Source organism: Spea bombifrons, chromosome 9 (assembly GCF_027358695.1).
Source record: "Spea bombifrons isolate aSpeBom1 chromosome 9, aSpeBom1.2.pri, whole genome shotgun sequence".
In the NCBI taxonomy this organism is placed as follows: Eukaryota; Metazoa; Chordata; class Amphibia; order Anura; family Pelobatidae; genus Spea; species Spea bombifrons.
In genome coordinates, this window is record NC_071095.1 from 27,079,335 (window position 1) to 27,223,513 (window position 144,179).

Sequence of the window (144,179 nt, forward strand, 5' to 3'; positions counted from 1 at the left end):
ATTTTGGGCCTTTGGTGTCTGTCCAGGGATATCCTGGGAGGCGAAGGGTTAAGAAAACTTAGCACGCCATCAGCTCCGTAAAAAGCAAACAGCGACAAAAGACCCATTGAAAGTTTTCCGGAGCGAAACCCTCCAGTTCAATTAGTTAGGCACACACTCGCACAAAAAAGCCTTCCATTCAGGCCACCGGCTGGCCGCAGAGGACAAGGCGAAAGAAAAGACTGCTCTCCACGGCTTTCGCAGGGTGTCATAACAAGAGGAGAAGCCTCTTATTGTGGGATTATTGGAGCTAAGAGCTCACCAGTGGGGATGGAACGAGAATGGGTTTCCTTCTGCGCAAACCGGGCGAAGGTCTGTGTTGTAGAGGGCCCGACGTTCACCAACGGGGACGAGGAACTCTTTTTGGCCAAGGTTCTTCTCAAGCCTTGGATGCTGGTCTTGAAGTGTTCTAGAACATGGCCGTGACGTTGATTTCTAAACGGAAATCAATAACATCTTTAGCAAACAATAAGCAGCAGCATTAATCATAGGCTTAATCATGTTGACTTGCAGCTGTTATCCGTCGACTTTCATAAGTTATGGATATTTCCTGGGGAGGAAATCATGGCGTATTGATTTAACTTGATAAAGATAACTGTTTTCCGACCAATACCTTTTAGCGGCCCTCTGAATTTACCTTATAGGATTGCTGGCTGGTAAACTGACCTTTTTTTTTCACCACGTTTCTCCTGCCGGTTCTTTTACAAACTAAAAGCTCATTTTGTGCCTATTAGATTAAAACAAAATTGGCCAAATATCCTAGCAGGTGAGCCGTAGTTTGCCTTGAGGACATCCCTAAGTCGTTGTGATTTCTTGAACTATACATTATGCAGGGCCAGCACAGTAATTCTTTACCAGGGATGATCCTTTATAACGTACACTGAATGCTGGGAGTTTGAACCACAACTCTCCTGCCCATACATGTATGGTGAACAACCCCCTTGGTGTCTTCATTGGTGCAAAAAAGCTTAAAATGATAAATCAGAAATAGAAATGTATTGCTAGTGTCTTTAATATAGTATTTTAGTAGTATCCATAGTAACGGGTGATTATTGTTCATACCTGGAGGTGTTTTGTTGAAGGGGATTGGTAATATAATATGGGAGGGTTGTCTTTGATTTCTTGTCATCCATCTTTTTTTTTTGCATTACAATGTAACGGAGCCCAGACATGCCTTATCAAAGAGAGATTCCTGCGTGTCTGTCTCTCGCGAGCGGCCATTGTCTCTCGCGAGCGGTCAGCCCTTGGCCAGGATCGGGCCCAGTGAAACAATGTATCGAGAATCCAGCAGCGTCTAGCGTCTGAGAACTGCCGTCACACACAGGATGATTGATTGTCTCTCGTGGGAGAAGGGCCCCTTTTTGGGCTTCCAAATGTTTTAAAAATATTACACAGATTAGGGACATCTCCCTATGTGTTCGTGGGCAGGGTCACTCAATGTAGATCCCCCCCCAATGATGGCAATATGAAAAGAAAACTTTGAAATTACGCAGCCGCGTTTGAAGAACAGCCCATTAGTTGTACTTGCCTGTAATGTAGACGATGGCGTCCTCTTTGCATTTTTTTGGTTTGCGCAGGTAAATATCGCACTCGATTAAACAAGCGCCTCCTTGATGAAATGTTTTAATATTTATATAGTTATTTGTGCTTTTGTTTATATCTGTGAGTGTGAAAGAATGTTCTCTTCAGCCCTTAGTTACATGAAACGGAGGACCAGGGCTTTCTGCACCTGCCACTAAAAGCGAGGCACGGGCAAAATACTTGGTTTTCGGATCTCAGCGATGGTTGCTGTCTGTAAATCTAGTTTGGTGCTTGCTTTCATCGCCCCCCATCTTTTTTATTTAGTACATCCCATACTCTATATTCCAGCTTTAAAAGACACAGTTACCCTTTTATGTGATGGAAAAACAAAGAGATGTCTTCTGCTCTAGAGGTCTTCACCCTATGGATCAAACTATTTCCTATCCAGCCCCAGCTTATGTCACCAGTAAAGCCTTTGTGAGCCAAGCAATGCTGTGATGCAGAGAATCCAACATCCCATTTTCTATACTAAAATGTCACGGGTTCCATGGATCGTTTTTAGTTGTAGTCGCAGGTTTTGTAGAACATTTAAAATCTTAAATGAAACCCATTTTATGACATGCGTGCCCAGGCTTAGCCCATGTACACGTCATGCTTTAAACTGGGTCATTTCATTACACTTGTAAGGTAGATGGATATATTTCTGTAATCCACCATTTTCGGATGAAAGATTAGGATTATAAAAATGTGGACGCTGGGCCGTTGATCTTGCGCGCGGACGAGCTGTCGTCTTTCAATACAAAGTCAGCGAGCAGATGCTGCGTATAACGCAATTATTTCGCTCGCAATAATTACAATGCAGAATGCGCGCATGGATCGGCCACTCACACGGGATTCTCATACATAACCCGGATGAAATTATACATCTACTTCATTTCAATAAAACACAATCAAAGTGCATCGATTTAACACATTGACTCTGCACCGTCCATCATGCTTTTTTGTGTGCATGTTTATTTTATATATATATATATGTATGGTTTAGTTTTTTATGGAAATCTCAATCTATAATATATATATAATATACTACACTACGTCTGCAATCAGTAATAATCCTTTAACTGTCCATATAGTTAATTTGCAGCGTTTTCGTAAAATTCTGCAACATATGGCATATTTTTATGAAATATATTTGTTTCCTGGCATCTAACGGTGGCATGCCATTCCTATTTAAATGGCAGGATAACTTGGAAAATTCCCTAAGGTTCCTGAAGTACATGCAATATATTAACGTACGCAACAGCGCCCACGAACCCCATTGTGATACTGTTAAGATATTCCTAATTCCTCCTAACTGGTGAAATAAGCAACGACCGTTCAAAGAATTCTCTCTTTCTCTTATTTTTTGTGATTATTATATATTGTTTGTTTCATTCTATCGGTATCCTACATTACCAACTCACATGCAAAGGAGGAGGCTTGACAAAGCTTATGTAAGACTGAGAGTTTTATGATTGTAAGTAATAAACCTGTGATTAAATAAGCTAATTGGGCGAATTGATCATTTGCATCGTTACAAGCGAACGCACAGCTTTCCCGAACGTTCTAGAACGTGGCCACCGGCTATCGAGCACCCACTCTGTTAGGTATTAGAATATATAAAATATAGAAACATAAAATCTGCAGGCAGATCGGCCCCATTCGGCCCCTGTTTAGTCTGCTTGCTTATCCTGCTGTAAAGAATCAAACCTTAATCAGTTGTTGGCCTCGTCCAGGATTCAGGATACCCAAAAAAATCGTTAGATACCAGAGCCCCCGTAAATGTATAATCGCAACTCAAATCCCTTGAAATAAAAACTACTGTCAATCTTTCTTCAACTAAATAAAATCATTTTATTGAGGTTTGCACATTGTAACAACGAGAAATTATTCAGTCGGCTTCATTACACAAAAGATTCAAAATAATCAAAACAAACTTTTCGTAGACAAAAATGTAAACGATTCTTGACATGGACTCGTGAGCTTTACACGGACAAACCTAGATCCCACACACCAAAACACAATGAAATAAAAAAAAATTAAAAAAAATTGAAGATTGGTCAGACTTAAATAGTGCTTGGAAACTGGAGATTTAATAATAATAATAATAATTATAATAATAGCGCATTGGTATAGTGGTGTTCTGCGTTCTAAAGAGTTGTCTGGATCACAGCAGAACTTCCCATATGTTTTCTAATCTCTTTATGAAGAAGACCTACCTGACTCCTTACATGCTGTCCGTGTGGCTGTGTCTGCCATGGTATAGGGGTAAGAATTTGAACTCGATACCCCACTCAACAGTGCGCCTACCATTAGGGCAAACATAGATGCCTGCCGCTCACACACAAGGATTACTGTTGGGGAGGGGAAACGTTCTTCTCAAGGGCTAAATGAGTTCTAGGTGTGATGGTAAGAGGAGGCAGGTCTCTGGCACACAATGACGCTTTAAACTCTTTCAATTCTAAATCCAGCCCACATCCCTCGACGTGGAGGACAGCCCCAGAAAAATAAATCTCCTCCTCATGGAATATGATAGAAATAATTAACTATAAACAGACTACATATTCTTGAATTGAAACAATTTTGTCCCTTTTATTGTGAATTTTAAAAATAGATTGATAAAAGTTGCTTGTGATAGTCGGAACAAACGGTTGGGGAGGAAACCACAAATCTTTGACCAGTGCCTCTAATTATACAACAGCATATTAAGCCGACATACATTTCTAAATCATCTCATTGCCTTAAAGACTTATTATAAGGGGCCAAATTGACAAGAATCGCCTGCAACAAGGGCCCTGCACAATGTATCATAAAATCAGTGGGGAAAATCTCTCAGATTAAACTCTGAGCATTAAACCTCTCTGCACTGACCCTTCCCAATTCAAAGGTTTGATCGCACAAACTCTTTACCAGTTAGTGCATAAAACCAACATCATTATACAGTTTGACCAATAAGGTTCACCGTCCTTAAATATATGCCTCAAATCGCTCGAGATCTTAAACAGAAGTGAAGTAGTTAAAGTGTTTAACTCGGAAACGACATTATATTATAAACATTGTAGAGACCTAAATCTTGCAATGTACTCACACGAACCAAAGGTTTGGTGAAACTGCCCATAGATAACATACATTTCTTTTCCTTAAGAAAAAAAAAGTACTAGTTATTAAAAATCACTTTTTGAGATTTACTGAAAGCTGCAAAACATTTATTTTTAATTTAATTTTTTTTATCTCTGTGACTTTTGTGAATTTTACATAAATAAAAAGCCTCTATTTCCATCTAAAAGGGTCATATAGGTCATGCTGGTTCATTTGAAAGGGTCCCTGAACAAGGATGTTACAAAAAAAACTACTATGATCTTAACCAGTTTTTTATCCAAGATACATTAGCAAATATTTGCAATTTTAATATGTTTACCTAGAAATATTAATGAATAAAGATCACTTTGAGTGGGTACCAGTTTTTTTTCCCAGCTCCTTGCACAAAATTTTAAATTTTATCACATACTAAATAAATGATGAATTAGTGGTATATTTAAAACCGCTTTCACTAATACTGTATGCATTTTGGAACAGTCAGAAATAAAGTCATTTCATTGGCTCAAAAATTAATAACAGGTTTTTTTAACTCGTCAGTCTAGAGGATGTTCCATTTGCTCACATTTTCCGAGGGGAGATTTTAAATGCAATCTGAATTTACTATTCCAGCTAGGCCAGGTTTTTTTTTTTTACTAAGTTTTTAAAATTTGGAATTGTAGTTTTTAAAGTTTAAGATATTTTAGATATTTATGTGCCTGTAGGTCTCATATTTGAAGGTTCTCCTGGACACGGACGTGCCGTGTCACAAGGCTCTTATAAGTCTTAAGTTGGCTTTGAAAACAGCATTGAATTATCTCCTTGAAGCGAGGTACCACTAGGTTACAAATTGAGAATTGTGACGTTATTAAATTATATACAGCCTAATTTACCCCTAAGCAGAGGGAGAGGGCATTTCTAGATCAGCTCCAATGTTCAACAAGCTTACAGGGATTTAGGGACAATTACGTCTTTATCTTTCAACTGTTAAGCTGTTTGGCGGCAAAGTCTTTCATCATATTAGTTACCAAACACTTACAAACCGGCCCCCACATACGTCATCATCTCCTAGAGATAAGGCCCCCATTTCGTAACAAGAGCCTGAGCTTCCACGGACAAAATTCCCACCCAAACAATAGAACCGGCTGAGTATAGCCCAAGAATAAATATTCAATTTTAAATTCTGAAAATTCCCCACTATAATCATTTTTTATTCTTTTTTTTTTTTTTTTTTTTTTTTTTTTACTAGGAATTTAACCCTATTTCTTGTACATACAATTTATGGGGTTAAATATCTCTATTCCTTGATGGGGTTTTTTTGTTCTCCATCTTTTATTGAATTTACTAAAAGCATAATCCCTTTACTTAGGGGTAGGATTAGAATGCAATGCTTCTCAGCAGGCAGCGACCTCTGGTCAAATGTCGCTTCCATGGACCGAAATAAGAAGTTTTCCTTTAAAACCCATCCTAGTGGAAAACAAGTTAATTATACGGGTTTAATCACGCAGAAGAAAGGCAAGGTTTTCCCTGAAATATTCCAGAGGCTCTCCCTAATGTGTGCTTGATGTAATATATATATATATCTATATATCTATATATCTATTTATATATATATATATATATAAATATAAAATACATATATTTCTGCATATTAAATAGAATATTGTAGCCTGCCCATAAATACGCTAAATAGTTTTTTTTCTTCCTTTTAGTATTGTAAAAACTGTAATCGCCTCCATAAAGCAAGTTTTTTTTCTACAATTATATATTTGATAATATTGTTATTTCCTTCCTTTTTTATATATCATATATATATTATATTCATTTACACATTTCTTATCAGTTTGTGCATAAAGCATGGATTCAAGTATTTAGTATTGATATTTAATGAATTTTAAGGGAAAATAATATGTCTCCTAAGACTTTATCCTATACATTTTCTTGACAAATAATGATAACTCTACAAGCTTGACCAAAATTCTGAAATGTTGATACATTTTTAGTTCTGCATAAAGGTGAGTCCGCCACATATTTAATCAGCCTGTCGGAGAAATGTTTTTCTTTCTTAAAACAGAGGAGAAAGATATGAAATATTTACATTTTGCAGTAGAGATGATTAACGGATTTTTCATTGTAAGGTACCTTTGCGAAAGATGATAAAATTCCTACCTCCAGATTACATTCCAGCATCAAAGTTACACTTTTTGTTTTTAAATTGATCTTCTCTTCCTTGTCAGCGTGGAATTCTGTTGCCTCGTTAACATCCACGCTGGTTTTCTGCTATGTGGATGCAAGAATTATCACCCCCACCGCTAGGCGCGTAATGGGGTTATTTTTACTTTCGGTTATCTAGCTTTATGAAGAATGGACAACACTCATACAGCTAGATAACCAAAGATAACAATCAACCCCTGTTCATCCAGCCTCCAGCACCGCCATTCTCCACTCCAGGAAGTCTTCTGCAGAGCTCAGTCTATAATAACAAAAAGATATCAATATTATCCACTCATATATATATATTACCTACTCATGTTATCATTAAAATGAACATTTTTTCAGTAATAAAAAATAAAAATTTAATATTTATTAAATATGAAAACATTCATATGCTTAAATCAATTTATGTATAGAAATATAACGGATATATAGAACAGAATACAGGGGAACAAATATCTCTTCTACATCTAACATTCTAGAAAGAAAATACAAAGAGACCTTATTATATATATATATATATACATTAAGTTTTCTGAGAAATTTATTAATTAAAATCTACAACCTCCCCCCCCATCACAATCACATCGACGCTAGAGGTAACTAAACAAAATATAATCGTGGAAAAAAGATAACTATTACAGCAGAACGTGGTCTGTAATTGCACTAAAGAGATACGTATCCAAATGTAAGTATAGGTGCGTTATTCACCTTATTTACACGAGGGTATTCCCAAACATTCCGTAAGAAGACAATTCAAATCTGAGAGCTTATAATACTAAAACCGAACATATTTCTTCTTTCTTTCTTGGGAACTGAAAATCCGTGCCCCGGCGATTCCTAGAAATCTGCGTGTATGAAGACGTATCCGAAGGATCTGGCTGCCCTCTGCTTGGTTTTTTTCCCCCCTTGTCCCTTCACAGCTCGGAGGTTGCATCTTGAAATGCTGCTATGCTGAAACCTCTCCTGCTCTAGGGGGTGTTAGACCTCCGACACATCCATTCATTCTTTCACACACCCCTCCTTTCTCTGCGTGTGATTGGTCAGAACACCGTGTGACGTCGGCCTCCCCGACTAGCTGCTGGCTGCCAGATATTCCATTTCATCAATGGGCCGGATTTAGTGAACAAGGAGAAGAAGAAGGGGGGGGGGGTGGTAAAAAAAGCTGTCCCTTGGACAGAAGACATTTTTATTATGCATATCCCTGCTAGATAAGTGGAACAGCCTCCCAGCAGAAGTGGTAGAGGGTAATACAGTGAGGGTATTAAACATGCATGGGATAGACATACGGCTCCTGAATCTAAGACGAGACCAACGACTGATTAAGGGCGACTAGACGGGCTGATCGGCCAGCAAGTTCTTGGTGTCTGTGTGAATGAATTTGGCCCCGAGAATGGCACGGAGGAGACGTTGTGTTTGGGTGGCAGGATCGATGTTTAGTGTTTCAGTGGGTTGATGGACTTTCATGTAAGATCTGTGTTTCAGATTCCATGTTCATAAAACCTAAATCCAGTGGCATGTACCTCCCGATAGGATTGTTACATTGTATCATATACACAGATGTACGCGTGGATTCATACGGATCCACGTGTGCGCACACATTTTCATTTCGTGTGTTTTGATGCTCTTCTCATCCGACTTCCATTATACATTCTCTCTAACCATCTAATTGATACTTGGTATGACAGCAGTACATAAGAGCGGTTTCCACCCATCCACACAAACAATAATATCTGTGAAATCAAAGAAATCTGATTCCCTCTGGGGAAATAAAATAATTATTAACAATCTGTACTCAGCGAGGCTCGGATTATTATTTTATTTTTGCAATTTACTGCTCGCTTATCAGAGAAAGCTGGTAATTCCTTTTTTGTTCTCATTTATATCTAATACGGCTGTTTGCGTCCTGGTCTAGCAAGCTATGGCGTTCCAATGTTGAACTACAATTCCCATCATCCTGAGATGGAGCCTTAGCCTGGTAACATGCAGATGGTAGTGCATGAACTTATCTACCCCCAGGCAAAGGGTATGTTACGTAATAGTGCTTTGAGTAATACGCCCTGCTCTAGAACATATTAAAAGTCTGTGGGTCTTACTATAGATAATCTACAAAGGACAGTATACTTGTGTACTTTTCCCACTACATATTTGATGAAGTCACACTGCTGACCAGCTTTGGTCAGAATGACGGTGGAAAGTAACCTCCGTTCCATGCGACCAGTGTCTCGGGAAATGGACATCTTTTTGGTAGAAAGAGAAGTCATCGATAAAGAAATATTTATTTACATGGAATCCTTTAACCAAACTGCGCTGTTTAAGGCACACGTGGGCTGAGGAGATATCCTTTGTGGCCACTTGATCAAAAACGCGTATTATCATCTGCTAGCCTAGTCTTAAAAACAGGTAAAAATGTGTGTATTCTCTGTTAATAACACTAGACACATGTATGACATGTTAGAAGCCGACACATGTAAGTTCTGTGCCCCCGTGTCTATTTCCAGAGCTACACTCCCCGCTTTTATATAACGCTGTATGACTCTTATTGTCATGGATCTATGAAGGTATAATTACGTGCTTCTAGTCACCCTTTTCCAATGATACACGTATGTTACATAGGATGAGTACTTTGCTGCTCCACAAAGCATTTTCACTTGGACCTCCTATCGCTCTGAATACCCGGACCTCCTGCGTATGAATGGACTTAAAGAAATCAATCTTAATATTCACCTTAAATATATCTACACAATGACCTCCAACAGCAGATCAAAAGAACTTTATTTTCTCATTTTTAAGCCATGAATTCCAACCAACAAAATGGCAAAGAAATTCGTGTTCCTTTTTTTCCCCACCCAGGGTAATCTTTGTGAATATATTTGTTGAACGTACACAACAGATCTGCAACCCAAGAATCCCTTTGGGACATGTTTATGTTTCTCCCATTCAACGCAGAAATAGTGTAATTTTACATCATTATTGTCATTATATTGTCCATATTCTACACTGGCCAATAAAGCAGCTTGGAAATGAGTGTAACGTGCTGATAACCGCCATCAAACATTCATAGCCAAGTCTGACCGATTTGTAGATAAAGATGGTGACCTCCTGAGTCTCCCATGTGTTTCCAAATTACGCTAAATGCCAACATGGCTCCTTCAGGTACAACACGGGAAAGACCTAACTACTAACGAAGCTATGAAATGGTGGAAATTCGTCAACGCTAATGGTTAACTCCACCCACACGCTGTCATTTTAGGTTCTCGGATCGCCATTTTAGGCTCAAATTCCCATAATTCTAGAGGTGCAATACTGCTTTCCAACACATGACCCCTTTTTTCGCTCTCTCTTCGAAAGCTGTAACCCTCTCTCCCGTTCCATTGATTTAAAAACCAGTACGCTATAGATCCCTTTTTATGGGGTCTTAACAAAAATCCTGTAAAGAAACAAGGTGCAATATACAAGGTTTTCAATGCCCAAATAAAATGCATTCATTAGATATCTTCCCAAAATCACATACATATCAAGACCCATGGACCAGCTGACCATGCTAGGGATCCACTATGACTAATTACCAGAGACGCGGCAACTAAAATACACCAATTTACTTAACTGTCTAGGAAAACCTATATGAATGCTCATACTGTGACTATAATAACATATAATAATATCATTGTGTAGTTACTAGAAAATCATGCAAGATTCTTAAAAAAAAGTCACAACTCGATATATAGATGATGTACATCTGTATAGCGTATAACCGTGATAAGAGGGGAAATTGTGTCTATCATACATTATCCAATGACATTGTAAGCAGATATATATTTTTTAACTGATAAAATAGAATTCCAATACCAGTATAATTATTCCCTGTTAAATTTTGTCCACAACCAACGCAAATAACCAAATAAAAGGTAACTGGGTGCGGATAGGAGACCGGCCCGCTGCCTTTACGTTATATATCTGTAGTGGCGTCAGTGCTACATTGTCTGCAATCATTTCCATGAAGGCAATGGGTTCGTGAGATAATGAAGCACGTGACCTGGTTGCTCATTATAGACCGTGTAACATGGCCGAACACTTTATGGCAAATGCTGAGCGCCCCACGTGGCCCTTTTAACATATTGCACATGAATGGTCATACGTGACGGCCACATGCATTCCTGCGATGTACGCTCTGGATATTTGATTGAATCCAAATCATACACTTTTATATTCATACGTGCAAAAGAGTCGAAGCTGTCAAATTCATCGTTTTAATAGTAATGAATAAGTATTTGGTATAGAACGTATATACATGTATGCCGAAACACATGTATGCACAGTGTATACCCACATATTAAAACCTATACTGTATATTTGTACTGATACTCGCACCTTGTATACCTTCAGGTAAAATAAATCCATAAAAAAGGAGAAATTGATTAAATAAAGAAAAATAACTATACCTTTTTTTCTGAATATTCATAGTCAACGCTCTGGAAAGAAAAAAAAAAAATATATATATATATATATATAAAAAAGGATTTAATTTTTATACAAAATTAAATTTTGTGGACCTGCAAGCTTTCTTTCTTAGCTTTGATATATTACGATATGCGGAACGGCTTAGCAAAGCCTCCCTTATCGCATCCTACGTAGCAAAGCACTGGCCGCCGCACATACGGGATCGTACATGTATTGCCTGGCTTAGACAGGTAATCGCCCACTTGCCGTATTTTGAACCGGTTTATAAATCTGCTATTAAGATGACATCCCTTATCCGATATACGCCATCTGTAAAGAGATCTTAACATTCTATTCTGTTACAATTCTTGATTCCATAGTTAATAAAATCATATAAAAATGGCTGCTTAGGCTTAATTCATGTCTTAAGGTTCAATGAAAAAATACATATACATCTTTAATACAACAAACTGTTCTTAACTAATGTTTTAAATGCAAAAAAAAAAGATGTAGAAGACTGTTCTTTTAGAAGATCTCGTAGAATATTGTAGAAAAATGAATTCATAGTTTCAAATGTATTTCTTATTGAAATATGTCATTTCTGCAAGGGAAATCATGCCCATGGCTATACATTTGCAAACCTGCATGTAAGATATCAGCGCAAGCGATGTAAATGTATAGTATTCTAGCTTAAAAAGAAAAAAAATATTGTGCATTACTCCAAAAGCATCATTTCAACCCAGGCCCTGCATTAATTCATAATTCTTCTGCTCAACCCGATAGAATCCCTACAATGTAAATAAAGCAGCTTCTGATGAGATACAAATCATAATGTGGATTTAGTAGAAATAATAATTTGCAAAAATAATATTAATTGAAACATAAAAAATAGGGCCATATTTATAAGCGCCCAGTTAAATACACCCACATATTCTAGTGTGATATATATATATTATATATATATGATTCATAGAGGCTGTATATTTTTTTAATAGTTTACTAGATTTACCATTTGTTTGAGAATGTATTAAAGTAAGTCTTTTTTTTAAATAAATATTCAATAAAAACCATGAGCGTATAATTATTTTCACTAATTGTATCCATTCAGAATTAATTTAAAAAGACAACCATTTAACGGTGAAGTCTATTGCATTCAAAAATAGCAAAAAATGTCTACTACGAAGCGTTAGACATGGATTTAGTCACTGGAACATTCCCGGTCCCGGGAAATTTTGTGACTTGTGATTAAATAGGGCTCGCTCTTCAATGTGATATGAGGAATAAGGGTGAACGCAATTTCATTCCCCTCACAGGCATTTTCTAAAGACATTATTAGGCCCATCTCATTCCGCTGCTTCTTTTTTTTTTTTTGTCATTCTCACCTTCGACAAGATGCCCAAACGTTGGCAGAGGTAGACATGGGACGTATTTAATGAGACACCCCGGTAATCTGAATTCACTATTTGGCTTATCTCATTCCAGGTAAATGAAGCATATGAAGGTTAACAAAATTTAGATTCTTATCCACAATGAAGAATGAACAACATTCTAAAGAGCTGATGGATAACCTTAGTACGTAATTCATCCGCAGTCGGATGTCCTGTCCATCGTATCGTGCCTTGCATGTAGAAAATTACAATAAATTCTAACAAATGATCACAACTCACCGAAAAGTGTCGGGTGCCTTGTCGGACGAATGCAGCATTCTGGAAGAAGCTAACAAAATGAGTGGCTTCTCCTACATCCTACCCTCTTGTGGCTGTTGGCTGCATCACCAAGTGACGTAGGCTCCTTCTGTCCATTCAGGATTTTTTTCACTGGCTCCTTGCGATTCCTGTTTCCCTCCTTTCCCCTTTTTTTTCCGAAGGTGAACTCGTTCTGCTTTTCACATCCCTTTTTTTCGCACCATAAGTCAAATGTTTCGCTGAAATAAAACGTTGGTCCCTCTTAAGTCTAGCAGCTGCAACAAAAAAAAAAACATGACAATATCTTACATTTCGTGGAGCCTTTCCGCTCTAGACTCGCATCGGGAAAAAACCCCACGAATGATTCCAAATCCCCAGCAGGTCTTTTCTCATAAATACTGCTTTATCTGCTGGCTCCTCCTCACAGACATGTAAGTTGGGACCAAGGAGAATTATGATTGGGGAAGGATTTAACAAGGGGGCGTGGTCGTGTTGGAAAAAGAAGTGGGGGGTGTCTTCAGGTCACATAATACGATGCTGTCCCACCTCCTCCTGGCTTCACTTGAATATACTTTTCATGGTTTTTCCAATCAAGCCATTCCTTCTGGACTCGTACGTCTTGTATGAGAATATAAATATAAATATATATATATTTTAAAAAACCAGCTTGAAATACTGGATGTCATACTCTACTTAGCTGCATTTTAGATGCTCACTAGTGGTGGGGGAATTATCCCATTGAGTTAATTGCTAATGCAAAGTGCGAGCCACAAGTCAAGATGTGGACAGGAAGGACCGCATTACCATGAGAAAAACACCCTGGGACTGTAAGGCTTGAATAGGGATAAATCGTTTTAAATGTTGGTTTTATATCAATGAAGCTCGGATATGCTATTTGTTCAACAAAGTTATCCCGTTCCCACCGAAATCTGCATTTTTTATTATTATTATTATTTTTTTTTTCTAAATGTCTGGTTTCCAGGGATAATTTTGAGACTCTCTTTGGAAGCCAGGCTAATGGTCCGTAGAAAATGCACAATGAATTCACTTTTCTGTCTCCTTGCATGGGAACTCAGTATGTCCTGAACTTGACAGGCAGTCTCCTGAATGTTAATGAGATGTCTCAAGTTCATTGTCAAAGGGCTCTTGCAGACACCCTGTTCTCTCCCATAGACCAACCTTCATTTCCAATACTTGTCTTGTTTCGCCGATTAAACCCCTTGTGTGTGTGTTTTTTTTTTTTTTTTTTAATGCATTTCAAGTACCCAGACTTCCATTCTGGAATAATTAGCCAGACAATTTGCATGGCTTGGTCCTTCTTAAATAAACAATTCCCATACTTACGCTTACAGAATAACATCTTCTCCCAAATATCTCCTCGGAGCTGATCACGAATGGATCGGTGAGAAAAAAAAACAAACAAAACAAAAAAAACATTTATTAACTTGCTTATTTTTTTTTTTAATAAAACAATTGAATCATTTTATTTTTGTTTGTTTGGATGATCTAGTCTGGCATATTACACGTAGGTGAGTCTGATACCAGCCTATTATCATTTAAATGTTATTTCATTTCTACGTGTTTACCAGAATTCCGCCTCTCTGTATTATAACACCGCCATCACAAACATCACGGAAACTGACATGTATATTTTTTCTTTTCTTTATATTTTATCTGCCTCACTGCCTTTGAATTAAAAGACCCTTCCAGGCAGTTTGCTGATGCTTAATTTTCCCCTTTCTTTTCTCCCCGACTTCCTTTAGTATTCTTGAACCCCCTCAATTTTTTTCTATTTTTTTTTTTTTTTATATGTCAATATTTTCTCACCGGTTTGGATAAATTGAGCCTCTTGTTTCTCGGGGCTTTTGTTCAGACAAATCTTTTCATATTGTTAGTACTCCCTGGGAGCCCATTTAACCACACCTTCCCCAATGCCACGTGATCCCCCCCCCTTCTAGCTTTAAAAAAAAAAATGCTCATTAGCAGAAAGGAAGAGGGGGATAATTATAATTAAAAACAGACACCTCTTGATTGCTTCCTTTTTTCCCCCAAAAAAGAGAGATCGTTCTAAGCTACAGTTGATGGAATTTACATTTTTAACTCCAGTGAATTTAGACCTCAAAATCTCCAACCTCTGCTAAAAATTAATTTGTAATTTTTAAAGATGCATCTCTTTTGCTGTCAATACTGCGGCGAAGGAAACATCTTCGCGACCCCTAATGGGTTTTTTTTTTGTGTGCGTCTCTAATTTTTTTGTCTTGGCTTCTCACCATAGCCGAACATCGCCGCTCGTCTTTGGTAAAATAGCTAATAAAGACAATTTCCGCCTTACCTGTTAATTACGGACGCACCACGCAGGGATCCCTCTACGTTGTCAAAAAACGTAATTTGGCTTCATGTTTTTTTTTTCAAGGTTTTTTTTTTTTTAAACCCTTGGTTTTTCCTTCTTTTTCTACCCCCGTCTCCTTTCGATTCTCCGAGGGATCTGACCTTCAAGGAAAATAGAATCGCTCTGAAGAGGGGAATGAAATGATTTGCAAGAAAAGGGGACACTGGCATGGCGTAAGGATACATGAATTACATAGGGATGTTTCACGCAGTCCATACGTAAAGTATACGTATTATATTAAAAAAAAAATGATATGCGGATGTAATCGTGGCCTGACCTGCTATACCGAAAGGTTTAACTGGGAGAAATATAGAGCTTTTTACTCATTTGTGCATTTATTAAAATAAAGCTTCCGCACTTGCGAATATCTCACTGGTAATTACGGGCTCATTAGCATATATGCAAATTGAAATTCTATATGCAGAGCGTGGTAATTTCTGCTGTTTTTTTCGTTGGCAGGGCAGCTGTCGATTTTTCTCCTTCAGCAAACTCCCATCTGAATGAAATTTTTTACATTTTTTTTTTAAATTGATAAGTTTTGATCGTGAATGATATATATTAAAATATTGAGGCGTTTTGTGCATATTTGCTTTATTATTGCTTGCTGATTAGGGGTATAAAGCTTTAAAGAATTATCTCCCAAATTAAATCTTAAAAAAAAGACTTATTGTGGGACGTTGATGATATTCTCGACGTAGAATTCTAAGGAGGAACAAATCAAGTGTATTGAATGAAAACATCTCGTCTCTGTGTCGTTAGCATGTGGGTCTGCTTGCCATTAACGAGCAGTTAAAAGCCTTCGTTATGGCATCACCTCTGTTTTCTGGAGTCAAAATTACAAATGATCCCATCCTGGGAAGGCAGTCTTTACAAAGGCTCCAGAAAAAGAGGAGAAGGAAAAAATAATTGCTTTTAATCTCTCTCCTTTTTTCATTAAACAGGTGTATATATGTGTTTGCGGACGTGCGTGTGAGTGTATGTATTTGTGCATACTTTATATGTATATATATATATATATATATAATTATAGCTTAGTTAAAAGATTTCTTTTAACTTAAAGAAATATTAAAACTCATTTTTAACTCATTGAATCCTTGATGTTTTGAGACTGCCTTCACATTGTATCAAACGTCAGGCTGAGAAACAGGGAATATTCCAATACATTCAACATGGGTAGAAAAATACATGGTGGACGCGGAAAAGAAAACTGCTAAATTTAATTCCCAAATCAAAAATGGCAACAGTATACCAACTATAATACAAAAAATAGAACAAATATGAAGTACGCGTGTTGTGTTTGTACTCAAGTAACAATGGAAAGGTTCTATTGTGCGTTTTATATTCACGTGTGATTTGATTTCTACAAACATTCTAAATGAGTTTAAATGTCCTCTGGAGATCATGGTTATTGTGGTTTGTTGAAAGTGTTCCAATATGTACTTTGACATTTAACCCCTTCTATCCTTAAAAAAGATCAAGATCAGCAAATGAAATATATTTTACTTTATTCACTGAATTGGTGTCTCAGCGTTCTAAAATGTTTTTTTAATAAATATTGAATAATTGAAATAATTTGGCGTTTTCCCATTTTTGTCAACCATTTTTTTAAATATTTAAGAATTTGTTTAACCCTTCGAATATTTCAAATGCTAGATGCACATTTCACATACGTTTAGGCTCATATAATTGGGTGGATCTTGGTATTTCTATGATTTGTTTTTTTTTAATGGGGTAAAAGCTGAACTTTTAGAGGGGCAATTGGGGCATAATACGAATGGGATTTCTAATACAAGAAAGTTTGTTAGCATATATTATCATATGGGGGAAACAGTATTGGTGATTATGTCTAGTGTTGTCTATTTTAATCTGCCTAAAAAAAATGAAAAGATAAACAATAAATAAAAATTGACTGTAGTGAATTGGAATATAGTTTTATTAAGGTTTAAACAAATGTTTGGAGTTTAAAATGGAGTTTGAAATATTAATAGATTTAAAAAATACATTAACTGATTTTCTTCTGATCACGTTGTGTGGTGGGAAAAATATGAGAATAATGCAATAAACCAAGTGTTTGGGGTTTTTGTTTTTTTTGCTATGTGGAGATTGGAATGGTCTTCGGAAGCTGATGACATTAGATTGAAGTTAGTACACAATGTATTTTTAATCACAGTTTTCTTATTGCCAATAGAGTTTAATAATTGAACAAGGAGAATTGAACAAAATAGTAAAAAAAAAAAAAGCCAGCCTGTCTCTGGGAAAAAATCTATCAAGGGGGTGTAACAAGAAGAAAATGCATTTATGATGCAATAAATAGTTAATAACAATAAAAAAGAATAAATGAACCCAGGCATTTACCACATCTAATAATGTTCTTTTCTTAATTCAATAAAAAAATTAAATTAAAATAATCATAATAAATATATATGTAAATATGTATGTGTATATATACATACATATATGTATATATGTATGTATGTATGTATATATATGTGTATATATAAGTATTTTACAGATAGCTATAGATATGTGTATTAACGATCAATGTATGTAACAAAAGCAGAATGCTTTCTGAATGGTATGTGTTCTTATGTGTTAATAGTAACTGTGCATATATCACGGCAATTAATTCCTTTTTTTTTGTCACGCTTGAACAAAAAAAACAGGAATAATGTTTTATTTGTTGTATATTTTCCTGTAAATAAAAGGATCTATTTCTTTATTTTTTACGTTTCCAGACTCTAATTACAGAATATGTAATGTATGTGATTGGTGGTGTAATGGGAACAGTATATTCATAGCCTCAACCCCTGTGGCATCCAAACCATTTATACACATATATAGATTTATGAGTAAACCTAAACCTAAATCCGATTTGTGAGTAATAGAAAAACATCTTAAACATGGTAACCCAGTCATAAGAAGAAGGACTTTACTACTTTTTATTTATGAATTAACAAATGAGTAGCAAAACTATTAAATAGTACATTTCTAGATTTAAATTCACTAACTATATTTCAAGGAAATGTAATTCCAAATGAATGTACTAGAATACGATTGTGTGTATGTGTGTGTGTCTATGTATGTATGTATGTCTATGTATATATATATATATGTGTGTGTGTGTATGTATATGTATATATACATATGTGTGTGTGTATATATATATATATATATATAATTTTCTATTTTACATTAGAGGGAATTGTACGAATGTTTTCTTAAACTATAGAAATTCAATGTATATCCCTTTTTGTGTTTAAACAATGATCCTCTTAAAGTACATCTAAGATACATGATGTGTATTTTATCGTTGCACTTCTGATATTAAAGGTTCCCTAATAGGAGTCTCTAGGAACATCTCCGCAGTAGGAGTTTCCAAGCCGACTCCATCAGGTTCATCGCTGAGAGGCACAATAGCTCTAAAGATGACTTAAAAATATATAGGTGTGAGAAGCGTTGTCCAGCCCGCATGGTGGGACGCGCTACATCGCCCTGAGAAGTGATGCTTTGTGGAACGCCAGCCGCCTGGATTCCAACATCGCCTCTAAACATGGAATCTAACTTTTAGTATATACTTTTTATGCCTTTTATGACATATTATTTTAAAGAAAAACACAAAAGATGCCAATTTACTGAAATTCAGCATGTTGTCTCTGTAATGTATTGAATGGTCTCCTCTAGTGAAATACCTTTAACAGATGATTCTGTATAAGAATGCTTTGTGTATCCTAGCATTGTATGCATTGTATGTGTAAAGCATCCTCATATCACTAAATGCGTGTAGCTGACTTTATTTCATTCATTACAACGAAAAGCCATTAAATAGAATGTAAAGTAATGATGACTGTGTGTCTGTCTGTTTATTATATTATCATTATATTTGATGTGTTGCAGAAAAAAAATCATACTTTTTTATTATTATTATTATTTCTTTTTTTCTGTACACTTGCACTAAACATCAATTCTCTTTGATTTCCATAAATGCCTGTACAGTACGAAGCGGGCCATAAGAATCCCTGAAAAAATGTCTAAAAACAAATTGCAATAAAAACTGTTTTTGTTTGCACTGATTGTTATCGCACAAATGATTACACCTGCTGAAAAAAGGGACAAAATAAACACCTTCTAGCAAAAAATAAAACATTTGAGCACATGCCAACAGCTAAATAATTAAAGTTTAACTAAAGGAGACACGAGAACCAATATCTTAATTTGTCTGGAAATTAACTCAAATTTAATTAGAGGATTCTTGGCCTTTAAGTAGTTTTTTTTTTTTCTTTCGTTCTTAAATACGCGTTTAAAAGAAGAGCGACCCTTGGATTTGGTGCGGTAGAAATTCAATCTGTACAAATTTAGTTTTTATTTTATTTTCTAGCACAAAACTTTTAATTAAAGTACTTTAAAATCACGCTACATGGATGAATAATACATCTCCATGAAAATTAACGATTAAATACATCGAACAAATTGTATATATTTTTTTTACACATCTTTATGTTTTTAGTTTCATTGTTTTGCGTTCCAAATGTTCTTGTGACGCTGGTGTTTTTAAGGGGATGCTGAGTGTTTCCATGGGAACGTTGGTGATAAATTGTATATTATAGTCGGGGAAAAAAAAAAATGTAGGTTTACTTAAGGAACAGTATGTTAACAAAACGTAAGATCGAATCGCCCCGTGTATTATAATTCTAAATTTAGCTTGTAAAATAGTTAACAAGCAAGACCCAATTTAATGTTTCAAACTCCATATTCTAGAACACTGTAAGGTTAAGATACAAACTTAGCTGCGGTGTGATGACGCAAGCTTTATAGTATTATCTCCATTCATTTGGTGGCTTTTAATAATAATCTTGCATTGAAATTCTTTTACACAAGTGACGTTTCATTTTTGTATTCCATTTAAAACCACCGGTGACCCATGATCGTAGTAAATAAAATGTTATTTTGAATTGTGTTTTTATATATATATATATATATTTAATATCATTTTTACATGCAACATCTTTATTTTTACATACATGATGCTAGCTGGAGCAGGTGATGTATGTGTGCATAACTATGGTTTATCGAATGATCTAAATCAATACAGACAGTGCTAATATAAATACCACCTTTTACTTTTAAGCGCTAAATTGACATGAAATAGGAAATCATAAGAAAATAGAAAACTAAAATGATCTAGGTAGATAGAATTGTCCAATTAATGTTCCATAAATTGAATGGGTTCTTCCGAGACGCATTGACAACACCCCTTTTAGGATCAGGAAACTTAAAGAATAGTAACTTTGGGCAGATATTAAGTTTGTTATCTTTATTGTCGTATTAACTTTTTTTTTTAAAAAAAAATCTTCAAAATAATTTAAAAAAAAAATCAAAAATAAAATGGTTATAAATAAAAAATGGTATTTAATGAGTCATAGGAATTACTAGCATCGTTTTAGCATGATCTTTTAAGTAATGTCATGTAATGTATTTTGCTTGACAACAGTAACAATAGAAATAATAGAATTTGGCCCAATTGTTTTGGGAGTTTTTTCGGGATATCTTTTTAACGTATATGAACATGTTTTTTTTTACACTTATTAAATTATAAATTCAGATGGCGTCTAAAAAGAATCACTTTTGGGCCATCGTAGAAGCAGAGGGAGCTGTTTAGAAAGAGCAGTTGTGCTGCAAAGTTTTATCACCATAGTAACCAAACATGCATGGAACATTCCATTGCTATGGCGATAAGTCCACTTTTAAATGTTTAAATTACATACCCGCCCAATTGATTTTTAACCTGAGATCAGAACCCGGTTTTGCATATAGTCTACTTATCTCCAGTCTAAGAAGTACCGCTCTTACTCTATTTCCCTTTCTATCTTTACTTCCACCACCTCTGCCGGAAATCTGTTCTATTAATCCACATCACCTCCTGTTAAATAATAATTCCGGTATTGCCCACTGCCGTGTCTGAAGTCGCTCGATGTTGGCAAGCGTGCATTGTTCCAGTCCAACTGAAAACCCTCGACGAACTAGCCAATATAATCAAGGTGCCACCAACATGCGCATTTCAGGGCATCTCAGATATGGCAAAGGGTGAGATTCCCAATTCTCAAAGGCCAAAGAGCCCTGTGTTCCCTGTCATTGTGCATCTCGGGGCAACTGGACTGTGACTACTATCCGAAGCTGGATCTGGCATGGAGGTAGACGTCTACTTGACTAAAACCAAATAGCATAAACGAGGATATCTCACCAAAATTATGAGGTTGGTGCGCGTGAGAAGTAACTAGTGTGTGAATACAGAGGTACATTGCTTTTTATTGCTTGTCAAACCAGCATTTTAATTGACTTTCTCCTAGAAACACCACTTGTTTGTTTAGCCGTCATTGACCGGCCGTGTATGTGGGTTTTAAAGGCTAGTTAATCTCCGTCTTTAGGGAGAAAAAAAAAAAAGTCTCTTCTTACTGTCCCGGTGGGACTATAGGGAAACAGGGGAACCATGTTATTTTATCCTGTTGAAAGGAGACATCCCCTAAGGAAGCAGGACAATGACAGAATGTCCTTTCAAAAGAGGTGACCTTGTTCCTAGTCGGCTGACCTTTGAGCTTGTACGGCCACCCTTTAAAACCCACAGGGGCCCGAATAAAAGACCTTCAATGAAAGAGGACACGGACCTTACACAAAAAAACGTGAAAAGCTTTTCTGTCCACCAACCCACAAAGTTTGTTTTTATTCTTTTTTTCTTGGCCCCTAACAGGCCTCAGCATGACGGCTACGGCGAGCGAGCCCTTCTCTTGTTGCGTCCTCCTTGTGCACACAGGGGAGACTACCCCAGAGGAAGGGTGCTGTTTATTTTTACTTAGACTTAACAATGCAAGCAGATGTCCTTTGATAGGATTACTTTTTTAATCCTCACGTCGTGTTGGAAGGAAAATGATCTATTATTTGCTAATAAAGGGGGAACTATTTTTTAAATGGACCTTACGTGTCCCTAAGATCGAAAGAACTTCAGTTAAACCATCTATTTTTCTAAAAAGGACAGGGGGAGGGGGCTTTTTAACGGACTTTACATGTCGCTAATATTTAAGCGTCTCGCTAATTTGCCGTTTAATCCAAATCTTAATTATTAGGAGGCCCTCAATTATTTAATATACTCAGCAGTGGAAGGGTGCGTGGTAGAGGTCAAACGCATTTCCAACCTAGGTTGAATTGAAATGTTGGCACTTGGGAATTCAATCCATATTCATATCATATAGAATTGATCGAAATTTAGCAAATCGTAAAAAAAGAAAAACTTGCCCCAGTTTTACACGATTTATTGGTATTTAAAACTTTCTTTATTAAACTATATATGTCTTCAATGAAACACACTTTCTCATTTTGGGGCTTAAAGACACGTTGTGAGAACCCGGTAAAAGGGCCAGAGGAGGTTTTTTGGGGAGCCTATTGTGTATTCCTCAAAGAACACAGTGACGTTTCCACCTGTTGAGGTAAATAGATACCTAGATAAATAGATATGATAAAGAAAACGCCGTTCCTAGGGCCATCGACCTCTAATATTTATGTAATGTACAAATTGAAATATTTGATTATTATTTTTAATGCTTTTGGTTTTCCTGGAAAGTTAGAAAAGGGCTTGTATGTGCGGATACTGCAATTTATTATAATGTGTATTCCAAGGATTTATTCAAATATATAGAACCTTGAACGCGCGTTCCATGTCTAGAATACCTTTATGTAAATATTCCGGGCACGGCCTGTTGTCTTAGAATTTTCGGGTGTTATGAGTTCCATTTTCTGAGCTGCTAAGAAATTCAGTCCAGCTGTAAAACTTATTTTGCAGCGATCTAGTTGTTAAATCTTACGGAAATAAGTTATTCTAAAGGCTTTCCATCACAGATAATCATCGTACAGCCTGCAGATAACCTATTAAAAAGTCTAATCACTTATCATTGTCACGCAAAGAACCTTAATGCACTTATATTAATTGCAGCTGTCTTTGTATCGCCTATTATCTCTGTAGAGTGTAAGCTCCTAGGGGCAGGAATAGTCCCAAATCCTCATTTTTCTACTTAATTCTCTTATCTCTTGCTGTCAGCTGAGGGGTTGGGAGACAACCAGTTGAAATGACCGTGCGGTTCTCTGATGTGTTTTAACAATCATCCTTTTCCCCAAAACATCAAAAGAAATGAACCGCACGCACGAGCGGGAATGAAAATCTTCAGTAAAATCCTTTTTTTTTTTTTTTCACTTTCTGTGAAGGTGTCAAGACTTAATTAGGCGGCAGAAACGTAGCATCAATTAAAAAAGATTGGCATAAAATATACAACCTGCCGGAATCAACCGCTCAATGCGGAAATAGCGTTAATCATAAAAAAGGCTTATTCTTGTTCCAAACTCAATGGAAATGGTAAAAGAAAAGAAGAAGATGCCTTTGTTTTTTTAAAGTTTTATCTTCGCTATCTCGTCTCCTGTGAACTTTCATTCTGTAGCCGGCTTTTAATAAAAACGGATATAATAGACTTACACGTGATTATTAAAACGAAATGTTCTTTGGTACCAGCAAGAATCCTTCCGACGGGGGACCAAGCTCTGCGTTGGGGCAGCCGCCTTCACACTTCATGCAGACGTACCCCTCAAAGCCACAATAAGAAACATCTAAGGGTTCTAAGCCATTTACATTTTACTCATTGTTTTTTTTTGTTATTATTATTAAGGAGTGATCCCTAAATCTTGGAAGCACATTTTGGGTACAAGAATACAACAGATCATCGTCTGCGACGCATGGCTGTTTACATTTTATATCGGACACTGGCATAAAATCACTTTTAGCCAAGTTGACTTTTGGCCAAGTTGATGTTCAATCGTCTGTCTCTTAGAAACTTTCAGAATAATTTGTGGATTATGAGATTCTGATCCTAGTTAAAATTGAACAATTGCTGACCGCCTTCTGGTTTCGGTAATATTTGCAGTGGTGGTGCGATCCCTGTGTTAGGGGGCCACTTAGTGGCGAGGATATGAATTACAGTCACAGTCCTTCCGAGGCATTTTGAGAACCAAATTTCAGTTGGCCAGGCATCACAGCCCAATATAAGATTTACTCTAATATTCTAATCAGCAGTCCAGGGGAAACGGTGAGCCCCAAATAAGATTGTGCCCGGAAGATATTCTTAATGTATGGGCTTGCCTTGGTTCTGCCACCTAAGAAGCCCTGATGTCAAATATGGTTACTGGTTTCAGAGCAATAACTAGTAAACCTGCGTCCCCACTTATTCTTTTTGTATTATTATTTACTTTTTTGAAGTTATGTTGCCTCTTCCTTACCTCTGGAGACAAGAAGGCAAATGGGGGGGCAGACCCCCCTCCCAAGAGGATAGCCAAGGAAGACCAGCCTACCTCTCCCACCAAAAAACACTTTAGGGGCCAAGCTCCTCTGTGGCTTTTTTGACTTACCGCTTTTCATATTTTTCTTTGATTTTAGCCCTTCTTTTTCCACTTAGTTTTTCAACCAGTGAAGTTTTTTTTGTTTTTTTTTTAACTTTAACAATATGATCATTTTTCTGATTGCGGCATAAAATAAGTTTGCGAAAGACGGCATCAATCCCACTTTCTGTTCTCACAATAATCACAAAAATACATTTTTTTGGCATGTTCGGCCTGCCTGGCCAGCTCTCTTTTTAACGAGAATGAAAAGCAGGTTCTGCAGAGATTGTTGACGGTGATGGGTGTGTTTCTGTTTTGTCACCTTTTAATAATATGTTGAATTTCCATAACTGGAACGCACAACACAAACAGCCAGCTCGGTGAATGTTTTTATTTCCGTGTATACTAAATATACAAAATATTTTTCTGAAAAAAAACCTCAAAAATGAAATAAAAAAAATAATGCGAAACTCACAGCATTGCTATAAAAAAAGGAAAGGTTTTATTTTGAATTCTTAAAGATAAAAGTTGGTTCTACAGCTGGGTATTCTGGGTAATGGGACATGTGACGTGTGATTACCCAGAAGGCTTAGCTGTAAACAAGGTGTTGGGAATTAATACAAAAGGGATTTTTTTTAAACCCATCACACCTGGTGTCAGTGTTATTATTCTAATATTCATACATGCCGGATTTTAAATTCATAAGTCTCTGGCCAGATACCACAGTGACATATGCCATTGGTAGATAAAGCAACTTTCATTTTTAAATGTATTTTTATTATAAAACCATTAGCTACATGCACCCGCAAGACCCTGGTTGACTAAACCCATTATATATTTAATATATCAATGAATGTCATAACAGAAGTCCAGGTATAGTGCATCTGAACCCCCTTTAATAAATGGAGATCGTGGCCCATATGTTTTTATTTATTATTTATAATAATATTTATTATAAATAATGGCTCAGTAAATATGTATAGTCTTGGAGTAAGTATAGCTCTGTGGGTAGATAATCTGGTTGTCATAAATAATTGGATTACGTGTGAAGTCGTATGTAAGGGGATTTATATAAAATTGTGTTGTACCATATGATATTATTAGGGTCCTGCCAAATATATGGGGTTTGCTAGTACAGAAATGCTACAGAGCTATAGGAATGCCAATTTCTGTTACAAAAAAATAAAATTGGCAATGTTTTCTGTTGATTCCACGCTACAAAGCATTAAGAATCCCGGTGGCACGTAATTTCAGAACATTTATCTGTTGGCAATACATCAAAGATAATTATTCCATTATTTCAATTTAGTGTTTTAGGCCTTGGACAAAAAAAAAAAAAAATTTGGATATTCTTCAAAACATAAACAATATTTTATTGAAAAAAAAGGGAAAATAGAAGTGCTTTACAGAAAAAAAAAGAAATGTATAACGTGAGTTTCAAACTTAAAATGTGTGTTAGTAGAACATGCAAGAAAATCTTCTTCGTCGTCGATTGTCCTGGCCAAAAAAAACGAGGGGTTAATAAAATGTGAAGACCCTACAGAGTCAGCTGTGTGTCCTACAATGGGCGGTCGTCCATCCTTGTTAATAGGTAAGGGTTCACATTTAAAGTTCTGGTTTGGCTCCAGAAGATAAGGGTTCTGCTAGATGCAGAGGCAGCAACAATCGGTCAACCGTGGACACCCTTGTGGGACAAGTCTATAAGGTGGTAGGGAGCATAGTCTGTGGATCATGCACGGGTCTGTTCTTCGTGATCCTCTGTATTGACGGCGATCATGTGGTTGTGTTCCTCCTCTCCAGGAACCTGTAAAAACAATAGCAAATGGTCTCCAAACAGGTGGGAATCGGGGCAGCTACAGATCACAAAGACCACGAGGGCGATCTTGTCCATTTTCTGTGCTTTGCTACCCCCTTGTGGTGAGGACCCTGAAGTTCGCTATGAAACTATCCAACAGAATTAGCACGTTTGAGACATTGTGGGGTTCACTTTTTAGGATTGAAAAATATCAATGATCCAATCTGGTCTAAAAAGTGGTGCTTTCTTTTCTACTAAAGCTGGCTATGTGCTGCAGGGCAGAAAAATATACATTGATTGGGAAAACAGCTTCATCCCAAGGACAAAGTGGAATTGAAAGATAATTGAGAGAATGGTTATGTGTGAAGATCTAAGGGTTAATGACCCGAGGTGCTATTTCCTCTTTTTTTGTATCTGGTATATTATATACATAGGGAGGTTACCAAAATAGACCCACAAATGTATGCGTCGCTGATGCCATAATGAAAGGGTCCATTCTTGGGGATGGGTTAAATAATGGTAGTTTTTTATCAGTCTGCTTGACTTTTACAAAGCACATGTATTCAGCGGAATATGTACAGTGCCGTGTACATTGTATGCAAGAATTTTGCCTGTCTAAATCTGGCCAGCTCTGGTCATCAATTTTTACTCTGAACTTTATCTGCAAATTTTTTTTAATCAAACATGTTAACGTAACCCCTCTTCCCCGATCTCCCAAAAAAGCCCCTTAATAACCCAGAATATATTTACATGATGAACATACCTCCCAGTATATTGAGTCCTCAAAACATTCGGCATCAGAGGGAGCACCAAAAATGGGGATCTTCATAATGAAGCCTGGGGGAGAATGTACACAATTATAGCGCTTCCCAGAGCCCGATAACACGCAGTCTGTATTCTGGATACTGTATCCAGAGAAAAATATTACTTTCTACTGTAAAGGGAAACAAAAGCTCAGATATATCATCATGGCTCCATAATCAGCCTGGCTCCTTCATCAACCTCGGCTCTTGGTTTAAAACAAGGGTGAAGTTTAAATATTTGTTGAACCGGCAGCTTCAATGTGTTACTACTGAAGCGTGGCTCGTATACTTTACCAGTCAAACAAAATGTAAAGGCTTAAGACAACAAGGAGACGCTCACACCCAACTCAAATTCCTTACTTTCCAGGCCAGCAAAATGCAAAGCGAAAGACTTCATATTTGGAACTTTGAAACTCCGGTAACTTTATTACATTTTTTTTTTTTTTTTGAAAAATTACTGCATTCCAGGAACCCTTCTGCTGGGGATCGACTGAGTTAACAGGGTGACTGTGGGTAGATAAACGTAATCACACCCATCATATCAATATGCTGCCCCCTGCTGTCAGGAAAAGGATTTGCACCCACAGCTTAAAGAGAAACACCCACCATACTTTTCTTGTCAGTTACTGTCCTCGGGTTGTTAGGAACAGATATATATATATATATATAAATATATATACGTAATATTTGTTGATAACCTACCTATGATCCCCTGCTAGTTGTGAAGCTAGTTCTCATGACCTGGGAGTCTCATGGAGATCGGAACATGGCACCTATTGCATCACATGTGATGCAGCGTTCAGTATAATTGCATAAATATTTAGTACAAAAATCTGCACGCCAGCCATGTATTGTGGCAAAATAAGCTACATCTGCCCTTATTTGTGACAATACTTTGGATTCATGTATATTGGCGGGGTAAATTAGGGAAGGGGGTAGCTACGACCAAATGGCCCCCAAGCCTGCGAGATACTGTCTTTATATAGGAAGTAGTTGAAAATGTTGTTTTCAGATAAAAATCAGTAACTGGAGCTGTGTTACTAAAGAGAACTTACCTACAATAACGCCTCCGACCAGGGCAAATGACAGAGCCACTAAAAGGGCTAATAATTGCTGAAGACCTTGCTGCTTAGCTGTACGGGACCCAACAGCAATAGCTGGGAAGACATCAGCCATCCTGAAAAGAACACAATGTGAGGTTATACGTTGGAACCCAACGCAACCATAGAACAAAGCCGTGGAATGTTCAGACTTACCCATCACCGTAAATATCGGCCGTAGCAGCGAACGCCACAATTGCACCAATAATGGCTCCCAATATCCCTGGCATCCCATGGAGGTTATGTACCCCACAAGTGTCCTGGATCTTCAACTTGGAATCCAGCACCGGCTGTGTGAAACCACAAAACACAACGTAACTCCATCTGGAGAAATTTCAACCCAAAATATTGGCCAGTAAAAAGAGATGCTATTGATACAATTATCCACTCTGATTTTAAAGGCCTGACATTAACTCATCCTAATGCCTCCTGTCCTTAAGTAATCAAAACCGAAAATGTTCATATCTGCTTGGGAAGGAAGTCCAATGAGTGTCCATGGTTGGACCCTTAGGTAGAACTTGCCCCAAGTGGATAACATTCAAGCTCTTACAAATGTAGGCTCTTTCACAAAATGTAGGTTAGAGGAAAAGTTCCAATGTACCGTCAACAGTTTGTATCCAAAAGTGGAGATCATGCCAGCCAGGATTCCGGCAATCATGGCACCGAAGGGAGTCAGCATCATCTCAGCAGAGGTTCCCACCGCAACACCACCCGCCAGAGCTGCATTCTGGATATGGACCTGCCATCAACAGAATGAATTATTTAAATGTTAGCATTTTTTTTTGTTTTCCGATATTCTGCAGAGATTAAAACCACCTTGGCATAGAAGAACACACCGGTACATACAGAGCTTTATTTTAGCAATCCCTTAACAGGAACCTGGCCGTCATGAGGACGTCAGTTGCTCATCATAGGTAACAGAATTTGGACAATGCAGAGCTGTGTTTCAGTGTTTTATGGTCTTTGACTTCTTGCTGCCTTTTATTTTATCAAGGCCAACACAGGAGGTAGACTTTGTCTTTTTAGGATTGAGAAACCCTCCCGTAAATGTGCACTATAACTAGGAATATCATCATAGGATTATTAATCCTACACGAGGTTTCCACAGGGATCTGGCGGCTTGGTGTACTGTAGATATGGAGTCTTCCTTCCCTGGGATCATTCCCATAATTGAGTTCTGTAACAAGCATCCATTTTCCTTTCTGCTATTCTAAACGCTTACCATGTCCAGTTTTCCTTCTCCGTTGACCATAGCTGAAATAGCAAAGGTTCCCAAAGTACAAGCAGCTAACGAGTAGTACGTGTTCAATACTGTGCGATGTTGGTCATCACCATGAGCTGTGATGGCAGAGTTAAAACTTGGCCAGAACATCCAAAGGTAGATCGTTCCTGCGTTAGGAGAATAAAAAGGCCACATTATTAAATGTTTCCATGTTTAACCATGATTGAGACTAGGACACATTGACTAGGACACAGCAGAGTCGTACCTACATTCCAAACCAATGTTATACCCTCTGGTAGGGAGAGGACCAAGGGGTCTTCAGCTTGATGTAGGTCAACAACATGTTTTTATAAGTTTTCTAACAGTTACTACCACATATGTTATGAATATGTTGTTTTGTTGATTGCACCACAAGCCTTGGCCACGCCTTTGCAAACAACAACAATAATAATAATATAAAGATTTAATGGAGAAGTCAGACACACGGCGAAGCCCTTTTTGTTGCGTTTTTCCATACCTATCATTGCAAAGAGATCGGAGTGGTACACAGAGCCTTCCCTCTCCCGGCTCTTGTCCAGGTGAGGTCTGTAAAGAACCCGAGAAACGGTCAACCCAAAATATGCTCCAAATGTGTGGATAGTCATGGACCCACCAGCGTCTTTAGCCTATAAAAGAGACAAATGGCGATAACACCAAAGAGATGCTGGGACATAATACCCTTATGTTACTATAATGTCTTTTCCTTCCATCATTGCATGCCAAACGATTGTGGATAAATGTGTCTTATGCTTACACCTTTTCTGGTGTGTTTTTGTTGTCTTGCAACTGCATGAATCTTCCTTTTTCTTTTGTAAGATACAACGCTAAATAAAACCCTGTGACTCTCCCTGACACTTGTGGGGTTACGTCCCTGCAACAAGGCTTACCCCGACAATATTTAAGATGATGTACTCATTGATACCAAACAGCGTGACTTCGAACAGGGTCATCACAATCAGCTGGACTGGGCTGGTCTTCCCCAGGATGGCTCCAAAGGAGATTAGAATAGCACCGGTGCAGAAGTCTGCGTTGATCATGCTGTAATATAGAGTTGTGGAGGGTTATAAAGGGTTATAAAGAGATGGCTACTAAATCCAGCAGCGAATCGGTTTTATCCGATATGACTTTTTTTGATCTTCCCTTTTTGTGTATTATGAAATGCGGATCAAAGGCAGATGTGTACACACGTACTGTTCTAGAGAGAGCATTGTGTAAGAGGACAGAGCTGGGGACTGAACATCGTTTGACCTGGGTCTTGCGATGGAAAATTGCCAAGGGCTGGCTGAGCTGTGTAGTTTTAGTTGTTATATGGGAAGTTACGGGGGTATTAAAGGTTAGGAATGTTGGCTACGGGTGGAATGATGGCTACAGCTTTCTGTGCCGGACTAGTTTGGGTGAGAAAAGCTAGATCTTCCAAACTGAATTTTCTCAGTAACTTCTATCAGAGCTAAAAGATTAACCAGCTCATGTTTCTTAATGTTGACAGCTGATTGACTTTTGCGCTCACCTTTCTATACCAACATGAATTTTGCCATCATGGAAGCCGTGGAAGAACCCTTGGATCAGCGTAGACCACTGAAGTCCAAAGGCAGCAATCAAGAAGTTGAAGGCCACGCTACTGAAACCGTAACGCTTCAGGAAGGTCATCAAAAAGCCGAAACCGATGAAGATCATGGTGTGGACATCTTGGAAACCTTAAATAAACGAGAAAAGATACATTAATTCTTGAGCGGGTTGTCGTACCCATGCGCGAGAAGGCAGTTTCAGCCCCGGAAAAGAAAAACAAGCCACTGGAAAAGTCTTTGGAGCGTGAAACAAGCAGGATAGAACCAACTGCAAAAGCTGTCAACTGTTACAGAGGACCTTGTTCTCAACCTTTATCTGGAGCTCAGATCACAAGGTCAAAATGTTGTTGGCAGACTAATGTACCGATTTATTCTGTGCTGGGGAGATTCTGCTTACCCATTAGTTTATCGTCCATATATCTTATACTCCCCTGGCCAGGCAGCTTATGGATACAAGTATTATTTGCAAACAGACCAAGAAGTGAAAAATACAAGTCAGAGCGGCTCGCCGAAGGGAATAGATATTATCAGATATATGAAGCGAGGATGTTTACGGAGTGTGTATACATTATATCCTCTTTATGGATCTTTTGGCATGGCTGTAGACAATCGGGCACATGGGTATAGTTAAGATATGTGAAAATAGCGTGAGAAAGGGAACAATCAATTAAGGTAATGGAATACTTTACATTTTAGGACGTACTAGACTTGCCCAGTCTTATTCAAGTGTGATTACCGTATACAAATTAGTGATTCATTAAAAAAGGCTTCATTAGATATGTTTCTAATGTTTTTGGGGTCCATGGTTGATGTATGTAGTGTGTGGCAAAATGACACCCTCTTCCAATAAGTGTCTAGGCCAGTGCCGCGGTCCAGAATGATGCTGTTTGTTGTACAGCGGATTGTTTGCGTTCTTTGGGCTGGAAAGTGGTGCAGTTACCATAGCAGCCAGTTGTAGTTCCCTGCTGCCCCCCATTTTTTTTTATACATAAAACAGAGACACCTCTCGCTCCCATCTATGCTTTGCTCATCTGCATTTTTCCTTTTTATTATCCTGTCCCCCCCCCCTTCACGGCCCTTTGTTTTGTTTTGTTATTTATTATTATTATGATGTACATGATTTGAGGCAAGCATTAGGCTCTCTGCCTACAACCGCCTGCGGTGTAATTGTGGCCCATTTGTGTATAGTCCGCTTTCCATTCATTGGGATTGGGAAATTGTCTGTAGCTAAACGCGATGTTGGCCGACACCCTGGGAACCGGCTTCAGAAACGCAGCCCGGATATTTCCCCGGCCGCCCTCTCGCTTGCCCCATGAGTGTGAACAAAGTGCTCAGACAGCGTTAAAGGGGAAGTAAGCGATGCGGTTCAAGCAGTATAAAACTTGCTTAAAATGAGATTAATGAGATACTATGTATAAACCTATGACTGCTACCTCCTTTATATCTACGCATTACGTAGTGAGCTCCTCGTGTTGGTAACCCAACCGTCTGGGTGTTTTTCACAGGTATAAGAAGATAATATGGTGGCCCTGGCTTCACCGCACTGCATGGGACGTTCGAATGGGAAATAAACAAAACATTCTAACCGTAACATTCCGTATTAGTTGTCTGCTTTAAGTATTAGCTTGCGTTATTATATTTCGGCTGCATTAATCTTACTAGAAATGAAAATATAATGCAGCAGTAATTGCTTTGAGTCACCGTCGGGTCACTTTTTTTTAACAATCTGGTTTTTCTGGTTCAGTCCTCGGGATATCCCTGTTAAATGCCTGAGTCTGTGATATCGCCCAGGTCTTATCTGATGATGAAACGTAGCTGTCATCGTCTATGCCGATTTGTTGAGTAAGTGGAAATAGTCCTGGATTGTATCGGAGGCCATTATGAAATCGTGCTATAAAGTATTTTTGATGGCCTACAGTGGGTTTTAGTGCATGCAGATAGACTGTAGTTGTTGTAGTAAGAAAGTGAGGCATCCGTCTCGTTTAATCCCTCCCCCAGCTGCCTCTCCTGAAAGCAGGGAGCATTCGTCAGTACACTTCTTGCACATGCTCAGTAGAACTCCCATTCTAGTCAATAGGGAGTGAGCTGCCATTGAAATCAATGCTATCTGAACGCATGCAGTTGGCTCATACTACCCAATTTTGGGGACTAGACTGTTCCTTTTAAGTTGACTTTAGTAGGGGTGGCCTGGACTTCTGTGTATCCTTTAATATGGCAAATAGCCATGTAGTTTGTTTGTGACAGTAGACATACACGGCACTGATCACATGCACCGTCCGGGTTAATGATTACATTATAAGGCTATATACATACCAATGTTCCACTACGTAACAGACTAAATCCCTTGTTAATGTGCTGTAACTCCCATTAGCCTCAGCCACCTTCAGGTGGACTACACGAATATATAAAGGTTCAACCCCCTGGCAGTGACTGGACTACAGCTCCCATCGGTCTCAGCCATTAATAGGGTTTTACGAAGGGATTTTGTGTCACCGTTAGGCGGTATGAGGCTTTGATTGGACGCAGCATTAGACGGCGGCTCTGTACGTGAGATTATTTAGTGTAATAAGTGATATTGACGTGTTTTTCATTTATACAGACTGGAATGTCTGGCACACCCCGGCCGCTGCTCTGTCACCTGTCAGAAAGTCACAGTAATCTCCCCTGTAGCCTGAGGAGATGTTCACACAGAGAGAAGTGCTGAAGAAGACATTTTCCAGTTCTTAGAAAGCGTTTGGGGTATAAGAAGTCGCACCCCGTGGGAGCGTCTCAATGGTTGGGGAAAACATGTGTGCGACCTCCTGAACTTTATTCTGTATCGGCTCCTGCGATGGCATCTTTGGATTTTTGGGGAATGCGTCGGGACGCTCCCCCCATTGGGTAGAACATGGCTCAAGAGTTATTGGGTGAGGACAGATTTATTACATTACTGAATACGCTGGGTCTAATCATAACATGACTTGCCAACATTACCCAACCACCAAACGTTCTGATCACGCTGCGCCAACATTTACTGGCACAATGCTTCTTTCACCTGGCACCAGTCCTGACCCCATCAGACAGTTGTCACATACGCTCAGGGCATCAGAGCTTTCCAGTGGCCCCAGATAAAAGCACAGGTGAAGCCGTTGGACGGATTTGCCTGCCAATGGGGGTTATGAAATTCCAACAGTGATTCTAACACAGTCATACGGAATATAATTTACAAAAGCGCCCCCAGTTCTAAGAGGTTTACCCCATACAATGGTACTAGAAGCCCCCACGGTTCACAAATGCTTAAGGTACGGACAGAGAGACGGAACTCTTTAAGCCTTTCGCAACCGGTTAAAGAGGTCAAAACTCTTTATATGTGGGTTTCACCTAGCTTCCCAAACTGTGCCGGCTCCCATTGACGGCCCCACGCAGACTACCCGGGGTATCAGCACACAGCGGAGAGGGGTAGAGCTTCCGCTTCATTTACATGTACAGTATTCACTTTCTACCACTCCTAATAAATGCCACAAACCGCTGTATGGTTCTGCTCTGGCCAATATAGTAGCGTGAGCCCCCGTCGGCTGAAAGGTTAAGTCGTATCTACCGAGTACCCCCCAGTGTCTGGTCACCCATAGACTTGCCGTCCTTAGGTGAATGTGCCCTCACGTCCCTTTTAACCAATGATTTGAATTAAGATCTGCAGATCTTTCCAAAGGAAGCCACATTTATGTCTGCACCCTCTAACCGGATAGCGCAGCATACATTAAAAGGGCATTGATACAGTTTTAATGTTCATTGATAACATTCTATTTTGATCAATGATTCTAGCTGTCAGTGAATAACTCATACATGCGGGTGGTAAGTAAATAAACTTGTCTGCTTGATCCTGGAACAAGTGAGTGAAAGTGGAAGTGACGAGCTAGTGTCTTAACGACCATCTGTCTGTATGCACTTAACCTGTAAGAAGCCACAGCACATGCCATTATCCCAGCTGGACACGCAATGTCATCGCTGCAATAGCAGACAAACACCGGCGGCGTATGAGAAAGCAGAGCCTTGCCCCAGGAGCTTGCAATTAGATGCTGTTAATTGGAGCTGGCAGAGAATGCCCTCGTTCCCATCGTGCAATGCCAACACACAGGCGGAATGGGACCGCTGCTTACACAGGTGACCAGCGTACTGTTTACACTGTGAGAAATGCTGTTTTCTGCCAAAAGGACTTTTAAAAGTCCGATTTTAACCATTTCAGTGCTAAGTTGCATGCATCAGGAGCAGGCAGACGGGGGTACTTACTCGCGTAGCGATAGTAAAAATTATTTTCGGCGTTGGTAACGTTGTGCTCCTTCATTGCATCGTGCCAGGCGCTGGCATCCGTCTCGGTGTCATATCTCACAAAAACAGCAAAAAGAAGAATTGTAACAGCCTCTAAAAGCAAGCAGAAAACAGGGAGTTTGACCCTCATGTTGGTGGAGTAGCTAGCCATGGTGGGTCCCCGTAGGAGCTACAACCATAGGAGAGAGAGCGAGACGGGGCCAGCTGAACAGAGACAGGTGAGACAAGGAAGTGAGGAAGCCGAATGCACGTTTATTCCCTGTTTCTGTCTTTTTGCTGAGAATCCGCCCTCCTTTAAGTGACTTCCCTCTTCTACAAGTTCACTCCCACACCTAACAAGCGTGTCCTGGCACATCGCAGGCTCCAAAGGTCTCCGGGACAGATGTGGCAATCCCATTCTTCACATGCTGTCGATACAAAGTATCTGCAACACAACGCGACAACTTTCACTGCCCTCCCAAGAGAGTTCGGAGCACGATGGACCCCCAACTGCTTCATCCACTGAGTGTCCATCTCAAGTAGGAGAGGGAATACGGCTATTAGACTTAACAGGGCGGAAACATAGAATCTGCCGGCAGATCGGCCCCGTCTAGTCGTTCGTTTCTCCTGCTGTAAGGACTCAAACCTTAATCGTCTTTCGTCTTAGATTCAGGAGCCGTATGTCTATCCCATGCATGTTTATATCCCCTCACTGTATTACCCTCTACCGCTTCTGCTGGGAGGCTGTTTCATTTATCTAACACCCTCTGAAAATCAGAGGGCAGCTCCGGGGGAAAAATTAAAATCAGGGAGATGCATTTAAATGGGGGACGGTGTCCTTAGAATGGAGACATCTAGCCGACCTATCCTGGAACGTCACCCTCTCCGGACACAGCGAGTAGGGGCCACGTTAAGCATTTTTGTATGTGTGCACATATAAGACTTGATAAAATAAAGATAATTCCAAGATCTCCAGCCTTAAGTACAATTATAGATGATAAAAAAATATCAAGAAAACATTCTTTTAAAATGTTTAATTAAAAGTTTTATTTTTTGTTTCTTTAATTTGTTTCTGGGTCTTCATTCCTTCATTGTTTGTTAATTACAGACTAGCTTAGCATGATGGGAGTTGTGTTTTCTGCACATATACATTACCCTGTTTTTGTTTTTGTTTTGGAGGGGTATACAATTCCAAAAAATTCTACAAGCAGGTCTGGGAATCTGAAGACAGGTTCAGGTGCTAGGTGGCTACACTTCTCATCACCCTCAGCCACACCAAAAACAGGTTTTCGATATATCACAACATAAAGAATTGCGGTTTCATAGGGAGACATGGTAAATGAGTAAATCACAAATTTACAAGATTATTTTGGGCTACTGGGAACGAACATGCAAAAATCTAGAAATTTAGCCCCGCAAATGTTTTTGTTTATATAGTTTTTTTAGCGTTATTTGTATATTTTTCGTCTGGCGTAGCAGAAAGCTCCGCGTGGCAGGGGACTTTCGTGGGTTAGGTCTGACGGCAGAAGGAATGAACTCGACGTCGGGTTTAACGTTATTTATTGTGTGTTTATAACGTACACACAGGGCTTGCTTAGAATATGATTACAGACAGCCAGGGTTAAAATTATTGGTGATGATGAAATCAAAATATATATTTCTGGATAAATTAGAACAGGGCAGTTAGTGAGGTAATCGTTGACAAAGCATCGCTTCTCGGCCCAGTTTATCAGCATCTAACCTACTGGGGTGTATATGCTTATGTGATATGGGTGTGATGTCACAGTGCCAACCGTATGATATAATACTTCCAAAGTTTACCTCCTAAGAAGGGGCAGTCCCTCTTTTCCACCCTTTGCCCTCTTAAGGGAGCCCTGACCCAGCCATCCATTTTAAATGTTAGGAGGTTTGTAGTCTAGGTGGACATTTGTATGATGTCATAATCATACTTGGGAGCTCTTCAGGTTTAACGCAGAGTCTCCAGGTGAAGCCCTGCTTCCCTAATCCTCTCTGGGCCGGGGAGCAGCTTCTGGCTGTGCTCACTTCAGGCTGTCTGGGCTATCCCCAACAACATACATACAGCTAGCCCTGCCCTATTCATAGCCAGCCCTGCCCCATGCATGGCCTACTGCACCTCAACATATGGCTGGCCCAACCCACATATACAGCTAGCCCTGCCCTATGCATGCCCTACTGCACCTCAACAAATGGCGGGCCCAACCCACATATACAGCTAGCCCTGCCCCATGCATGGCCTACTGCACCTCAAAAAATAGCTGGCCCAACCCACATATACAGCTAGCCCTGCCCCATTCATAGCCAGCCCTGTCCCATGCATGCCCTACCGCACCTCAACAAATGGCTGTCCCCAACCCTTGCAAAGCCACCCCCCAGAAGAGGGAGAGCTCTGTGTAGACTACCCTGCAAAAGTCCTGGGTATGGCCGTGAGCTGCTGGTGTTCTATAATTATACAGGTGCATTGGTGCTTTGCTCTGTGCTATATCCCAGCTGAAATACCTGCTTGAATATAGGTGACTTCATTCAGAATATCTTGAGAAGTCATAGTGTCCATAAGGGCCGTTAGTAGAACCATTTGGCTGGCACCATTATGGAGTCACTGCAATAGAATCTTTCCCATGGGCCTCTCAGGGGCCAGTCGTTTTCGAGCTTTGCCTTTCATGAAGTGAATCGTAAGAAGAGCCGCAGCACAATCCTCTTACACGACTACGTTAAGATCCTGCGGGAATCCAATGAATTGCGCTGTTGGAATTCTTGGCCTCGTCAGGCTTCTTGAAGACGCCTCGATGTAGTTCAGTAGAAAGAAACACACTTCATGTTACAACGTAAAACACGCCAAGCCTTGACCCCTTCCAATAACTATTGCTGCAATATTATTATGCCAAACATTGTGCGCAGTTTATTTCTCGCTGGATCGGACTGGAAATCATTGAAAAACAATCATAAACAATTAGATACGGATCTCGCCGGGGTTACAGAATCCTGCCAGAACAGGATGACTTTAATCAAGCCCAGGAAAACCTCTAAGACACGCGACCCTTATGACCTCTGGGTCATGAGTTACCGTGAAATACACTTACAATTCATATCTGTACGTTAGTACAACCCCCCCTCAAAAATAATCTTAGTCACCCCCCCTGTATTTATTTGCCCTTTCCTCTGCCCCCCCCAGGTGTTTTCCTTACAGGGGGTCTCCAGCTCTGGCTTGGCAAGTGTCACGGGGGGGCCTGATAAGACCCACCATGGAAGTCACTCCCATTAGTGTTCCTGCTGTTAATTGGCTGCGTCAAGCATCCAATCAGCAGTGAGAATTGTCAGGCCACGGAGGAAGAGGGCAACTGCAGCCCTGTAGCTGTAACATCTCCGCCGGTTACTTTTTGGATTCAGAAGTTAACCGAACAATCTGCAGAACGTAGCCATCCCTTATCCGCAAAACCACCAAAAAGTATAAATCAAAGCTTCGGTGACGTGTGGTATTCGCTCCCCTGGGGTACTTTGTATGGACAAATTTCACTTGGGGCATTCTCTTGGAAAAAGTGTGAGAACGACAAAGCAAAATTCCTTGGAAATACATTTGCATAATTTCTTCATTATTTAGAAATATCGAGGTTGCATTTTTAAATTTTCTTCGTCTTTTTTTTCTGGCGTTTATTCTCTCATTACTTTAAAATGTTATCTTAATCGCTAGCAGATGATGGTTTGACTGATCGGCGGCTGATGCCGGTATGCAGCGGCTCTCAGAGAAGGGCGGCTGAAATTATGGAAAACATCGAGTTCAGAGGGTCGTTACCTTCTCAGAAGGAATTTTTGGGAGAATAGATGTTCCCAAGATGAAATAAAGTTCAGACTTGGGGCTCGAAGCTGGAGAAAAGATGTAGAATTCTAAAAAGGATCAGAAGCGCTGACCTTGACTTGTGTACACCTGCAAAGTGTCTCTTTTCCTCAGGACTGTTTTATTAGCTCGGAAGCCGCGTGTGTTGAATTTCACTGCGTTACTTTTGTAAACACGTCTGGGATTGTGTTCTCCGTCGATAATAAGAGTTGAATGGAATGTAACTGTGTTTACATGGATCGTTAACAAGGTGTCTTTAAATGTTTTATCATTCGAAAACGCACACTGTCAAGATAACGCAGTCTAGAAGAGACTTTACTACAGGGATGTATTTACTTAGGTCAGGCCTGGGACAGCGCCCCCCTCATTGTGGAGCGTCGGGATGTGGCCAGGACTTCATATCAAATCGCACCCCATAACCTTAAGGGCCGATCAGAGATCTCCCTTCTAGACACCCCGTTGCGCTGCGGCACGGCAGAGGGGCAGCTAATAACCCTAGGTCCAAATACACGGCTGGACTAAGGTTGGCCTCAAAGCTTACACTCTAATTCTCCTCAGCCAGTCAAGTTATCACCATGGTTAAGGCAATGCTGACCTGAGCCACACCGGCACCAAGTCCTTTCTTATTAATTTGACATTAAACTCGGCAATCTCCACATCACGTTAGAACCCAGTTTACTTTACGGAATTCTCAAGAGAATCATTGATGTTTCTAAAAATGACTAAACTGGAAACAAAACGCTATATATTTAGCAAAACGTCTCTCGTTGTACTTTATTATTTTTACTATACGACTCAATGAATAAGAATTAAAACGGCTTCATTTATTTAGAGCAAAATAAAAACAGATATTGGTAACATTTAAACTAAGAACGAATGTTTGGATAACAAAAAATAGGTAACAAAGTAAGTTGAAATGTAAAAAAAAAAAAAAGTTATTTTTAATGTTGAGAAAAAGGGAGCTGGAATATCCAGAAAATATTTTAATTAAACAAATTCACGCGCAGTCCTACCCTGCCTTACTTCATGTCACATTCTGCTTCGACAACTGACAAACGACAGAACTTGCATTTTTTTGCTGGTATTTCTTTGAAAAACATCTTTTCAATAAATGGCTGAAGGTGGATGAAAGCATATCAAATGTGTTGTAATATTTATTATTCCACGACATATCTTGGCTTTGGATCCCGCTGGCGATGATATTTTATTTAGTTAATGGATAAATATGAGCTATATATTAAACTATATATTAAATGGCATGTATGAACGAGTCTTCATACTGGAACGCCAACATTCTATGGGTCCTCTGATATGTCAGAATGATTTATTTAACATTTCTCTATAGTAAATGCGGGAGAATGGATGTCATGAGATTGGAAGAAAGAAATCTTTTACAGAGCTTCGGAACATTGGTTTATGCTTAGAGTTTAAATATAGCTATTCTAAACCATGGAAACCTGGAATCTGCTGGCAGGAAAGGCCCATTTCACCCATTTAGTTGTCTGTTGTTCCTGCTGTAAAAACTTAGACCTCAATTGTCTTAGATTCAGGAGCCGTATGTCTATCCCATGCATGTTTAAATTCCCTCACTGTATTACCCGCCACCACTTCTGCTGGGAGCCTCTTCCATTTATCCACCACTCTCTCAATAAAGAAAAATCTGGTCCGTGTGTCTATATGTACAAAGAATTTAATCACTGGCCGAAAAAAAGCATGACTCCCATCACATGCCCTTTTACCTCCCAGCCTCCCTCTATTAACGTAATATTTTGGCCACAGTACGTTCCTACACTTGCCATATTTTATGCGACTTTGAAAGTATTTTTTAATTTAATGTAGTAAATGGGATAGCACAAAAAATTCGTAATTTGCAGATAAATCTGCCAGCGTGATCACGTCGCCGTGTGATGTAGTAAATTTATTATCTCCTCCCATCAGATAAGGAATTCCTGTAACTTGAATTTGCCACATATACAACATATTAAGCTGATTTAATAGCATCTGGCAGGATAGGTAGCAGCTCAACGGAATAACCTAGAAAAAAAAAAACATGCATAAAAAACATGTGAACCAAGAAACTTAAACCATATTACTTTGTGGAATGTCAACAATGTCTCCTGTTAAATACTTTTCAGATAAAAAAACATTTGCAAACCACCATCTATACTGAACCAACACCCATTGTCAATTCAATAGCTGCAGCCAATAGGAGAGCGGCGTCGGAAACCTCCTGATGAAAGCCCTCAGCTGGGAGTCACGCACAAGTATCTTCAGTGATTTATGATCAACACGGACAGTCAAAAGTTCAGCACCATCACGTATCCCACTTCTACCACCATCTGCAGGCGCAGCGCGGAGTCTTATGAAGACAAACACAGGCATTCCGCAGATGTTCCGAGGATGGGGGCACATTTCTTTGTACAGTATGAAGAGTTTTGCCCCCAGACATTGATAAAAAAAGAATCGTTTATGCTTGCTTAAGAACGAGGGGCTGGTAAAGATGAGGACGGTAGGATAGGGATGTCCAGCTTGAAGGTTTTAGAGCGAAGCCTGTACATCGGGTTGATGAAGAACCGAGTTCCGTATCCGTAGAGTGTGAAAAAGTCTGATCGGCCCAGGCGGATCAGAGGCCGAGGCGCCCCATTTTAGATCCAGTTTGGGTTCGCCCTCCACCACTCCACACCTATCCTCATAGAGGAGGAGGGATCTGGTGTTCTAGAGGAGGAACGTGTACGGTTCTATCACCCTACTTCTTTCTGTGTCAGAGGATGCTTCTATAAATTGGTAACAGAAACGTCCATGCTTCATCTTACTAGACTGAAAGGCTGGTGGATAAGTAGAACGGCCTTTTAGCAGATGTGGTAGGGGGTAATACAGTGAGGGAATGTAAACGTGCATGGGATGGACATACGGCTCCGAAGCTAGGTTGAGACTAACGACTGATTGAGGTTTGAGTCCTTACAGCAGGAGAAATAAATGGCCCAAATGGGGCTGATCTGCCATTCATTTTCCAGACTGCTAGGAATTAGCATGTGGTTCGAAGGAGCTGGATCTGCATAGTTTAAGGGTCTCCTGCTCAGTATTTGCACTCGGCCCATCTCGGCCCAGTAGGGGGTGGCTATTGTAGTCTGTGGGGAAGATGGTAAAAACGGGCTATTCCATGACTTCTGTCTGAAACCATCTGGATATCAGATCCTGGTGCAAATACTGGCCATAGAGGTCTCTGTCCTGTAAGTGACACCCGATGGAGAGCGGCACACCACACGTAAAACCTCTCCCAAAATCCAGATCCCCACAGTCTTTCGTGGCACTCTGTACCAGGGGGGAAAAGTAGTCTCAACGTACCCCCTATATCCACCTCCCCAAAAACAGAGCCCCTTCCAAATGCCAGGGCCCATAGTTTGTAGAGAGGAGCCCAGGGCATGGAAGCTTCAGTTTCACTACTGATTAACTGTTTGGTATGGGGCTACCATCACGAAAGCTGAAGAATAAACATTCTTAGATCGTGTTGATCGCTTTCATTAGGACCCATAGCCCTGGACTTCAATCATACTTAGAGCCGGTGTAATTATGCTTTCAAGTTATGTAAGGAATCCAGGAAAAAGCTAATTAAATAGAAATAAAGATCTGTCATTCCAAGGCCCCAGCGGAATGGGATTTGTCTGTTGGGGCGGTGAAAGAAAAATACTGTAAAGCCATCGCTGTAGCAATATCATAGACGCCATGTAGCAAGGACCTCTTTCTGTAGTGGTTTTTGAAATCTTATACATGGCTCGAGAAAAAATGGCGAAAAAATAGCGACTTTGCGATGGATAAGAACAGTAAAGCGCTTTAATGTGCTGTAAGGTGCCAAAGATAACATCAGGAGAGACGCAACGCGTTTCGCACATTGAATGGCACTTAATCAAATGGATGGTCGCTACAGCTGTGTTCAAGCAAAAATGATGTATTTATTTCTTTAACAAAAAAGCTCATTCTGCAAGAAAAAAAATGTACAATCAATCAATTTCAACCTCAACACAACTCAACACGTGAACAGAATAACCTTGTTGGTCGTAGGTTGGTGGAGCATCACTCTGGCCTTAGCGTATAATTCAGAAGAACAGTTTGAGAATGTCTGGAGCTCGCAGTGTTCTAGAGTCTGACACGGGAAGCAGGAACGTGCAACGAACGAAAACACGGTCTGATGCCTGATACTGAACTCGAAAAACCAAAACATCAGCTTTAATATCGTGTCAATGATGCCAGACAAGGTGTTTCACAAAGGCATCTATGTGCTTCAGCTTCTAGATTAGCATCTGACGTGCACTACAGACATGAGGGAGAATCAAGTCTGGGCAAACCTACAATCTGAATAAAATAAAATGTGTCTATCGGTTAAAGGGTTAACCGGCAAGAGATGCATACAGGATACAGGTCTATCAGCCCAGCACTGTGATGGAACCGCTCAACTTTCAATGAACTGTTACCAGTGTTACCAGTGCTGTCTTTAGAATGCCAGAAACGCTACAAACCGGGAGGAATGTGCGATAAAATCGCGTCGACGGGAAGACGAGAAAACCAGACAAAGGGGCAGAGCTCGGGCGCCAGATATCTGTGTCCTGATACTGAACGTAGAGATGAGTTCTGGGATTCGAACGTGAATAAGTGCCCTCGTGTTGGGTACGAAGCGCGTTTCACTTTTCTATGACTTTGTTACAGCCAAGGAGCGGTTTTTTATGACTTTTTTAAAAACAAATTTGATCATATATCCCGCCTTGCTGTATGTACATGTAGTAATTTAATCGAGACAGATTCCTACATATTGTACAGTGCTGCAAATCCTAAGATTTAAAGGGACCTGAAAACCACGTTATGTCTGGTCGGCCATTGTGTGCTTTCACCTTTCACGGTTAGGCCGGGGTACGACACGTCTGTCCCTTTGGTTGTTGGGATTGGCGGCCGGTGAAGATGTAGCTTTATCCTGGCAATCCCCCGAGATGATAAAAGCTGGATATTACAGGAATAATGATGGGTACGTGGAATGGGCCAAAATCATCAATCAGTATGGAATTTTCAGGGTGCCAGTGAGTTAAAATGTTCTTTGTAATTGGAGAAGACATTTGAGCTACAATAAGCTAGACTTTAGCTCACGTGACGGGTGCTACCTTCAAATATTTGCAATTTACAAAGCACGAGAATTCTGAGACCTCATCTGTCAAATTCAAAATACCAAGCAGTCAAAGATCATAAATGTGAATTAGACGATCGCACTGCCGGGCGCGTGGCACAAAGATGGAAATTCTCTGCCCCTAAAATCTTACCACCTACCCGCATGGACCCGGTCTCCATCCCTTTAAGGATTTATAGACCGGGGAGGAGGTAGTGCCACTGTTCCGTTAATACGCCAAGGCGTGACGTTTTTAGGGACTAATGTCCCTCTAGGGCAAATACAACTGCTTGCCCTCAGCAAGAAAACAAAAAGCAATTTAAAATATTTTGATTATTGTCAGGCTGTGATTAATGTCGCAAGTACAGTCCGCAATGTTGCAATAAGCTCTGCCGTGTGGACGGAACCTTTCATTTTTACGTAAAAAATAAAACAAAAATAGATTGCCATCTAGTGGCTGACAAGGAAACTGCAAGGAATTCATACAAACGTGTTCCTTGTTCTGCTGCGTTCCATTAACCCCTGAATGCTGAGTACAAAGTACAAAGTCACAAAATATATATATATCTATTGGCTTAAATTCTCTGCTTGCAAGTCTTGTACATGGAGTATCTGTGTTGGTGGAGATGGTAACTCTGATGCCCTAAGATTTATGCTTCTAATTCTCTGTCCTCCTGCCCTGGGGAAATAATTCAGAAGCCCATGTAGATTTACTATATTTATTGCTGAGACACACACAGAATCGGGACCTGTGCTAGACGTGGAGAAGTTGTACAGCGCTCTGTTAATGGAGTGCCGGCGTATTCCGTAGTATTGTTACAAAAAAGCAAAGTGTTACACGAGCAAAATTCCAGTTTGAGAATGGGCATTCAAACAGGAATCTAACCTCTAAAGTGTAAAGCTTCTCCTAGGGACAAAGCCGTATTCTACCCATATTGGAAGCAATGCGGGTGCTTTATGCAGATGTGCTATTTCTAAAGTAAGATTACATTTTGGGGGGTTATACAAAGGTTACACAGAACACAAAGTCTTTTTTATTACATGGGAGGGAAAGTTGGATTAAGCAGATAAAGGGCATCCAGAATCGACATCCACATGTTGACATTTTCCCCAAATTCGGAGACTCTGCATCATCGAGAGAGACAGGCCTGGCATTGACAAGCAGTCCTGAGGGAAGACAATAGCAGATTGTGAATCCTGCCATTTCCGTGAGTTCACAAGGGAAGTGAACAAACAGGCACGCAAACTGTTTACTGACTCCTCAACACAAGGCCAGCCGGAACAGATCCCCTCTCTGTCCTGGGCACTGCGAGTGGTGGTGTCACCTTCGGAGTCCGGCCAGACCGATGCTTCGCTGTGCCGGTCAATTCTAAGACTTTTATATGATGGGAAATCCAGCGCGAAGACTCCATGAAGACCCAAATGGCTCGTAAGACATCATGACTGAGAAGACACGGGCGGGCAGTGGACAATTCTTCTAAGGTGAGACCTATCCTTCAAGCCAAGCACAGATGGTGCTTCTTATACGAAGCTTGGGCTCCATCGTTAACCTATAGAACTCTCCAGAAGAAGGAGGAGGAGATAAGGACAATATCATTTTGCTGTAACAATAAAAATGTTTGAATAAAGTAGAACTAATTATTGCAAACCTTCTCAGAGCATCATTACCGTCTAATAATTCTAGTGGAGAGGGTCCCATAAGAAAGAAGTTGTTTGGGACCAGCTGTGAGTACATGAACTGCATAACAATCTTTGTGATGGGTGACACGAGAGCAGGTGTACACGTCATTTTCTTTGGTAGGGAATGTGATTTCTTTACTCATTTAATTTGCCGATGATGCATCTCCCTTTGGTGTTTTTCAGAGTGTTCTTCGAGGATGGGAAGCCTCCGTTTTCTGCTCCTTCTCTGTATTTCGTTGGGCCATGTGGAGTCCACTGTCTACCGCGACAGCAACCGGAATCAAGGTCTGGGATTTGATCATTTAATAAATACTGGCATTGCTATCTACTGAGCTGCAATTCTGTTTAGGATTTACAAAGATTAAATCTCCTCTAACCTCATGATCTAACACTCCATGTCTCTTCAGATCACTCCCCGGGGGCAAATTATCTGCTAGATCCCATTCACAGTGTGATAATAAGCAAAAGAGGCGCCAATGTGACGCTACCATGTATCCTAAGAAGTCGACCCCGGAGCTACAAAGTTAAATGGAGCAAAATGAGCCCAGCAGACCCCCTGGAAAAGCTTATCATCATCTCCAACGGACAGCAGCACAAGAATTACGCTGAGCTTAGAGGACGGGCTCGCCTGAGACGCGGTCACAGACTGGATGCCTCTCTGGTCATCACCAATGTAACATTAGAGGATGAGGGAAGGTACAGATGTGAGCTGGTGAACGGTCTGGAGGACCAACAGCTGACTTTAGAGTTACAGCTCGAAGGTACGTTCCTCAGCAACATGGAAATTTGGACTTCTGTAACAGTTCCTCCCAATAGATTGTAAGCCCACGCAACCAGGGCTCTCTTCTCGTTGTCTTAACATGTGTTATAGTCAAGTCTGTGTATTGTCAATTGTGAATTTCACTCTCGCCTATACAAACAGCTGTACGGAATGTGCAGGAGCTCTATTAATTCAATGGAATGTTCATGGATAGAATGCTACAGATAACCGGTATTAAAGGTGCTCCCCTCTATCAACCGCTTTCTAGGTAGATAAGACTGGCAGATGGTAGGTGTTGGTACCGTGAGGTCCTCCGTCCAAAACTAATGCAAATGCCTTGTGTGCGTCATAATACGAGATACATGTGGCTAATATATTAATATGCTGTCGGGATGGTTCACATACTATTGCTGCTCCGTAAGCTTTCTCTGCCTTTCTTCTCCATCTCTTATAGGAGTGGTTTTTCCATATCAGTCCAGCGGAGGTCGTTATAAATTTAACTACGTAGAAGCCCGTCGAGCCTGCGATGAACAAGATGGCAGGCTGGCCACGTCTTCTCAGCTCTACCAAGGTGAGCGTGCATTCACTTTATTGTGTCCTTTCTAAAGGGTGGGGAGGAGGAGAAGATGGCTTTAAACAAAAGTTTATTGTATAATGCTTGTTAGGCTAAATTTGCTACAGATTTCAGCTTCCTGGAGGTAAAATTAGTTTCTTTTAAACAAAAATATCCATTTCCACGGAGCTGTGTATATTTTTGTGAATAAATTCTGCTCAAACAGGTTTGTGAAACTGTATCTGCTCAATGTTTCAGCGTGGACGGACGGCCTGGACTGGTGTAATGCCGGGTGGCTCCTGGACGGGACTGTTCAGTACCCCATTATTGTGCCACGGGAGCCCTGCGGGGGTATCCTTCCTCCTGGAATCCGCAGCTATGGACCCAAAGACAAGATGAAAGACAGATTTGATGCTTTCTGCTTCACTTCTGCTATTAAAGGTACGAAGCTTGGGTCGGTCTATTATTTATAGTCCGTTTATTCTAATGAAGTTAGACGGTAGATAAGAATCATTTACCTACCACCCTCTTTTATTACTCTCAGGGCGTGTATTATTCATACATGGTCCCTTGACCTACAAAGAAGCGGCCGAAGCCTGCCTGGCCCACAAAGCAGAAATGGCAAAGGTTGGACATCTCTATGCTGCATGGAGGTTCTCTGGTCTGGATCACTGCGATGGAGGCTGGCTCCTGGACGGGAGCGTTCGTTTTCCTATTACCGAGCCCCGCTCGCGCTGCGGTGGCCTGCCGGACCCTGGGGTGAGGAGTTTTGGCTTTCCTAATCGGGATCAGCGTTTGTATGGAGTGTATTGCCACACACCGATGTAAGAGGTTATCGAGAACTGTCTGTCTACATTACCGGGGAGCGATCAGCCCTCACCCACCTCCAACACCACAGTATATCTCAGTAATTTACGCAACACTCAGGGACGGATACAGAGCGGTTTCTGGGTACTTTTAATATACATGGTTCTCGGGGACTATGGGAGAATGCAAGGTTAACGTTATACGAAGTTATGAATACATTCCCACGGTGTATATGCCTTTACCACTGAAAGGCTGTTCCGCTTATCTACCAGCATGTCAGTAAAGTAACATTTGCTCCTTTTTTTTCAAACCAAATCGCTTGATAGTAAGAATGAAATCTCTGCCCGCGCTCCAGACACATAATAGGTAATAACCGCTGGACTATGTCAAGCGTGGATTACTGCTCAATACGGAATGTGTTGTGTGATGGATTGAACTATTACTTGTCTGAACGCTTCATTACGATATTATTAATCGCTTGCTGCTGATAGAACGTAGAATATGAAGCCCGGTAAGAAGCATTTGACTCATTCAGTAGCTGTTTAAGGATTCAAAAAAACTAACAATAATACTATTATTTTCATCTCTAATCATAACACTTTCTGTGAAATATTTTTTTATCCTAATAATGGATTCTGATCTATTTAATGTTTCAGATGATTCCTTGTATTTAAACCCGTGTGTTTGAGGCCTGCTTTGTGTTAAGGTTGACAGCTCTGCGTCCAAGTTGGGAGAGAGGAAAGGGTTAAACACTGTTTTTCCACCGCTTGTCTCCATAAATTTCCTACTACAGTGGCAGATGAAGCATTTCCATACGGGGCCGGAGTGCCGAGGCCACACAAGGAGTAGCCCAAGTTATAATGGGATGCCTGGAATATTGTTTTTAGGTTTGTTATAGGTGTAATTATTGATAGGGTGGGCTTCACTTTCCCACTTTGGCTGTCCCCACCGAATAGAGGTCTCTGTTTGAACGGTTATTCAATTAACCTGATTCTTGAAACAAAAAAATGTTCATGGTGAACTCCGTGCTGCGCATGCCCCACTTGCTGTCCGCTGCAGTACGTTAGGGGAGGATTGAGGCAGATTTGCCCTTGTGCTCTGCTGATGTCATGGGAGAAGGTGGCAGCTTCTGGGGACATTGGTGGGGCCACCTGGCCAGCTGGGGTTGTGTCCAAACAAAGGGACAAGTAAAGAAATAGGACATGTGTGGACCTAGACTTGCATCTGTGATTGGTCAGGCTTGACCACCAATACACATGCAATAGATCTGGTGGAGCCAGTAAACGCTCCATATTATGCCAATGGAAATCATTGTTAGTCTGAAGCCTGAGAAAAAGGTGGAAGTGACGGACGTAATCCTGAAACAGATGGGAACAAACTTATCGGCACTTGGAGAGGTCAATACTTGGAGCGAACTACACTTGGATTGCCTGCACTACCCGCATGTGGCCACAGTGTGTCACTGTTGTCATAAAAGAATGAAAATAATAATTAACGCATATATTTTCGACACACTATATGTTAACCCTTCTTGTGCCAGAGCGATGCACTGAAAAGCGACCAAATAAAAAATCCTTATATAAATGGCCAAAAATGGAGGCTTTTATTTTATGGGCAGGGCAATACAAAAACAATGTATCCTATTTCTGTAGCTGAGTGAGGCATTTACTTTATAAATCATTTGCTGCTGATTCTATACACATATACCTATTTGGAACCCAGAGAGGGACTGCCAAATAAAATGTTTTTGCAATTCAAATGAATGTGTGTAAATGTTTGGAAGTCCAGTTGCTTGGACATGTTTGAGAGAATTGAGAGAGATAACCAAAAAATATTTTGGTTATCGAGGAAATTACGACTTTTGGCAGTATTTTGAACTGGAACTGGATCCCTCTCATGTAGTTTTCATGCTTTAATTTTAGTGAACATGTTCTCTTCACCCCCAATCAGACCTCCGAATAGTTCTATCCCCTCTGAATAGTAAAATATAACGTTTCTATGTTTATTATTATATCTTATATTTGTTGAGACAAGGAAATAACAAATCAATAAATCAATAACAAATGTTTATTAATTATCTCATTACACAAATTACTGTAGAAAGAAACCATAAAAAAATACAGTTGCTGTATCAATACAAAGATGTAGGGGGCGCTGTTTGATTTCGTATTCTCCAACCATGAACGGTGTGCCACTCCACCACTAAAATAGTTAAAGCAGAGATTAATATGAAGAAAGAGAGAGTAATGCTACTTCTACCCCAAGAGCTTCGGTTGCCGTGTATCATAAATCGAGGAATTGGGTTGTTTTGGGCTGTGTCAGGCTTGTCAAAGCTTATCCTAGTATGTTAGAAAGTTTTGAGTAGCCCTACTTGAAGTCAGGTGGTTAGCCAAGTCATTTGGATTGGCACACCACTTAACTTGATTTCTCAGTCTTTGTGTGTATCCATGTTTAATATTTTGACACTAGGGCGGCCTGAGAAGTCCACTATTGACGAATTTTCTGGGCTTATCCGAGACACAAGTCATGTAATGAGAAGTAAAAGGCTCCACCTTATGCCATTACATGAGACGCATTGTCACACTTAATAATTCAGGTTCCTGCTGAAGCCAAAAAGTTTGAGGATCTCTTTGAGTTTGGTTGGCAGTCCCTTTCGTGGGGAAAACATCTCGGATAACCACTTCACTGAAGTGCTGCATAAAAAACAAAGCAGAGAGGGTGAAGCGGACAACACAGACACAGCGAGGGTTTAGAATCATTTTATGTCAACAGCCACAACTGGGAACATCTGGGATCTGACTCCAGGTGAGGGCTGGCACCTTCTGGCCTGGGGGGCAAGTAAAGCCCATCAGCTCTGTGCCCCCCCCCGACACACTGACACACACACACACATATATATATATATATATATATATATATATACACTCATGCTAACACACACTTACACTAACATACACATACTCATACTCAACACACATTTAACGCATACATGCTAACACACAAACACATACATGCTTGCACACAAAACACATACATGCTCGCACGCAAACACTTATACATACACTCTCATTCTAACACACATACATACATTCATTCATTCATTTCTAAATACTGGTAAGTTAGTTGCCACTGGCTTTTACTTACCAGGAACACAGTCAACTTGAGGTTCTTCCCATAAACCGTCTGCTAGACACTTGATGACGGGTGAGTTACGCTGATGGAAGCCATCGTTACAGCGATATCCCACCACGGACCCAATCTGGTATAGCGCTTTCGGCCTGCCGTACGTGGATGCGTTGACCACTTCGGGAGGAGGACCACATGACACTAAGGAGAAAAATTACCCAGACGTGTTTAATCCACGATCCCAACGACTTTGTTTAGAATAAAACATTTCCCGCCATTCTTGAGGAGGAAGAAAAATTTTGATTGGTGGAAAATTTTATTTCTCAGTAACATTTGTATCTTGTCTGGTTACATTGTATTAACGGCCAATAACAATAGGACAATGAAAATCACATCCTGTTCTCCGGTTCCCTGATTGGAACAAAATCAATGGAGCCATAAACTGGATCAGCGCGTCCACATCAGCTTTAGCCTCTGCTCAAACAGAGCGCTAATGACCCTATGCTGAAAAGTGTAGTTTGCAACTAAGATTCCAGCTACAGTACCTGGCACAGACATTTTTATTTTGCTTACCCAGCCCAATTTTGCACGTGTATGTTAGGTGGTAGTTACAAGGAACATCGCTCCAGAGACCACGGTCGTGCCAAACCATCACAACGCAGTTTTCACCGGAGAGGAAATAGCTGTCTGGCTGTTGGTGGTTCCAGTTTTCATAGAGCTAAAGTGAGATCATCAGAATGGGATACATTATATATACCATCATAAAGCAGGAACATACCATGAATATAATATTCCAGGGGCGTTATGATAGATACGGATCCTCTATTCTTCCCATTGTTAATTTTCTTTTCTTATTAATCCTCTAAAATAGCTATTTATACACATTCCAAGCTTCCTTGAATCCCTTTACTTTGCTTGTCTACAAAGGCTGATCCAGGTATCTACTTACCTTTCTATAAAGTAGACTTTTCCCCCCATCTTCCACCAGCCAACTTTAAACCCCGCCGTCTTTGTCTTTTTTAATCCTTCTATCCATTTAAATGTTTCAATTATATTTAGGTTTCCCTGGTACGTTTTGCAAAACGTTTATTTGTACGGGAAGCACGTGACAGATACTTTCCCTAACACCCTACTTATTTATTACCAATATTCTGGTCCTGGTTCATTTGGATATTAGCTGCTCCACTTTATATGCGGGAATTATACACCACTTAATTCGCAGATCTACTTCTGGTGCAACAGTCACCAAGGATTTGTTTCAGGCATTTTAGTCCTTTTTTTGCACCTGTGTCCCCTTTATAGATCACTCTTCCCCAGCTCTGGATTCTCCTTTGAATATATCCCCCCGGCCAGTAGGCGCATGTGTCTGGGGGTTTGCTGCTGGTAACTGTAGATCATCATGCTGGGTCTTACCAGAGGGTTCCCATCAGACCACTGGAAGTCACCTTCGATTGTCCTGTCGTTCAGGCCCGTCCACTGGTATTCCCTGTACTTATCTGCAGGAACATTGTAACGAGAGAATCGGTATTAAAAGTAAACCATACTTTAGGGTCCTCGGGGTCCATTCTGAGGGTCCATGGAAAGTACAAGCCTTTAAGGATCTCATCTTGTGAGCAAAGGTGAATCGGTGTTTTAGACTTTCCAGCAGGTCAATCTGCTAATTATACAGCCACCTTTTTTTAATACAGTTTCCATTATTAAATGTTCATTCAGCAACATTATTCCACAGCCTCATTTCCTAGTGCGATTCTAGCCCACCTGTGATTGGCTAAGAAGAAAAGTTCTTGAGACGGGATGAAAATTGACCCTGGATCTCTGGTGCCATCTAGTGGTACACATTGAAATAACAACAGATTTCACATAGAGCTATAGAATCGGCCAGCAGATCGGACCCATTCAGCCCATCTAATCTGCCCTGTTTCTCCTGCTGTAAAGACTTAATCAGTCGTTGGTCCCGTCTTGGATTCAGGGGCCATACGCCTATCCCATGCATGTTTAATACCCTCACTGTATTACCCTCTACCACTTCTGCTGGGAGATATTTATCTAAAACCCTAGTTTTAGATAACTAATTTATCTAAAACCAGAGATTTTTATGTCGGCTGTTCCTACCGACAAGGTCATTGTCTGTCTTCGTTAATATATATATTGAGGATCTGTATCCTTCTATGATAATTGAATGCATTCTGATCAGTACATATAATTTAGCAAGAAGCATTAGACGCATCAAACACGTAACAGAATAGTTAAGCTTCCTGGCAGACGCAGCACTCTCGGCACTGCAGACATATTGAACGCGGAAAAACCAAGCTGCATTGGGGACGTTGGGAGGGAACTGCTAAATCCGTCATGTTCATCAGACAGGATCTGGATGACGCTCAGGCCATGAAATTTGGAATTGGAATTGGAATGACAAGTCGCTGGGAGGTTATTCGACTGATGTGAGTTCTAGAAAACTTTGTAAGGAGGTTTAAACTTATTCGTGGTTTATTTAGACAGAAGATATCTTTGATGGGTAAAACTCTTGGAAACATAAATGCTCATAATGCTGTTTTTACAGAACTGACCCTTTAATCTGATTTTATATATATATTTTAAAAAACTTATTGTGATTGTTAATGTATTAATGCGCCTCAATCCAATAAAGTCTTAGACAAAGCCTAGGTGGTTAGCGGGTGTTAGAGGTTATGAAATCCATTTAGCCTATTTACTTTTTCAAGACAGAAATATGTTAGTACCATGCAGCAGCCACCACAGTCCTTGGTAAAACTGGGATTCACCGGCTCCAAATAACATACCATTTACAAAATCTTGTTCTTCTGGGGTCATGATACTGACCAGATGACCCCCCGATTCTCTGCAGTGCGTCTCTGCTTCCTCCCAGCTCCTCCGTGTATGGAAGTGTTTATAGCAAAAACCCTGGAATGCATCCCAGCCGTCCAAACACTTTTCCATATCTAATTGGAAACAGCGACATCGTGAGAGTAACTGGTTTACGGTGGCAGAATTCTATCGCTACCTCTGATGATATAAAGAAAAATCAGTTTTATATGAGGTTGCCTATATTTTGCCTTCATATTTTTAAATTTTATTATGCTATTGTTTCCCAGACAGTTGGGGGAAGCAGTTTCCTAGTGCACACGCTCCTACGAGCACTTCCTATCACGAGGAAGCACTGGGATAACTTTTTTTAAAATACATTATAAATATTTTTTATTACACATTATAAAAATGTGCATCTGAAGTAATGGTGTTGGTAAAGCATTCTCATAGCTGTCTTTTTATCACCATTTTTATATGTCCGTGAGGTCCAGAAGTTCCAGAAGAAAGCTTACAACTATGGAGTAATATTTGGCTTTAGTAGGACAGTTTTGTTTGGGGGAGTGGGGGCGAATTTCAATATTTCTTGTGCGATCAGCCCTGAAATAGTTCAGAGACTGGATGTACGTTATACAACTGGGCTCTGCAAATTTATTTGGATAATGGTTGTCCTCCTGGAATAAAATATGACCGCGCAATTAACTTCTCATGGGGTCCCAGTGGCCAGGTGCTCTTCTGCATGGTCTTTGTTTGCCCATAGTAACTTAACACATTCTTTTCTTGGCCCTCACACGGAAGGGTCATCAAAAAGCCCATTATTCCTACCTGGTCCAAAGACCAGGTAGGACCCCATCCCTTTGGCCACAAGGTTGTCTATCTTGTTTTGTTCCTTCTAGCTTGTACACCTACTTTCCAAGCGTTCCTGGGTGTGTGTTGTAGCTTGTGTCCCACGTAATGCTTGTTTCAACTCACCCGGGGTGGCCTGTCTCACCTGTGTTCTTGATACCAAATAATGGAAAGTAACCTATTAGTTCCCTGTACACTCACTTATATCACAGGCTTTCCCCATATAGCCTGGCAAACACAAGCAGTGGAAGTCACCGTCTTCTTCCTCAATGCAGGTCCCACCGTTTTCGCAAGGGTTTGGAAAGCAGTCATCTACAACACAAGGTACAATGCTATTCTGCGCATTTGTCTAAAGCAACACAATTCACTAGACCTAAAATAAGCCTCGGAACTCCATCTCCTAGCTGAGGATTACATATGTATGGTTTGTTATTATTATTTTTATTATTATTATTTTACTATGGTGTCTACAAGTCAATTGCTGTTCCCAAAAAGCTGCTACAGTATGTACCCTGCTTGTATTCCTGTTGAAGGCCTCTGCCTTTGGACCTTTTTAGAAAACTGTATGGCGCTAACTTTAGTGATAAAGTATTGGTTGATTTGTCAGTGGGTCCACAATTGAATGAATGAAGAAGATGTTAGTGAGTCAGGTAGAGACACGCAGACGAAAGAACACAAAGAAGAACGAGATGAGGAAAGATTTTAGACAGATCTTAGACAATCTCTTTAATTCTAAAAATGAATTTAGTTTATTGTTCATGGAAACATCCATAAAAATACTTCATAGAAGTAAGAATGATGAAGACTCGTGTATGATCAGAATGGTTGGCTAGACAGGTTCCGGATATATTCTCCGTTGTAATGAAATAGATTGAAAAGATGGAAAGAAGGAATACTTAGTGGAAGATGTAGATGGCCAACAGGACAAGAACAGTGAGGCAGGCATGTAGGTTACCTGAAAAGTTTGCCGAGGTTCCACGGATTGCCCTCTCTGTTGGCACAATGGGCAGAGGATTGGTCGTGGTCGTAGATTTGTTCGATTGTGAAGGTTTTTGAAGAGGATGATTTATAGAAGCATCAGGGTTATCAGCAGGTAATGGATTGTACGTATATGGTGGATTGTACATACGAGAAGCAGAAATGTCTTCGCTAGAGTTCGGATCTACGTGACTTTCTGATGTTGGAGAAACTTCCATATTTCCATAAGACTCTTCTACCTGAGCGTCTTTCGGAGTTGATGCGACAGGAGAGACACTGGAACTCATGAGGTTGGGAATGTGTGCTGTTGAAGTTTCCTCATTGATTTGCCAATTCACGTTCTGAAATATAGTAGTATCTGTGAAACTGCTTGGAGAGTTTGCTGTTGTATTTACTGCATGTTGGTTTGTGGTCGTTTGGTGATTTATAGACGTTTCTTTTGCTAATTTAAACCACATTGGCCCAGAGATGTCCCCACTGCCTTCTTCCAAGTCGGATCCCTTGCTGTTATAGTTACTGGGAAGGGATTGGTAAATGGGTGTTGTTGAAGATGCAACGTCAGCTTCTAGTACCTGTGCTTGATGTGATGTAACCGCCTCGGGTTGAGAATGAGTGCTTGTTAATCTTGCTATGTCACCATGAACCATGTCATTCATTGAACTTGGTTGTCCACGTCCGGATGCCTCAAAATCATTTGGTTCTGCCGTGTGATTACTGATGGAGATCCAACGTGTAGGATTTATTGTCTTATCTTCCTCTCTGTTATCTGCTTGGCTTTTTAAAATAGCGTTAACCGTTGTTGGGTCAACGTAGATCTTTGTAGGATCACTTGGAAACGGACCTTCATCACTCTCTCTGCTGATTATTTCCTTGTCCTCGGAGTGAACTTGTGTAGGATCTAGTTCTTGAGGGATTGGGACATTTGGGGATGGACTAGACAGCTCTGACGGAGCAAAACCCATTTCTTCAATCAAGGCGGTAATGTTATCATCAGGGTAATCGTTTTCAGACTCTGAATTGGTGTGAATAACAACTGAAGTAGACTCTCCTGCCGTTGACTCCGTTGGGAAGTCGGCGCGCACCCCCGACGTACTTAGAGTGTCCTCATTAGATGAAGAATCAGGTCTGTCCATCGATGCCGTAATCAGTCCATGATCATACGCTGCCAAAATATTACATATAACTCGATATCAATATGGCTGACTAGAGTTTCAATAGTTTCATTTTCCCTTTATGTTTTACGCTGGGAATTATTGACCCAATTAAGTTATTAACAATTATGCTTCTGTCTGCTCGTCTGGAAATGTCATCAGTGGGACACTAATACTCAGATCAGAGAAGCTCATACCGGAGATAGCCGGTTCCCTGCCTGCGCTGGCTTAAACAAGTATATTACAAAAGGACAATTTGGTAATTGGTAAACCGTGGCTTATTGAATAAAGCACCCGAAGATGCCTATGTATCAAAAAGACGTTGTGGTGTCATTAATGTAGCAAAAATATGGGTAGTAAACACTCCCACCCCTGATACTTCTGAGAACATCTATTATTGGAGCATTCAACAATTTCTATGGTAAAATGTCATCTTAATTAGACTTGCTAGATCCAAGTTCATAATGATTCTTGTGAATTTTGTCTTACCGGTGGAACTTTGTAGAATCATTCCAGTGGTGGGTTTGACTGTTAATGATTCTATGGAATGTTGGTGTGAAATGGAACTCTCCTCATACATCTGAGTGCTTTTAGATGTAGAAAACAGATTTGCTTTGGTTGGGCGAGATAGTTCGTGGTCCACGGATGTAGATGTATTTGCCACTTCTGGTAATATCTTTTGGATAGCTTCGGCTGTGTTCAGTGGTATAGTATCCACCACGCCCTGTGCTTCGTTTTCAGAGTTAACTTCTGAGGTCTTCAGCTCTTCAAAGTTTTCGTTGAGAGTAATAACATCTCTGATCCCCATGACCGCACCGTGATGGCCATTATCTAGAAAAATGAGACACAATCTCAAAACAAAAAGTTTAAAAATCCATATGCTTCTGCAACACGTGTTCACAGCTTGTACTTGTATTTGGGGAAGGCACCAACACACTTTGTGACAGCCCAAAGAGTTCCACAACAGAGACAAGCTCCTTCTAAACTCACTAAAGATAATTGCGCAATACAATGATATTCCCAAAGCGTACGTCTTATGTCATACATGATCTTCCTTGCTTTCATCTACATCATATATTGCGCTGCCTTTATAAATTTGTATTATGTGTTCATTGCAAATGAGTGTAAACTGTTTTAAAGGAGACATGTGGAATGCACTGGCCAAGTTCTTGTGACTAATGTATAGTTGGATGTTGTCTTAAAATGACCATTTCATGGCACGTATCGTACAGCTCTACAACATGTTTGTGCTTTACAAATAAACATAATGGTAACTATAAACATGCCATGAAGTTCCAGAACAATGAGGAAGTTAGACACTCTATCCTGTTGGGAGCTCAATAGATAAGTTGAACTTGAAAGTCTTTACCTCTGAAGCAATAGACGTCATATTTTGTCTGCGAGTCTGGGAACCCGGTTTGATTCCGGAACTGGAAGATCGTTTTCACACCTGGTGAGTTCCCCCCACACCGCTCCGTTGGAGTGACAATGGGGTAACGCACACTTCCATCAGAAAGCCACCCTGGGTTGCAGTGGTCCAGTCCCTCGCTCCAAGCGGCATAGAGTTGACCTGTTGTTGCAACTCGTGTGCCCAACTTTCGGCAGTAATCTTTGGCTTCTTCCAGGGTAAATTTTTCCAATGTAGATCCTAAAAACACCTCTCCTGGGTAAGAAAAATATTGAGCAAAACATTAGTTGATAATGTCCCACAATAAAACTTAACATTTTAATATGAACATTGCTAACTAGAACCTTTACTTTGGACTCATCATAAATACAGGTCCAGTTGGGCCTTCTGGTATGTAAAGCACATGAAACACCATAATCGCTAGATGGGACCTTAGGCGTATCGAGCGCTATTGGATCAGAGACAATATAAACAATAATAGATGGACTGATGGAAAAGAACAGGAGAAAGGAGTTGAAGAAGTGGTGTATGTAAGAACAGAACAGAGGAGAAGAGAACCAAGAGGAACAACAAAAAATCACAGCATGGAGGACAGTATGATACTGAATGTAACATGCATGGATACTCTATGTTAATAACAGATGTTGTGTCATAAGATTCGGATTACTGGTTCTGACTGGGACTCCCTTTACGCTTCCCACGTCCAGCTACCCGTTGAGTTACTCCAGAGATGGGACTCTTAAGTAATCTCTGAGGAACACGCCCAGAATTCTATAAACAGTTATGATGACGTTCTTACCGTTCAGTTCTTCTATGTAACAGTAAACATCATACATGTCTTCTGGATCCAGAACTCCATAATTCCTCACCCCAGGGTAGCCATCCATATCTCCATAGCAGCCCTCGCGCGGCCTCTGGATTGGGTATCTGGAAGACACAGAGTTTGCATAGCACATTTTAACCAACGCTAAAACCCACTCGGCTGGCCTATGATAGAGATCGTCACTTGACCACAGGTGACTTGAGTCATGAAACAGCGATAGGGGAGATCACCTTAGACAAAAAAAAAACACGAATGGAATCAGAGTTAGCATTGCCAAACTTTGAGTTATGTTAAATACTTTGATGTGTCTAAATGAGATAAAGTCCACAGAAGAGACAGAAAAAGAAGCTTCCTACCTCACTGTTTGGTCTGCGATCCAGCCGGCGTCGCATTGCTCGTACCCGCTGTGATAAGCGGCCAGCAACTGATCTGCAGTGGCTATGTGGGCCCTAATTCTGGAGCATGCTTCCTGGGCCTTAAAGAAACTGTATGTATAACGGCTGGTGCCTTCTCTATACAGGAACACGACCCCTGTGGAGCAGAGAGGAGAATATAACCCGAAAATGTCTGACTCCTGTTCTTATTTGTTTATACAGGGAATGGTATTGGATACATTGGATATTGAAATAGAATGGATTATTTTTTTTAGTAATGAACCATATTCTTCGTTAGAGATTTTATACTCTTGAGACATAAATTGCATCTACGAAGGCTCTTACCTTTGACTTTCACCTCTACCATATCATGGTCGTCTTCAATTCCGTGCTGCACGTGACATCGGTATATCCCAGAGTCGTTGGTCCTCAGATCATTCAGGATTAAAGTGGCATCACTGGCTGAAGTGGAGTAATGGGGCAGGCTGGCACGGGATCTGTATCCCTCTGTAATTTTAACTTTGTGTCCCCGGGCCACCAGGATTTCCTCCTCCTTTCCGTTAGAGATAAAACTCCATTTCACCCGATGGGTGCCGAGTACAGCTCTCCTCCCCACGCTGGCACCTTCTATCCATGACTGGTGAGTTATGTGACATGGTAGGGTAAGAGTACCGGCCAACGCAGCTGGGGTCGTGGAATTTCCTATTTTCACTTTCAAGACCTTGTGGTCTTCTGTTTGACAAAATAACACAAGAATGGGTCACAAAACGGTAGTCAGCCTTTTACCTCTTTTTTATATGATGAATAACCCAACTATTTAGTTTCTTAGTGGCCATACAGGCTCCCAGGGTGCAATACATAGCAACATAGCCTCCTTATCTATAACTCTCTTTACTGGTTTGTACATTCAAGATAATGAAGACAGAAAATATTTTTAAAAATCTGCTTCTATAAGAGATTTACTGGGAATAGCCAAGGTTTGGACGTTGTGTTGTCATCTAGAATACTTAACCTGAATTATCATTATCTTCTGAGGCAAAACTGAACGCGACTCGAGTCAGGAGGAGCAGCCATAAATCCAACTTCATGTTCACCTGTTCCAAAAACATTTGTAGAAACCAAGGTCATTGATATAATACGTTTTAGTTTTTTTTTTTTGGTAATTCTGATGCAATGGGTCAGGGTAGCTCCTGCCAACAATTAACAAATGCTGTTTGAACTTAGTCTTGTAGGTTATGTCGGGGGAAAAAGAGACGGAAGTGTCTTTCAAAATTGCAATTGTACAAGCAGCATAAGCAGGATAGGCATTAAAAGAATAGATGCTCAACCAAATTAAAAGAGGAAAATATTAAGTTCAGATTACTATAATGGAGTCTTTGAAGTTGATACCTTCTGAGACTCTATTAAGCTTTCATGACCTCAGAGATCCCTTCTTCAGATGGAATGAGACCTCTGAGATCCTGAAAGCTCGTGTCAATCTATAACGTATATGTTGTCCAAATTAAGTGTATTATCTTTGATTAAAGACCATTCATCATCTTTTGGACCAATGCGACAATATCCATTTTCCTTTTTACATCCTAAGCATCCAATTATTCTTTATAAATGTAACCTGTTGAATTATTCCAAACTCTATACGTATATTTGTTGTTTACCTGTTTGTCTACCTGACTTCACTACAAAACATATGATGTATATGTCTACAGGCATAGATTCAGCTAATAGTATGTAAATCCCTACCTCCCCCAAAGTCCTCTTTGGGATTTACTTTTCTCCCGTCGATTCCCACAGCCCCGTCATGTGAATGGAACTAAGGCAGAGATATTTGGCTACGACACAATGCAACCAGACTCTCAATGCCCCGCTGATGATTGAGATACAAAGGGAGGAGTGGGTCATTCCTTAAGATTCTGTTCACGCCAAAATGTCCTTGCATGTTTTTTATTTATTGTAAGCGTCTTCCCGGCCATTATATCCCTGGTAGGCCATTAGCACTGGTATCAACAAAGAAGCATTCTGGGAAGAATGAACTGGAGGAAAAAAAGTTTCTCGCGAAATACTGTTTTGTGTCTTTCTAGCCAAGGCTGTAAAAATTAGTAGGACATTCTTATTTTCTTTGTGAGGCCCTCAATTAATGAACGGAATAGTGAGGTCGGGTCGCTGTAGCCCTCTGTTCTGGAAAAGTTTCCCAGCTAAGAGGTACCGGAAACACGGCAAAGATTGAGGCTTTTCAAGCATACAGAATAAATTATTGATTCAATTAATTTTTGATTGGATTATTTTAAGTACCAAATGGTTTCCACATTATTATCCAGACTTTGAATTTTTTTTTTTTTATCCCAACTTTTTTCGTTTACAACAATGTAAGAAATGTTACTTTAAAAATACAATATTTAAGTTAAGCATAAATGCTACCATCGTCAATATGTTATCTAAAAACGTTAAAAGGGTTAACCATTATTTAAAAAATATATTAATATTATAATATATAGAAATTATATTAAAAAACAATTGCTTAAAGACGCAGGGAAGATAAATGATTGCTTCTGCTCTATTATATTTTGCAAGGCTCTATCTGTCTGACAACCACTTCTTCTGGCACTCGTGCCTCGTACAACCCAATGACGCTGACAGATAAAGAAAGCAAATTCAAGATATTTAAAATATTCCCAGAGTGGGTATTGATATTGTGAACAAAATTCCCAGGCAAGAGACTTTAGAAGAACAGTAGTCGTTTGATACAAGTTTTAATATATTCCATTGTCTTCGAGGGAATCCCATTTTTTAACACTATCTGGATTGGAAGGATGAAGCCAAGAACAATCTCTTTATCCCCTGGAAATGATGGAGAGGCAAGGAAAGAATAAAAGGCTTTTCAGATTGAAACTTGGAATTATTAGTAGTTCCATCCCTGGCCGGTGGTCTTCCATATAATTTGTGTTGGGTCTTTGGTCATTCCCGGCTACACTAGTGGAGAAAAGCCTAGTTTCTGTTTAGAATCGGCTATTCCTTGGGGAGAGATGGCATTCCAAGTCTCTTGTTAATAACCTTAATTAATATTCTGTCTGAGTATCTCCCCAACCATAATACACCACAAAGCCAGGGCTCTGAATATGTGGCTACAATCCAAACCCTCAACAGATTAACCATCCCCACCATAGAAATAAAAAAAAAAAGTTTTGAAACATTTTCATTTTTTGTTAAGGGAAACCTTTATTTCCACGACAACGTGGCAGTAAAATAAATCTTCCCGAAGTCCATATGAGACATCATTTATTTTCCTTCCAGATTCATAAAGTGGTTTCCTTTTTGCGTAACGCCAGGAGCGGCTTGGCATTACCTTCTTACCCAAACGCTATTTCTGTGATGCGAATGGACCGGTATAATCTGATCAAGATGTGCAAAGTCTGCCAAACTCTGCCAGCTTCATTAAAACCGGAAATCTAAACTTAATTCATTTTTTTAATGTTACTTATAAAAATATTTTAAAACGTTTCCTTTTTATCCTTTGCTAAAACAGCTTGGAAGTGTGTACTGAGGTTCTATAAGGGCTGGTGTCAATCCTTTGGCGGTTGAAAACTTGAACAGACGTCCATTGCCAACAGTTCATATAATTTAATTTTTCATTTGTCACTGCATAAAGACGGGAGTACAGGGCTACTTATTAATTACCCTTTTTAATTAATAATGTTAGACTAATAAGGGTGGGCGCTCATGGACAGGCCCTGCCTGTTTGACATGTAGTCGTACGTAATAGACAGCCCTTGTTACATTTCCAGGAAGCTGTTTCTAGCATGGGCCCCTTGGAGCCCTACAGTGCAGAGTTATACCTATGGGAGAACAGAAGGGCTTTTCATGCTTTTTACAAGAAATCCTGAAAACTGATATTTTGTGGTGCCACATAAATGTTGTAGAGATGTCAAACATGATACATCATTGGAAGGCGCTCAATGGACGCCCAAGACGAGCCATTACTAATGGCGGCCAAGAGCAGTAGCAGAGCTTGGCAAGTCAGAACTAGTTATTCCTGATGAGTGACAGCAGCCCGAGCAAATAATATAGAGGGAATAGGGAAATTATAGGGTGGTGTTTCCTTGGCTGCCTTTGTTTGCATCATCCAGACAGGATGCTCACAAGAAAAATACCATCATAAATTACATAATGAATTGAGGGGAAGATAAGTGGATATTACAGGAGAAACGTAGAATTTATTTCTCAGTCAGATTACTTACTTGCCAAGAGCTGAAAATAATTGCACCGCTTGTGAATACTTTAGCCCTGATATAGAAGAGTAAATGTGTACGCAGGAAGTAGGTGTGCAAATAAAAATGGCTTCCCCTAGATGACCTGAAAACAGAATGTTCCATTCCTTTTTTCCATTCCCGTTGGATTCAATAGAATGCCAAATTTATGTTTAGGCAACAAGTTATTTAGTCTATATAGAATGTATTAAAATCCCTACAGAAACACAGAATATGATAGTGTGCTGAAATATATGAATAACTGACCAGGGTTAGCCCTAGGGTTTCTAGCTTCCTAGGTGATCCATCTCTTTGGCGTCCCCCCTGCTTGGGTCAATCACCTCATAGTGGTTACCAGCTCAGCTTTCCATATGTTATAGCTGTACCTGTCTGCTGGAACTGGAAAAGTGTCAGTCCTCCCATTAATATATAAAGCGTTGGACTTTTAACGTGAACGTAACATTCTAGAAGGGAAACTGTTTCCTGAGTTCCATGAAAGTTCTACGGTTTGAAGCCGCGCACAACCTCTGTCTCACCTTGAGTAACCATCTAACCGTAAAAGATTGTGTTTGTTTGAATAAAAACGATAAGGCACCTTGAATTTTGAAGTATAAAGTCACCTACAAGTTTTCAAGAAAAGAAAAAAAAAAGTTACGTTTTTTTTCCTTAACCAAAACTGGTGGCCAAGCAAATTTAATCTTAAAATTCCTGACCCACCCAGACTCCTTGAACCTTCTGCAGAGTCAGGGATTTTTTTTCCTTTACCTCTATTAACAGATCCAAATCCAATTTCTACACATCATGCGCAGACTGCAGAGTGATTCATATACTGACCGCAACCTAACCACTTAATGGCCTGAAATTTATAGACTTCATTGAACAAAAGCCTAGATTTTTGCCATTTTCCGTGGGGTGATTAAAAAAGTCCAACTTTAACAGGAAAAAATTTAATCGTGGCAGATTCCACGCTCATCGTGGTGACAGAAAACTCCTTGGAACATTTGTCTTTGCAAAAAATAACATAAAATATAATTAAAATTATTAATCTAATAGAAAAACTATTTTCATCAAACAGATGCCCAGAAATATTTATATATTATATATTTATCACCAAGTAATCAGCCCACGTATTTTCTGTCAACCGATGCCTGCTCATAAATTATATCAAGAAAAAGCATGATTAAAGGACATGGATAATTCGTTTTTGGGGGGGGGGGTTTAGCAACAATAAAGGTCACTGTAAAAAATATAATTTTTCACTGTATACATTGCTTTACAAAATAACGAGCCACTGATGCTTTAATGAAAATCATTAAAGCATTTTTGAAATCAGTTATTTGGTGCTTTTGTCTACATTAAAATTTACAGTTGTTATCTTTGTAATAGGTGTAATTAGACAATTGCCCTAAATACTGTAAATTAGCTATAAAGGGACTGTAAAGGTGCCGGGGTATCAGCCAATATGATTGTCCATAACTAACTAATGAACACCTTTATTGTGACAACAGGCTTTGTGCACCTGTTTCCAAGCAGAAAAGTTTTCCTGTGGGCATTAGTGGCCGGCCCCTGTGAATTACACGATCCTAAGTTCCATGTAGACTTTTCCCAAGATGTCTTCCGGTTCACAGGAAACTTCCAGCCATTAATACAGACAGCTTGCTGTTCCAAATGTTCTGTTCTATTCCCATTCCCACTCACAAGCTGTATACTGTCAACGGTAAGGAAGGACGAGCAGTTATATCCATGGCAACTCCAATGATATAGGAATACCAGCGGACATTCCAGAAGACTGAATATGAATTATTTGTTGTCATAGATGAGGGGTATTTGGTGGCAGCATTGCCAAACCTGTTACTCAGTGTTAGGGACCATCCTTACTTTTTAAAGCTAAAACTAATATGAGCCATTGGTGTTATGTGAGAAGATCATTTTAATTACAGTCCTTCAATGATTGGGGTCCTCAGTTGGCCAGGCTGTACACAGCATGCAATATTGGTCAAGAGCGTAATTGACCATTAAAATGAACACTTCAGCATCAGTTCCATTTTCTTTCCAGACACCAACCTCTTCTCTCTGCTGGGGCGACCATCCTTCTGTCTAGACAACAATTCATCCTTTCACATATGGATCACCACCTTACCCAGACAGAAGTCTTATTTCTTATATCTCTGGAAGTCCATCTCCCGACGCCTAGAACTTCTCTCCGATACAAGTTAGTTCTCTCTTTCAGAACACCTAACACCCAACCATTTCCATTTTTCTCTGCCAGACATCTACTTGTCCTCCACCCACTGAAACATCTCTTCTTGGAAACCCACTGACTCTTCCTCTCTTATACACATGCCCGCTGTACTACATACCCGTACCTTTTGTCATGGACACCTGAATCTCATCTTCTCACACTCAAGACCTTCTATACACAAGGAATCGTGTCGTTTTTCCACTGGTTTACCATTTAAACCATTTAAGGCTGACCCAGGGTGATAATTTAGTCCAGAGCAAGCCTTTTTAGACAATTACTTCATCTTAAAACAAACTAGTTGACCAACGACAGGGGTTATTACCCCATCTTGAGTGTTCTGACAAAGCTTTTCCTACCAAAGTCTAGCTGCTTTCCTAGTATTAAAGGTCATAACTTTCTGACATTTTGGGTCTGCTGGGTCTTTGATCTGCATCGATATATGGCAGGAACCCATGGAAAGAGACCCCTATGTGGAAGGATATATGAATGGTTTCTAAAATGCTGATGCTAACAAGGGAGCTCCGAAGCAAGATGGCAAATCAGACCGTATATCATAAACAGTAGCTTGAATTTTGCCTCCGAGAAGCCCAGTCATGATTCTTGTCTCTTCTTCTTAACTGTCCCACAGCTGCTTCATTTAAACTGTTAGATCACAATTTCTCAGAGAAATACATTGTCCCTAGCTGCTGTATAATGAAATTCATCAATTGCTGGAGGACTCTTGTTTATATATTTGCCATTAACCCGTTAATGGGATAGGGTCATCTCAGCCAAGCCTATTGGTGCCAAAGGTTGACCCAGTGCATTGCAGAGCCCTTTTAACGCGAGGGGTAAATCCTCTACCTATAACATACTGGTTTATGATCGTTACTGAAAAGACATCAACGTTCTACACAGAACAAACGGCATCAACGTTCTAAACATCAACATTCTCACACTTGATCAATGCACTTGACATCCTTGATACGCCCAAAGGGTTAATTCCTGCTAGCCCCTACACAGTTCCCACATTTAAAACAAAAAATCTACATTCTGAACTATAAATTAGGGATTTTTTAAAATCAAGTTTTTTTTTTATATATTAGACAGTAATTAGATACATTTTTAAATATTGTATACTAATTTTTCAGGGTTTTTTTTTTTTAGTAACATTTTAATTTTCTTTATTTTGTCTTTCTTGCCGCTTCAACCTATAAAGCATTCCCGTCAAATTACTTATCATAGAATTTGAAATGTAATTACTCAGAGTAATTAATAAAACCCAAAACAGTGAATTAGTAAAAGGGTCCCCCATTAATTCATACTAAATAAATTAATAACCGTTAATGTCATTTTTCATTGTTAAACAAAAAAAAAACCCCACAGTATTGCTACACGAGATCATTTTTTAATGATAAAACAATTTAATTATTACATCCCAATGCTCCCAAACATATAACCTGCTTCTTTCAGCTGTCTGGATTGTAAGCTCTGCTGGATAATCGGTATTCATACGTATCGGCTATCAAACACACAGAACTGATCGATGTCATGCCAAGGGTGGGATATTTCACCTTTAGACTGTATATTGCACACCGCATTGAGATGGGGCAGGTTGGGAGTATTGCATTAGGGAAAACATTTGAAATGATATATTTGTGACAAGGTGCTACGAGTCGGGCGTTTATGAACAACGTGCATTTCTCGTCATACTCACTTTTCCGTCCGCTGGCTGCGTCCGAGTCGGTCGGGGATGGCAGGGGAGAATAAGTTTAGATGTTGTCTCTGCAGACTCTGGTTGCTGGTGCAGAGGGGCAATGCAGAGATGAATTGCAGTATCCCTGCTTAACCGGAGGCTTTAATTTACAGAGCTCGCAGCGCTGCCTTCATGTCCCGCTACCCTCTTCTCCCCCTGTGGGATCCCTTTACACATAGAGTACCCTTTAAAGCAGGAAATATTACCCAACATATTAATAAAGCAGTAACAAGGAGCTGCGGTACATCACAGCCCACTGGTCCGAGAGCCCTGCCTACAGTACACAGAGGTGTTGCCAGGAGGCAGCCAAGAGATCCTTTGCAATGAAGAAGGGGCAGATGTGGCTAGGGGAGGGGGGGGGATTGGGCAGAATGGGTGCAGGGAGGAAGGGGTTGTGATGACGGCGAGGTTGCAGTTGGAATATTTCACGGATAAAACGTTACGTCTGCTGATTCATTATCGGCAGCAAACTGCAGAGTTAGCGGAAAAGCTGGAGGAGCGGACATGGCGATTCACTTTACATAGGGGATGGGGGGGACCTTGGCACAGGAACTTCTTCTTCCATAGGGTTGGACAAAGATGCCAGAACTACTTAAACCTAGCTAGATTATGGCAACATAGTTGCGGAAAGGGTTAACATTTCATTTGGTCCATTGTGTCGTAGTCAGCAAGGTACAAGCGCCACATGAAGGTGACGTAAAGCCTCAGACGTTCTATCTGTACATGCGCTGAAATATCGGTGTATCTGCGTAGAGAAGAAAGGTCACAATACTCAGCTGTTTTTAAGCTACCCTGGCAACATTTGCCCTCCTTGGGTCATTGAATCTACACCCAAATGATGCTGCCTTGAGCGCGAGGGAGTTAATACACCCAGAAATAGCAGTTCTAATGTCAGGAGGTTTTAGTGAATATGTATGAATTTCATTTAAACCTTCCACAAAACAGAATTATTCGTTATTTGGGTTCTTGGAGTTTTTCCAAAGTAATTGACCCAAAATGTTATGAAAAGCATAAATAATAATTGGCAAATCTCCCAGATTGTTGTTATACATATTCCACGTGGAGAATTTGCCCAAAGTCATAAAGAAAAAAATAGAGTTATACAATCTATCAATATTGTACCATTATGTATCAATATTTTTATTGGTTCTGTTATCATAGCGTTTGCCCTAAGGGCTCCGCCGGAGGAACAGCAAAGGGTACTAGGATATGATGTCATCACCTAGAATATTGATGACCTACAATGGAGCAAAAGGAATTTTGAGAGTCTATTACATTAAAGACTGGATTCCTCAGTAGATTGCTTTATAAAACATGGCAAACCTGGACCCCCAGTAGATTAAACTAGTATAAAAATGTCGCGGTAAATCTCTTATAACCTAAAGAACCCAAATTAGAAATGATGACCTAAAACAATTACAATGTCAACAATGTATCAGAAATCTGTTATTGTGCCAAACCAAGGAACATTCTCCAGAATAATACTGTATGTTCTGCTAAGGATAGGCCTATGTTTCTTATTCTTTGCGTCAAAATCTTTGTGTTCGTTTGCCCTGATAAAATGACTCCGTACTGACTACAGGAGTATGGTAAATCCTAATGCGTGAGTGTGTGTTGGTGTAAGTATGTGTTGGTGTAAGTATGTGTGGGTGTAAGTATGTGTGGGTGTAAGTATGTGTTGGTATAGGTGTGTGTGAATGCTAAGCATGTAAGTTCACGTACGAGTGAAAGTATGTATGTAAATGTGTGTGCCACTGCATATGTTAGCTATGGGCAGATGGGGCTACTTGGCTTTACCTGCCCCCTGTGCCAGAAGATGCCAGCCCACTTAATTAGTTTTTCAAATGATATTGATGTCCAGAATCAAGGAGGAATCCAGAAGGACACAGTCCTAAGTTTAAGCATGGAAGACTGAACTTTCAGTTTCTATGCTATGCAATTAATTTGTATATTCTAAAAAAAAAAAACATTTAATTTATACAGTAATTTTAAAAGATAAATTTCAGGCTGTTAGGAAAAGTAGACATACTTGGTAAAGATACGAAGTATGAGAAGCGATGTGATTAAAATCAGAATTTCCTTTTCTTCATTATCTCAATTATGTTTAAATTAAGAAAATGGGATCATCATCACTTTTAGCTGAAACCGGCTGAAAAATGAATAGGCTTTAATTTCCGCCGAATGCGAAAGAGGTTCTTTCGCTGTATAATTTAATTAGACCTGTCATGGAGGAATAAATCGATGGACTCGTGACGTTTCAGAACACCTCGGCTCTCTTTGTAAAGCTACAAAAATATTGTATAGTTAATTAGAGTCGGGAAATTCAAATTCAGAAATCGCTAAAGCAAGTTCTTCAAATACAAACAAATTAATTCAGATTGCAGAAAAATGTGTTAATTTTGGGAATCGTGCGGCTCCATGGGAAGTAAACGTGGCTACTCCCCAGTCTTGGGTATTTTAATAGGTTTATTTATTATGCTAATTTTTAGATCAAAAGATGCCTGAATTTCCTTTTTTGGTCTGCTTTAAATAAGGATATTTATGAGCCTTGTGATTTATCTATTTTTATAATAAGAAGATGCTGTGAAAACTATCAAGTGTAAAGTGTACCCCCTAGTGTTCATACAGTGTATTGCATGTATGCAAATCTTTATCGCGCCCTTCCAACAAAATGAAAAAGATGGTTTACCTGATACTGCAAGTTTTTTAATTTCTTAATGAGTCTCATTATCTAATTTTAGATTGAATGCATTACGGGAACCATAGCCCTTATTACTCATAAGATTCTGTGAACAAGAAAAAAGATCCTCAAATGTCAATGTTATGTCAGATATAAGAGCAGTAATCAAACTGAGTGAAGAAGAATGGGTTTCATTTAATTTATAAAGCCATTTATACATTTTGGGGGGCTTACGGCCGTGATACCCTCATACCCAGCAAACATTCTGAGCTCCTAGAAAAAGAGGGGCATCAGAGGAGGAGAGAGGAGAAGAGGGATTTGAAGACCAAAAATGTAGCGTGTTTTAAGTAGCGATGCAAGCGCGGCATTGTAAAGTGCAATTGTATTGATGAGTTGTGCGAGATCGAATAAAAAAGAAAGCGTCCCTCTTTCACGTTTTGAAATGTTGGGAGGTGTGGAGATATGCAGGGTCCAGCTGAACTTCAAGTTCAGCTGGATTCTGCTCCGGTGCAGTCTATGGAGATACATAATGTTACATGAATTCCATAGGTTATTGTAAATTACTTTACTGCTGGGTTCATATGAAATCTTGAGCCTTGATCTTGAGAACTGGTCTTGAGAGCTGAGCTTAGTTAATATCTTCGAAATGATAATTGGACATAAAAGTAGACATAAAATAAAGACCTAAATCACTTAGAGGGTTTAAATTTCAAGGAATGACGTGTAGTTAAATCAGCAAGATGACTTCAAAGCCTCCCTACCCACTGAGTTATACATTATACAGGGCCAGCTCAGTCCTTCATGCTGGAGAAACCTGCTAGTGCTGGCCCTTTAGAATGAATGGGGAAGAGAGCTGTCATGCAAACTCTTCCTTTAGTGAATAAACCCTAAATAGAGAAGACCAGATAGGCCCATCACATCTTTTCTGCCATCGCTATCTGCTGGATAAATATTTTGTGTTTGTCAACAGTAACTTTAAACTTTGTGAAGACTTGGCCGCGTTTAAGTTCTTTAGAAGTGAAGGTTGATGTTCTAGTTTTCTTAGCTCTAAATGGGCAAAACAGGTTTGTGGATAGTTTAGAATGACAGATGTTTTTCCGGGGGAAATAATTGCAATGCTCTAGGGGGAAGAAACGTGTTCTGTACCTGGAGGCAGCTTTGAAAAAGATATAATATAAAGATAATAAATATATAAAGATATATTTACGCTTCTCGGGTTAAAGATAAAGTGTAGCCAACTATTCTTTGTATACATGGTGTGTATAAAAATATAAATGTGTGTATACATAAAACACACACAAAGACATATGTCTGATGTTTAGCGGTTTATCCAGCAGATGGCGCTAAAGGATTTCTAGTCCTCCGGTAACAATGGGATAGGCGTGGACGCTCCATGCTGGATTACCGGGTATCACAGAGCGTGACCCAGTAACACAGGCCGCTAGAATGTGTACCGTCACACGGCGTGGTGCAGCTTCTCAGTAGCTTGAAATCTGAGCTCAATGGAAATTGATTTTCCTCCCAGGGCAAGAACATAACTAGTAATTAATGGGCGCCAGGGACAGATGGACATCTGGGCGCCCTAACCCCACTCCCCCAAAGGTATTATCAATTTTATGCAAGGGGAGCAATTTTAATGTTGCGCTTGCTCTTCAGAGCACTTCCTGCTTTAACGAGCAGCTTTTAAGATATGAGGAAGCAACAAAAATGGCCAGAAAACTGCTGTCAAATCTTAAAATTTACTGCAATCCATGTTTAAAATTCCGTCCTCAAGCACCTGTTTATCGGCGTATTGTTCATGGCAGGATAGCGTTGCTAACAATAGCATTGTCCTCTTAAAATCACCGGTTTCCTTTACAGGTGTAGGAAGGATACGTTATGGAGTGCACACGTTACTTGATTTTGTTTGTTTTACGGATATGCCTTTTTCTTTGCTTGTGTCTAATATGGGATGGTTCAAAAATCACACTCTCCACCCAAGAAATAAGGACGTGGTAATAACAGGGTGGAGTATGGGAATAAACTGGGGTATGACTGGGGGTAACAACACAAAAGGGGTAGACTAACCAGCCCTGGGCATCTAGGGATATTTATTAGTTTTGAGACTGAGTCAGGTTACATTTCTTATTCAATAGCTAATGTTGAACAATGGAAAGTCATCTCTCTTGCAATGAACTTGCGCCAAATAGGTCCTTGAATCAGAGACCAGACTACAAATCCCATGATGCTTTGGCACACGAGGATCTTAGACGGTCAATGCTCGGTCATGATGACTCAATACCGTGGTTCTGGTCCAGTTTCCTGCATGAGATAATCTCTCTTTGTGATGAATTGGTTGTGTCTCAGTGAAAGCTGGTTCCATACTGCGCTAGTCTCAGCTTTCTTCCCTTTAATCGTTTAAACAGCCTCTGGTTTTATCTTCTCAGCTTTCACTGATCCGCTCCCTACACAAACCACAGACTTCCAAAGACAAAGGTACATCTGGACACGTGCCATGCAGCCTAAATAATGTAACCCTTTCTCTGCGTTAGAGGACAGGACCTGCAAATCCTCCTGGACAAAAACTTCTAAACAATACATTGTATCAAAATAGTTCTACTTTAGTGAGTGACAGCTCTTCATCTAGAACCTCTTCTTGCTCTTTTATTTATGAAGATGATGAGGGGCGGAGATCTAATAGACCAAAAAAAAGGGTCCTAAGCATTTGAAGTCAGCGCCTACATGAGAAGTCTCCAAAACTTTGTCTTTCCCTTTGCTTCTTTCTCCTGGCGTTGTTCTCATTTGTTGAATCTGATGAATGAAAGATTCAACCCTTGGAATGCCACAGTGATAAGTGATGCATTGCGAATCATGTCCCTCCAGAAGAAAAATCTTAAAGGGTATTTGGTACACCAGGCGTATCCGGATGACTGACATTCCCGGGATTCTGGCCCTTTAACAAAAGACGATATACTGTATATTTCTGGATCCTGACGTTCTATTCTGGAACTCTGCCGAAGAGGAGAGCTGGCAGAAATACATACAGTATCGCAGTGACTGAATGAAGCTAGCAGACTGGAATCTTATCTGGTCTGAAAGAGAATGCTATTTGTGACTCGATTAGGTCTCCTCTCCAGCTGCCGCCCCAGCCACCAACGCGCAGACAACAAAGCGCCTTGCTGCTGTCTTTAGAAAATGCTATTTCCTTATGTTACATATATAGTCTATAAATATGTTCCAATTAATCATTGTCTAGGAATATTACAATATGGATATCAAAGTCTTGAAGTCATAATGTGAAATACTACATTGGAACCCCTTACTGGGGAATTTTACCAATTGTGGGACATTAAATGATACCGCCCCACCTATAGATTATAGAAGGTGCCCAGTTGCATTGCCTGGCGGGTAAAGCAGAAGACACACACATTTTCGGTTGGTATCCCTCTAAATACAGCAAGGAGGTCCACGTTTGGGCAGATTTTTACACTTGGAGACAGACCAATGGAAAAAATACATAGACGAATCCCCAGCCATTGACATCATTATGGACCATAGTGTCTAAAACCACTTCTGGAAACAGGGGGAGGATTAATATCACATTTAAGTTTTGGTGGCCCCATGGGATGGAGAAATACTGTCGCTCAGGGTCTTTGGGACGCTCTGGACTAAAACCATGGACAAAATAGAATTAGGCCAGGTGGCCAAATAATAAGCCAAGTGGCCCTCCCCCAGCAGTCGTTCCCTTCTCCCATCTGAATCTACGTTGTATAGACCCACATAATAGGGTGGAGAGTGCTATACCTTACACCCTAATGGAGAGCCGGGCATCTCTGTATCCCACCGAATCATAGTTGTAACTGGACAGCCCGTCATGCATCGTTAAAGCATATATCTAGAAATAAAGAGACTGCTATATTCCGGAGAGCTTCCAGCCGGTGGGCGAAATGCGGTCGGATACTGCGGGGGGGGGTGACTCCAAACCACTTCATTCTCCGCAGATAAGAGCAGCAGCTGTCCCAGTCCAGATGATCACAACCAAACAGGAAATCTGCGGCCCCCTTGGCCTTTGCTGCTTAAAAGAAGTAACAGTTGGGATCTGGTTTTTGTGTGGAAAGGAATAGTTAAGTAAAGCAAAAGGTTGACGTTTAAATGACACCTTGTTCTTAATGCTGTAAAAATCATAATATGGTTTATTTATCGTAATACCGTTATTGGTTCAGTCACCGGTGTCAGGGGCTGGTGCATAGGTGAGGGAGGCAACTGATCTGGCACCCCTCGCCCTCTTTGCGTATAGCTTTATTGAACCGGATGCCCACTGACCCATAATTAGGGTCGCACGCTAACCATTAATGGGGTGGAAGAATGAACAGTGGGTTCCCAAGTCCCCTATCACCCGCTACGCTTGGGACAAGGGCTTCGTGCACTCTTGGGCTCTCCTCCTTTTTCTAGAGGAAACATGCATTGGGACACATATTTTATTTTTAAAATGCTTTACAGTTCTTTTAACGATTAAAGCCTATGGAATAGTTGAATTGTTTCAATATCGATCAGTCAAGAGTTTTTATGGAGTAGCTACAGAGTGCGGAGTTTCTGAAGAGGTGGGAAAGACCCTCCGTTTCCTCTTACACTGAGAACACAGCCAAAGGCTTCATTGAGAGCGCCGGCAGAATGGATCCCTAATGCTGTTCCGACCACCTGTATGTAGGGGAAATTAAACTGAATGGAGTGGGGGAGAAATCACAGATCCATTGTCTCGACTTCCTTTGCAAGCCCAGCGAGTCAGTTCCACGCTAATCCAATGAGAGTATGCATTCCATTACACCGAAGCATCCTTCAGTCACAGCCGTAATCAGAGCTGCTAGAATGATCGGCGATTCCAGACGCATTTAACTATATAATAATTATTTCTATTGACATTTCTTGGGAATTTTTTATTGAGATGGTGCCAGATAAAGGAACAACCTCCCATCAGAAATGGTAGAGGCTAATACGGTATGAGGAGTAGACTTCTTCAATTAAACTAAACACTTTGTGAATCCCAGTTGTAATTTTGATATTGATCCCATAGAGGTCCATTTCATATCATGTGTTGAGCTTTGTCGACCACCGTTGGGGTAATAATCGGTGGATTATCAGCGTGTGCCTGAAACCAGAATGCAGGAAGGATATGTTTACCTGACAACAGGTGTGTGTATCAGTCTCTATGACAGATCCACTTCTGCGGAGATGCTGTTGGGGGTAACCGCGCATGCCACCTCGATTTGGGTCTCAAGTCCCCCCCCCGTCCTGGAACAGCAAAATATGGGACGTTACATACTAAGCGATAACATTCTCCATAGAACGTGGAATGCTAATAGAGGGTGTATGCTGGAACTCTCACAGCCCCGGTTAAAAGGTCGTGGATAAGGACATTTAACCATGTCGTGGTATAGAAGCAATGGTTTTCAGAGAGGGAGGGCTTAGAAGTCTGAGGCTAGAAAAAGATGATGTCATCTCCTCAAACGAAATTAACGGACAGGGGGGCTCACAGAAGCACAATGCTCCTGTTTTTTTCTGTTCAGTTAGTTGGAGACGCGAGGGGCCGCTCTCCAGACGAGGAGGGAGAGGCCGGTGAGGACTGTTGGCATCATTTGAGCGGTGATATCATCTCTCTCCTGTTCACCCATAGCCATGTACTTCATTAAAGTCAGATCGTGTCGGATCCGCCATAGAGAAGGCTTTGTACGTCCAGATTAGATATTGAACAGAAACACGGCCCTGAGACGTGTTAGCTCAACCGTGTGGACAGAAACACGGAAAAATCATGCTTCGATATAAAGGACTCGTTTTACTGCACTGCGTAGTACTAGTCGGTGCAAAAGGTGAACGCCGAGGTGCGATACAAGGGTCCTAGTGTGGGTTCTCTCTCCAATATGGGCAGGTAATTCAGTAATACCCACTATTCTGTTAAAGGCTTCATTAACCCTTCGTTTGAGTGAGGATGCCGTTAATGACGATGGATTTTTTGCATGGGCTCAAGTCTAGAAAGACCCCAATATCAAAGAGGCCAATGCCCCTCTGCGGTAATGGACCGAGTCCCTCCTCATTGTCTGGGGTATCACAGGAGAAGGGACTGAGAGTGACCACCGGAGACACAGATCCTCCAGGCCACGAGAAGATTCTACTGGTCATGTATGGGTCCCTTCACAGCTCCATCCCCAATAACCCCATACCCCAACGCAAGGGGCGTCCACGCCAGACCTCCTACGCGTTTCACTCTGTCCACAGGTCTTCTAGGCACTTAGCAAAATGCAAACCAATAATCAAACCTATTACCTGTTCTACAGGCCCCAATATGTAACAGATTCTGTCCTACACGGGATTCTGTGATCTTATCTTAAATAATTCCATATATACATTTGCATATATTTAGTCTCTTCGGTTTCCTGGCTGCTTCCCAAAGTTTTCTTCACTTAACGCCAAAAAGTGTCCTAAACATCCAGCTTCCTGTATCAGATTCTGCAGAACAAATCCTCTCCTCAACCTCTGCGACGCTCGTTCCCGCGGGACCACTTTCTGTGTGTGTGTGTGCGTGTGTGTGTGTGTGTGTGTGTGTGTGTATATTTATATAGCTACAGAGATATAACGATTTTGAGGGGTGTTTTGTGTGTGTGTTTTTTGTAACAATGCATTTATACTATATATATATATATGTATGTATCTTTATATATATATATATATGTGTGTGTGTGTGTGTGTGTGTTATAGCTCTTATAATAAACAGTGGACTTGTTGCTGATATATAATAAATATTATCGCAGGGTTCCAAGCTCTTGTTTAATGAATTCATCCTGTCCGTAAAGTCACACCATGTCTAGTTCATACAAACATCGGCGTTACATGGGAACGAGTGAACAGGAAGGGGGCTGTGTACATGACCTTCAGTTTAAGATCCTAATAATAGCCGATCACTGTAGAAAGTCCCTCTATCTGAGACACTTTTGTGTTACAGACTCGAAATGGGCTTAAAACTTATCAGACCTGGCATGTAGGGAGGAGACGAGCATGGGGGCCAAAACGCTTCCTACCCTTTCATATTTGCTTCCCCTTAACACATTTTGGACGCTTGTAAGACCCTCAATAACCAGCTGGTCCACCCTGCTCTATTCACACCCTTTATTGTATTAACCTATTTATTGCTGTTTCTATATACATTATCGGGGCTTTTAGGGCTGTAGAACCCTGCGATACCCTCATACCCAGCAAACATTCTGACCTCCTAGAAAAGAGGGGCATTGGGGAAGGGAGGAGGGACACGGGGCCCATAGAGGAACTGACCTCAGGGACACTTGGTAGGTATGATGATATAGGCATCAGGCCTGCACTGACACATACTTTACTCTTGCCCACAACAAAGCTGGCAGATGACAATTGCTGAGTAGACTGTAGACACATCCGACAGCTGAACGCTGCAGCTGCTGCTACCCCATCAATATAAGTTTATTGTGAATATATATATATATATATATATAGAGAGAGAGAGAGATTGCCTTAAGACCCTCATGGACTGTTAATTCACATGTTGTTATTGGACGTGGTTTCTATCTGTCCTGGATTTTCAAGAGAAGTTTAAACAGGTGCAAGGGTTTCCTTGGTCCTTGTAAGAAGGTACACGGAAAGGTTGCATGAAGATGGGCCGAAGCGGACATTGATAGTAGTCGCATAGGGCCTTTATAGTCCCATGTTGAATAGGTGAGGACCTGGGCTCACCATAGAGAGCCTCTCATTTATTCTCACTTTGAAGTTATATTTGAGCCTCTACTGACCACTCTTGAGATGGAACTTTCAAGAAGCAAATCATGCGTGTAATTTTTTTCTAGAACACCAATGCTGCCTTTCTCCTGCCTTCGGAGCGTGAATCTGCGGTCACCGGTTGTGTGACTAACATCCTCACGCTAATCTCTTTGGACAATGGCATTTTATGAGCTATAAAAAAAAACACAAAGAGAAAAAAAGAAAGAAGTTTGACCCCAACCCTCTAACGGGTTGTGATAGTATTGAGAATGGGATGAATGTCCCCAGTATTTTTAGATATTCAGTTATTTTGTTTCCTCCTTGTTTCCTTAGAAGGAGCGAGGAGTTTAGTGTGAGGTCACCCAGCTGAAGTCATCCCCCTGGTTTCGCATGGTTGCCAGAGAATCAGTCAGAATCAGATCTCCGTGGGCCGCCCAAAGGAAACAAAGCACTTAATTGTTTGGACGCGCTCCAAATTCCTGCAGATATGGAGAGGCTTGTTTTCGGAACGACCCATAAATCATTTATGAACCCTTGGGGTGCAGAGGGGGAAGACAGGCCATGCCACCGCAAAGGGTTAATCAGCAATGCAAATGATAGAAAACTTCTCTTAGTTCCTGGCAATGTTTCCTCTGAAGTAGAGAAGATGATACAATCATTTTGGGACCCAGTACAGAAGAGCTGACAATCTGTATTTGGGAGAATCGGAAATAAAGACAAAGTCCCAGAACTGAAAACACCCCTCATCACTAGGGTACAAATGTAAGTGTCCAGCCATTTCCATGTCAATCAGAATTCTGATGGGCAGTGTTCTCGAGACGGAAGTCAATCTTGCTCCATTTGAGAGGAGGGCAGATCACCAATAACTCATCATTGGGAGGGCCCCTATGGACAGCCCAAGGCTGGGAATCAAGTACTAACTATATCAGTGAAATGGTACATATATTATAATAACCTGGAATGCATTTGCCATGTCGATATCCAGTCAAATGAACTACATACCAACAGGACAGCATAAATACCCATAAAGGAAGCACAGAAAGGTTCCAGGTATTCTGCCTGACGCCCCCTGTGACTGTATGTGGAACTGCAAGACAAATAAAATGTTTTGTTTTGGGCTTTTTTGTTGGATGGGGCAGCTTCTTCATATCAGACTGACTGCAACGCGATATAAAGCAGTCATGCGAATGTTTTTTAAAGGTCTTAGTGCCAACTCTGGCCGCTCAGGACCCCGCCGTTTACTTTGGAATATGCCCTACCAGTGTGGATTGTTCTCCTTGGCCCGGACGATGTTAACCCATTAGGACAAGCAACCTCCTTGTGAAACCTTGCCCTGCCCACCTCTTCTGGCACTGACGTGGTTAATGTGCGTGCGTATAAAATGTGCCACGTTATACCAAGTGCAGAAGAGCGACTGGAAACTAAAACTGTATCTATTTCACGAGCGAGTCCAAAGTCCGTGTTACGAGCTTAGCTGATATTTTCGCCGTTCATATGGCCTTAAAAGGAAAATCTGTAACAGGCTAAGATTACCCAAAGAAATTCAAGATTTCCGCGAAGTCTCCTTTGGTATTGTTATAACACAGTTGTTTCAAGTCTTATGTATCAAGTGTATTTTTACACCCCACTAATTCAAGGGGCAGCTGGCCGCCTATTGATGAGAAACATGTGTCTTCTCCGCTGCTACACTGTATCTTTGTGTCACTCTGTCACTCTCTATCTTGTCTACCCCGCTTCTCGCAAGCAAGACAAACAAGACATGGAGCCTTCGGTCAATCATCCAAGATGCCAAAATACCTCCCTCGCCCGTTGGGCAATTATCCAGCGTAATAATAATGTGGTGTTTGCTTTGACTTCATTTATTAAAGACAATAAGCTGAAGCATATGTTTGCTGAAATAGCATCCTTACCGAGCCCCCCCCCCCCCGGATTAGACGTCCCGCACTTTGCCTTATTTAGGGAGAAACTTGTCTATTTCGCTTAATGTTTTTATTTGTTTAGAAACCACAATGCCAGCTTTGGAAGTCGACGTGCTGGGTGTAGGACAAAGAAATGAGTCAATGCAGATTGCCGAAGGAGTGACTTATGTCTCAGCCATATCTTGTGTAGAACAATGGCCGATTATTGAGGGGTCCGAGGGCTGTCACATCCCGACATTCCATTGTGACCGAAACTGCAACAGTCTAATGCCGTCTTGTTCATTTTGTCTGTAAACCATCAGGAAGCAGCACTTTCTATCATGAAGCCCTAATTCTAAAAATATCTACGGCATTTGTTACGTCTAAATATACTTTTTATTTACGGGAAAATGTTGGGGGCAAAACCATTGGTTCTCGTAGAACCCTAGAACCCCCCCGGCAGATCAGACCCATCTAGCCTGCCCGTTTTCCCTGTCTTAAAGACTCAAAGCTTGATTAGAATTGATGTATGGATGAATCCCGGGGCGGATCGCTCGGTATAACAGATATTGTGACCGTAGAAGCAGCTGTTGAAAGAGACGAGTCTTTAAATAATCCAAAACTGCTCAGTCACGTTAGACGCAAGATGGCTTTATAAAGAGGACCTTCCAGCATGTGATGGGGAGAGGGCACGCATTCCTTCGAGTCGTTTCAAAGCCTGGAAATAAACAGTTGGTAGCTGCGCATGTGTCAGCGAGCGCCTTTGCTTTGAGACACTCCCAGTGCATTTGACATATTTTCAGAAATACAAGGGGTCTTTTCCCGGCAGACATGAGAATTACTGACCTATCCTGCGCTGACGTTTTATACAGAATATATCGCACGGGGAGAACCTTATTTTTAACTAATAGAATAATGGTTTGGCCCAATATGTGATATTTTTAAAGGAACTTCTTTGGACATTGTTGAAGGAGCCCTCCAGCCGTCATATTCACTTTAATGGATATGAACAATGAGTGGCCCCTTTAAATTTTTTATGGGGGTCCTTTTGCAAATGGCTGGGGGATTATGCAGACTGGCCATCTGGCACAATGAGCAAATGGCCGGTGGGTTGCTGCCCGACAGAGCCGACTTGCCAGCGGCAGGTCAGGTGCTGTAGTCTGCGGCCAGTGGCTTGATATGCTTGGTCGTACGCTATAGCATAAAAATGTAGCATGAGGCTTTGCTTATGTCATCAGGTGGAAGCTGGCCTTAAAGTGCCAGGGTCGCCATTTGCCATGCAGGGGATGTGCTTTGTGGAACACATCTCCTGACTTGTGATATACTTATCTGCAGTCAGTAGGTAAGTTTCAGTGGTTGGGGCAAAAATAGCATTTTGTTTATTACGAGGTGTTAAGTGTCATGATATGTTGATGACAGGTAGGATTGACTTTCAACAGGGGGGGTAACTGAACCTTTTATAGGTGCGCAGGCACAGTAACCTTTCATATGTGGCTGACCTCGCGGTCACTGAAATAATAAATCACGTTCGTCGCCGTGCCGCGTACCTTCAGAATACGGGTTTGTATACTGGCTAAAGTATGGAAGACTTTTCATGAGGGATTCCCAAAGAGGATAATTAAACAATTGCTTGGCTTGCTTGTCATTTAACAAAACGACAAATGCGTTAAACAATCTGAGAATTTCAAGGACATAGCGCGTAAAGGGTGCGTCCTGCGCGACACCATCCATACCTCCTGGTCATATCAGAATTCACACACATGACCCGAAGTATGTCCAGCTGCTGCCGGCTACGTGTCTAATGAACACCATGCGCCCCCCCCCCGGAATACGGAAAATGTCAGCTTACGTTCTATATAATGCTTAAAAAATGTCACCAATGTATCGTCCGTTTATAGAGATTTATTGGGGTGTAGCTTTGAGATAAATATAACGATTCAAATGACTTGCCAGGATGATGACACTTTTCTATATCCATAGGTGTTATGCTATAGAGAGGCGGATGCACTCATGTTTCTATAATCACCCCAAACTAAATGCATCACACAGGGCGAGGCCAGCCCTTGCAAGAGAGCTCACGAGGGTTATAGAGTATAGGTTATATAGTAATATAGAGTCGGCCGAAACAAATGAACTGTTTTATTTCTCTTCAACCCGTGATTAAGTTAATAAATTGATAGATGAGACGCCTTAATGAAGGAAGGGGCAGAAAAAACGTTTTGATCCATTCCTTGTTTCCGCTTGGCTTTCTCGTGGTCTCCAGCTAATGTTGAGCTTGCATCTCCTGATTAAAGATTCTTTTTAATCCCCATCAGTAGTACAGCTGCAATAATACTAATACACGGCCTTCTTCAGTGATTACCTTATAATAATGAATTTTTATTCATGGCTCCCTGATGCAAATGATTTCCGGCACTCCCAGGGTAGATTCCCGTCTTAAAAATCACATCGATGCTACATTATTCCTGATTAGATTCAGGAGCCGTATGTCTATCCCATGCGTATTTACATTCTCTCACTGTATTAACCGCTACCACCTCTGCTGGGAGGCTGTTCCATTTATCTCCCACCCTCTCAGTAAATAAAAACTTCCTTCCATTCCATCTAAGTCTCTGACCCTCTAGTTTTTGGATTATTGCCTCCTGCTTCTCCTTCTTTGAAATAAACTTCTTTGTTAAATTGCTTTATGTATTTATCATATCCTCTCTCTCTTGTCACTCTCTCTAGTCTTTCTCTCTTTCCTCTTTCTCTCTCTCTCTCTCTCTCTTCCAAATCACACAGTGTACACTTAAAAAAAAACAAAAAAAAAACCATGAAAAATACAATAACAACAGAAGATAAAACCTTGACAAATTTATTAAATCATAGTGAAGGCACATGAACGATTACATTTCATTTATAAGTTGTTTGCACATTTAAACATTTTCAACCCAAAAGTGAAATGTTGAGTGTGCACATTCACCGGCGCGGGCACGATCCATCTACTGGAAGATTCGCCAAAAATACATCATTTCTAGAGCGACTTTTGCTTAAAGAGCCCCGTGTGGGGTGCAGACGTAAATATATCAATAATCTCTGAATTTAATAACAGAATTCACTCCAGATAACTAAAAAACAACAACAGGTTGTCAAATGGACGTTAATTTTTTTTGGGAATAAAACGTTTCCCTTCAGTGTGAATATCCTAGTCTTATTCAGTGTATATATATATATATATATATATATATATATATATATATAGATAAATCTATATATACGGTATATATATATATATATATATATATGTTCTAGAAATTGCATATTGTCTTAATATTATTGATGCTGCCCCTTTAAATAGAATCGATACCCATAGGTGCATAGAGTAGGATCTCTTTGGATAACTCAAACAAAATGCAATTATTTTCGGAATGATGGAAAAGGTAGAACAAAACTCAAAAAGATATTTCTTAGGGCGCTTGGTTAAAGAGCCGTATTGCGGGAAAAGATTTCGGATATCCAGTCTACGCGCCACAAACAAAGTAGTATTTTAGAATGTACTTGTGCTTCTTGTGCTTCTTGTACTTGTGCCTACATGAGCACTAAGCTAAATTCCATTTATCCCAACATAACCACTCAAAAATATTTGGCCATTTATAAACCTGATGAAGTGTCGCGTATGGCAGTGCTTTTTTGGAACGAAAGGTGGGAGCGTTCCATCTTTTTTCACTTGCTGTCTACACAACCCATAAGCGTGATCTCGGGTCTTCTTGCACACGGGTCGGTAGTCGGGGAGATGCTTAATAGTCGATTCACATTTCATCGTTTATGGCAAAGCTGTAAAACTAGAGCGATATATTTAGCAGAGCAACAGAATACAAATTGTAATCCGTTCTAAAAAGTTTTCGTAGAAATCAATCTAAGATTATTTGATGTTCTTATTTTTTTATTGATAATAATAAGAATGTTTCAATGCAGTTCAGTGTTCTGGTCCTCTGATGAGTTTTAAAGAATACCGGAAGTGTATCAATTCCCCAAATACAAACATATTATAGGTATACTCGAGACCTGAAAGCTCTAGAGCCATTCTTATAAAGGCAAATATACGCAGTTTTGAGGCATGATTACTAAAGGCTAAAGTGCTAATTTTAGAGCATTTTTTTTTTTTAGCTCCAGAATTTCTTCAGAATCAGATAAGAATTTCACTTCTGTGACGCTGATAACCTTCTAATAAATAAAATGAAAAGCAAATAAAAATGTGACTATAGCATAAAATATGAAATGCAAACTTATGCTAGCGGCTGATCGCGGATAAAACCATGTACCATGCAAGACACACAATTTAAATGCTTCCAATAAAAAAAACAATCAGTTATTCAGCTTTCAATTGGGTGAATTCACAGCAAATTGTTTGAGAAAATTGACATCAGAGTCCTTGTTCGGTATTAAAGAAACCAATAAAACCCAAAGCCATCCTACAAATCATTTCCCCCAAACATTAAGCCGCCTCCAACATGCATGGGAGCCATTATTAATGGTATCTCAATGAACTACGTTCATAGCGGTGGGGATATAAATAGTCTCTGTTTAGTCCTCCGATGACCAAGAATTTTCATTCCCGTACTGAACCTTGATATCAAAGATACCTTCATGGATTTCATGGCTTTGTTGGCTGGTTTCAGCAACACTTTCACTTGTGAAAGACGAGGTTTCGGGCTGATCACTAAAACTTTTATAACTAAGAGCGGGGTCTTCCACCAGCTTGGTAAATTGGCTTTCTTCAGCAGAGAGCTCATTTATTATGCTAGAATCTTTTGGTTGTGGAGGTTCTAACAAAGACTGGAATAGTCCTTCGTCTTTCCTTTCTGGCATAGCAAATGAAATGATTGAATCATGGAGGATCGCTTGCGTATGAATGTCTTCGCTTTCTTCCAATAATATGAAGCCCTTCTTACCGCTGAGTTCATGCTCTGACCGTTCGCCGTTTGAATGACCGTTTAATACATTTTTGGCTGAATCAAGGTTTTCGGATGCTGGTAGACCATTCACGTTCTCGCTGTCTTTGTTCAATTCAAATCCAGCGTTATCAATATTTTCTTTAAATCCATCTAATTCAGATGTATCATTTGAATCATAAGAGGAATTGCTGCTTTCTGTTACTTCTTCCTTCTCTTGGTCTGTTGATCTGGTTTCCAACTCTACAATATCATTGGGAGCAGAGGCCGATCCCTCCAGAAATATATTTTCAACTTCTTTTGTCTCCTTGTCTTCTGAATTTTCCAACCCAACATTTTCATGTTCTTTGGAACTTGTGGTGATTTCATCAGTCTCTTCCATTTCTGGATGTGTTTCCTCAGTGATACTGGTTCTGCTGGTTTCCAGTTGAGAAGTCTCGCTGACTGTTGTTGCGTTAGGTGAGTTTTCATCAAAAGATCCAGATTCCTCACTTTCTGAAACACTATCACCAAGTTCCTCCACCTCTGTCTGTTCTTCCTGATGACTTATGTTATCTAACAGAACTGTGTCTAATGCTACACATTCAGAACTGGTATTTTGCTGGTCATTTTCCTTAGCAACCTCTGGCATATCTTCTGCAAACTGACCATGTCCCTCACTGTTGTCTTTATCCAAAGCTTCATCAAGCTCAATTGGATCCTTAGTTTCCTTCTCCTCTTGGGATATATTGGCTTCTGTAGCTTGAACTTCAGGGGCTTTGTATTGTGATTCATCCAAATCAATGTGGTCTTCACTTATGTCTTCTTCAGCTACCATGTTTGTCACTGCGTTATCAGGAAACTCGTTGTCTCTTAAATTGCTTGTCTCTCGGTCTGAGGTATCTTTCTGTACTTCTGTGTCAACATCTAGGGCAGGGAAGCCATCTCCATCATTATAATCTTCTTCTTTTGTACTTAATTTAGCATCCATTTCTTCACTTTCTTCAATAGAACCTGTTACAAATTCATCTGTCAGCAAACTATGTTTTCCAGACTCTTCTATAAGCTGTTCTTCATCATCTTGGGTAATGTTAACTTGGCCAGTTAATGTGACTGGTTCCTCAGATACATCTTCAGATTCATTGTCTAGGTTAGGTAGTGGGGTGGTGTCTGGCAAGGTTTTTTCTAAATGATAATCTTTATTGGGTTCAAATTCAGAAACCTCTTCTTGTGAATATATGGTTTCAGAGTTCTCATTGTGAATATCTTGAAGTTCCTTCTGTTGTTCAGCAGCAAGGCTCTGGGCTTCAGCAGCATCCTCCTCATTTTGATATTCTGCATGATCTACATCAAAAGTCTCAGGAACGTCCTCAGCTGAAACCTCAGAAGAACATGTGTGCTCTACATGTTCCTTCTCTTCTTCAGCAACATAACTTTTAGTATTATCTTCTCCTTTGGGGTCTACATAAAAAACCTCAGTAGGGTGATCAACTGGCTCCTCCAATGAGCTTCCCTGCTCTTCATGTTCCTCCTGTTGTTCCAAAACATAACTTTGAACTTCATGCTCTGCAAGGTCTTCTTCATTTTTAAGTTCTGCGTGATGTACATCAATGACCTCCACAGGGTTCTCAAATGATGCCTCAGAATAATCGCTCTGCTCTTCATTCCCATCAATGATCTCACCTTCATTCTCAGGGAGATCTTCAGTGATGGACTGTGCTGGGATTCCATCATCTGCCTTGATATCATCCGCTTCCTTCACACTGTCAAGGGAAACCTGTGTGTTATTTTCTGCAATTATTTCAGATTTCTCAGAATCAGTTTCTTCCAACTCTTGGGCATCTTGCTTGGGTTCCTCACTATCCTCAATAGCTTTTCCAAGTTCAGGGATATTATTTGACTCAACAGATTCATTCACTGGTGTCAGCAAATCTTGATTGTTGTCTTCGCTTAAACATTCTTCTGTTTTCTCGGTTTCCTCTATTTTCTTAATTTGCTCAATTTCATTCTCTTCTATACTTTCATTACTATATTCCTCTTTTACAGTAAAATCTTCATGGACCCCACCTACGATATATTGATTTTCACTGGCTTCCAGCAAGTCTTCAGACAGCTCACGCTGTTCTTGCAATTCAGACTGATCACGCAAAGTGTCTTCCTCTGTGAAGAGAACTTTAGTCTCATACGTTATCTTCTCTATAAAAACATTTTCCTGTTCCCCCGCTGTTTCATATTCGTTCTCCAATAATTGTTGGTCGCCTATATCTTCTCTTGCATTCTGATCTTCTGTGGCATCATTTAGTTTTTCCTCCACTTCCCTTTCAAAATCATCATCGTTGTGGATTGTGTTTTCCAAAAGTTCATTTCTTTGGTCATTTATACCTTCATTGGAATCGTTTTTATCCAGTAACTCGATTTCCTCATGACTTTCATGTACCTCCCTTGTTTCCTGGAGAGATGCCTCTTCTTGGCTACTTTCCGTGGGGCTATTAGACTGACTTAAGCGTTGATAACTCGCCTGTTGATGACTTTCTGCGTCCTCTGTTTCCACATTAGCTTCTTCTGATTCTTTTACATGCTGATCATCTTGGTTAGCATAACTCAGTTCCTCAGCTACACCTTCAGAGAACAGTTGACTCGAAGCCTCTGAATCAATGATTCCTTGGCTGTTATGCTCCACGTCAACAAACTGGTTAGCATCCTCCTCTTCATAATTTACATTGAGAGTTTCTTTTCTTTCATCATCTTCATTGTGTAATTCTAAATGAATGACTTCTTGGCTTGGCGGTAAATCATTTGATTCCTCGAATGATTGGCTTGGGCCCTCTGTAACATCACTTAACTGTTCAACGCGTTCTTCATACTCAGTTGACTGGATGGTCTCTTCTACGTTGCTCTCACTTTCAGTTATGTCTTGACTTTCTTTTTCAATGTCGGACAATTGACCTTCATATTCGGACGTTGACATTGGTTCAGCGTCACTTCGTTCGAAGTGTGTTTCTGTAACCAGTTTCACCTGTATGCTATCCTCTTCAATTTCACTTAACTGGTTTGTGTCCTGCTTTAAGTCATCTAGTTGGTTAACTACATCATCAATATCAAATGGCTGCTCGGCTTGCACATCAGTTAACTTGAATTGAGCATTTTTTTCGGTATTGCTTATACTTGGACTCATCTGTCCATCTTTTAATTTCTCATCACCCAGTTCAGAACTGTCTTCTTCGTGCTGCAAACTTCCCTCTTCAATGTCAAATTTGCCTTTAGGAACCTGCTGAAGGATGCTGAAAATCTGGGATTGTTGGATTGGTTCTTCGATATTTTGAATTGACTGACCATCATCGTCTGACAGTTGATGTTCCAGTTCTTTATTTTGCAGACTGATATTTTCTTGTTCTTCGCCGGGAACAACCACCCTCGCTTGATCATATTTGACTTGAATGCTGCCTTCAGAATCCAGAACCCACTGGGAATTTCCACTGATTAGTTGGTCAAAATCATTTGTACTCTCAAACGACTGAGGTTCTTGTGTATTATCTTCTTGATAGTGAACATATTCAGTTTCAGTAACAGAAGCGATTTGGAAATTACTTCCCAAAAGGCCTCCAACTGTTTGCCTTATGATTTCAGATACATTGTCGTTGTCACTCGAGAGCAGCTCAAAGTCTTTATCTTCATATTCGGTGCTTTGGAATATAGTGATTTCTTGCTGTCGGCCATTTTCACTTACTTCTGGTGGGCATGTGTAATCAGTGTCTTTATCAAGTTCTTTTGCTTCCTGCTCAACAGCTTCATTTCCGCCATCTATCTGTGTATCCACGTGCAATTCTGCTAATTCCTGCTGGTTATAAGATACTCTCTGGTAACTGATGGCTTCACTAAGGATCTCTCTTTCTACGGCCACTTCTGTGTTTTCAGACACTTTCTTTTGACTAACTGTGTTTGGTAAGGAGTCATCCAACATCTCATGTTTTGGAACATCTTGAGGTTTAGGCTCCTCATTGAGTTTTTCATGAAACTGTTCCTCACGACTATCATTTTTTATCTCCAAGCTCTTATCGTCCTCCTGGACAAAGTCAGAAGTCAGCTCTTCATGAGTTGTCGCTGTGACTGTTCTCAAAGATGACTCCAAATTTAGCTCCTTGAACTCAGAAATGGGAGCTTCGTGGTTTGTTGAAAATATTGAATCACGCTCATCTTTATTAACAGATTTTTCTCCCTTCCGCTCTTTGTCTTTTAGAGTGTGACCGTTCTCACTTAAGAATGTTGAGTCTCTTGTACCATTTACAGTCTTCTTATCATCCGCTTTGGATGAGCTCACAGAGTAGGAATTGGAAGATGATTCGATTTTAGTTTTCCCGTAAACATTCACGGATGGAGAGTATCTCTCAAAATCACTTTTTCCCGTTGACAGTGAAGTTGCTGTTTTGGCAACGGGAGCTTTGGTGGTGCTCTGAGATTGAAGAACGGAGCTTACTTTCTGGAACTCTTTGGTAACAGGACTTGCCCTTTTCTGGGAAGTTTTCACATTCAGGAAGAGGTCGGTGGATGGTCGAAACACTTCGGTTTTCTCAGCGGTCCGCGTTTTACCGGAACTCGGTCTGTATTCCCTGGGCGCGAGCTTCCTGTTGGCTTCGTTCTGCCTGCTTCTGTTGAAACTCTTTTGTCCCATCACTGAATCTAACATATAAAACAAGAAGATATGTTTCAATGCTTCAAATAGTTAATAAACCTAAGTTAAGAATTTAGTAACAATATGCAAACTAAAAAATAACTATTTACATTGTGCTAACAGGTTTGCTCAATGTGGACGTGTACCCCGCATTATCTTCCCTATATCGCTATATTATTTCATAATGTTATCTGAAGCTGTTAAGGCTAACCTGTACAAAGTATCCTTAAAGGACGTTTATTTGAGCTGTTTGAATTATCAATTCATTAATGAAATGTAGTCTGTAAAATTTTAGCGGGATATCGTACCATTAAAAGTGTTAGATAGTTTGTATTCCATTCCTGAAGGGTAAATTCTTGTGCTCTCTGCTTCTAGAAGTGATCTAAGGAAGAAAAAAAAAGAACAAAACTATGTAATAATCACAAAATATTTTACTTGATTTTATAACGTATAACAATATCAACAAAACCAATTTATAAATTAACACGATTTACAAATTAAACAGATATTATCTTAACGCGGCAGGCTGCTAGTTAGCTTAGCTTTTTAACCAATTACATTTCTTAGTAGGCTTTTTTCCAGATTATTTTGATATTTATTTTTAGCATTTTTTGCTATATATACGAGCCAAAGTTCTACTGAAAAAACTTGCTTTGTTTGAGATGTACTTAATTTGGAAGTATGTTAAACACGCTTTTGAGAACTTCAATGGAAGAGCTTCTCATTACCATAGACTGTTACAATATATTGTCCATTGAAATGCACACATGCAGGTTCTTTAGTCGGTCCTCGAGATGCCTAGCATTATTTAATCTATGGAAGATTTACCCCCCCCCCCTTGTGACTCAACCAACCCAATGACATAATGGCGTGTCTCAAGAAAGAAATCCCGAGCCTCTTCACAAAATGGCTCGTATTATCATGCTAATGAATGTCCTGCTTTTGTTGGACGCCATCTGGAAGGCCCCAGAGAAATGGGGTGGGGGGCTTGTTGAAGGAGGAATGCGGATTTATAGCAAATTCCCATGGATAAAACGGCATAGGAAAGAGGTGGAGAATATCTGACATCAAATGTATTAATTTGATATTTTTTGTTTTTCGGGGTGCAAAGGAGTAAAAGGATCCAGCAGCTCCCACGTTTTACAAATTATTTTCTTAATTCTAAATGGACGGAGTAGATTTTGTCCGGGGCCGATCTTTTGTTGCTCCCATGGCTAATCTTTATGGGGACATCGTGTGCGTCTCTCCGATGATCTCACTTTCTGACTAACCCCTGCAGAGAAGTCCCTAGTTTTCCATTGTGAAATGTACAAAGGATATCCTTGGTTCATGCACACGAAATACATTACTGCCAACGCGCTCAGCTTCACGTAACTTAACGGTATTATAAACGCATACTAAAAGGGAAACAATAGCTAAAACATTCCATTTTCCCCGGGAAAAAAAGAGATTTTACAGTTCACAGGCTTTCAAAGATTTTCATATATTTCTACCAAAAGCTTAGCTAGTTTTTAGTTAGCAAGCCTAGGGGAGGAGTAGTTTTGCTTGCACACTAAACTTCCTGCTCAGTCTTCGAGCAACTTCCTGTTCAATAAGAGCGTATTGAACGAGGAAAGAGCTATTTCAGAGGGGAAATCATCCATATCTTCTAGTCTGCTAGAATCTAGAAATATATGAAGCATGATATATATTCTTGGCAGGAGCGGCAAGTTACTTTTATTTAAATAAACTAGCTTGATGTATAAATAAGTACAGTCAGCTTTTTGGGCTTATATTGTAAGTTCCGTAAAGAGTTAAAGGAATGTATTGGGAAAGTAACCGCTTCTATAAACACCTGGACAAGTTCCTCAGACTTGTTTAAAGATCAGACATTCTGAATTCTATTATAATTCTATTTTTAGTTAAGTTTTTAGCCACTCACTGACCGCTCGGCATAAACACCAGAGTTCTCGACACTCTGTTAAAATACTTCATGCGTTTTTTTTTTTTATTAGAATCACATATTTCATTCAGTCTTAATTTACTTTATGTGAGCGTTGAGGTTGCACAGTACTGCGGGGACATTATGATTTACCTGTAGCTGCGTTTTTACTTTTAGGAAGATGGAATTCGGGTTGTTCAGAACAACTTGGAGATTTATACCAATGTGGGGGAAAGTGGGGGGAAAAAAACCATATATATATATATATAGATAGATAGATAGATAGATAGATAGATAGATAGATAGATAGATAGATATTTCTGGCACTTACTATCAGTCCTTCCATGTCATGAAATATTGCTACATTTATTGTTGGGTCTTTGAGTAATTATGGATTTCAACTGTTTTGGGTAGAGACCCACAGACCCGTATTTTCCACCTAGTCCTGCTGAGTCCTCACTTGATATCTCTAGATAACCCAACACACCCTGGGATCAGAGAATGTCTGCGTGTGTCTGTATATAATCGTATTGAGCCTGGTGTACATTAATGATGCAGATTATTCTGCTCAGAATCACAGCGGGGCTTCTCCTGATTCATTCTGATCTCTATTAGTTAGATAAGATGCCCCATCATCCTGAGATGGAATTGTGTCAGCCCGTATACATTCTGTGTTCTGGCATTGCCAGGAGATGCCCAAACGTGACGCTCGTTACCTGTAGGTGGCCACTTCTAAGCTCAGGGACATCTTCAGGTGCATGAGCTGCTGTCTGTCCTCAAGGACCTGCGCGATCTGGGCTCTCAAATCCTGCTTCTCCTTTTCCAAAGTTTCAACTTCAAACTGCAAAAAAAAATAAGAATACTGAAATATAATCTTAATGGTTATATCCCATATTCCCGACTTTATGATTCAACATTGCCTCCCAACCTTAATTATTTTGTAGTTTAAAGATATTCTGGTGTGATTTTTGTCCCTTCACGGCCCCTATCTCATGTGATATCATTAAATGAGAGTAGAATTTGAAGATGTCACTTCCAGATATTGCCCGTTTACCCCCGAGACCCCGAGATCGGAGTAAAAACCCTGAGACTCGCTGGCAAATAATGATAGCTGCCAGATCGCAAGCATTGTGAAGAAAAATAATAATTAATAAAACGGTGCAGTTTATTCTCTTAAAGGTCACGTTGATCTAACAATAGGGATAGGTAGGGAAACTAGTCTAATATTTTGTAATTATTAAACAAGGTATATGATCTTTTAATGCCCCTCCCATTGAAATAACTACAGACGTCTATTTATTAATATAAAAGACCCAAATAAGTTTAATTAACTGTGTCAGTTCTGTGTAACCCCCATGCCACTTAGCCATCCCTGTTAAGGGGTCACTTTTGTCCAATTTGGTAGCATGTGTTTTCTCGTAACCCAGGTCACATAATAAGGCTAAGTGGCCTAAATCAGGTTACAGTCACTAAAGAACCGACCATCTGCCGGCCTGCTCCATAATTCAGGACAAATAAAACATCTGCTTCCTTTTCCTATGTAATCCAGTTAATGCATAGCCCTGCACCCGCTGGAGGTCCGCGGCCCCCTCTCCCTGCTTAGTCAATGTTCCTGCTTTTTATGATTACTGATGAGTCAGGACTCGTAACGTTGTTTCGTCCCGCAGTGAGCCATAAATGTATTTAGCAGTGAATGCGCTTTGTGTTATTTCAGGCATCGTCTCAGCTGCTTTATCATTTGCAATTCCATAAAGAAACTTAAGGCAATGTGGCAGTGTTTCCAATTAGACTCTCCCGTTATACCACTAAACTGTAAGCTCCTGGGACAGGGTCTGCCATTATACCGCTAGACTGTAAGCTCCTTGGGACAGGGTCGGCCATTATACCGCTAGACTGTAAGCTCCTTGGGACAGGGTCTGCCATTATTCCGCTAGACTGTAAGCTCCTTGGGACAGGGTCTGACATTATACTGCTAGACTGTAAGCTCCTTGGGACAGGGTCTCCCATTATACCATTAGACTGTAAGCTCTTGGGACAGGGTCTCCCATTACACCGCTAGACTGTAAGCTCCTTGGGACAGGGTCTCCCATTATACCGCTAGACTGTAAGCTCTTGGGACAGGGTCTGCTATTATACCGCTAGACTGTAAGCTCTTGGGACAGGGTCTGCCATTATACCGCTAGACTGTAAGCTCCTTGGGACAGGGTCTGCCATTATTCCGCTAGACTGTAAGCTCCTTGGGACAGGGTCTGACATTATACTGCTAGACTGTAAGCTCCTTGGGACAGGGTCTCCCATTATACCATTAGACTGTAAGCTCTTGGGACAGGGTCTCCCATTACACCGCTAGACTGTAAGCTCCTTGGGACAGGGTCTCCCATTATACCGCTAGACTGTAAGCTCTTGGGACAGGGTCTGCTATTATACCGCTAGACTGTAAGCTCTTGGGACAGGGTCTGCCATTATACCGCTAGACTGTAAGCTCCTTGGGACAGGGTCTGCCATTATTCCGCTAGACTGTAAGCTCCTTGGGACAGGGTCTGACATTATACTGCTAGACTGTAAGCTCCTTGGGACAGGGTCTCCCATTATACCGCTAGACTGTAAGCTCCTTGGGACAGGGTCTGCCATTATACCACTAGACTGTAAGCTCTTGGGACAGGGTCTTCCATTATACCGCCAGACTGTAAGCTCCTTGGGACAGGGTCTGCCATTATACCACTAGACTGTAAGCTCCTTAGGAGAGGGTCTGCCATTATACCACTAGACTGTAAGCTCTTGGGACAGGGTCTTCCATTATATAGCACCAGACTGTAAGCTCTTGGGGCACGGTCTGCCATTAGGAGAGGATCTAGTGTCTGCAGAGCTGCTCCTGCCAAATGAATGATGCAGCAAATTCTTCGAGTCCCTAGCTGTATCCGGCACCCACGCAGCTCCTGTCCAGTCCAGTGTACAGGGCCGGTTTATGAACCGGAAGAGCCAGTTATGTATCAGCACGACCCACGATGATAATAGATTAATCAGAAACCGCTGGTTTAATCACAATGATACAGACTGTGGCCCCTGGCTGTAATTATACCCTCCCCATATCAGCCTAGGGGCGCCACCTCGTCATCACTGTGCCTGGTATGTCACGGGCAAATGGTGGTACCATTTATACCCCCTACAACTGGGCTGCTTTAGGAACTTTGTATATTAAACCAAATATTCCATCCAAGGGACCAGAATACCTAGAATAATATGATTTCCTTTCGCAAATCCTAAACGCCTGGCATTGTGATGGCATAGTAGGCAAACATAAGCACCAACACTGCTTTCCAGTATAAGCGTTTATGTGTTACGAGCCCTTATTGCCCCTTTAAACAGCCCACAGTATACCTCCTGTTTCCGCACGCAGAGGGGGTGGCGAGCCAGCGTACATCATAATGGGGTTAATTCCCATGACAATGCTTTTAAATGCCGAGTTACTTTCCCAGACACAGCTGGTGGTTACATATGGGATCCCTATAGATTTGGGAGTATTGTATACACCGCGGGCTAATCATCTGCAACAAATCAATAAAATCAATAAAACCCCCTTAAAAGCTTTCTAGGAATGACAAAGGAAAATATTTATCGTTAGAATTGATATTGCAGCTTTGTAACCACAGATCAGTTTATGATTTACCATTGATTTCTATATAGAAGAAAACATTAAAGCAATCTTAAAAGTCTGCGTTTATAACAATTACGATAGAAACATAGAATTTCCAGCCGATCGGCCCCATTCGGCCCATCTCGCCTGACGTAAGGACTCAAGCCTTAATCACTCGTTGGTCTCGTCTTAGATTCAGGAGCCATGTGCTTATCCCATGCGTGTTTAAATTCTCCCACTGTGTTAGCCTCTACCACTTCTGCTGGGAGGCTGTTCCATTTATCTACTAAGCTTGTAAAATTTAAACAGATATTGTTTTTGCATTTGAAAGATTAGGTCTATCTTTGAAACATTGACCAGTAATATCATTAATTTAGAGCACAATATCCCGGTGGCAAAGTATGTCATCGTAAATGAAAACAACCCAGCCTTTAACTGAGTACGGGGAGAATCGACTAAGCAGTGTTAATTAATTATTCTGTGGAGTTCCGTACTTGATCATTTCTTCTCTACTCTTTATAGTTTAGCCTCACCCCCCATGGACCAGCAATATTTAGTTAATTGTATGCTAGTAAAGTAATCACAGGACTATTTTTTGGTGTTATGGCGCAATTTGACTAATTTGGAGAACGAAGATAACTAGGATTCTCCTTCAGAACTTGGCCAAAAAGATTGTTACTGTCGTTAGATCACCGGGAGACACTGGAATACACTTGGTGTTGCGACGTGGTTTGATTTGGGGAATTAGGGATTCTTACTCTTTGTTAACTCTGTGTGTGCCACTGGACTGGAGCATATTTTATTGGGTGTCCGCTCTGGCACACCCAGGACATGATTTGGGGTCACATGGTTTAGTTACTCACCTGTAGCCTTGTTCCTTCTTCCTGCTGTTCCTGCCACTGTTTGGAGAGGAGTTCCTCCAGCATCTCTTTCCGCGTCTTGAGACTCTGCAGCTCTTTATCCAGGCTATGGAGGAGCATCTTGCTCTGTCTGTTCTCTTCCTGCACCTTTCGCAGGTTTTCGTTGGCTTCAGTCAAACTGTTCTCCAGAGCTGACACTTCGCTCTTGTACCCTTCTACTGCCCCATGCCAGATCTCTGAAAGTTTCTTGGCATAATCATCTACATCCACTGGCTGAAATGCTACAGGAGCTACCCTGAAGTTCTCCAGTCTCTGGGAGAACTGGGATATTTCTTGCTCCATCAGCTCTTTTTCTTCTTCATGGACCTTTAAAATGTCCTCCAACTCTTCCTCCAGTTGGAGAAGTCTTTCTTTCAACCAGTTCTGGGCTCTCACTTCTTCCTCCAGCACCTTCTTGCTTTCAGATAACTCCTTCTTGGCGTCTTCTTGCGCTTGCCTTTCTTGTAGACACCTTTCTTTGATAAACTCTATCTCCTCGCAGATGCTGTCTCTGGCCATTTCCGCTTCGACCATCTCTGCGTAGCTCTCATCCATCGCTTTTCTCAGTTTGCGCATTTCATCGTGAAACTTCTTTTTCCAGCACCTTTCAGACTTGGTGCTCTTCAAGTGATGGATCTCTGCCCTTAGCGATTCATTCTCTTCTTCCAGAGCTTTCACCCGGGATAGATAAGCTTCTAGTCTTTTGTTGAGGGTCCACATCTGGGTAGATTCTTCTCCCAACGACAGAGATGCAACGTAACTTTCCATCTTCTCTCTAGTAACGTGGACTGTTTCACAATGAAACTTTGCAGCCTCTGAATGACCACCAGTCAGGGGGTAGTTTGTACTGGATGAGTCTTACTGAGTGAGTGAGAGAGCAGTGAAAGTGACTTAAGGAGTCCCTTCGACTTATTCATATGCATGATCTGGAATGGAAGTGGGAGGTACCCACCCCCACACACACACACTCACACACACTCACTCACTCCCACCGTTATTAACCCACTACTGTAAGGGATGTGGCAATCCAGATCAAATCAGCTGTCACAGCAACACAATTTGAAGTTCTTCAGATACACATAAACCAGCGATTTGACATTAAAATTTTATACAATAGACGGGCAAAGTGTGCATTTAGTTTATTTTTCTCTAGGAACCATATCCTCTCATTCTCAACTTATAAAAATGTGAAATATCCCAGACCTGTTCTATTTACAAAAAAAGACACGCAACACTTTTAGTATATTTAATATATTTTATCTAGCAAATTTGAATTCTTTACTGTCTTCGTAAGACAGGCTTTTAAGTTAAATGTATTAAATGTCACGGATTAAATTCATCACTATAACGGTCTATCCCAATTATGTATTAACACGTTCTCAATTATAAGCGTAGGAGGATAATTTTATTATTTTATTATTTTTGTTTTAGTATATTTGTGGTTCTTATTATTATTGTTTATTATTATTATAATTATTATTGTATTATTATAGTTTTAGTATATTTGTGGTTGTTGCTTATTATTATTATTATATCCTTTCCCTAATCAGTATAACAATATTTTTTTATCTATAATAGATGAATTATTTGTAAAGGAGCGGCATATTTATATATAATATATATATATATATCTGTATATAGATATATATATGTGTGTGTATATGTATTTATATATAATGTTAGCATTTATTCAAGTTTTTTGTTTTTAGCTCATCGGAAAATCTTTTTCCAGAAAAAGGAATATTTTATTGATGCTCTTTTTGCTCCCTCTTGTGGTCAGGGGGTTTCCTTACATGGGAGATTTGCGGTTCCTTGTTAGCCAGTAGAATAGAAACATACCGTAAACCTTGAATGGAGGATAACTCAGCGCTTCTAGCCGCTCGTTTTCCTGCTGTAAAGACTCAAAGCTGAATTAGTCGTTGGTCGCGGATTAGATTTAGGAGCCATATGCCTATCCCATGCTTTTTTTATATCTCCTCGCTGTTTTACCCCCTACCACTTCTGCTGGGAGGCTGTTTCACTTATCTACTGCCAAGCAAATGAGGGAGTAGGCACTCTTTAGCTTGGTAGATCTGGGGGACATCACCCAATGTATTTTGGAGAAACAGAACCTTTGTCCTGTTGGTTACTGTTAAGTCTACCTTATAATTAGTAATAATATCTTGATGACCATCTTTTGGCCGGTTTCCTCCTCTCCAAGGATTAAATAGAAATTTCCTTTTGCTGTCACACTTAGTACTACGAAATGTTTTGTCACTAGTGTTTTTTAAAAGAAAGATAGAAACTCATTACAGAGTCAATTAGAGGGAAGTAGATAAGTGGAACAGCTACCCAGCAGAAGTGGTAGAGGGTAATACTGTGAGGGTATTAAACATGAATGGGATAGACATATGTCTCCTGAATAAGACGAGACCGACGACTGATTAAGGTTCGAGTCTTTACAGCAGCAAAAATTGGCGACTAGACGGGGGGCCGAATGTGGCCGATCTGCCGACAGACTCTGTTTCTATGTTTTAATAAATTGGTGCCAACAAAATAAAAGATTTCTCCTCATCCGAATACATTTCCAAATACTTTATTAGATGAATCTAGTTTGTGGTTAATTACAGTAATAATAATAATAATAATAATAAATAAAATAAATGAATTCTGCAAACAAAACAAAAGCTTTAGATGCGATGGCCGGGAATCGAACCCGGGTCAACTGCTTGGAAGGCAGCTATGCTCACCACTATACCACCATCGCAGGCGGGAGTTGGGGGCTCCCTCGGAAACATCAGCGTATCCCACGGCAACACTGAGAACCTTCTATGATCCTCTGTGTGACTTCATCGTTAGCACAGAGGATGGTAAAAATACCAGGAAAATCACCTGATTTTTCGATTTTTGTTAACATTCTTAAGATTCTACAATTCTCTAAACAGGCAGAAAGCGGCAGTAACAACCCCCTGCCCCCCCCACCGGGGCCCCAGACGCCACACAGATCCTTAACCCTCTAAGAGATCCTTCCCTTCCAGCTGATTCACAAAGAATCAGCCCAGCTCTCCTCTCTCTTAAACATTGGGAGGGGAGTCTGTGGGTGTCAATTAATGTCTGGGGATAAGTTTGAGATAAGCGGAACAGCCACCCAGCAGAAGTGGTAGAGGGTAATACCGTGAAGGTATTTAAACATGCATGGGATTAAGGTTTGAGTCGTTACAACAGGAGAAATGGGCGACTAGATGGAGAGAATGTATCTGATCTGCCGGCGGGTTCTGTGTCTGTCGGTAAATCTTTGTACATATTGGAAACATTTAAAGCTGAATATCAAAATGATACAAACGGCAACAACCCACAGTGTGATCATCAAACAGAGGCACCGTGCCTACTGCCTACTCTGTCTGCTGCCATGCTCACTCTGACACCGTGCAAACTCTGCCTGCCGGCATGCTCACTCTGACACTGTGCCTACTCTGTCTGCTGCCATGCCCACTCTGACACTGTGCCTACTCTGTCTGCTGCCATGCCCACTCCGACACTGTGCCTACTGTCTGCTGCCATGCTCACTCTGACACTGTGCCCACTCTGTCTGCTGCCATGCTCACTCTGACACTGTGCCCACTCTGTCTGCTGCCATGCTCACTCTGACACTGTGCCTATCCTGTCTGCTGCCATGCCCACTCCGACACTGTGCCTACTGTCTGCTGCCATGCTCACTCTGACACTGTGCCCACTCTGTCTGCCGCTATGCTCACTCTGACACTGTGCCTACTCTGTCTGCTGCTATGCTCACTCTGACACTGTGCCCACTCTGTCTGCTGCCATGCTCACTCTGACACTGTGCCTACCCTGTCTGCTGCCATGCCCACTCCGACACTGTGCCTACTGTCTGCTGCCATGCTCACTCTGACACTGTGCCCACTCTGTCTGCCGCTATGCTCACTCTGACACTGTGCCTACTCTGTCTGCTGCTATGCTCACTCTGACACTGTGCCTACTCTGTCTGCTGCTATGCTCACTCTGACACTGTGCCTACTCTGTCTGCTGCTATGCTCACTCTGACACTGTGCCCACACTGATGCGATGCCCACTTTGACACTGCGCCCACACTGATGCGATGCCCACTTTGACACTGCACCGACTCTGATGCGATGCCCCTACAATCTTTACTTTATGACGTGTGGGGGCTGCACACATTAGGGCCCCTGACACCCCCACTATAGTGCAATGCATATTAAAGTAACCCCCATGCTCTGTGAGTGCTTTAATGTGCATTTGCTAACATTTTTATGGTCCAACGATTCTTGCCACTGATTGGCTGCGGGAACGTGCTGCTGGCTGTTAAACCCACATCACTGCCAAAGACAAAAGCTGGAGAGGGGGCAAAGGGGGAAAATACATATTTGGGGTAATCAGCAGAATGCATAGGGGGGGCCATCTCTAGATTGTAAACTCCTTATCATACCTGGGAACTTCTGGGCTACGCGGAGCCTTCCCTTGCGTGATGTGGCCAGGTGTACCCATTGTACACTGCTACGGATTATGATGGCACTATATGGAATAATAATGATAATAATTCGTAAGGGAGACACCGCAGACATTTAATGGGACGTCTCAGCTGTAATATCCACTGGAGTGCATATGATGGGTGGGGGTCCCTTTAAAAATGCAAACTAAATTCGGGTATACATTTAAATTTAAAAAAGTTACAGGATGTGAAGTTTTCACAGGATTTTCCTCCAATGTAAATGAATATTCCATAAAATTCAGTGTCAGAGGCCAGCTCGTGAATGTTCAATGAGTAGATGTAATTATGTATATGCAAATGAGAAAAGGCGGGGCAGTGAGAAGGTGAGGGACAGGAGTCTGAGAAGCGGGCGGTGTCTGTGGAGGCTTTGCCTGGCCGGCAGGCGTGGCCCTGCTTCTAGAGAGTTCTCAAGACAAGGCGGGAGATTAGAACAGCAATATTTTTGAGGAATAATTCATGAGGTGGGCGGTGCCTAAAGGCTTCGCGGGGCGAGGTCAGGAAAAAGCATGTGAATTGCTGGGGAAGAGGGCGCGGCCGGGGGCGTGATTAGCGCTTGTCACTGGCGGTAGGGGAAGAGGTAGGCGTGGCTGTGCTTCCAGAGAGTTCGGGGATGGCTGTGAGTGACCGTGTATCGCCGAGTGACGCGGGTTTTTGGTGACAGTGACAGGGGAGGCGAAGCCGGGCAGAGGGGTCTGGAACAGGTATGCCTACTTGTCATGTAACCTGCCTGTGGTCCTCCAGTGCAAGAGGCTTGCAGACCCCTGCAGGATCACCTCAAGAGTTAACCCCCCCAAGTATTCCTTTAACACTTTCACTGCCAAGTGGTTGCACACCTCTCCCTTTACCATTCTGGCACTGAAAGGGTTAGTTGAAGCACCCCGTCAGTGTCAGAGGAGAGGAAGTAGAAAATGTCTCTGAAGAGCTTGCACTCTACCATTCCATATGCTTGATCCCTGGGAATGCTCATGAGCTCTCAGTGCCGTGAGGGTTAAATACTAAAAAGATAATAACATTAAAAATCCACATTAACACCTTGTGTGCCAGCTGAAGGTCAAAGTAAATCTATCTATTTATATATATTTGTGTGTATGTGTGTAGCTTTAGATTGTAAGCTCACGCGGGCCCTCAGAAGCCCACCATTCCTGACAGGAAATTTGGATAACTGTCATAAGGTTAGATGTTGGCTGGTGGGCCGTGCTCCTGATGTGTCTGTTTTAGTGTATATGTGTTATGTGTGTTATCTGACCCATTTAAATTGTACAGCGCCGCAGAATTTGTTGGCATTTAATAAATAAAAGATAAGTAATTTATTTGTATTTATAGTAAATGTGTGTGTATATGTATGTGTGTGTGTACATTTGCTAACAATCCATAAGTTCACGTGTGTTTGTGTACATGTCACTTTTTTTTACATGTTAAATACATAGCATTGGAAACCTGCGTGGCGTTTGTATTATCCTTTAAGCTGCTTTTAAGGCTCTTGATCCGTGTCTGAACAGATTCCAAATTCTTCCTCCCCATCTTGAAGTTTTGTTGCCAGTGATAAAGTTTCCCTGCACCTTACGGTCAGAGTTCCTCCTCGCTCCCGGGAATATTCTGGAAGGGTAGCCAAGGACTCAACGCACCCTTTCCAGGTTAACCTAACGCTCTGCCCCTCCCCCGCCGGCCAGTTCCAAGAAGACATTCCTGTTCCTGAAAAGCTGGAAAAAAAAAAAAAAAGTCAGATTGTGTGAAAGCTCCTTAAAATGCGCTGGCTCGGCAACATGATATTTAGGGGGTATGTTAATGAGAAGCCGCACACTCAATGCATAGCCTCTGTAATGCCCCTAGTAGATTGCTAGCTCTGCAGAACAGGATGTGAATCTTGCCTGAAGAGTGTGTGGGAATTTTGTTTGCTGACAGACACAGACCTACCAGCCACTTTTGCATTCTATTTTGCTTGGCGTATCCTAACACGAGTTAGTCAGCAGACAGATGTTTTGTTTGTGTAAATGTTTTGTTCAATAAAGTATTATTTGTTGAAATATAGGAATATAGATCTAATGGCGGAACTTCACCCTCGTTTTTGGGTTTTATCTAATCATTTGGGGATTTGTCTTCTGTGTTTACAGGACGAGCAGCAATGGGGAAGGAGACCCGGTACTATGACCTACTAGGGGTGCGACCGACCGCGTCGAGCGATGAGATAAAGCGTGGCTTCCGACGCATGGCCTTGAAGTATCATCCAGACAAGAACCCCGATGCAGGCGAGAAGGTGCCCTCTTTAATAGCTACGACCTAACTGCAAACCATAGCGGCGCTTTACCAAGTCATGGCGCTTTAATGAGTTCCTTGTACCGAGGTGGACGGTTGGAGGGATAAGGGTGGTGCATCATGGACTGTAGGGGTGCATGGAACAGCCGCCTGACTTCTACAGCCTGTGCCATGGAATTCCCCTTTACATTAGCTGTATATCAGAGTTGTGCAGAGATATCATTGGAGCTGTCATGAGAAAGCAGTGGACTTTAATGTGTTTTTCCTTTCCAAACACCGTGTGGCATGTCATTGGGCCGCATACTGCGGGTCTGGGAATATGGCGGGCGAGCTTCTAGACTAATGTACTTCGCTCTCCCTGGTATAACGTTTTCCGTGTGAAATGTTCTTGTTTAACAAATAGAAATTGCTATTAAAAAACAACAACGGCGTTTTCTTTCTTTCTTGAAGTTTAAGCAGATTTCCAAGGCGTACGAGGTGCTCGCCGATAACCAGAAACGAGCTTTGTACGACCGGGGAGGGGAATCTGCGGTGAAACCTGGCTCTGCCGGAGGAGGATGCCCTAATTCAGCCATGCCCAGCGTATTCGACCTGGTCTTTGGGCGACGAGCCAGGGCGTACTCGCAAAGCGGAAGGAGAGGTTAGTGTCCTCAGTTCATAAATTGCTTTACAAAATGGATCATTTACCGAAAACTATGGTTTTGATATTTATATTCTACATAAGTTTTTTATTTATACTTATTAGTTTTGTTTATAGGCATAACTTGTAAAATTTTTGCTCTGATTTTGTGAAATTGTGTAACTAAAGTTGCGTTCTTCAGGAAAAACGGTTGCTCACCATCTCCCTGTATCTCTGGAGGATTTGTGTAACGGAACAACAAGAAAGCTTTCACTTCAAAAGAACATCATTTGCCCAAAGTGCAAAGGTATGGCCCTTCTCTGTATCTCCAAGACGACAAGAAATCAAACGCTGGGTGTACTGGAGAGCTGATGTAATCAACCGCAGAATTATATCCGCTGATAATAATAGCCATATTATGCATTAAACATCCACTCTGCTTGTCCTCTGGAATGGTTCTTGTAGGTGAGTTTGAGATCAGGGAGTTATTTATCCTCCGGGGGGGGGTAAGAGTTACACTTAGTCCATAAAAGAAAGAAAAAACAATACATTGTTGCCACCTTTGAAACTGGGCCAGTTAATATCTTTGCAGTGGAGAAGCTGATTGTAACATTAGAATGCCTCCATATTGATTGGAATGTTGCATCTTTCGGATCAGGTTGTGGAGCCCGGCAAGGAGCCGTTGACAAGTGTGCCAAGTGCCACGGGATTGGTGTGGAGGAACAAATCTTTGAACATTTACCCGGAGTGGTTCACTCAATACGAACTGTTTGTACGGAGTGCCAGGGACAAGGCGAGTGTGTCAAACCACAGGACCTCTGCCATGTGTGCAACGGCAGGAAGGTGACTAGACAGAAGAAGATCTTGACCGTGCACATAGACAAAGGTTGGTGCGGTTAACAAAACTTACAATACAATACACAACACATTACAGCTAACTTTTGCAACTTCCACAGTCCCCATAATACATATCCATCCAGAAGGCTGTTGGGAGAGTCCTTGGGCTAAACCTTGGCAAACCACTGTTGCATAATACAGTTCTACGGTAAAAAATGTTCTATGGATGCCAGATTCCAATGAAGGGCTAGTCGTATATTTTGTGTTATGTCTCTTTGAAGACCATTGGCTAGAAGGTTGTGGGGAGATGAATTAGGGTACCGCGCTGGAGGCTAGAAGATGTTCAGGACCCAGCAACACTGTCCACTTGTACAGTTCTCACATGTTGAAAACCTGTTACTCCTAATTTGCTCATCTCATCACCTTTCAACTACCAAGGGATCTAGAACTGAAGGAAGAACGCAAGGCACTGCTAGCTTTGAATTACAGGATTAGACAATGGGGTGTTACTCTGCTTGGAATGTTGATGGAATTTGTAACAGATCTGTTTCTGGCCTTCTCTGCAGGTATGAAGGGTGGACAGAAAATCATATTTCATGGTGAGGGTGACCAGGCTCCTGGATTAGAACCCGGTGATGTAGTTATTGTTTTGGAGCAAAAGGCACACCCAGTCTTCCAACGTAAAGGTCACAATCTGATCATGAAACTGGAGATTGAGCTGGCGGATGCTCTCTGCGGGTGCAAACAGAGGATTCGGACCCTGGACGGCAGGACCTTGCTGGTCGCATCTCAGCCAGGTATGGTGTCTAACATCACACCCCCGCCAGAGTTATGTTTGCATTATGGGCCAGGACATCCCGTTTTAAGGGTCACAATGCAGACCATTGTTGAATGGTGTTCATCCAAGCTTTAGATCTTTAACATTTTTAAGCGAAACCCCTCTGCTTTCCCACAGGTTATGTCATCAAGCCTGGAGACGTTAAATATATTCTCAACGAGGGGATGCCCGTATACCGAAGTCCATTCGAAAAAGGAAACCTCATTATACAGTTTCAGGTAAATAAGACGGAGTATGATCAATTGGCCTAATTTATTTCTGAATGAGCAGCAGCCAAATGGAAGTCATGGAGACGCATTCTCTGCATAAATAACATATAAAGCTTCAAATGATGTAACCTGTAGACACAGGAAAACAGTTCCTCCATGCCACAAGTATCCACCCTCTCCGTAAACGTAGCTGCTATGTTTTCCATGCTTTAAGTACATGGAAGGGAAAATGTCTCTTACAGGTAGATCACACAACGTACAGTCAGTAAAGAAACATCACATTTGATTTATATTCCAAAGTTAGTTATGTGGAAATTGCCTGCAAGCTAATGTGAAGAATAGACGGCCAACATTAGTAGGTTGTAGGTAGACACCTACCGTGGAAAGTGGGGAGAGGTTTATCTTGGCAGTCTGAAAAGTTAAATTCTCCCTCAGATTTGATGTTACGTTACAAAGTAGACGTCGATGAATAACATTCGACAAATACCTCTGAACTGATTACAAGCGATCCTGTAGTTTAAATTTGCAAGTAAATCACAAGTGGATACAATGTTCAGTAAACAGATAGGGTCAAAATTGTACAGACTTGGAATCTTACCATTGGGGTGAAGCAGTATTAATGAAGAGGAGCATTGACTTTGAAGGGAAATACGGGATCTTAACATACTGCGATACATATCCGACTCAAGTGACATATAGCAGATACCTTCACAATTACTGATGTATCAGTGTTTGTTTAACTGTGTTCCGTGAAAGAAAATCACTCGGGTTTGATATATCATTTATCAGGTGAGGTTTCCAGAACCCGGCTGGATTCCCATGGAAAATCTGCAACAGTTACATACATTATTTCCGTCCCCAACTGAGCCAATCACAAATAAGGTTCCAGAAGAAGTCTCTCTGTCAGACTTTAACCCGCATGAAAACCAGAAGCAGCGGTGTAGGCGAGAAGTCTACGATGAAGATGAAGAAGACCAGCCTTGGTCACAGGTCCAATGTCAAACCTCTTAATCCAAACAACTTTCCTTTTTTTTTTTTTTTTTTTACAGTTTTTTTGGTTTTTTTAAAGGAAGGAAGTTATTCAGAGATCTGAGCGGATGCTAATTTTTGTGTTACGAATAGAAGCCCCTCTTGGTAATTTTGTGGAAGCTTCATAAAATGGAGACACTGGCCTCTCCAGCGACATTTTGGTGGTCCTCATCAAGCAATGTATAGCAGAGCTAGTACATGAATGCTCAAATGGCGCTGCCTCCTCAGAGTGTTTTAGATGTAAAATTGCTAATCTTTTTGAGTGGCAAGTCCATCATGGGTGCTGTGTTTCATGGAAGAAGGACCTGAAGTGTTCAATCCTTACAGATTTTTATAATTTCTTAAAAAAAATGACACAACTTTGCACTTTAGTTAGGATGCGAGCCTCACGTGGATGATAACAAGCTATTTACCTGGCTGCTTAAGTATCCAAAACCACGTAATTTCTCCTACTGACCAAATAAATCCAGTTAATTTATGGAGACAATAAGCGTTATTGCACTAAAAACCTCATTTTGTCTGTACTGCTCTGTGTATTGTAACCAGGATTCTATTCTTCTCTCGTAAGAGACTCCTGGATATCAGCATAACGGGGTTCTCTGCGACTTTAATCTGGGCAACTTCTTCAGGAGCTCTTTTCTCAATGGTGCTGACCCTACCAGTGGACCCTGAAGCCCCAGTGGCTGACAATAGGCTTTCTTTATCAATGTGAATAAAGAGTTCTTTATTAAATATGGTTCCTTTTTTTCTCTTCTCTTCTCGAGCTCTGTCGCTCTCTCTCCTTTGACGAAAAGCCTTTGTTTTTTTTACACTTGCCCTCAAAATAGGGTATTGTGAATGCTGGATGAATGTTAAAAATAGAGTAAGCATAGCCAGAAAGAAAAATAAGGAGTGTGTGATAGTCTCTGACTCTATTCCAAGACCTCAAAATACCACTTAATAGGAGACAGAAGTAACCAGTCCACCCAAATGATTGATAAACCTCCATGGTAGCTGACAATTAGTCACAGACTAATAGTTATGGTACAGAGCTCAACATTCTGATGAGGTAAATTAAGCTAAGAGACTAATGAAGTTCTTCTGGATGGACTGTTACTGACCATATGTCCTTCCAAGCCAATTCTCTCAGCTCAACCATCAAAAGCCATGAAAAATGTTTTAGGACGCCTGCAATCGGACTACAATTGAATAAATATTCCAACAATGTGTTGTGTATTGTCTTGTAAATCTGTTGGATTTGTGGCCCACTCAACAGAATGCTGGAATATCCAGAGTTTAATAAATTGTAAAGGTAAGTTTAAACACATTACCCATGGCATTATGGTTGATTCATTAACGTGAGCCTGCACTGTCATGAGAATTGTTTAGTGGATTGTAGATACCAAGGGATGGTCCTCTCCTGGTCCAGAAGAAGAGACAGTGCCTGCCTTGCAGAACTGGGTAGTGTTACTAATGTCATAAAGTAACGTTAATCTCTGAAAATGCCTTTGCCTGGCATGATGTAATTCCCATCGTTCTGCTATTTGCTTAATAGAGGTGATAGCCAGAGAGAAAGCTGTGAGCCATTTGAAATCACAAGTTTTCTGAAGAGGTGAAAAGTCTGGGAAGATCTATGCTACTTTATTTAGGAGATCTTATTGTATCCTCCTCAGAAATCCCTTAACTAAGGATGACAGGATGACCAGTTCAGACAATTCCAGAATGTCTAGTGTAGTTTGTCATATGGACCACACAATTTGGCAATGGAAGGAAAACTCCAAACACCTGCTTTGAGGCATCTAGCATCACTACCATCCTATGGGTAGTTCAAAGAGACAAGTCCTGATCTTCTTTCCAATGCCCCAAAAACTGAATCTGAAGGGGTAGGATATGAAACCTAGCAAAGAGAATCAACATGGCAGCCATAGGAAGTCTTCCTCTGGAACTGATAGCACGACTACGTGAAGCGACAGGAAGGCCAGACATTCTACGAGCCATTCGCAGAAATTCCAGCTCGATAGATTAATTCCAGCTCCCAATTGATTAACAAGCAATACCGAGAGATTGTCAGGGTCGTAGCATTATAATTTAGACACTAATTCTGAGATGGAGCCTTGATTAGGAGATTGTCCATGTAGGTGACCCCAATGAAGCCAAGATCATTGTGAAGATTCAGTGAGCTGTGATAGCCTGACATGTGTAATGGCTGCCATACTAAGTACTTTATGGGTAAGGGTGAATGAAAATGTGAAGGTAACCTTTTCTGGTTCTTCAATGACCAGAAGACCTCTAACGGTATGGATCACAGACTGTACAGATTACACCCTGAAAGACTTGGTGAGAATCCACTGATTTTAAGTGGAGAACCACACAGGACCCTTTCCACTGGAAACTAGGGAGAAGTTTGAGTAATACTTCTCCAAGGAGGGAACTAGGCGATGATCAGTCCCTAAATAAGCTCTTGAATACGGCGCCAAAATGTCTAGGCCTTTGCTGGTATATGGGATGGGGCCAAGACAAGCAATCTGGCTCTTGAGGGCAACAAAATATTGGACTCCCTGAGATCAGGCAGAGGGAAGATCCACGGGGGGCAGAAGAATGAAGTTATAGTTCTGTTCTACCTCCAGAGGTGACCAAGGATGTACCTCAACTTACTTTTAAGTCAACCTGAGAGCTACAAATCCCATTGGCCGGAGTTTGGATAGTGACCCTCCGGGGCCATTTCAGACCCCACCAAACCTACTTTATTCATATCTCAGAGGAAGACTCCATGTCCCTTGTGAAGCTAGTATTCTGTAAAACATCTGTTATTGACCTCAAGTATAGTTTAGATGAACCTACCTGAACGCTGCTCTTAGTAAAAATGGGAAACAGAAGCCATGATCTATACGTTTTGTGAGGGTGATTGGAAGAAAATGTATCTGCACTGTCCCACATTTGCAACATCAATGGATGACATCATATAAAATTATTATTGATTTACGGAGTCATAAATGATTGTCAAGTTCAATGAGTAAAATTTTTCCTAATTTTTATAAATTTATATTATATTTGATATATTCTCATGGTATTTACATTGCGAATATTGTTTAGGTGACAACCCCTTAAAGAAGTGAATAATATTTTATTGTCAGTAATGCTAAGCAATTGTGTATGGATAGTTTTGAATGTTAAATTGCTTTATATATTGTTTTCCAGAACCTCAACATCCTTTTGAAGACCAGCAGAACAATTTCAATTTGAGAAACAAGTTGAGAAATTGACATGATTTCCTTCAAATTTTACGTCATGTCATATACCCTACAGCCACCAGAGGTCAGTGTAACCAAACTATGAAATCCTGCCCAAACAGATGGCGTTTAGTTTGTCTTATTCTCATTCTGGTCACATTCATTGATTATGGCAAATACTTTTATTGACTTATAAAGCAAAAACAAGTTGGTTCTGGGGGGGGCAAACAAACATCATGAACAAAAGCTACAATTAAGAATCCCTACCCTAAATTCAATTCGGTGGGCACTTCTGATGTCACTAATTGTCTTATATCTCTACTTTTTTCAAAATAGGAACCCGACATTTCTTGAATTGCATCATCATCATCATCATCATCATCATCATCATCATCATTATACCGTCAGTGGCTTGACTCGTTATCGACACGTTATAGTATGATGCAGCCATGCATGGAAACAGCCAATATCTCATGTTTGGGATGAAAATGCACAGTAAGTGACATCCAGGTTCTTCAAGCGACATTTTCGGTTCTGCTTTTACCTTGTTTGTCTTATCGTAGTCATCAAGCATTTGTGGAATCCAGGAAGAGACAAAATTATTGAAAGGCCAGGCCCTTTTATTAATAAACATAACGTTCACCTGATAGCCTTTTTCATCACTGTATATTGTACATTGAGCAATCGGCCCAAGTTTAGAACTTCAAATTATAGTTGGGTTTAGGAAGTGTCTTGGCACCATAGATGCCATCGTTCTTGGCCGTCAAATGACCCTCCCAGTTTCTTTCATGTTGTTTTAAGGATAGGAAGCAGCTTCTTGACGTGATCCTGGGAATTAAGGTTCAGAGTGCAAATTACCAGGTGGCCTCTTCCTCAGATTATCCGCTTTGGAGATCTGTCAACAAACACACGTTCCAGACTCCGAGCCATGATCGGAATTCTCCTAATCTGGTTCCTCACCCTGGTCGGGTTAATTATGATACGTTTGTCAATGTGCTTTTATCACCTTAATACAACTCATGGAAAATAAACATGTTTGTAGAATGACTGTGGGAGCAGATTTCTTTGAATGGAGGCTTTACCGTAAATTGTCTCTCACGTAAATGGCCTTGTCCTTTCAGACAGGAGTACTTATGCCTTTTCACTTTGATCTGAATAAAAAAGGCATCTGGCTTCTTTTACGATTACAATTGCTTCTTGCCTCCAATAATCTTTGTGCCATGGCCTAGCAGGCAAAGCACATAACCATAAGAGGTAACAGAGAAGCCCCAATAGTCATTGAGACCCCCACCGTAGCCATCATCTTCTGTGAGCAGGTTTAAGTTTTATACTGGAATCACCTGGATTCTGAGTGCCTGGAACTTGTATCACAGTTATGAATGACCCCTTGTTTTAATTTGATGCTTAAGTAGAATTCTCCAGAAACTCGAGTGTGAGGGTTCCTAGGTCTTGTTACTCCATTCAAGTTTCTTTCACTTAGAGCTTCTTTTGGAGAGCCCCACACATACAGTAGCCTCTCTTTTTAATGACCCGGAGCACCTTTCACTGTGGAATTTAAAGTATTTCCTCATCGTTGGGAATGACAGCCCTCCTGTCTCATGTGACCCTGAAAATGGGGTCAGAAGATCTGATTCCTGGAAAAACAATGAGGGAATTGATCTGTGAGCTTGTCAAACCCAGCTGCCAGCTCACTGATATGTGGGGCAGTATATAGTACGGGGCTGTATCATCATACCCAAATGGAAAAATGCTACACTTACTGGCTTACTGGGAATGTGGGGCAATCTCTTCATCTGGTCTCATGAAATTTTGTATTTAAAATTGTAGAAGTTGCGCCTTTATTTTGCAGTCGGCCCTCTGTGTCAAGTTCTGACCAGTTGATACATTGTTACCAGTCGGTTCTCATGAAATAGAATAGATCTTATCGCAGAAACTATGGCTGCCCACTAGGGGGCACCACTTTCACACTTGGGAGCAGGTATCTGCTTTCATTTAATAGTATTTAGCCAAAACATGCGTGTACATGCAAACGAGGGAAAAGGTGTGATTCTCCTATGTTCATATTGTCATAAGTATATATTATTGTGCTGGTTTTAACGTGTTCTACCCTGTTGATTAATTCCTGATTGTTTTAAAGCCCTTATTATATTTTTTTCCCTAATACGCATTGAAAAAGAAGAAATTTGTATGTTTACTGCCGTTCTGCCAGTTATCCTTGTCTACTCTAGGGCTTAATACATTGCCCAAATAACTCCACCTTGTTCACACACAGGCCACATTTTATGGACCTCGAGGCCTGGGGTAAAGAATGCTGTCCTGGGCATTTACCATGAACCTCATTTATGACTCTATGTCTCTGTGTGTTGAACGTCCCCGTGGCACCTTGCACTCCAGTGCTCCCTCCAAGCGACAGTATAAAGTTAGGGTCCCGGACCCAGACGCCTCCATAGCCCTCCACGTCCATTAGAGAGTGTACTATAGTATGCTAGATTTGGAGAATGGATGCTCCCAGGATTCCTGTTTCTCTGATTACATTCATAGTGAATGAACACACAAACCATCAATAAAGAGCACCCTTTTAAAGGTTAAAATGTCCTAGTTGATTTCCAAGAGGACAATACTGACGCTTCACACGAAGTGTTAGTTTATGCAGAATTTTCAGAATTAAATGGAACCCGAAACTCTTCTATTTGCTGTTTTCATCCGATTGTTCCATGAACTTTAGAGCAGAACAATCGCCCTGTGATTATACAGACAGCGGTGTCGCCCCTGGCATTACCGGGAGAGAAAGCTTCATTATATCGCATGGAAATGCTAGACACCCCCTGAGTATTGTGGCTGAGAGCATCTCGGGGCTGTTATCTGTGCTCCTCTCTGCCATCTCTCAAACCCTGAACAATTTGTTCCTGGGCGCTGTCAACGCCGAGCGATGCTTACAGTCACAGGCGAATGGGAGTTCTGAGAAACGCTTGTGGAATCGTGGGTAGAGGTCCCATGTTGGGCGAGAACAGACTCGAGTGCATGTACATAGACACAGTTTACTGCCAGCCATATCCCATAGGGGCAGCGCCGGACTCATTTGGAATGAATCTCCTTCAGAAAAACGACCAGAAATAAAATCCTTTAATGTCAGATTTTGCCATATTATATATCAGGGAAGGCTTATCCCAAAACGTTTCCCATAAAGGGTGTCTCCCAACAATGTAGCTTGAAAATTGATAGGAAATATAAAATTTGGGCGGTTAAGTATAAATGCCCTTAAGGGTCAGAGAAAATAAATCACGGTGACAGCCCAGCTACCCACAGAGTGGAAGAAACCACTTAGAATGTAATTAAGGTTACCCTCGCTAATGGGATAATGCATTTAAATGCCCTCCTTTCAGGGTTTCTGAAACATTTCGGGTGGCTTTGTATACAGATCCCAGCTTGTGATTGGCAAAAGCCTAAAATAAAAGTAATGTATGTGATTTTAATTGAGTTCCCCCACGGGATTAGGCAAGATGAGGCCACGGTGGAAATCCTATAATCACCAAAACTGGACTCCCTGTTGTCCTGGAGCTGCCTAATCTGATCCAATGCAAATGAGCTTAATTTGTGAGTCATTAATCCTAATTAAGAATAGCTAGAGGCACACACAAGCTATTATCTCATTAATTGATAAGATGGAAGAAGAAAAGGTCAAAGGGGGTAGAAGCGGCACTTGTCAAAGGAAAACCAACAGATGTTTGGGTAAACATGAGGGATTTGGGATTCCAGGCTGAGATACCTTCAGATGGGGCCAAACTGTTTATCTGTTTGTTTTTGCCCCCCACCACTGGGTTTACTGTACATGTGAATGGACAGGGGGGACCTTGGACTCTTTGGTGGGATCTAGAAAAAGATGTAATATTAGTTCCATAGGCCTTCGGAAACCTCAGCGGTCTCTTCTTTCGTATTAATTGTCTGATTTTGATCTGTAAGTTTTAGGTTTACTTGGAATCATGGATAAAATGTTTGAAAAGTGGTCTTTTTTTACCATAGGAATTGCCTCTGCTGATTGGACCATTCCATTGGTCACTAAGATGCCATTTCAAACTTTACCCCAGAATCTCTTTTTTTATAAATAACTTTCAATTTGACCCAAAATGCGCAGGTAACGACACATTCTGAAGCCTTCCCGTCTGATACGTTCTCATTCTTCTCTTATACGTTGCTATAGCTTTTCAGTGTCATGCACCTACTTTTGGGACTGAAAGTGTTAATATTTCAAGGGCTTTCTTGCTATTTACCCCACTGTTTGGGAGCTCAGTGTAAACTAACAACATCAATAGCCTCCAATAAACACAACAACAATGGGGAAGTTAGGCCAGCATTCAGATGGATGAATAGCTCCCCTTGGAAGATTAAAACAACCATCATTCCTGTTAAGGTCACAAGTTAACCCTTTACTGCTCGCTGACGCACGTGTTTGGGGGAAATCTGGGTGTAGATTTCCTAGATGTACGTGGATGTACGTTTCATACCAACGCTGATTGCCAAAAACTATTAAATATAGATATAAAATAAAACATATCAGGTGTTACTCTCATATATGGACCCTTAGACTGTATACTCGTTAGGGGCAGATTAGGAAATGGCCAGTGTATTAAACCATGTCTATGTCTGTCCTGAAGCATGCGCGGTTCACAGGTGTCCCGTGTTCTAGAACTGGACAATTCCAAGCATCAAGTTCCAAAATCCACTGGTCTTTTAAATTCTACTTGGATCTACCCAGCCCTTCAATCTCAGACCCTCTGAATCTCCCAGTCCCAGTCCATGGCTGGGGATTGTGGGAGTTTTAGTTTGACCCATTGCCTGTAAGCGAGTTGAACTTTTCACTGGTGAGGAGTCTGCATTGTAAACTTCCTCCACTCACATAAAAGTTTAACTTTCAAGGTATTGCAAATGAGCCACTGGGGTTAAGACCCCCAGTGCCCTTAGCACCTGCGCGCACACATTTGTATTGGTGGAAGATGTGCCACATGGCTGAGCGCCTGCTTTTATAGCTGTCGTAATACATTGTTCTCTTCCCAGTAGAGGTTTTCACACACACAGGCGATTTCCTTTGTCTTTAAAAAAAATGGGGTGTCATAAACAGTGTACCATCCCCGTAATTATTTTATGATTTGTAGACACATGTGGGAGGCGGATCTGAGGCCCACACCGTCCAAAGCTTCAGCTGTCATTGGACTACAATCCCCATGATCCCCCCTTCCCCTGCAGCCATACCGCAGCACAAGTATAATTTTAAAAAGATCCTAAAAATGTTCTTTTTAATATAATATGTATACAAAGCGCATGCATACTCTGTAGTGCAGTACAAGCAATCTCCAAATATTAGACGACAAGTCACGTCCTCCTCGTCCTGAAGGGAGTCATTTCTAGAGTGTGACAGGGGCTGATGTTCAGTGACTTGCTGGTAGAAGTGAGATACAAATAGGTCTGAATAAAATATCACCCAGGTTTGCTAGCCAAATGAACAGGTACTAGTCAGGGTAAAAGTGCTGGCTTTCCCACTATTATGTGAAGCCGAAACTTCTCACACGTTGGTTCAGGTGGAGAAGAATCAGATTAATCTCTGGAATGCCCATAATGACCTCACACAATTCATTCATAGAAAGCACGAACTGAATGGCTCTAGTCGCCCGTTTCTCCCGCTGTAAAGAACCTTAATCAGTCGTTGGTCTCGTCTTAGTTTCAGGAGCCGTATGTCTATCCCATGCATGTTTACATTCCCTCACTGTATTACCCTCTACCACCTCTCCTTGAAGGCTGTTTAACTTATCTACCACAACATCAGTGAAGTAAAGCATCTTTACGTTACGCCTTAGCCCAGCAGTTTTAAGCTATTCCTCTTTCAAAGGCACCCACAGTATTTAAAGCCACTAGCTGGCGGGAAGTGGATTCCAGAACTTTGTTATATGGGCTGAACGGGATGAATATCTCTTCACTGCGGACGCTTGGCAAACTGTGCCAACCAAATGCCGGTACGCAGCGCTCTGGGACCCTCAGGGGGCTGTAGCGTCGAAGTCACATTGTTAGCAACATTGATGTGCTCATTAAGAAATTTGGCACGCCATCTGAATATGTTCCTCATGCCGATAGCGTGATAACTGGCCTCTGTGCCTGTCACTGGAAATTATTAAAATCTGCCTCGGCCTCTGATCAAAGTCCGTCCACCCCGTCCGTGATCGTTGGCTAAGCTGCCGTGTTCACGTCTTAATCTCCCCGACCTTTTACAAGCTGTGTTAGCGTCTTCTGCTTTGGGCGTATGGCTCAGCCCGGGTTACGATAGATCTGGGAGAACTGGGAGATTACGGAGAACAAGGGGCTTGTCTTATTTAGTTATAATTAGTATAGTATACATACACTGGATATTACATACATTATCGATAAGACTACATGTAAGAGGATGCTTTAAAAACACTTTCACAATGCCTGTTAGGAACAAACTTGTTGCACCTTCTACAGGAGCATGCCAGATATATTTGTAAAAGTAACTAAAAGGGTTGCTCTAAAGTAAAGTGGTACATATTTTTGGACTCTTCACTCTCTAAACAGCTACTCAAAGCCCTGGCGCTCGATAATGATTTATCTGTTGGCATCCAGTAAATCGTAACTCTTTCAAATGGCTAAAAGGGGGACCATTTTAGGCGGTTTGGCTGGGGTGAAGCTTTACCAAGACCTTGTGACCCAATAATATCTATTGATGTGGCAGAGTAAGACATTTACAATGTTCTATACACATTGTGAGGGCTGTAGAGGTTACTGTAAACCTACAACCAATGTTACATCTATCACTATCAAACGGTAACATATTTTCCCCCAGAGTTAGTGGGGAGTGCTGTGTCTGAAGGACAAACTCATCAAAATAAAAAAAAATCCTAACTAATGTGGATGGAGTCTTTCAGCGAAGTTCATAACTTTCAGAAAATGGTGAAGGATCACATAAACTTTTGGAACTTCAGAGGTCTCTTCTTCAGATGGAAGCAAGAGTCCTTTAAAGTCCTGAAACCCAATAAAAGGTATCTCCTCCGACTAGACGCCGTCTTCTCTGGGACCAATACGGCCATATCCATTTTCCTTATTAAGTGATGTAGAGAACGCTCGGGTGATATAGTTGGGCCAAAATAATGCTTCATTTTTGACCTTATAAGTTTCACACGCGCTACCAGTGATGGGACACAGAATACACCATGACTTAGAAGACCTAACGCTAACGCTATGTCCCACCATAAAATGACTCCGTGATGGTGGAAGTCCTGCTCCTCATCCTCTCCCTCTAATTCTTTTGGCCAAGGATAAATGTGAGTTCCTTGGCATTTTACATAGTAAAACCGTTATTCACCCTAAAACAAAGAGTGTCCTTTTTTAGGGTAATACCGTCGCTTTATCATGAAGGTCACTGAGTAACGATCATTTCATAGGCAGAGTGTCAGCGAGGTGCTAAACCGGCCCTTTCACACTCACTGGGGTTACTGAGCCTTTATGAATAACGGCTAAGGAATTTTTTTTAGGATACACACTTTTCCTTTAAGTGTTCTCCTTCTCAGTCCTGTGTCTTGCCCCCCAGGGAGCGGCTTTTCCTATGCAAAGCAGCATCCTCTGAATAGCAGCCCCAGGCCATAGGAATGGAGATAAGTGATTGAATCGGGGGTCCTTTATGCTAGTGGCAGACCCGGCAGGGGGGCCGTGAATCCAGGATGGATAAGTCCCTGCTTTGATGCACATTGATTTGATAGATTAACTCTTGCGCTTCCAGTAGGATGTACAGGAATCCGGGTTCCGTGAGCAGTGAGGCTTTGGTTCCCGTTTCTGGGGTTGCCCAGCGCACACAAGATGCTATGTCAGTAGGGACCGTGTCCTGCCCCCCTACTAACCCACATGTGAAGATTATGCCATCCTACATCTGCCTCCTCTTCCTGCGACCCAACGTTCATAGAGTAACATATCGCACAAGCTTTCAAACCTGAAAGCCGGTGGTTGCCGTCTGCTATCGTGGCTATCGTAGCTACGGCGGAAGATGTTGAAGTTGTCAGCCCAGTGCTTTATTGCCCAGCGGGGCAGTATGCCCTTGGCACACTGTACTGTAGGGTAATACATCTTGGTATGGGTTTTGGGCTGAAAGCTGCATTCTCTTCCCAACTAGGGAATTAAGAATATAGATACGTAGAATTTGTCGTCAGAGAAGAACCATTGGGCCCATTGTTTGGGGCATCCCCGGTCCTATAATCACTGCAGTGGTGGTGGGTATTAATGTGTTTGGATGATATTCTACGGGGATGTCCTTTAAACCAATTTCTGCTGCAGACACTATATCTCGCTAAATCTACGGGCTGACAGTAATGAGTTTTTGCATCATGTGGAGTCTGAAGTTTACGGACCTCACCTTTGACCTTAAAGTCCCAGTTATCGCACCAGGAGCGGGGTTGGTATTCATAAATTATTATTTTTTTTATTTTTAGTAGACAGGAGAGGACAAAGAGAGCTTCTGAAAATATTAAACCAAGTATCTGGCTTTAAATTAAAAGGCTCCTTTTCACCAGATTCTAATTATAAATTGTTAATCAACTGGGCAAAGCCTCTCTGCAAAACATTACCCTCTCTTCCAAAAAATAATAATAAAAAGCTGATTTTATTTTGGATTTGATATATATTTACTCATTTTGCTAATGGTTTGCTAATTTTCATATGACTTATTCTTTTTCCTATAAAAGCTTCTCAATCTCATGAAAATGTTTGTTTTGCTTTCTTAGAGATTCAAATATATATATTTTTAAAAAAACATCTGTGTTATATATATATATATATATATATATATATGGTGTATATATATATATATATATATATATATATATATATATATATATGGTGTATATATATATATGGTGTATATATATATATATATATGTATACGGTATATATATATTGTGAGGAAGGGGAGAGAGAACAAGATATTGATCTATAATTTTGTTAAAACACAATGGCGGCAATTAGGACAGAGGACCCGTATAATGTAACCCTGCTCTTCACCTTAGCATTGAGCTCAGAATTGACATTAAAGGGGATCTTTTTGCACAAAGACTGACCCGCCGGGGAGAAGGTCAGAAGTTTTTGTCAGTGGCAATAAAAAGTTTTAATGCTGCCGGATAATGGAGCTGGGGAGTGTCCTATCCTTTACCTAAAGACAAGCCATTGATTCCTTAAGGACCCTTAATATCACGCTAGCCATTAGCTTGCCGTCGGTTTAGGGCTTGCTATAATAGAATTTTGGAGACAAGCTATTGAAGGATTATTATTTTAAGAGCGTCTCGGAATCTTACAATGTTTCGGTAGTCATTGTTTTAAGGTTTACAGATTCCCTACACCCTGGTAGAACTGGTTAGTGAACGTGGGGCTCGTTTAGAGTAAAATAACCAATGATTTGGGCTCCCAGTTTTGCTGAGAAAGGGGCCAGCTTTTCATGAGGCAGTAAAGGCAGTAGGGAGGCCAGGGGAGTGAGTCCTCCTCGGCCTCTGACCTGTGTGTCAGTGATGAAGTAAGTGTTAAAACAATTCACACATGCCTGTCATGGTCTGGAGAAATGGAGACTGATATGGGTGGCCTTTCTACATCAGAGATGAAAGGAGAGACCTCGTCTGCCAGAGCCAGGCATCCCGGCAATACAAGTTTTTTTTGTCCTGTCTAAAGGTCCCAAAGTGCGCGCCGATCATGTGGTATGGCCGACGACCTGGCGGAGACATAATGTTTCTGGTAATCCAGAAGCAGGCATGATCCTGCTAATCTCAGACAACCACTATATGTTTTTGGGCTATTCCTGCATAAATCCTGTCACTCTCGAGATGTTGAACTGATTTTAGTCTGTAATCGTGGGTTTATGTGGTGTATAAAACTATAAAACACTGGATTTGGGGGGAAAAAGACAGATGCGCTTACGGATACGTATTGTTTAACGTCAGAAGGACAAAGAGAAGCTAGAAACATGGAGAAACAAATTCAGAATAGTCTTTTAAGTGGACTTCTTTATTTGCCCGTAAGGTCAGTTTGTTGTGTTTGAGACACAAAGGTGGGAATGGAGGGAGAAAGACCCTCAAAAAAGGGGGCAACATCTGGTTCCAAGGGTGCTTTTGGAGTAAAAAAAGATACTTTTGTTAACACAAAAAACAGAATCTGTTTTGTGTTGGTGAGAATGTCAGCTCTGTTTTGTGCCCCCATTTTAATATCGAACCACAATCCATCATAGAGGAACACAGGGGTGAATGGTTGTATAGATGTGATGCATGGGAGGTGTCCGTAAACTATTAATAATTAAACATTCCCATTCTCCTAGACAGGAGGCTTTCATGGTGTTTTCCTTTAGCCCATTCACTTGTTTCTGTCCTATTCTTTGGGCCCGGTCTGTTGGCTCCTCTTTGAGGAAGTCTTCTTCATTCAATAGACAAAAGAAGCCCCTGTGTTTTATTTTTAATCATTTATCCTTCCTCCACTAAATGGGCTCATGGGGTGAAGAACTTCCCAGATAGTGATAGCAGAGCTTAAAGCGAACCATGCTGTAGTCTCAAGTCATTGGGGTTCTAGGCTAGCTTGCAATTTACCGTACGCTGAAAAAATCCAAACCTCGTGATAAATTGGGGGAAAGGGGGCTGCAAGGCCACAAGCAGCTTGGCCTAAAATGGGCACCCCTATGTGATCAGAGCATGGAAAGAAATAAAGTCAAGATGGCCAAATAGTCGAGCTGAGTCAAGAAAGTGACTAATCTGTTTTGGGATTGAGCTCCAATGAGCCATTGGAGACAGATTTTTGGTATATCTTCATTCTGTGATATACAGTATATATATATATGTATATATATATATATATATATATAATCAGTAATAAAAGAGAGAGCACCTAAGTGTTGAGTAAAAGAAGTAGAGGGGCGGGTCTTAAAGATCTAAAAAAAGTATATTCTGTGATTTATAAACATATACATTCTATAAAATATTGTCTTTAACCCAAAGAGTTCCAGTCGTTCAGAGACTTTATCGAAGTATGGAAGAAATTTAAGTCAAAATATTATGTATTTCCTGAATCTCAAAAACAAAAACTATGACATTTTCAGAATGGAAATGTGTGACATAATGTAGTATATGATGATGACATAAACAATGTAACAGCCTAGAAATATGTGCTTTAATGTCTTTTAAGGTATTGGCAAGAGGCCAGATTTAGAACAAAGCCTGTGTATATAATGTGATACTTTGAGAATGAAGAGTAAGGTATGTTGATTATGGAGGCAGGACAGAGGATAATAGGCGAGCACAGAGTCTCACAGAGGTTCATAAGGTGAATTAAGCAGAAAATACATGATGATCACCTGAGAACGGGGGCCCAGGCGGGCCGTGCGTGATAATGAGAGGGTGCAGTTATGTGCAATAGGTGGGATCCCTAGGGGATTTCTTGAAAGTCTTCTCATTAATAGTTGGCCACAATGCAAAGCGAAGTCAGGGAGTTCATCTCTCCACCAAACTTACAAGTTAAGAAATACATTCTGTGGATGAAGGTTGCTGAAAAATGCATGGAGAGCCACCCTAGACCAAATGACACCCCTGGCAAGAAAACTCTGCCCAACTAATTGGTTCTTATATTATGATGTAAGCATCCTACTAACGCACAGGCCTCTATTGGGTGATCCAAAAGTTATGCGGCCACCCAGGGCAGTGTTGTGAAATCTGGATGGCCCTGCAAAAATTTAGAAACCCCTGACTGCTCCCTCGGAAGGGCTGGTGCCAACACAGGTCATGCCTTTATGGGATAAGTTTGGAGAGTATGGCACAGAATGAGTCTGCTGAGTGATTAATGCCCCTTATAGGGTGACGTTAGTTGTAGAATATAGCCTAGCAGCAAAATGCGCACGTTTGCATGAAGTCTTGCTCGTGTATATGTCTGTTGCCAGATCAAAATGCTAAGTACACATTCACCGATCACAATGACACAGAGGTGCAGCCGCCAAGAGTCGCGCCTACTTTTGCAATAAACAAGACAATAATGGTTGTTCTAATGAAGGCTCCAGGGTTTCTGTGCTACGTGACGGCTCCAAACTGGGCGTTTTGTTGGCAAAGGCTCAAAGTGAACAGTTTCCATAAGCAAAAGGAGTTACCTGTCTTCCCACCATGATCAAGCTGGCCTGGAGGCTTGTACTTCTGCCAGCGTGGAATTCCGGTGGCCAGAGGAAAGATATCAATTTCCTACCTTTCCAGCCACGGTGGATTGCTGTACCTGTCGGTCCAAACTAGCCATTAGCGACGTCTACACTTGACCCAACGTTTTTGGATATGGTCAACCCCAAATCCAAGTCCTCACTGACTTACAGCTGGACACAGAAGATGTGTAAGACAATCGCTTAGGAATGTTGAAGACAAGCCTTTCTTTAATGTTCTCCCCCTCTGACTCATTGTATCTCTGGAGACCACCGTTTCTTCATACCCACCGAACAGCACTTTTACAGATCTACAAGTCAATTTTTAAAATAAATCATCTGAGTTCACCGGATGACCTTGGGAAGAGCGCTTTCTCCATGACATTCATTGTTTGATTCCTTGATTGAAATATGAGGAAATGTTAGATTCTCCAGAAAGGGTAGGGTACTCATAGAACAGACGCCTAGGCTGGGCGGACGGCGCTGGGAGGACTCCAGGCTAATTGGCATCGCTCCATGATGAATCCATTTAATAGCATTTATTGTATGTGAGTGTTCAGTACAATTATAAAGAGCAGCAAGTTACAAAGGCTGCCTGAACCAATCAACAACAATCAGCAACTTAACAATAGAGGGTAAAAAATAACTTTAAAATGGGGAGGAATAATCATGCTGAGATCAGGAAGTTAAGGTGGCTGCTCCCGTTGGTATACACAGAATTTCTACAATTTATTTGACCTATTTTAATCTGTAACACCTAGGATTTGAGATAATTGGAAGGTCAGCTTTCGGGTGAAATTGCCCGGGTGGCACACGCTACATGTATGAAGTATGGTTTAACCCTTTATAATGACTCACTTTGTGACTCCAGACAAGTTAAAGTTGGTATTGTAAATGTTAAATAAAGGCCTTGTCATCTACAAACATGCTCCAAGTGATGATGCAAGCGGACGGTTCCCTAATACCCCAGTAAGCCTCTCTAATGATTATTTAACACGGCGACTTTTCTTTTGATTCATAATGCATGAACGACAGCGCGTTTCGCTTTGAAGATGCTGTCTCAAGGTTGACTTTCCTCCAGGCCGCATTAGATGTGGCTTATAACTTAGTGCGGAGGATTATGTTTCCTTTGCATATTTTATTGAACCACTTTTGAAGTCCCATGCTTCTCATCTAGTCGTATGCTGTAACGACTCAAACCTTAATCAGTCGTTGGTCTCGTCTGAGATTCAGGATCCGTATGTCTATCCCATGCGTGTTTAATTCCCCTCTACCACTTATGCAGGGAGGCTGTTCCGCTTTTCTACCGCCCTCTCGGTAAAGTAAAACCTCCTCACATCTGAGCCTCTGACCCCCTATTTTTAGATTATGGCCTCATTTTTCCTTCTTTAAAAATTCCATTCTTCCCTTCTTTACCTTGTGTAGCTTGTGTATATTATAAAAAAAAAAGAAATCAAACGCTGGTAAATTTTATTAAAATGAAAAGAAATAGAATACTGTCAGACTCCAACCATGTAAAAATGATTTAATGCAACCTGTAAGTGATGTGACCTCCAGAGGCCTCCCTAGATATACTAATCAAAGTAAGCAAAATCAGTCTTTTCAAAAAATGTCTTTATTAAAAAAAAAACATATTGACAAATAAATACTTAACAACGCATACACTAGAGACATACAATAACAATGTTAGGTATTTCTACCGCGGAAAAGAAATATGTATCTATAGTACTACTTTCCTTACATAGGGGTGTACATAAAAGTATAAAAAAAATGTTTAAATCCATAAACATATTTTGAAAATATCTACTATCTTTTCTTTGATGGTGATTAAAAAAATGATTGTTTAATAATTGCTGGATCTGAGGAACCTGCCAATTAAATTTGTAGTTTAAGTGGACAAGGGGAAACACTTTTAAGTTGCACTTGCTCGTAAGGTTTGCTTCTGAGCTGAAGGAAGCTGTACAAAACAGCAGGAAGTAAAACGTGCAACCACAAATTGCTTCCCCTTACCTACAGGAAAAACGTATTGTTGAATCCTTTACATAGTCTTTTTATTGGTATTAAAAATTGTAAAATGTGTGCCCAGCTATTCAAGGCACTGCTTATTGTAGACCTAACATTTAGATGAGTTCCCGAAAACAGGTTTTATATCACTAAAATTGGTTAATATCCAATATTTTAAAACAGCTCACATGTTTTAATGTAGGGGACAGCCATCTTCCTTCTCTGACCTCATCTGAGGCAGCTTAAGTGCTATTAAATTAACTAAAATATTAATCTCTTAGTCTTCTTTATGTAGTGTCATGTGTATTTAGAAGCTGGATATCTGCTTTCCTGCTTATACACACAGATCTGTACTTGAAATGCTTTCACTCATGCTACATCAACAGACGATTACCAGAAAAACAAAATGGCCTCCCTCGTCAATTAAAGTTTGGGGAATTTGCTAATTAATATATGAAGAACATGGGAAAAGAACAGAGTGATGAGCCGTATACTGCTTTAAAAGACTCTAAGTGTTCAGTTTGTCATTTTCCTTTAAGATGACCCCTCAAACAATCATGAAAATGGGGCAAGAATGGGCTTCATAAGTTAAACAGCCAACGCGTTGAACATTTAGACTCTATAACAAATAAGCCAAGGAAGCAAACAAAAAAACCCATACATTTGTAGCTAACTTAGTAGAGGTCTTCTTCGTGGCCCTTTTACATAATTTTCATAATGAACAACCAATGATCTGGACTATTTGGACCTCCTGAATTGACAGATTTAGACCTTAATGGTTAAATGGCCCGATTCATTGAAGAAGAACCCATCGTTTGTGACGGCTCGATTTCCTTATCTCGTGGCTTGTGATTGCATTGCATTCTAAATTGGTCTGCGGAATCACAATAACAAATGACTACGAAGTCCAAGAGCAATCTACAGTTATTAACACACAATATAATACAGCCTAGCATATCAATTTGGTTTTGGTCGACACCTTCACGTTTCCATCACAAATACAGTGATGCTCAGGACGGACGTGGACATTCAGATTTAAAATGAAATAAATGGATGTTTTGGTTCAGACAATAACGACGTAAGAATTCACGTATGGCTGGGTGAATGCTGTGTAAGGGATACTTTCTGCTTTAGAAGAAGTCATTCCTGAAGATTCAGATGTTTCTCGGAAGAAGATCGGTGGTCTTAGGTGTCATCAGTCCCTGATGTAAATTCGTGTGCAGACAACATCGTCGGCAGTCATAGTCTACAAGGAATATCAGGAACAGAAAGGAATAGCGTGAGGAACAGAGAAACACTCCGGAAGATGTGTGTTTGGGTTCTACTAAATGAGTGTTACTTACCAGGATGAGCTCTCCATCGTTGGTCAGTTCCCTTGACCAGGAAGTCTTGGGGCCTTCGCCTTTCAGAAGCCTTTGTTCACAGACCATTTTATTCTCTCTTTCCCATTTGGCTAAGCTCTAGAGAAAGGAAAAAAAGAGGCAATTAGAAACACATCCTTCAGACAGAGATGCCGAATACTTCCGGAATCATCAATCACTGGTAGGAGACAACGAGCTTCTCCTGGAAACCCTTTCCTGAGAAATATAACACGTTTTGCTCTTTTCCTATCCAACCCCCTGATTCATCTTCCTCCTGACTACTGAAAGTGAATGAGTGCAGGAGAAACAATCAGACATGCGGCAGTTACAAGTGGTTACTCATTGAGTTGGTGTATTTGGAAACAGATGATCATTAACAAATACCCGAAGTGCTTTCAGAAAGGGACAGTGAATAGATTCCAAACTGGAGGAAAACCAAGCCGTGTTGCCTTTATAATCAGATCATGATCTGACTCTGGGAAGGATGCAAGTGGTCATGGCTGGGTGGCTTTGTGTTGGGTGGCGCTGAGCCATATGCTAGAACCTGCCTTGTTATCAAAATGCGATGATGCTACATTCAAATCTAGGGAAAACTATGCAACGTTACACAGTTCCTCATCTGGAAAGACTGCTAGCAGTTTAAAGATTGCCTTAATATGAAATGAGTCAGTTAGTTTTCTATGTGATAAACCGTCTGCTCAAAGTTTTTTTAATATATTTTTATGCGACTGGTGTGAGGAGAACAGAAAGCTACACCGAGAATTACGAAGGGTCTTGTGTATATAAAAGGGTTAATCTGTATCCCACAGAGTAAATGCTGCTGTCCCCAGAGGGGAAAGAGATGTCTCAGCATATCTTCAAGACATGTGAAATCGGTTTAAATGAGGCCAGCCGGTCTTATGAGCTAATACATCCCAAGACCGGGCACAAACGTGTATCGGTGCTAAATTTCTTTATGGCAGAGATTCAGCATAACCTCACTTTACCCGACCGCAGAGTGCTTCAGAGAGAAGCGGACCTCCTTGTGAAGAGTAATTTCCGTTATTTCTAAACCGGGGACTCAATTAAAATCTCAGAATTCTTTCCAAGAATGCTGGAACCGTGGGGGGAAGAAGACTTGCATCTCCACTTTCCTTGGAAATGATATAATAAAAGTATAAAATGACCCTTTTTAACCCCAAAAATTAGGATAAAATTCAATGGCTCGGTAGCTACAGGCAGATGAAAATGTTGAGCCTTCAAAGGGGTTAATTATGTCATTTTTTTGCCACACCAGCAGAACAGTTGCTCCAGAATAACTCTGTGAGTCATCCCGTACAGGGGAAACGTAATCATTTGTACGTGTTGGTTATTTAATATGCATAAGTGGCTGCCCAGCACTTTATGAAACATGGGATAGATACTGTACATGATGAATTTATTCCCACCAATCACAGGTACAGAAACCCTACGATTTCTTGGGATTAAATAATGAAAGTGGAGTTCTAGACATTAATGAAAAGGACATTTGGCTTTCAAATGGTTCTAAGGATTATAATTTGGAATATTCAGACCTTCAAAAGAAGTGAAGTTGGCTTGGCGCTTTAAGATCGGCCCTTGGCATGATAATGGAAGACAACATGTCCACGTGATCCTTTGTGACATATACAAAGGTGACTGCCTTCAGATACCAACTTAAATGTATGTTTCATCTTACTGGCATCTGTGTAATATAAAATTGACATAAATCTGAAGGGACGGTCGTGTCGGGGTATTCCATGCCATTACCTTGCAAGGACGGCCATCCACAGTCTGCTCCTCGAATTCCTCCCCAACTTTGAAATTTATTTCGGTGGTCCTGACCGTGGTGTAGGTTTTGATGTAGAAGGACTCTCCCTCCTGCTTTATCTCCACTGCTGGTTTGGACGCCGCAGCCACGGCAATCTTCCTCAGCATCACATTGACACCTGGAGAGACCACGGAAAAAAAAAAGATAAGAGAGAATACGAAAAAATGCTAATTAAGACAAAAGGTTGTAGAAGGCGTGAACATTCTCCATCTAAGGTTTGGTTAGTAATGATCTTGCTGAAGCTTGGGAGGGGGCTCAAGTGACTTCTACAAGGTACAGAAGTCAGAGGGTCTTTCAGTTTGTAGACAAGACAAAACCCATCCTTTCAGGACAGTCTCATCTCCATCTGTCATCGGAGTGTGGCAGAGTGGGAATTCTATCCCACACACCACGCAGGTCTCTTGTGAACTTCCCACACCTGCAGCTGATCTACTTTCAATTTTCAGGTCACTGCAGCCTCGGGATTTTATTCTAGATGGTGCAGAAAACAGTGTCTCTTAGGCCAGGTGCGGTTTGCTTGAAACTTTCTTGGCAAGCTGTAGCATAAATGAATACTTGCCAAAAAAATACACTGATACCCCATTACAGTAACTATACATTCACTGAATCAGATCTTTTCAGGCCCTGAGAGATTGAGATAAAGGCGATGAAGACATAGTTGACGACATTGTGGAACCCTAGCGTTCCTGGTTCCAGATCCTTGTAATAACTTGTTTGTTAAACTCCAAGCTGTAAAATTCAAATAAGCGAAAACTTTGTATCCTTTTTTGTCAGGGTTTTGTTACTATTTCTGCACAGCATAACAAAAAGTGAAGTGAAGTAACGCATATATCTTGACAGGACAACGAGAAGCGGCTTTGTCTAGACTTGATGAGGAACATACTGGCCAACAGAACCTATAGGTGTCTTGTAAGACAAAGAGGTTGGAAAACTCAGTTTTAGTTTTGCTACAAGGAGCGAAAAAGATAAAATGGATAGAATGGCGATATATCTGTGTGATCCCAAGGCTCTCAGTATTTATGGTCCAATATACAATAAGTGGGCCATGATCTCAACACCAGACAAGATTGACCTTGATATTTATTACATTCTCAGCCTCGATTATTGGACTAGGTTAGGACAACTAATTAGTAAATAATGCACAATAGCATTACATCCAAGCCCTGTATGTCACATGTGGCCTGAGTAGACACGGGGTTACCGCAGACATATGATTTCCAAGAACTAGAAAGGGAGGTCATTTCAGCAAAGGGAAGGAAGAATCAAGCCTTATGCAAAGAAAAAAAAAGGGAAAAGAATGCGCTTGTCATTTTCACATATAAATCCCATCCTGTCCATAATGAATGAATAAAGAATAAGATCCTTGTTAGTTCAGGAGACCGTCTGGCAATGGAATGAACGCTGGCAAACTTTACATTACGGATCCCAACATCCACACAATGCCAAATTATCAAATCTTCTGACATGATGTCAAGAGAGGAGAGGCTGCTTGGGGTTTGGATCCGCCGCATTAATCCCTGAGTCATCAGTGACTATTAATTTCCTGTGGCTGGAAACTCAAACGTTCAACGAATTGCATAAAAATAAATCTTCACAAGTCTATTAATGAATGGCCACTTTGGTTGGAAGTGTTGGGTTCATGGGTTCAACTGAGTAGAACTTCCGATCATATTACCTCAGGACACTTACTAATGGATGTATTATATATATATATATATATATATATATATATATATATATATATATATATATATATATATATATATATATATATATATATATATATATATATATATAAGGAAACTATTGGATATGTGGGTTTTAGACAGGTCAGTGTTTCCATGTATAAGAATGTTAATGATAAGCCGTGTTTCTTAGCAGAGGAGGTGTGAGAAATAACACTATATATATACAAGATCTGTGCTTGGAGGCTGGACCACAAATGGAAAAAAGTTAACCAAAGGAGCCTTCAAATCTCAGCTTTGATCTCCTTAGAAGATTTTTAACACCGAAGTGATAAGTCATAAGACCATAAAAAAGATTTACGCTGACCAATAAACAATGGGGAGGACTCTAAAAACTTCAATGGCTGTGTTTGGCTGGTGACCTGGAGAGAACACAACTAGTAATAAAACCACTGATTGACCAGCCTCCCTTTGTTTGATGTGGACCTTAACAACTCCTCGAGTAAGGGTTAAACCAAGGGTGAAGTGGGGACCTGTTGTAAATTTTCGGTAGATAATCCAAGTGTACAGTAAAAATAAAATGGCGAATTATCTATTGAAGTCGCAGAAGATAAGTTAAGTGGACCTCCGCGGTGCATTGAATAGGTCCAACTCAGTGGGGGTTATTGCCAAGAAACGGTCCAATTACTTTAAAATCTTAAAGGAAAGGATCATTTTGCAGGACTGAGTATTAAATATCCAACATGTTAAATCATAGTCACAAGCTATTAATACTTTTCTATCAACAGGAGAGGTGGGAATCCGACACCAAGAAAAGGGATTGTCGGCGCAGCCTGGGAATAGGCAGCAGGGATGCGAACCGTGGGGGAAAAACTAATTTAATTATACGTAGTTATATCTCGAAATTCCAATGTGGAAGGGTTCAGGATCTCCTGGCATTCTAACAGCTGGGGGTCTGAGACAGACTGATACAGTAACTGATTGGCATTCACTCATGAGAAAATAGAATACAGCATATATTAATATAAACGTTGGGATTGACACATTTGGACGCTATGGTGGTTGAGGGGGTTACTAAAACATAATTTTTATAGATAAATATTATAGTGATCTTGAGTCTAATTATATTATGTGTTGAGCATAGAAGAATTAAAGGAGGAGTAAGTAGTCTTGGAAGCTTGCACTCTAATGCAAAGCACATCATGTTATCCAATTTTAAAATGCGCTGGAAGAAAATGAAAGCACGGAGAGGTAAAAGAAATAAACGAAAGAATAGGAACTTCATTTAACACCGCGGGATATTTTTCTGGAGTTATTTTTCACAGCTGGACGGCCCTGATAAAGCGGCCTCAATGTGTCCATTTACATGCTGTGTCTTGCATTCAACAATTAAATCCCATTAATTTTTCGGGGCCGCCATGGAGCCCTGCAGTGAGAAATGTGTATTTTTTTTTTCTCCCCCCTGTGCCTTGTGTCATGTTCGCCGCTAAAACAAATCCCCCTTTCCAGCTGGCAGCCCTCTCATTGGGCGTATGCCAAAACCATCGCCAGCTCCTGGCCTTTCCGATGTACAGTGAAACCCCTGCTGGTGAATTTGATGCCCCTGCACCTGTTGTGTGTGTGCCCTGTGTTACACGCCAAGGGGATTTACTGTGTTAACCCCATCGCCACCGACACATTGATCTGCACGCCCCACTGGCAGTGAAAGGATTAATTGTGAAACAAGGGGCTCTGTGGAGTCTCTGCACCAGTCATTGTTTGTCCGTCGCTGATTTAATTAGGACAAAATATTATCATTGGGGCATTTTTCTAGTTTTTGGCATCCCTAAAGAATTACATTTAAAATGAGACACTAACTCTGATGCCTGCTAAGCCTTTCATTCAGATATGACATGTTATGTGGGAGGGAAGGCACCATCCCGAGTGCTCTTAATCTAAATGCGTCAGACTAACATTAAAGCATGAACAGAAGTGCAGATCCAACAGGGTTGGTTACTAATACCTAACTTGTGAATCTAACAGTTACCCCCAACGAAGTGGGGCAAGAAGGTCCAAGAGTAACATTCTGACTCTACCCCCAAGCTACATTCACTAAAGCATCCATGTTCTTTAGGCTACCACCAGAATTCCGAATGCGGAATGAGGGTGTTGAAATGCGTGTGACACGCGGCAAAGCTTTGGTAAGATCAATGATGATCCATCCGGAGTGCCAGGGTCGGAGAGTGTCAGATGCTTTCCAGATCTGCTAGTGGAGTTGGGTTACCGTCACACATTTTTCTAAACCATGTCTACACCACTCAAAATATTATCTATACCTATAATATACCGGGAATAAAATGTCATAAACTGGCCTCTTTGTCTATCACTTCCAGCTGCAGTATTCCTGCCACCAGAAAGATGGCACATTTTGATACTATCCAGTAAATTACATGCACATGGCCTGTAGACAGCCTCTAACACATGATAACCTGCATCGTCCAATTTCCAGACAGTCCTCTTAAGTGAAAATCCTTTTAAAAATAAACCCATGACGCTCCCGTAGCTAAATAAACCACATCAGGCTAATATAACTCATTATGTGCCAGATATTAGTAGCCAGAGCCTTGCCACAGACATGATGAGCACACATCGTAAACCAGAGGCAACAAAAGGACGCAGGCGGATGCACAGATAATGCCAACCAGATACTGTATCGAGATGGCATCCCACGCGGGGAAGGGAGAGGTCCTTGGTGACTGGAGACAAGTCTGTACTTGCTGATGCTTTATGTATATAAAAAATAACAGATTTGTGTTTTTCAAACAACAAGTTCATGGAGCAGGGCTTGGGGGCATGTAATGTCTCCTCGTACCTCCTTCCAAGTGCCAGAGACAGAATACAGATTCCCCCGGGTAATTTATCACGGCACGTGGCACCTACTCATACACAGCTTTCCATAACAACCCCCTGGGAAGGACGGCGCAAACGTCTCCGTGTTTGTGTATTAAGAGAGAGGTGTCCGTGTCCCGGTGTCTGTGTATTAGGAAGGGTGCGTGTCCCGGTATCTGTGTATTAGGAGGGGTGCGTGTCCCGGTGTCTGTGTATTAGGAGGGGGTGAGAGGCGCGTGTCCCGGTATCTGTGTATTAGGAGGGGTGCGTGTCCCGGTGTCTGTGTATTAGGAGGGGGTGAGAGGCGCGTGTCCCGGTGTCTGTGTATTAGGAGGGGTGCGTGTCCCGGTGTCTGTGTATTAGGAGGGATGAGAGGCTCGTGTCCCAGTGTCTATGTATTAGGAGGGGTCAGAGGCGCGTGTCCCGGTGTCTGTGTATTAGGAGGGGTGAGAGGTGCACCTCCTGGTGTCTGTATATTGGGGGGGGGAGAGGTGCGTGTCTCGATGTCTATGTATTGGGGGGGGTTGCGTGTCCCGGTGTCTGTATTAGGGAAAGATGAGAGGTGCGTGTCCTGGTCTCTGTATTAGGGAAAGATGAGAGGTACGTGTCCTGGTCTCTGTATTAGGGAAAGATGAGAGGTGCGTGTCCTGGTCTCTGTATTAGGGAAAGATGAGAGGTGCGTGTCCTGGTCTCTGTATTAGGGAAAGATGAGAGGTGCGTGTCCTGGTCTCTGTATTAGGGAAAGATGAGAGGTGCGTGTCCTGGTCTCTGTATTAGGGAAAGATGAGAGGTGCGTGTCCTGGTCTCTGTATTAGGGAAAGATGAGAGGTGCGTGTCCTAATGGCATAACTGTCAGCCAAGCCCTAAGGGGCAGCATAATCCCCAGAATCCAGATCCTGAGGGGCAATTAACAGATTACTCCGTAAAGCTCTCACTCACCCAAAGCTTTCAGCAGCTCCTCGAAATTCTCAGAGTGTTTCATTTTCCAGTTTCCTGACCAGCCGGGCATCTTTGCGCTTGTCTGTCTGGGATCACGGCACGCTGAAGGCTCTTTGGATAGCAGCCCTGGGTATGTTTAAGAGCCCTGTCCGTCTGGAGGGTGCAATTCCCAGCGGTTTTTAAGCGATTGCCCCGGTACAGATGTGCAGCTCTCGGGCTGTGAGACTCCGTAGCAGGCACTCTCCTCTCTCAGTCTGTGCAGGTTAAACCAATGCAACCTAAAGCTTCCTCTCTCTATATATATACACCCCCTTCTCATTCAACGCTGAATCCCAAACCTCCCACTGCTCAGTGCTACCCCCCTGCTGCTACCCCAGGGAGGGGCCACAGCACAAGACCTAATCCCACCTGTGACTTCATCTGCAAACACCCCCCCCTTAAAAAGAAACAAACAAACCGGAGGGAAAACTATTTCGCTTACAGTGACAATTATATGGTGGCCGCCAGTAACATTGTAACAAACAGATCACCCGGTTTGGAATGTAAGCCATCTGCCGGCAGCCGGTAATAGTCCTGGACCAGTAAGGTGTGTGATAAATACACAGGCGGGGCATAATCATACCTTTTTTATCAAACTATTAATATTTGGTCTTGAAAATGGTCGTTGGTCTCACTTTGCGTCGTGGTATTGCGTTTAGGTTGCCCCCCTTTCAAAAGAAAGACTTGTTATATCGGGAAGGTCTCCATAAAGCAGTCAGATCCTTTTTGCTAGATGGAGTCTTAAGTCGATACCTTTTATTGGACCAACATCTAGGGTCATGTAAGCTTTACGAACCTCACAGGTCTCTTCTTTAGATGGCTCAGATGATTCCAGCTGAGGGAGAAACCACCGAAGCCCTTAAATCTTATGTTATTTCATTGTTGGCCAAATGAAAGGTATCCCCTTTAATGCCATCTCCTTTAGGACCCGTAAAGCTCTATCCATTCTGTTTCTGTGTTAAATATGTACCGGGGAACGATAATAAGTAATAGGCGAGATATTAAGTATCTTGCAGAAATACCCCCAGTTGAATAGAAATTGGGGTAACTACACCTCCTGGATTGCCTGGGGCAGTTCTGGGATCTTGGGATCTGTTGTGTGTTCTGGGCTAAACTAAAGACACAATTCTTTAACCCCTTAATGACAAAGCCCGTATATGTACGGGCTCAAAATGCATTGTTTTCGATGGGTTTAGAGACCGCCCATTGTCCTTAAGGGGTTAATGGAAGGGTTTAGGAAGATTGTAAAGAATAGCAACACGGATATGTATGTACACACGCTTATGTACGCACGCTTATGTATGTACACACGCTGCACGTATTGCTTTGCTGCTGCTTCCTAAGGCAAATCCTTTGGTCTTGGTTACGCTCGTTACGGATAGAATAATATGACGATGGCTGCGGATACATGCTAATGTCATGTGTGTATGTGCACTCCCACCCACAAGGATTCTGCGTATTATTATGGCCGATGGAAGTCCTGGGGATTCTTTCAGCTGATGGAAATACATTATTATTTTGTCCTCTATTTCGGAGCCTGCGTGTAATTATTTACCACGCTTCTTACAATCACAGATTCAAAAGGCTGAACTGGATTTGCATTTAACTTGCTTGGGGTATGAAGGAGATAACACGACGGTGCGACGATAATCACCGCCACGGACGATGCGTGCAGGAGGAAGGACACCTAACTGACTAAAAACAACATTTCTGGGCACAAAAATGTCACAATGCGTTGTCCGGCATGGAGGACGATGGGATAACAGTCGGAAAATTCAAAGGGTCCCTGGAATACCCTCCCGGCAGAAGTGGTAATACAGCGAGGGAATGTAAACATGGGGTAGGAATACGGCTCCTGAATCTAAGACGAGACCAACGACTGATTAAGGTTTCAGCAGGAGAAACGGGCGACTAATCGGTGGCTGAATGGGGCCGATCTGCCGGGATTCTGGGTTTCTGTGTTTACCGTGAACTTCTACAAGATATTTATAAAGCCACGAAAGAGTTAAGAGCCAGGAAAAGTCAATTCTAAGTAATATCTCGCCGGACCTCGTCGGAAAGTGAGTGTACTGTGTAAATATAGACACTTGTACACGGCAGACTGCGTGTCGTCGTCTCCAAGAGGTTCCTGCCCAAACATGTCCCTGACTGATGTCGAGAGATCCTGCACCATTGATACGATCTGTTATATTTACCCGGAAATCATTCCAGCCGCATTACCTAACCTTCTGCTTTGATGGATGTGTTTCTTTTAACACACACAGTAGCCAAGTGTCCACGAATTAGCAGGAATGGTTGCATTTGGTCCGGTTTACCGGCTGGCCTGACGTTGCCGTTACCGGCATGTGCGTGTTGGGCACCGACGAAATTTCTTGAGTATGAACGCAAGGCCTCCCTCCAGCGCCAGCTAGCTCTGTGACTCCACGTTTGGCTGCCTGAGTGTCACGAGAGTTAGACTGCAGCAGCTGGAGCGCGAGAAATCTCGTGGTCCCAGCTGCCCGTCATATTCACACACAGCCAGACGCCTTTCGCCGAAACCCTAGGCGGCTCAGTGTTGTAATGAAGCCGTGTTTCGCACACGGTGCCAGCCTGGTGTCTCGGAGGACGCTCCGTTCCGCCAGCTGGCCCCGTCGACCACAATGCGTTAACCCTTTCCTGCAATGGTCTCCCCATAGCTAGCGTCGCAGTACGCTTCCATCATCTGTTCCTCCGAGACGTATACAGTCTGCTCTGTAGGAACTGGCTGTATACAAATGGGTTTAGAATGCTGTCCGGTTAATTAAAACCACCAGGTTCACGTTCCAGGAACACATTTAAGGAGGAAATGAAAACATACCCGTTATACATTTTTGTACTCGATTTTAAATAAACGCGCAACATCCACAGACGCTGCAGCGAAAGAGAAAAACGATGAAAATGCCAGATATTGACCCGGCGTCAAGAGATGGAAATTCAAAGTCTTCTCCTAGAAAAAAATCCCCCAGAATCACGGATTATTTCGCTGCCGTGGGTGAATGTTATAATTACACAGAGTTCCCGAAGCAGAGATGGAAGTGGACCCCGGGTCCTTTCGGCCCGGCCAAGTCTATGAATGTGCCGGTCGGCGACTCGTCCACCACACGCTCATTCATGTCGATTCCCACTTCTAATCTTCTACGGCTGGAGACCAACATCCGCGCAGCAGCAGCTCCAATAACGTTTGCCGTCCGACTCCATTTTTTACTCATCTTTCTGGCTCTTGCCCAGTAGCCAGTTTAATAAATCATAAATAAAGCTGCCCGTCATTGGCTTCGGAAGCCACGGCGGGGTAACTGAAGGGCGGTTATTCGGTTCTCCTCTGAGCGCCGGAGATGATTCCTCTGATTTATTTTGATGTCTATTAAGTTCTGCAGTTTGCTCTTCAATCGAAAGCACAAGGCATTCATATTAACTCGGCCACGACCAACTTACCTGAAACAGGAAAAGAGCTGCTAACACAGATAAAAAGGCCGGGCTAGGACATTATATTTCATTACGACCAAATAATCTCAGTGATTAATGATCTCGGCCCAAGTGGTTGGGATTAGAGTTTTATTAGAGTCTAAAGACCAACTCCAAGGCTTAACAGACAAGCTGAATGACCTCTGGTGGCCAATGTAGCAATAGCGCCACCTGCTGGTGGATATTTAAAAAGCCCCTGTATACTTATATACTAAAATCACAAGTAGAGGATGGGAGGAAATCTCAAAGAAGGGGGAAATACCAGGAGAGGAGGCAGTTATTAAAAGGCTCCAAGGCTGATGTGAGGAGGTTCCTTTAGAAATGGTAGAGAGAGAGCTTGGGACATCATACATACAATTTCTTATGGCCTCCCTTTCCATCTGGCGAAACATGTCGCTGTGCATGCGTAGCTCGGGGACTTGTGTCGTAACATTATCTGTGGGGTGCTAGCATTTTGAGAACCACCATCAGCGCAACAGTCTACATTACACCCCTGCAAGAACCCCATGAAAACCTGGCCACAACCACCCTTAAGGTGCCCGTCTGAATCACTTGGAGTCACAGAATCACTTTAAATACTTACGCCATGGAAGTAACATGCTAAGGTTGCTAGAACCCTGAGCCGCGACGGGGTTAAACCATCTGGCCGAAAGCGCTCCCTTTTTCCCAGGTAATGACAAATTTGAGAAAATCTGCTTTAATTGCCAGATTTCCGCGTGATTTTTTTTTTTTTTCTCTCCCGCGGCCTCCGGAGAAGACAAAGGAAGTACGCTCGCATTCCTGCAATCACAGTTACTTACCTCTGACGCTGAGCACACCGTATATACCCAGCTTATTTTGGCTTCGGCAGCACAAAAAAAAATGCAAGATGGCTATTTTTGGAAGCAGAAAAGCTGAGATGTTTTGAATTTCACTAAACAGAGCTTTTCTTAATTCTCACATCCATTTCACATAACGCATATCAGCCGTCGGATTACACGAAATGTTGTGTATTTCTGTTACACAGAAGAAATGATTATAAAAACACATAGAACGTTTTAATTAATATTTACCTGCCAGATTGCTTACTTTGACATAAAAAAAATAAAAAAGGTTAGCTGCTGGATGTCCGCTCAGGGATCCTTAAGGAACAATTAGCAACAATTAGCACAAAACTTACTTTGGCAAATAGAAGATGGCTTATGAGCCCGGGGTGTCAGAACAGATGCCTTAAAATTGTATATAATATATAAAACATTTATTATATATAATATAACATTTATAACATATATATATATATATTATTTATTTATTTTACTTATTTTGTATTTTTTTCTAATATTTTTCTAATATTGTTTCGTACCTGAGGCAAAACGCAGATGATACTAAGCAGGCTAAATGTATGCCCTTTAATTCAAGACCTATAGCTTGTAATATATTTTTCAACTGAAGCATTTTCCATTTAAATGATGTATTGATTAACTGAAAGTTGAATATATGATGTGAATTTATGAATATATATATTATTGATAGCATTTTCCTGCTCTTGCTCCTGGCTGCGATTCGAATTAAGGGCCGTTGTTGTTGGCGTAGAAACCTCAGAGCTCCGTGTGATAGAGCGAACCAAATATTTTTACTGGAAAGAATATCTTTTTCAATCATCAGAACAATGGGAGGCAGGTTACCCGATGTGTGCAGCTGGAGGATACGAGATAACAGTTTGTAACATCTGGCGTCATCCGCCCAGTCTGGCTTAGGATGATAGGCGTTGAAGTCTACAACAGGTGGACAGAAAACACCTTTGCCCCGCTGTATGGGAAAACATTCATCTCTGGATGAAAGAATTGAAAAGGTGTCTGTGTAAATGCCGCGTAACGCTTTCTGCTCATTGCAAAGGGTTAAATCGCCACGCGCTTTTGGGTCCATACATTGGCAGATTTGGTTTTTTTTTAGATTTTTGATTAAAGGATATTGTCATTTATTTCCAAAACCCTACATCCTGGCACTAAATAAATCAATAAATAATAAACCTATGGCATGGTGTTCATCATTTATTGATTTAAATAGCGCCATCATATTCTGCAGCGCTGTTCAATGTATATAGATTACAATAATCAACATACATTAGAAACCTGGCTTATGTGTATACCATGGGATCAGCCATCTTAACTTCCTGTTCTCGGGATCTGCGTGATTATTCCTCCCCATTAAGGTATTTCTCCCCAGTTGTTAAGTTGCTGATTGTTGTTGATTGGTTCAGACCCCCACTGCTTTTATGGCAGCCTCACCCATGACACCATAGTCCGAAAAAGAGAGCCTAGCCGTCCACTTCTGTCCGATGCAACAACGAGTAGGCAACGGTCTACGCAGCGCTCTAATACGGAAACTGGAAATACGAGAGATTGCGAGACGCAGCGGGAGAGCGCAGGGGACCAAGAGATGAACCTAGCACACCCGCTCGTACGGGGAAGAATAACACTGCCCATCCCATAACCCCGCCAAGGGGAAGATTGAAAAGCTGTAGGCTATTCATGTTCAGAAAACATACAAGCAGCTATCTCTGAGCCAAATTCCAGGGCAAGCGATACAATCTTCAGATCCCATGCAGGAGATGCACCAGATACTGGAAGGATCATCCAGGAAGCAGCATAGTCTTAGGGGGATTAACGTACCCCATCCACGGGATTTAACCCCGTTCTTTACAATGGAATGTTGCTTGTTGTAGATTGAAACAGATTAAGTTGAAACAGTAAACCTTATTGTACAAGAGAACCCTAACGAAGTGGAGTTTAGTGAATGCAGTGTCCGCCATGGAGGGGGGTCTCAATGTAGGTGTCTTTTTGGTAAAATTATGCCGAGATCCTAGAGGGGCATCGAGTGAGGACAGAGGGGCATCAAGGATTTGGAGTCCAAAGAGGGACTGATCAGATTAATCAGGGAAAATTGTCTTCTGTGGAATCCGACAAAATATTGATTTTCACGCCAAGCAGCAGATCTGCACCTTGGATAGCAACAGCTGGTCATAGCAACCGATTCTCTATACAGGGTAAATCAGCTGGTTAAGGGGCTTTTTAGGCTGGGGGTAATGAATCCAGTAAGGAAGCATTCTGTGCAGACGTGGCCATCCCGTTTACTGCGTGCATAACGACCTTCAGCGGTTTAATCGTTATTGTAATAAAGTTTCCATTTTAAGATCCGGAAATTCTTCCCTGCTCTTTAATGCTGCAAAATCTAGCAGCTGGTGTTCATTAGCATTTAGGCAGAGGCACTTGATATTTTACCTGCCCCTGGTACAGAGCGGGGACGGATTCTGCCACCGCGTAGCCCCTGCCAAGCCGTGACGTGCCTGTGTGTGGCAAATCATTTTAAGTGTCCTTACTTGCCGGCCTCTCTTTTTAAAAACATCAAATACCTTATTAAAATGTGTGTGAGAAAATAATAAAAATGTGTTTCTAGGGCATTATATCAATAAATGTAAAAATTGCACAGAGCCAACATTTTGCTACTTCTGGTAATTTTACTTCTAACGATTGTTATAAAAATGTACAAAACGTACAATTCTAAAAATAATGTATACATTGTATAACTATATACCAGTCTAACGTCTGCTGTGTATGAGGGTATCGCAGGGTTCTACAGCCCTAAAAGCCCCGATAATGTATATAGAGACAGGGGTGGCTTTATAAATTAAACAGGGTAAATAAATTATTCTTCTAAATGACTTACTAATAATAATAGCTATTACTACATCACAAAGTCTCCATCAATAGTCAGTTAAGCCCCGTCCAGCCACACCTCGGACTACATTCCCTAAAACAAGGAGTCCCTCTATGGCTGTTTTAAATCTTGAGAGGTATGAGAGTGGGTTTTGGTAAGATCTCGCCATTGGAAGGAAGCATACTGCCCAAGTGTCTATGCTTAGTTTGGCCAGTCCTTTGTTTGCTCCTCAAATCTCTTTGTATCTTTTTGCCCATGGCTGGTGTACTGGAGGTCTCCTCCTCCTGCTCTTCATATAAACTGGGACATGGCGGAGCTATCTGCGTATATGGGGATGGTTATGCTCTTGTATGCTGGGGCGGGGCAGAGAGTAGGTGGAGCCAGGGCGGGAACTCCCTGCACACACCCCTGAGGATCAGGTAGCGTAAGAAGCTTGGTAATCATCTATGATCTTGGATGTGACATATTTTAGATACATGTTAACAACATAGCTCTTAGTGATTTGTGTAATTCAACATTTGTTTTTACATTTTTTTTTCTCTTTGGGTAATCAATTTATAGTTTAGAAATACATTTTGTTGGTATTCTGAATACATTTTATACCTCTCCCCAATTATATATTTTTATTTAAACACAACAGTTTTATAAAGTGTTGGGATTCCAGTTCTAATGAGGCAGAGAGAGCCCAGAATGCTCACCGGCCCCATTTTGGTTGCTGTCTCGCTGTGAAGTTTCTGAAAGCCTGCATAGGCTTTCCGACCGGCACATTTTACTCTATTCCTTGTAAATTCCGATTCTCCTTTGGGGACAATAAAATAGAATCTTGGAAGAACCGCATTGATTTTTTTTTTATTCTTTCTTATATTTTGATCTCCTCTCGCTTTTTACAGGAGGTCAGCCGCTTTAGTGACACACATTAAGTTAGCAAAGTCATAAAGTCAGCCTGGGATTAATGCAGGTCAGAAATCCAGTATTTCCTCCACGGGATTGAACCCCCCCTTCCTCTGACCTTATGTTGTCGCCTGGAAATATTCAGAGAAACTCTGCTCTCGACCACAATCATGGACAACTTTTTGGACTTCTAGGGGTGAATGTAACCTCTTTGGTGGTAATTGGATCTCCTCAAAAATCAGACCTCCTTAAAAATGTAAAATAAATACTAAACGTATAAATGAGATCATTTCTTATGCTGCAATGTATCTAATAATACATAATACTTGCGATTGAACAGGTGAGGAGCGTGGCTTGTCCCCATATTCCTGGTTGGGTTTTGATTACTTGTAAGTTGGAGACCCTGGTGTTCAGAAAGAGAGGGGCCATAAGCAATGCTTCTAGAATTAGGATATAATGCTAAATGGCTATAATAAACATAAAAGAATGCAACCCTGTAACAACCTAGATGCCCCCCCGCCAGTAAAAACCTTTCTTGTCCCATGCATGGACAACCAGACGTACAAGGTTCTTTCCTATGCCACCACATTGGCCATAAAGCAAAAACAAGGACTAGTAAAACGAATATGTGGTCCCCAAACTGTCGTCCACCCTTAGAAACAATGTTGGGGATCAACGACGGGAAATAAATCAATTTGTAGGGAGCAGCTCTGAACAAAAGGAGCTGTTTCTTTCTTTGGCCCCAGAATCTCTGTTCCTCCCTTCCTCCCCTCTTGATACTCTTTTCTAGGAGCTCACAGGGTTATAAAGACCCAAAAGCCCCAATAATGTGTTTAGAACCAGCAGAGAACGGAGTAAATTAAATACATCATTCTACCAAGTTATTATATACATTTTTAAATTCATCTTAACACAGTGAAGGTACGTTATAAGGTGATATTTTAGTGCAAAGCTTTCACAACCTGTGGAGCTTTGGTTGGCATGGTGATAGCACCACTTTTACCACTTGGTACCAGAAACACATTCGATCATTCATTCAGGTAAGGTATCAAACACTGAATGAATCCTCATTTGGCAGCCAACGTTTCTTCCATAACAAAAGCCTTCCTTTGTGATCGATGATTTACATTCTGTTAAGAAAAACAGACTTCAGCTCCTAAATCGATCTGGACCCAGGGTGTTAGAAATAATCTTTTTAAGTAAAGGACATATTGAAAACAGGACATCTGGAAAGCATTTTTTGGAAGATTTTTTTTCCCTCTCTTGCTCGATAAACCCCTTTTTCCTCTATGTGGGAGCCAAGAGGATTTTTCTCTAAAAGAGAAAAATATTGTTGAAACCAAGCTTTTAAATTTGGGGGGAAATTAAAAGATATTTAGAATTCGGCAGTGAGAGCTTCCATGGGATGCACTGAGAACATTTCAACAGGAAATTATTGAGGGTGAATGAAGACTCTGGAGAAAATGTTCTAAGCGCTGATGTTTAATTTTGGACAGTGTACAAATCTCCTTTTGTAAAATTGAAAAATTCCAATTTATATAAAAAAAAAAATATTTGAGAAGAAGCCCCACTTGATTTACTTTTAAGAAGTAAAAACATCGGAGGGGCGATTAAACACCATAGAAATAAAATATATAGGTAGAGATTGTAATTCTTGTTTTAATTTAATCTCAGGGCACGTTTTGTGGCACACTGTCCTGAAAGAAAAAAAAATTGAATGCATTAATTGTAACATCATCAGAGGCAGAGCAGACTGCATCTTTCTATGGATCATATGTGATGATGTCACAACCGGAATACTTCCATTGTGACATCATCGCTAGGCAGACTGAATTATCCTGTGAAGTCTCTTCATATCTCATTCTGCTCAGGACTGGGCAGGCGATAGCATCGACTATAACCTCTCGTTATTGTTCGAGTTCAAAGCCAAACATGCTTAGTTCATGTTCTTCCATTGCTCTGCTGCTAATCCTTGTAGTGTGCTGCAGAGCGGTGGCTTTATCCTCAATTACCCCGGCAGGCAAAGCTTCATTTCCACCTAGTGAAGTCACCTGCGACTTACACTGCAGCTGCCATGATCATGTGCTGTCCTGCGTGGGAAACTCATCGTTTCACCTGCTGAAGATCCCGGTGGTCAGACCTCCTAACAACACCTTCAACGTCCTTGATTTCAGGAGCAACCGGATCTCTGCAATTGAGAAAGGTGCCTGGGTTTCGTACCCACGGACCGAGACCTTGATACTGAGGCACAATCTGTTGGGACGAATCCACGCGGACGCATTTGAAGGACTTCAGCTATTGAGATTCCTTTGATCTGTCCTGCAACAACATCAATGTGATCGAGCCCCGTGCGTTTGAGCCGGTCTCATTTCTGCGCCATCTGGATCTATCTGGCAATGTCATCAACCAGATCCAGAATGAGACCTTCCGGACATGGCACGGTCTGAAGTACCTGACTTATGTGGCGTTGGCACGGAACCCACTGGAAGAAATGGACAGTAAATCTCTCTTCCACTTGAACTCCTTGGAACATCTGGATGTGAGTGCCACCACCATCCCATTCAAGGCTGTTGAAGATCTCATGATGATTCTGCCTCACTTGGAGAAAGCTGTGTTGCCTCTTCCGATCACGTGCTGCCTGTGCTTGGCAGAGATGGACATCGGGAAACTTAGTGAATCTCTGCAGGTACACTGTCTCAGTGCCTGCTATGCAAACACCTTCCGGTGTGGAGACAGTAAGCCACCATTTGAAGATCACGTGTTCCTGCGTTCCCTCAGAGAGCACAGGAGGCACTATACCAACACCCTGCGCATCGAGCCAGCGACGTCCTCCGGGACCTGCGAGGACAGGGAGAGAGAGCACAGCGGAAGCCCCATAACACATCCCGCTAAACCTGGTGGGAAACTCGGTCTCGTCACAAGAGCCACCATTCAAACGATTTGTGCCTTTGTTACAACTTCGGTGGTCGGCGGAATCTGCTATCTCCTGAGAAAGGTTTGCAGCAAATCTTCCAGCAAGGAGCCTCAGGAGATAATACGAATGGAGGGGGCGCGGAAGACAGACCGAGACAGACCAGTAAGGAATCAAGATCTCAATGGGGAAGAATAAAAGATCTCTTCTCAATCAACAACTATGAATTAGAAAACTTCTCCTTTTAATAAAC

At 41.1% G+C, this 144,179-nt stretch overlaps 6 protein-coding genes and 1 non-coding gene across 7 annotated transcripts; 2 read left to right on the plus strand and 5 right to left on the minus strand.

Annotated features, from left to right (window-relative positions):
- Window positions 1-25,289: 25,289 nt before the first annotated feature.
- Window positions 25,290-35,890, minus strand: RHBG (Rh family B glycoprotein). Its single transcript, XM_053475526.1, has 10 exons — window positions 35,601-35,890; window positions 31,277-31,463; window positions 30,657-30,807; window positions 30,248-30,395; window positions 29,731-29,897; window positions 29,110-29,247; window positions 28,665-28,798; window positions 28,464-28,585; window positions 27,369-27,442; window positions 25,290-26,614 (listed from the first exon to the last, which is right to left on the minus strand). Exons 1-10 carry the CDS (start codon window positions 35,788-35,790, stop codon window positions 26,540-26,542), a joined length of 1,386 nt encoding a protein of 461 aa, XP_053331501.1. The 5' UTR covers window positions 35,791-35,890; the 3' UTR covers window positions 25,290-26,539.
- A 10,078-nt stretch (window positions 35,891-45,968) lies between these two features.
- HAPLN2 (hyaluronan and proteoglycan link protein 2) lies at window positions 45,969-48,438 on the plus strand. Its single transcript, XM_053475529.1, has 6 exons — window positions 45,969-46,099; window positions 46,481-46,582; window positions 46,705-47,058; window positions 47,512-47,628; window positions 47,869-48,051; window positions 48,155-48,438. Exons 2-6 carry the CDS (start codon window positions 46,495-46,497, stop codon window positions 48,436-48,438), a joined length of 1,026 nt encoding a protein of 341 aa, XP_053331504.1. The 5' UTR covers window positions 45,969-46,099; window positions 46,481-46,494.
- A 2,032-nt stretch (window positions 48,439-50,470) lies between these two features.
- Window positions 50,471-61,031, minus strand: BCAN (brevican). The gene is made up of 13 exons (XM_053474436.1): window positions 60,956-61,031; window positions 60,289-60,675; window positions 59,926-60,100; window positions 59,546-59,673; window positions 58,708-59,001; window positions 57,828-58,169; window positions 56,165-57,349; window positions 55,411-55,521; window positions 54,342-54,500; window positions 52,957-53,039; window positions 52,117-52,261; window positions 51,562-51,744; window positions 50,471-51,110 (listed from the first exon to the last, which is right to left on the minus strand). The coding sequence occupies exons 1-13, from the start codon at window positions 61,029-61,031 to the stop codon at window positions 51,100-51,102; spliced, it is 3,279 nt and encodes a 1,092-aa protein (XP_053330411.1). The 3' UTR covers window positions 50,471-51,099.
- Window positions 61,032-84,395: 23,364 nt separating this feature from the next.
- On the minus strand, window positions 84,396-97,413 carry NES (nestin). The gene is made up of 4 exons (XM_053475525.1): window positions 96,492-97,413; window positions 92,711-92,835; window positions 90,382-90,455; window positions 84,396-90,081 (listed from the first exon to the last, which is right to left on the minus strand). Exons 1-4 carry the CDS (start codon window positions 97,293-97,295, stop codon window positions 85,058-85,060), a joined length of 6,027 nt encoding a protein of 2,008 aa, XP_053331500.1. The 5' UTR covers window positions 97,296-97,413; the 3' UTR covers window positions 84,396-85,057.
- A 1,788-nt stretch (window positions 97,414-99,201) lies between these two features.
- Window positions 99,202-99,273, minus strand: TRNAG-UCC (transfer RNA glycine (anticodon UCC)). The gene has a single exon. It is a non-coding gene; the product is annotated as a tRNA-Gly (tRNA).
- A 2,334-nt stretch (window positions 99,274-101,607) lies between these two features.
- On the plus strand, window positions 101,608-106,833 carry LOC128505221 (dnaJ homolog subfamily A member 4-like). The gene is made up of 8 exons (XM_053475528.1): window positions 101,608-101,735; window positions 103,146-103,288; window positions 103,738-103,927; window positions 104,109-104,213; window positions 104,565-104,792; window positions 105,310-105,540; window positions 105,699-105,799; window positions 106,580-106,833. Exons 2-8 carry the CDS (start codon window positions 103,157-103,159, stop codon window positions 106,799-106,801), a joined length of 1,209 nt encoding a protein of 402 aa, XP_053331503.1. The 5' UTR covers window positions 101,608-101,735; window positions 103,146-103,156; the 3' UTR covers window positions 106,802-106,833.
- An 18,257-nt stretch (window positions 106,834-125,090) lies between these two features.
- Window positions 125,091-133,141, minus strand: CRABP2 (cellular retinoic acid binding protein 2). The gene is made up of 4 exons (XM_053475530.1): window positions 132,910-133,141; window positions 127,357-127,535; window positions 125,572-125,688; window positions 125,091-125,474 (listed from the first exon to the last, which is right to left on the minus strand). Exons 1-4 carry the CDS (start codon window positions 132,977-132,979, stop codon window positions 125,424-125,426), a joined length of 417 nt encoding a protein of 138 aa, XP_053331505.1. The 5' UTR covers window positions 132,980-133,141; the 3' UTR covers window positions 125,091-125,423.
- Between the last annotated feature and the right edge of the window lie 11,038 nt (window positions 133,142-144,179).

Excerpts from the sequence above, each read along its gene's own strand:
- RHBG (XM_053475526.1), bottom strand. The coding sequence starts at position 35,790 with ATGGCTAGCTACTCCACCAACATGAGGGTCAAACTCCCTGTTTTCTGC. Across the intron at positions 31,464-35,600 it reads TTTTTACTATCGCTACGCGA|GTTTCCAAGATGTCCACACC; the intron begins GTAAGTACCCCC and ends CGTTTATTTAAG. Across the intron at positions 27,443-28,463 it reads GGTCGGAGGCGTTATTGTAG|GCTTCATTATGAAGATCCCC; the intron begins GTAAGTTCTCTT and ends ATTCTCCCCCAG.
- HAPLN2 (XM_053475529.1), top strand. The coding sequence starts at position 46,495 with ATGGGAAGCCTCCGTTTTCTGCTCCTTCTCTGTATTTCGTTGGGCCAT. Across the intron at positions 46,583-46,704 it reads CGACAGCAACCGGAATCAAG|ATCACTCCCCGGGGGCAAAT; the intron begins GTCTGGGATTTG and ends ATGTCTCTTCAG. Across the intron at positions 48,052-48,154 it reads CTTCACTTCTGCTATTAAAG|GGCGTGTATTATTCATACAT; the intron begins GTACGAAGCTTG and ends TATTACTCTCAG.
- BCAN (XM_053474436.1), bottom strand. The coding sequence starts at position 61,031 with ATGAAGTTGGATTTATGGCTGCTCCTCCTGACTCGAGTCGCGTTCAGT. Across the intron at positions 60,676-60,955 it reads AGAAGATAATGATAATTCAG|AAGACCACAAGGTCTTGAAA; the intron begins GTTAAGTATTCT and ends TTTGTCAAACAG. Across the intron at positions 55,522-56,164 it reads AACCTCGGCAAACTTTTCAG|ATGACTGCTTTCCAAACCCT; the intron begins GTAACCTACATG and ends CTTGTGTTGTAG.
- NES (XM_053475525.1), bottom strand. The coding sequence starts at position 97,295 with ATGGAAAGTTACGTTGCATCTCTGTCGTTGGGAGAAGAATCTACCCAG. Across the intron at positions 92,836-96,491 it reads AAGAAGGAACAAGGCTACAG|TTTGAAGTTGAAACTTTGGA; the intron begins GTGAGTAACTAA and ends TTTTTTTTGCAG. Across the intron at positions 90,456-92,710 it reads TTAGAAGTGGCCACCTACAG|ATCACTTCTAGAAGCAGAGA; the intron begins GTAACGAGCGTC and ends TTTCTTCCTTAG.
- LOC128505221 (XM_053475528.1), top strand. The coding sequence starts at position 103,157 with ATGGGGAAGGAGACCCGGTACTATGACCTACTAGGGGTGCGACCGACC. Across the intron at positions 103,289-103,737 it reads ACCCCGATGCAGGCGAGAAG|TTTAAGCAGATTTCCAAGGC; the intron begins GTGCCCTCTTTA and ends TCTTTCTTGAAG. Across the intron at positions 104,214-104,564 it reads CATTTGCCCAAAGTGCAAAG|GTTGTGGAGCCCGGCAAGGA; the intron begins GTATGGCCCTTC and ends CTTTCGGATCAG.
- CRABP2 (XM_053475530.1), bottom strand. The coding sequence starts at position 132,979 with ATGCCCGGCTGGTCAGGAAACTGGAAAATGAAACACTCTGAGAATTTC. Across the intron at positions 125,689-127,356 it reads TGGATGGCCGTCCTTGCAAG|AGCTTAGCCAAATGGGAAAG; the intron begins GTAATGGCATGG and ends TCCTTTCTCTAG. Across the intron at positions 125,475-125,571 it reads ACGATGGAGAGCTCATCCTG|ACTATGACTGCCGACGATGT; the intron begins GTAAGTAACACT and ends TATTCCTTGTAG.